Source organism: Phyllobates terribilis, unplaced genomic scaffold (assembly GCF_046119375.1).
Source record: "Phyllobates terribilis strain yellow unplaced genomic scaffold, ASM4611937v1 Scaffold_10__3_contigs__length_209671492, whole genome shotgun sequence".
In the NCBI taxonomy this organism is placed as follows: domain Eukaryota; kingdom Metazoa; phylum Chordata; class Amphibia; order Anura; family Dendrobatidae; genus Phyllobates; species Phyllobates terribilis.
Window position 1 is genome coordinate 185,004,672 of NW_027362770.1, and position 144,179 is coordinate 185,148,850.

The 144,179-nt window shown below is 52.8% G+C and overlaps 2 protein-coding genes across 17 annotated transcripts; one reads left to right on the forward strand and one right to left on the reverse strand.

Annotated features, from left to right (window-relative positions):
- Nucleotides 1-17,085: 17,085 nt before the first annotated feature.
- ERC1 (ELKS/RAB6-interacting/CAST family member 1) lies at nucleotides 17,086-105,788 on the reverse strand. Of its 13 annotated transcripts, XR_012250945.1 has the most exons (21): nucleotides 105,630-105,788; nucleotides 92,424-93,233; nucleotides 63,271-63,687; nucleotides 62,178-62,252; nucleotides 61,793-61,948; nucleotides 60,085-60,177; nucleotides 59,588-59,755; nucleotides 58,228-58,395; nucleotides 57,339-57,476; nucleotides 57,085-57,225; nucleotides 56,849-56,989; nucleotides 56,698-56,730; nucleotides 55,993-56,186; nucleotides 49,946-50,081; nucleotides 45,588-45,719; nucleotides 42,654-42,814; nucleotides 37,829-37,976; nucleotides 30,374-30,475; nucleotides 24,051-24,239; nucleotides 18,477-18,736; nucleotides 17,086-18,381 (listed from the first exon to the last, which is right to left on the reverse strand). XR_012250945.1 is itself a non-coding variant. In XM_073650334.1 (20 exons), exons 2-20 carry the CDS (start codon nucleotides 93,090-93,092, stop codon nucleotides 18,599-18,601), a joined length of 3,396 nt encoding a protein of 1,131 aa, XP_073506435.1. In that variant the 5' UTR covers nucleotides 93,093-93,233; nucleotides 105,630-105,788; the 3' UTR covers nucleotides 17,086-18,598. The 13 variants fall into 13 exon arrangements, 12 of the variants coding, with proteins under 12 accessions (XP_073506435.1, XP_073506434.1, XP_073506437.1 ...); XM_073650334.1 differs by having other exon boundaries at nucleotides 17,086-18,736; nucleotides 56,698-56,727; XM_073650333.1 differs by having other exon boundaries at nucleotides 17,086-18,736.
- A 12,062-nt stretch (nucleotides 105,789-117,850) lies between these two features.
- On the forward strand, nucleotides 117,851-139,057 carry ADIPOR2 (adiponectin receptor 2). 4 transcript variants are annotated; one of them, XM_073650348.1, is made up of 8 exons: nucleotides 117,851-117,998; nucleotides 128,744-128,976; nucleotides 136,372-136,491; nucleotides 136,608-136,779; nucleotides 136,903-137,089; nucleotides 137,170-137,357; nucleotides 137,484-137,677; nucleotides 137,875-139,057. In XM_073650348.1, exons 2-8 carry the CDS (start codon nucleotides 128,809-128,811, stop codon nucleotides 138,001-138,003), a joined length of 1,158 nt encoding a protein of 385 aa, XP_073506449.1. In that variant the 5' UTR covers nucleotides 117,851-117,998; nucleotides 128,744-128,808; the 3' UTR covers nucleotides 138,004-139,057. The 4 variants fall into 4 exon arrangements, with proteins under 4 accessions (XP_073506449.1, XP_073506450.1, XP_073506447.1 ...); XM_073650349.1 differs by lacking the exon at nucleotides 117,851-117,998 and adding an exon at nucleotides 125,341-125,484; XM_073650346.1 differs by lacking the exon at nucleotides 117,851-117,998 and adding an exon at nucleotides 126,681-126,799.
- The last annotated feature ends 5,122 nt before the right edge of the window (nucleotides 139,058-144,179 follow it).

Sequence of the window (144,179 nt, forward strand, 5' to 3'; positions counted from 1 at the left end):
TAGTAGTTATATTCTTGTACATAGGGGGCAGTATTGTAGTAGTTATATTCTTGTACATAGGGGGCAGTATTATAGAAGTTATATTATTGTACATAGGAGCAGTATTATAGTAGTTATATTCTTGTACATAGGGGGCAGTATTATAGTAGTTATATTCTTGTACATAGGGAGCAGTATTATAGTGGTTATATTCTTGTACATAGGGGGCAGTATTATAGTAGTTATATTCTTGTACAGTATTATAGTAGTTACCGTATATATTTTTAACCCTTTCTTTCCTCCATTCCTGGCTGTCCCGTTGTCTCTTTATCTGAATAATCCTCAATAACAGACACTAGATAAGGTGAAGATGAGATGGCATGGAGGGATGGAGGGTCCGGGGAGGGGTTGGGGGCACAGAGGGGGTGTCTGGTGTGGTATTGTGCAGATTCTGGTCAGTAGATGTCTCTGGAGCCACTGAGGTCGCACATTTGCAGCTTTCCATCTTCATTAAGATCTCGGCTTGCTGTCAGTGAATGGCGACATTTTTTTTTACATCCAGAATCACAGTTGAGGGTTTGTTCCAATTTTATGACAATAAAAATCATATTTAGGAAATCTTTCCTTTTGCATTCGCCGATCCCTCGGCCTCCTGTATCCGTCGCCATTCAGTATCAATCTCCATGGTAACCAGTGGCCAATAATAACCAAATCAGAAATCAGGTATTATCTTGTCATTGAGGGTTAGAAAGTAAAAGCTGAGCTCTGATTGGTTGATCAATCACAGCCAGGAAGTGGAAGCAGCTGCTATTAGCAACCAATTAGGTTACGTTGATTTGATTGGTTGCTAAGGGCGGAGGTTTCACTTTCCTTTTAGTTTGGTTGCTACGGGAGACATTTGCATTTTTCATTTCACCAGACTCTCACCAGGTGCTGGATGTTACCCGCCGAGTATGAGAAGTGACACATTGATTAGAAAATATGAAATATAACGATATGCTGGCTCCACCGCGCACGTTTCGCCCTGCTTGCTTCTTCTGGCGGCGTGTCTATGAGCGCCACAATATGCCAAAACCGGTGACATCACACTGAGCACATCGCATCATTGGTTGTGTCTCGGGTATTTAAACACACACATGCCCCCTCACATAGACACGCCGCCAGAAGAAGCAAGCAGGGCGAAACGTGCGCGGTGGAGCCAGCATATCGCTATATTTCAGATCATGTTTCAATAATAACAATTGCCTAGAATAGCGTTACTCTATCTGTGCCTTTTGCAGTTGAATGTCACCGATTGCAACAGCCTTATATCTACAGATAAAACCTTCCTCTTATATATGGATAGAACGTCCCTATAGTGAGGCTAACACTGATTGGCTTCTATATATATATATATATATATATATCTCTATCTTCTTTAGCACAACATTACTACCTTACGTTTAGTGAAAAAATAAGTTAATTTAACTATATTAACAAATTATTGTGGGGTAGTTAGTTTCTTCGTTTGCAATATATATATATATCTCTCTATCTACACTTTTTGGAGGTGTATTTGCACTATGGCGCTTTATTATACCAGAGGCTTATTTCATATAATTTTTCAACGAGGCATTTCATGTCCCTGGGCTGTACATGAATTGTATCTGTTGCGGATTTGTGTGTGTAATATATATATATATATATATATAGTTGAGCCCCAGTGTATTTTTTCGCATCGTTTCCTATTTTATTTGTTTTTTAAAAATTGCACAATTCCAGAAGCAAAGACATGTGGGGTCAGCTGCCGCCAACGCCAGGACTAAGGGGTCCACTGCCAGCTCCCACCAGGGGGCACAGACCTCAAGCCAGGGGCAGAAAGAAACACTGGGCACAAACCAGGAGCAAACAGACCACACAGCAGAGACCGGCCGCCTTCGGGGGCCACAGAGCAGGGGCCACCCGGTACACAGTGCAGATATAAAGAGTATCAGATCGAATGGAGGAGAAAGGTACAAACCACAAACTAAAAGAGGAGTGCAACAATCCTAACAAGTAGTAAGGGAACAAACCTCATATCAAGGGGGATTCTACAGACCCCAAACTATAAGGTGGGTACAAAAGAGATGGGGGGAGGGGGATACAGACCTCTTATCAGAGGAAAGGAGAAAGGGAGGACATCTTGGTGTGTCGGTCAGTGACGGGGTCCAGGCTCCGCTCTTACACTCGGGGGGCTGCCGGTCAGTGACGGGGTCCGAGCTCCGGACTCTCTTACACTCGGGGGGCTGCCGGTCACTGACGGGGTCCGAGCTCCGGACTCTCTTACACTCGGGGGGCTGCCGGTCACTGACGGGGTCCGAGCTCCGGACTCTCTTACACTCGGGGGGCTGCCGGTCACTGACGGGGTCCGAGCTCCGGACTCTCTTACACTCGGGGGGCTGCCGGTCAGTGACGGGGTCCGAGCTCCGGACTCTCTTACACTCGGGGGGCTGCCGGTCAGTGACGGGGTCCGAGCTCCGGACTCTCTTACACTCGGGGGGCTGCCGGTCAGTGACGGGGTCCGAGCTCCGGACTCTCTTACACTCGGGGGGCTGCCGGTCAGTGACGGGGTCCGAGCTCCGGACTCTCTTACACTCGGGGGGCTGCCGGTCAGTGACGGGGTCCGAGCTCCGGACTCTCTTACACTCGGGGGGCTGCCGGTCAGTGACGGGGTCCGAGCTCCGGACTCTCTTACACTCGGGGGGCTGCCGGTCAGTGACGGGGTCCGAGCTCCGGACTCTCTTACACTCGGGGGGCTGCCGGTCAGTGACGGGGTCCGAGCTCCGGACTCTCTTACACTCGGGGGGCTGCCGGTCAGTGACGGGGTCCGAGCTCCGGACTCTCTTACACTCGGGGGGCTGCCGGTCAGTGACGGGGTCCGAGCTCCGGACTCTCTTACACTCGGGGGGCTGCCGGTCAGTGACGGGGTCCGAGCTCCGGACTCTCTTACACTCGGGGGGCTGCCGGTCAGTGACGGGGTCCGAGCTCCGGACTCTCTTACACTCGGGGGGCTGCCGGTCAGTGCTGGGGTCCGAGCTCCGGACTCTCTTACACTCGGGGGGGCTGCCGGTCAGTGCTGGGGATCTGGGCTCTGGACTCCACTCTTACACCGGGGGGCTGCCGGTCAGTGCTGGGGGTCTGGGCTCTGGACTCCACTCTTACACTCGGGGGGCTACTGGTCAGTGACAGGCTCTGGGCTCCGCTGTTACACTCGGGGGGCTGCCGGTCAGTGACGGGGGTCTGGGCTCCGCTCTTACACTCGGGGGGCTGCCGGTCAGTGACGGGCTCTGGGCTCCGCTGTTACACTCGGGGGGCTGCCAGTCAGTGCCGGAGGTCTGGGCTCCGCTCTTACACTCGGGGGGCTGCCGGTCAGTGACAGGCTCTGGGCTCCGCTGTTACACTCGGGGGGCTACCGGTCAGTGACGGGGGTCTGGGCTCCGCTCTTACACTCGGGGGGCTACCGGTCAGTGACGGGGTGGTCTGGGCTCCGCTTTTACACTCGGGGGGCAGCCGGTCAGTGACGGGCTCTGCTCTTACACTTGGGGGGCTGCCGGTCAGTGACGGGGTCTGGGCTCTGGTATTGGGGTCCTCACCTGCATGTCCGGGGGTCTCCTGCTCGGGGGATGATTCAGGCTCCCAAATCCGACACAACAGGACGCTGCGCACAGGTACAGCCACTGCTGGCGACACCCGCGGGTCACCGGGCGGCGGGAGGCATAGCCCGGTCCTAGATCAGTACAGTCCGCGGTCCCTGTGTAGTCCCGGCTCCCGGTGACGGCCCCTCTCTGTGCTCCTGGGGTCTGTAGTCTCCGCTCCCGATCTCCGGTAAGGTCCTCACTCTCCGCTGCCGGTGTGTCCGGTCCTCTCCGGGTGTCTCTCCCACCCTGGTGTCGGTCCTGTCCCCGGTGTCCCCACTCCCGGTGTCCGTCTTCCTCCCGCACTCCACAGATGAGAACTTGTTTCACTAGGAGCCGTAAACTCTAAAACCACGCCCCTCGTCGTATCCCCGCCCCTTATATGGTGACCACGCCCACAAAGCTACGGACCCCCGCCCACGTGACATATTCCCTCCCCCAGCAGAGGCGCCGGTACAGAGCGCAGGTGACAGTGACAGGAAGGTGCTGAGGGACAAGGACAGTAATGACGTCACTGAGCTGTAATGTATGACGTCACTTGTACCCTCCTGCATGGGCTCATCCGCGGGGGCGCAGTACGATATCCTCCGTGTGCTGCACGTGTTCTTCACCAACCAATAGACTTGTATTGGTCTTTGTCATCCGTGCTGCCGGAAAAACGCGGACGTGTGAATAAGAGCTGAGGCCGCACCTGATTCTCATCTCTGCTGTTCACACCTCCGTGATTCTCCGGTATCATAGACAGTACAGGTCTGTGCAGCACATGGAGGACATCAGTGTACGTCACTGCGGCTGCGGAGAAGTCAGCTAGGCCACGGCCCCGCTATCGGTGTAAGGCCACGGCCCCGCTATCAATATAAGGCCACGGCCCCGCTATCGGTGTATGGCCACGGCCCCGCTATCAATATAAGGCCACGGCCCCGCTATCAATATAAGGCCACGGCCCCGCTATCAATATAAGGCCACGGCCCCGCTCTCGGTGTGAGGCCACGGCCCCGCTATCAATATAAGGCCACGGCCCCGCTATCAATATAAGGCCACGGCCCCGCTATCAATATAAGGCCACGGCCCCGCTCTCGGTGTGAGGCCACGGCCCCGCTATCAATATAAGGCCACTGCCCTGCTATCAGTGTGAGGCCACGGCCCCGCTATCAATATAAGGCCACTGCCCTGCTATCGGTGTATGGCCACAGCCCCGCTCTCGGTCTGAGGCCTCGGCCCCGCTATCAATATAAGGCCACTGCCCCGCTATCAATATAAGGCCACGGCCCCGCTATCGGTGTAAGGCCACGGCCCCGCTATCAATATAAGGCCACGGCCCCGCTCTCGGTGTATGGCCACGGCCCCGCTATCAATATAAGGCCACGGCCCCGCTATCAATATAAGGCCACGGCCCCGCTATCAATATAAGGCCACGGCCCCGCTATCAATATAAGGCCACGGCCCCGCTCTCGGTGTGAGGCCACGGCCCCGCTATCAATATAAGGCCACTGCCCTGCTATCAGTGTGAGGCCACGGCCCCGCTATCAATATAAGGCCACTGCCCTGCTATCGGTGTATGGCCACAGCCCCGCTCTCGGTCTGAGGCCTCGGCCCCGCTATCAATATAAGGCCACTGCCCCGCTATCAATATAAGGCCACGGCCCCGCTATCGGTGTAAGGCCACGGCCCCGCTATCAATATAAGGCCACGGCCCCGCTCTCGGTGTGAGGCCACGGCCCCGCTATCAATATAAGGCCTCGGCCCCGCTCTCGGTGTGAGGCCACGGCCCCGCTATCAATATAAGGCCACTGCCCTGCTATCGGTGTATGGCCACGGCCCCGCTCTCGGTGTGAGGCCACGGCCCCGCTATCGGTGTATGGCCACGGCCCCGCTCTCGGTGTGAGGCCACGACCCCGCTATCGGTGTGAGGCCACGGCCCCGCTATCGGTGTAAGGCCACGGCCCCGCTATCAATATAAGGCCACGGCCCCGCTATCGGTATAAGGCCACGGCCCCGCTATCAATATAAGGCCACGGCCCCGCTATCAATACAAGGCCACGGCCCCGCTATCGGTGCGAGGCCACGGCCCCACTATCGGTGTAAGGCCACGGCCCCGCTATCAATATAAGGCCACGGCCCCGCTCTCGGTGTGAGGCCACGGCCCCGCTATCAATATAAGGCCATGGCCCCGCTCTCGGTGTGAGGCCACGGCCCCGCTCTCGGTGTGAGGCCACGGCCCCGCTATCAATATAAGGCCACTGCCCCGCTATCGGTGTATGGCCACGGCCCCGCTCTCGGTGTGAGGCCACGGCCCCGCTCTCGGTGTGAGGCCACAGCCCCGCTCTCGGTGTATGGCCACGGCCCCGCTCTCGGTGTGAGGCCACGGCCCCGCTCTCGGTGTAAGGCCACGGCCCCGCTCTCGGTGTAAGGCCACGGCCCCGCTATCAATATAAGGCCACGGCCCCGCTATCAATACAAGGCCACGGTCCCGCTATCGGTGTGAGGCCACGGCCCCGCTATCGGTGTAAGACCACGGCCCCGCTATCGGTGAGGCCACGGCCCCACTATCGGTGAGGCCACGGCCCCGCTATCGGTGTGAGGCCACGGCCCCGCTATCAGTGGAAGGCCACGGCCCCCTATCAGTGTAAGGCCACGGAACACTATCAGTATAAGACCACGGCCCCGCTATCAGTGTAAGGCCACGGCCCCGCTATCAGTGTAAGGCCACGGAACACTATCAGTATAAGACCACGGCCCCACTATCAGTGTAAGGCCACGGAACACTATCAGTATAAGACCACGGCCCCCTATCAGTGTAAGGCCACGGAACACTATCAGTGTAAGGCCACGGCCCCACTATCAGTGTAAGGCCACGGCCCCACTATCAGTGTAAGGCCACGGCCCCACTATCAGTGTAAGGCCACGGCCCCTCTATCAGTGTATGGCCATGGCCCCACTATCAGTGTAAGTCCACGGCCCCTCTATCAGTGTATGGCCACGGCCCCACTATCAGTGTAAGGCCACGGCCCCACTATCAGTGTAAGGCCACGGCCCCACTATCAGTGAAAGGCCACGGCCCCCTATCAGTGTAAGGCCACGGAACACTATCAGTATAAGACCACGGCCCACTATCAGTGTAAGGCCACGGGCCCACTATCAGTGAAAGGCCACGGCCCCCTATCAGTGAAAGGCCACGGCTCCCTATCAGTGAAAGGCCACAGCCCCCTATCAGTGAAAGGCCACAGCCCCCTATCAGTGTAAGGCCACGGAACACTATCAGTATAAGACCACGGCCCCCTATCAGTGTAAGGCCACGGCCCCGCTATCAGTGTAAGGCCACGGAACACTATCAGTATAAGACCACGGACGCACTATCAGTGTAAGTCCACGGCCCCACTATCAGTATAAGACCACGGCCCCACTATCAGTGTAAGGCCACGGAACACTATCAGTGTAAGTCCATGGCCCCTCTATCAGTGTAAGGCCACGGCCCCTCTATCAGTGTATGGCCACGGCCCCACTATCAGTGTATGGCCACGGCCCCACTATCAGTGTAAGGCCACGGCCCCACTATCATTATAAGTCCACGGCCCCACTATCAGTGTATGGCCACGGCCCCACTATCAGTGTAAGTCCACGGCCCCTCTATCAGTGTAAGGCCACTGCCCCTCTATCAGTGTAAGGCCACGGCCCCTCTGTCAGTATAAGGCCACGGCCCCACTATCAGTATTTGGTCAGTATTCGGTCAGTATTTTTTTCTCAGGAGTGGGAGCCAAAACCAGATGAGGAACAATCAGAGAAAAGGTCTAATAGAAACAAGTCACCAATTCTGCATTTATCACCCACTCCTGGTTTTGGCTCCCACTCCTGAGACAAATAAGTGGGCTTAATTTATCCATCTGTGAAAAACACTGATGACAGATGAAAAAACGGACACTGGCTGTCAATGAGGTCCTGTTATGGGGGCACCTGACTGGCACTGGGGTCCTGTTATGGAGGCCCCTGGCTGTCACCGAGGTCCTGTTATGGGGGAACCTGGCTGGCACCGGGGTCCTGTTATGGGGGCACCTGGCTGGCACCGGGGTCCTGTTATGGAGGTTCCTGGCTGGCACTGAGGTCCTGTTATGGGGGCACCTGGCTGGCACTGGGGTCCTGTTATGGGGGCACCTGGCTGGCTGGCACTGAGGTCCTGTTATGGGGGCACCTGGCAGGCACTGAGATCTCGTTATGGGGGCACCTGGCTGGCACTGGGGTCCTGTTGTGGGGGCACCTGGCTGGCACTGAGGTCCTGTGATGGGGCTCCTGGCTGGCACTGAGGCCCTGTTATGGGGGCACCTGACTGGTACTGAAGCCCTGTGGTAGAGGCACCTGACTGGCACTGAAGCCCTGTAATGGAGGCACTTGGCTGGCACTGAGGTCTTGTTATGGGGCACGTGGCTGTCACTTACAGGGGTCCTGTTATGGGGGCACCTGGCTGGCACTGAGGTCCTGTTGTGGGGGCACCTGGCTGGCACTGGGGTCCTGTTATGAGGGCACCTGGCTGGCACTGAGGTCTTGTTATGGGGAACTTGGCTGGCACTGAGGTCCTGTTGTGGGGCACCTGGCTGGCACTGAGGTTCTGTTGTGACACTGAGGTCCTGTTATGAGGGCACCTGGCTGGCACTGAGGTCCTGTTATCATAGAATCATAGAATCATAGAATGGTAGAGTTGGAAGGGACCTCCTGGGTCATCTGGTCCAACCCCCTGCTCAAAGCAGGATTCACTAGATCATCTCAGACAGATGTCTGTCCAGCCTCTGTTTGAAGACGTCCATTGAAGGGGAACTCACCACCTCTCGTGGCCGCCTGTTCCACTCATTGATCACCTCACTGTCAAAAAGTTTTTTCTAATATCTAATCTGTGTCTCCTCCCATTCAGTTTCATCCCATTGCTTCTAGTCTTTCCTTGTGCAAATGAGAATAAGGCTGATCCCTCTACAATGTGACAGCCCTTGACATATTTGTAGACAGCTATTAAGTCTCCTCTCAGTCTTCTTTTTTGCAAGCTAAACATTCCCAAATCCTGTAACCGTTCCTCATAGGACATGGTTTGCAGACCGGTCACCATTCTGGTCGCTCTTCTCTGAACTTGCTCCAGTTTGTCTATGTCTTTTTTAAAATGTGGTGCCCAAAACTGTACACAGTATTCCAGATGAGGTCTGACCAAAGAGGAGTAAAGACCGATAATGACTTCACGTGATCTAGACTGTATGCTTCTGTTAATACATCCCAGAATTGTATTTGCCTTTTTTGCTGCTGCATCACACTGTTGACTCATGTTCAGTCTATGATCTATTAGTATACCTAAGTCTTTTTCACATGTACTGTTGCTTAGCTCTATTCCTCCCATTCTGTATATGCTTTTTTCATTTTTATTGCCCAGATGTAGTACTTTGCATTTTTCCCTGTTATAAACCATTCTGTTGGTTGCTGCCCACTGCTCCAGTTTATTTAGGTCTTTTTGAATCCTCTCTCTCTCTTCTCTAGTATTAGCTATCCCTCCTAGCTTTGTGTCATCAGCAATGGGGGCACCTGGCTGGCACTGAGGTCCTGTTGTGGGGCACCTGGCTGGCACTGAGGTCCTGTTGTGGGGCACCTGGCTGGCACAGAGGTCCTGTTGTGGGGCACCTGGCTGGCACAGAGGTCTTGTTACGGGGCACCAGGCTGGCACTGAGGTCCTGTTACGGGGCACCTGGCTGGTACTGAGGTCCTGTTATGGGGGCACCTGGCTGGCACTGAGGTCCTGTTATGGGGGCACCTGGCTGGCACTGAAGCCTCGTTATAGGGGCACCTGGCTGGCACTGAGGTCCTGTTGTGGGGCACCTGACTGGCACTGAGGTCTTGTTGTGGGGCACCTGGCTGGCACTGAGGTCCTGTTGCGGGGCACCTGGCTGGCACTGAGGTCCTGTTGTGGGGCACCTGGCTGGCACTGAGGTCTTATTGTGGGGCATCTGGCTGGCACTGAGGTCCTGTTGTTGGGCACCTGGCTGGCACTGAGGTCTTGTTGTGGGGCACCTGGCTGGTACTGAGGTCCTGTTATGGGGGCATCTGGCTGGCACTGAGGTCCTGTTGTGGGGCACTTGGCTGGCACTGAGGTCTTATTATGGGGCACCTGGCTGGCACTGAGGTCCTGTTATGGGGGCACCTGGCTGGCACTGAGGTCCTGTTGTGGGGGCACCTGACTGGCACTTACAGGGGTCCTGTTGTGGGGGCACCTGGCTGGCACTGTGGTCCTGTTGTGGGGGCACCTGGCTGGAACTGAGGTCTTGTTGTGGGGCACCTGGCTGGCACTGAGGTCTTGTTATGGGGCACATGGCTGGCTCTGAGGTCCTGTTATGGGGGCACCTGGCTGGCACCGAGGTCCTGTTGTGGGGCACCTGGCTGGCACTGAGGTCCTGTTATGGGGGCACCTGGCTGGCACTGAGGTCCTGTTGTGGGCCACCTGGCTGGCACCGAGGTCCTGTTGTGGGGCACCTGGCTGGCACTGAGGTCTTGTTATGGGGCACCTGGCTGGCACTGAGGTCTTATTGTGGGGCATCTGGCTGGCACTGAGGTCCTGTTGTTGGGCACCTGGCTGGCACTGAGGTCTTGTTGTGGGGCACCTGGCTGGTACTGAGGTCCTGTTATGGGGGCATCTGGCTGGCACTGAGGTCCTGTTGTGGGGCACTTGGCTGGCACTGAGGTCTTATTATGGGGCACCTGGCTGGCACTGAGGTCCTGTTATGGGGGCACCTGGCTGGCACTGAGGTCCTGTTGTGGGGGCACCTGACTGGCACTTACAGGGGTCCTGTTATGGGGGCACCTGGCTGGCACTGTGGTCCTGTTGTGGGGGCACCTGGCTGGAACTGAGGTCTTGTTGTGGGGCACCTGGCTGGCACTGAGGTCTTGTTATGGGGCACATGGCTGGCTCTGAGGTCCTGTTATGGGGGCACCTGGCTGGCACCGAGGTCCTGTTGTGGGGCACCTGGCTGGCACTGTGGTCCTGTTGTGGGCCACCTGGCTGGCACCGAGGTCCTGTTGTGGGGCACCTGGCTGGCACTGAGGTCTTGTTATGGGGCACCTGGCTGGCACCGAGGTCCTGTTGTGGGGCACCTGGCTGGCACTGTGGTCCTGTTGTGGGCCACCTGGCTGGCACCGAGGTCCTGTTGTGGGGCACCTGGCTGGCACTGAGGTCTTGTTATGGGGCACCTGGCTGGCACTGAGGTCCTGTTGTGGGGGCACCTGGCTGGCAGTGAGGTCTTGTTGTGGGGCACCTGGCTGGCACCGAGGTCCTGTTGTGGGGCACCTGGGTGGCACTTAGGTCTTGTTATGGGGCACCTGGCTGGCACCGAGGTCCTGTTGTGGGGCACCTGGCTGGCACTGAGGTCTTGTTATGGGGCACCTGGCTGGCACTGAGGTCTTGTTATGGGGCACCTGGCTGGCACTGAGGTCTTGTTATGGGGCACCTGGCTGGCACTGAGGTCTTGTTATGGGGCACCTGGCTGGCACCGAGGTCCTGTTGTGGGGGCACCTGGCTGGCAGTGAGGTCTTGTTGTGGGGCACCTGGCTGGCACCGAGGTCCTGTTGTGGGGCACCTGGCTGGCACCGGGGTCCTGTTATGGGGCACCTGGCTGGCACCGAGGTCCTGTTGTGGGGCACCTGGCTGGCACCGGGGTCCTGTTGTGGGGCACCTGGCTGGCACCGGGGTCCTGTTGTGGGGCACCTGGCTGGCACTGAGGTCCTGTTGTGGGGCACCTGGCTGGCACTGAGGTCTTGTTATGGGGCACCTGGCTGGCACTGAGGTCCTGTTGTGGGGGCACCTGGCTGGCACTGAGGTCCTGTTGTGGGGGCACCTGACTGGCACTTACAGGGGTCCTGTTATGGGGGCACCTGGCTGGCACTGTGGTCCTGTTGTGGGGGCACCTGGCTGGCACTGAGGTCTTGTTGTGGGGCACCTGGCTGGCACTGAGGTCTTGTTATGGGGCACCTGGCTGGCACTGAGGTCCTGTTATGGGGGCACCTGGCTGGCACTGAGGTCCTGTTGTGGGGGCACCTGACTGGCACTTACAGGGGTCCTGTTATGGGGGCACCTGGCTGGCACTGTGGTCCTGTTGTGGGGGCACCTGGCTGGCACTGAGGTCTTGTTATGGGGCACCTGGCTGGCACTGAGGTCTTGTTATGGGGCACCTGGCTGGCACTGAGGTCCTGTTGTGGGGGCACCTGTTGTGGGGGCACCTGGCTGGCACTTCCAGGGCTTCTGTCCTGTGAGCAGTACCCGCCGTGTGCTGCTGTGAGGCCTCCGCCAGTTTCGCCCCCTCTTGCTCCCTCTCCTGCGGTGGGCGATGCTCTCACCTCTTTTTTTGGGTTTCTAGTGTTTCTCTTCTCACTCTGGAAATAGAAGGTCGGTTTCCTCCGCTAATCCCCCCACAGTGAACCTGGCGGGGTCACGTCAGATCACCCCACCTCCCCCTATAGTCAGTGCCGCTCCCCTGTGCCAGCCGGCGGCTCCACGTGCGTCAGGACTCCACCACACACTGTACTTTTTTGGATCAAAGCTACAAAACTAAAAGCGGCCATTAAATCCAAGCGTCCTCCGGCCACGGCGCGTCCTGTCTGTGCTCCCACAAGAGGAGACGAGCGGCTGCCAAACTCTGCGGCGCCGCTGATCCCAGAACTGGAAAAGTCCTAATAAACTACCAAAGATGGCTGACAATGTGTCTGCTGCACAAGAGACTGCCTCTCCACCCTGCACAGGAAAGGCTGAAACCTGACGGGTCATACTGGACACTTCTGCCATAAATAAAGATGCTGTAATGGGCGCCATCTGATGCCTCATGCCGCTCTCTCCGGGAACTGCCAAGATAACGGGCAGCCGGTCATCCTGCGCGGCTTTCTCCCAAAAAATTATTTGGCTGTTATTTTGCCATTAACTGAAAGTTAGTGAGAAATCCTGATATTTGTGTGAGAGATCGGTATATAGCGGGTCTGGTGGGGTGCTCCCGGTATATGGCGGGTCTGGTGGGGTGCTCCCGGTATGCGGCGGGTCTGGTGGGGTGCTCCCGGTATGCGGCGGCTCTCGCGGGGTGCTCCCGGTATGCGGCGGCTCTCGCGGGGTGCTCCCGGTATGCGGCGGGTCTGGTGGGGTGCTCCCGGTATGCGGCGGCTCTCGCGGGGTGCTCCCGGTATGCGGCGGCTCTCGCGGGGTGCTCCCGGTATGCGGCGGCTCTCGCGGGGTGCTCCCGGTATGCGGCGGCTCTCGCGGGGTGCTCCCGGTATGCGGCGGCTCTCGCGGGGTGCTCCCGGTATGCGGGCTATGATGGGGGGGCGGATGCGGGGAGGATGCCAGTGACTGTAGGTCGTCCTCTCGCTCCTTTCACGTCTCCATCTCTCATCTCATTTGACTCATTCTTGAAAACAATCCTCTTGACCCCCCACTCACCCGCCCGATCGCCCGCCTGTCTCCTGCCCGTCACTCCGCAGCTTGTGAAACCACTTCAGCCTCGTTTTCTGGTGTAGATCTCTAAGCTTCATGCCCGGCTCACTGAAACGAGACTGCAGTGGCAAATTAGTTCACAACCTTCACATCGTTTGGGCTAGAAGACATTGTTATGTCCTGGTCTTACTTGACCTGAGCCTTTGATAAGAGCGGACCACCCAAGAACTCTCCCGAGTCTCAACCAAGACTGAGCCCCTCAAAGAGTCCAGGCAGCCGGTGGCGAGCGGAGGAACCACAGCTGAGCCAGGAGCTGCACCTGAGCAACAGGGTGTGCCAAGAGTCATGGCACCAGGGCACGTGGGGGGACTTGGCGACACTTTAGGGGTCCCAGATAAGGATGTGCCAACTGTCATGGCACCAGGGCCCATTGGGGGGCTTGGCGACACTTTAGGGGTCCCAGATAAGGATGTGCCAACAGTCATGGCACCAGGGCCCATTGGGGGGCTTGGCGACACTTTAGGGGTCCCAGATAAGGATGTGCCAACAGTCATGGCACCAGGGCCCATTAGGGGATTTGGCGACAATTTACAGGCCTGGGGGCAGGGTGAGGACTTGGTGACACTTTAGGGGTCCGGCCAGTTTGGGGCCACAGCGACACTTCAAGGGGCCGGGATGCGGACATGCCGACAGTCATAGCATCAGCTCCGGGTTACCGCCGTGGCAGCGCCTCAGAGAGCCGTAAGAAGGGTGCCGCAGCTATTTGGGGGGCTTGTAATAAGACTCGCACACTTATTAACTTGTTTTTGATTTTTTAATATTTTTGGCATCCTGTGTCAGGGAAAAAACAAAACAAAAAAACAAATTAATAAAAATTAAAAACTTTAGTTAGAGAAAAAGCCAGGAATGGAGGGGGAGACGTTGGCCTCCTCACTCCCGGGAGTCTGGGCTCCCCCTGCCCCCATCTTCCAGGGACACCTCTGTGTTGTACAGGCAGCGCCCCCTGGAGATTGGAGGGGGGAGATGGTGGGAGAGAGATATTTTTCCTTTAGAAAAAAAAAAAAAAAAAGAAAAAGTATTTTTTACAAGATTTTAAAAAAAGGCACAAAAACAGCCCAATAAAATACAGACGGAGGGAGGACTTGGCTTCACCCCTGTGTGGGGGCAATAAGGAGGCTGCGAGGCCGGCTCCTCCCACAGTTAGGGGGGGGGGGTGTACATATTTAACATTTATTTATATATAAACACATCAGACGATAATGGTAGTGAGTCGGCCAGCAGCAAACACAGAAATCGCCCTGGCGGTGGGGGTCTCCCTTCCTATTCCATAAGTCCCCTCCCCCCCCCCCAATAACAAGCCCACATTATACATTCATTAGCCCTCGTTACCCACAAAGGGTTAAAGCAGCTGATCTGGGTTTGCAGAGTACAACCGTCCATTTCCCAGCATGCTCAGCCGGCTGTTGCGGACCCCCCATGCGTTCCCGGCTGCCTAGCACCATAGATATGTAGCAATATGGCGGCTCCTAGCACATTTTGGCCGCTATATTTGCTGACGTGACAATGCGCGAGCCCCCCTATGTCTCCGGGCACAAGCTCCAAGAAAACCGCATGACCTTTATGTGCAACGGATCGGCCCCTTTAAATTTAAAGGGGTTGTCTACCAGCTGTACGAGCAATAGAAACCATCGGATACACGTCGGCGTCACTGCTCCGGTCTAGAAGATATTCCATGGCAACATGTGAAAAGGGAGAGGACCACTTTAATAACGAGAAGGTGAAGATGCCTTTAAGAGCCCCGCGGATTAAAGGGAGTTCCAGTTTTATATAAACGATTCCAGAAACATAAGGGAAAGACGCTTCTCAGTGCTGGAGGTTTGTTACAATGCATCAGTCTGGATGGTGCCGCTCACAGAGGATGGCCCGGACCGGATACATTGTCACTTTCCCCTTCTTCCTGCCATTTTTTAGCATAAAACTAATACAATTCATTGACATAAAACTGGACGCCGGCCCTTTAATAAGTTTCCACCCCGCTCCGCTTCCATAAAGGCACTAATAACGGGATATGGACCATCGGCACCGGGCGCGCGCAGCCACAAGCCCACCCCCCACATAGCTCAGGAGTGGTGGGCTCGTGTATCCACCTGGAGGGTCCCCGATAGAGGGTCCGGGCGTAACGGACGTTATCAGACACATACACAGGGGTCGGGGGATGGTGAGGGCCCGGCGGGCGCAGGCAAAGAAAACACACACAAAAAGTAAAAAAGGCCCGAAATATCCAGGTAATTACACGACTCCACGTCAGAACGGAGGGGACGACTAACTTTTTTTTTTCTCTCCTCTTTGACACAAAAATCCCCCCCCCCCCAAAAACAACCCTTTTCTTCCCCCACGTAACGCTAAGAAGGTGTCGCAGCGGCAGCCATTTTGCTCAGTAAGATTTGTCTGTAGTGTTAGAGAAGCTTCCACCCATTTCTCAGTCTCAGAATATCGGAGGATGGGGGGCTTTACATAAAAATAAAAAAATGCTATTTTTTTTTTTCCTGTTTTTTGCAGCTTGTGTATAAGGTGATTGGGATCGATGGGATCTGGTGGGTTTCGCCCCTTTACCCATGATGCTCTTGTAAAAAGAGTTAGATGCTGCGACGTTCTAGGCGAGGTGACCACCTCGCACCTGATCAGCCCAAGACGGTCAGACTGGAGGTCTAATGCTGCAGTCACATCCAGAGCTGCAGTCAAACCTGCATACACACCTGAACCATTACCAGAGTCTGGGAGCAACTACGGATACACAGCTCCAAATCCTCTGCACGGACATAGATCAAATCATAAATCCAATTTTTGCAAGCCACCACTAGAGGGAGCTCACTACATACAGATTTATACAGCCACCACTAGAGGGAGCTCACTACATACAGATTTATACAGCCACCACTAGAGGGAGCTCACTACATACAGATTTATACAGCCCCCACTAGAGGGAGCTCACTACATACAGATTTATACTGCCACCACTAGAGGGAGCTCACTACATACAGATTTATACAGCCACCACTAGAGGGAGCTCACTACATACAGATTTATACAGCCCCCACTAGAGGAAGCTCACTACATACAGATTTATACAGCCCCCACTAGAGGAAGCTCACTATAAACAGATTTATATAGTCACCACTAGAGGGAGCCCAGTACGTACAGATTTCTACAGCCACCACTAGAGGGAGCCCAGTTCGTACAGATTTCTACAGCCACCACTAGAGGGAGCCCAGTACATACAGATTTCTACAGCCAGCACTAGAGGGAGCTCAGTACATACAGATTTATACAGTGGTGGCTGTATAAATCTGTATGTAGTGAGCTCCCTCTAGTGGTGGCTGTATAAATCTGTATGTAGTAAGCTCCCTCTAGTGGTGACTGTATAAATCTGTATGTAGTAAGCTCCCTCTAGTAGTGACTGTATAAATATGTATGTAGTGAGCTCCCTCTAGTGGTGGCTGTATAAATCTGTAAGTAGTGAGCTCCCCCTAGTGGTGGCTGTATAAATCTGTATGTAGTGAGGTCCCTCTAGTGGTGGCTGTATAAATCTGTATGTAGTGAGCTCCCCCTAGTGGTGGCTATATGCAGGAAGAATGTCATCATGCATCTCTTTCCTGCAGGGGATGTGGAGCTCTGTATCAGGAAAATGGAAAGAAAATAGATCTTAAGATCTGATTTTAGGTGTTTTCTAGCCTGAAGCATTTATTGCCCATCTTGGGGTCAGATTGCTGGGATCACCAGGAGACCCGGCCCCTCCATGTGATGGACGGTGGTCTACCACATATGTTGCAGCTCCAAAGTCTCCCATTATAGGTCGGACCCCCACGGCTCTTTCATCTACTCTCCAGTGAAGACCCTTTAAGGCTTGTCTGACTCCCATAATGTATAGTAAAGGCCATGGTGAGACGTGCACTTCAGTTTGCAGCTCTGGCTGTGACTAGAGTATCAGATATAAGCACAGAGGTGTCTTCGTTCCTGTGGATCAGCAGATTTTCTATCATTTGTTGCCTTCTTGGATTTTCTCACCTGACGGCTCCTGATTTATAGGTTTGTCCTCTGCCATCCAGCCACCATCTCGGCGGCGTCCATGTTTCTCGCCCTTTCCCCCCTTACACCTCTTGGTTATAATCGGGATTGTGTGGATTCTGAATGATAAATTGAATTCCTGAGTTTGTCAGAGGTTTTGGGGGGGTGAAACTGCAGACGATGCGCTCAGGAACGGGGGCCGCACATTTAGACTGTGCCATGGCCGCTGAAGGCCACAGGGCGCTCATCCCTAAGTGATCGCAGCGTCTCCTCCAGCCCAGCAGGACATGATTTCGGGATTTGTGATGATGCAGACAGAGCCGGCACCAACAGTCAAGAGGCTCGCCCACCGGGATGCGGCTGTCAGCGCGGAGAGAGTCCGGCCTGGTGACGAGGGATATCCAGCCCGAACAACCTGTCAGTAGTGAGAAAAGGGGCCGGAGGGTCCGTCCTCCAAGTCAGGACAACATCTTAGGGATGAGAGTGGTAGTAACAGGAGCTGGCGTCCCCTGGTGAAGACGCTGGGGGTGGTAGTAACAGACGATGATGCCGGGGGTGGTAGTAACAGGAGCTGGCGCCCCCCTGGTGATGATGTTGGGGGTGGTAGTAACAGGATCTGGCGTCCCCCTGGTGATGATGTTGGGGGTGGTAGTAACAGGAGCTGGCGTCCCCTGGTGAAGACGCTGGGGGTGGTAGTAACAGACGATGACGCCGGGGGTGGTAGTAACAGGAGCTGGCGCCCCCCTGGTGATTATGTCGGGGGTGGTAGTAACAGGAGCTGGCGTCCCCCTGGTGATTATGTCGGGGGTGGTAGTAACAGGAGCTGGCGCCCCCCTGGTGATTATGTCGGGGGTGGTAGTAACAGGAGCTGGCGTCCCCCTGGTGATGATGTCGGGGGTGGTAGTAACAGGAGCTGGCGTCCCCCTGGTGATGATGTCGGGGGTGGTAGTAACAGGAGCTGGCGTCCCCTGGTGGTGGTAGAAGTGCTGGCTGGTGGATCGGGGTTGCTGGGTTTGATGAACGGATGCTGGCGAATAAGACCCTTCGCAGGAAAAGAAATAAATCTGTGCAAAATGATAGACGACCCCCAACAGAAGCTGCAGAGGATGGGCGTTGTAGTCTGCGAGCCTTCACTCATCCTGGACTCCCGCTGTCTATAGATTTCAGCTCTGACATTGCGCCCCCCTGACGCTGCCGCCGCCGCCCTCGTCATCACTGCCACAAGGCTCCAGCCAAACTCTTATTGCATTTCTGTAGTGGAAAAAGGAGACAGTTTTTTGGTCCTAGTGTCGGGGGTCTTCCTACAACCCCAGCAACCACAAGAAGCCCCCAGTAACAGTGCGTACAGTGCAGTGCGTGGCGGGCAGTGCAAGGCTGGATGTGCGGTGTCTACCCCAGAGCCGGCGGCGGAGAACGATTCATAGACTAACACTGGTGTCCGCGGGCGGCGACCTCCGTCTCCGAGGGGTCAGGACGACTCCTCCAAGGCATTGACAACTTGTTCCAAGATATCAGGGCAGTGATCTGCAATCTGCTGGAGGATGGCGTTAGCGAACTCCTGCAAGTCTGCGCTCTCCTGCTCACACTTCTCCAGCTCCTCGCTCAACTGAAAGAAATGGGAAAGTATAAGAAAAGCATCATCTCATAGAGCTCCCTGTATACAGAGATACATGATAAGATCCAGCCTGCAGCCACCACTAGAGGGAGCTCCCTGTATACAGAGATACATGATAAGATCCTGTCTGCAGCCACCACTAGGGGGAGCTCCCTGTATACAGAGATACATGATAAGATCCTGCCTGCAGCCACCACTAGGGGGAGCTCCCTGTATACAGAGATACATGATAAGATTCTGTCTGCAGCCACCATTAGGGGGAGCTCCCTGTATACAGAGATACATGATAAGATCCTGCCTGCAGCCACCACTAGGGGGAGCTCCCTGTATACAGAGATACATGATAAGATTCTGTCTGCAGTCACCACTAGGGAGAGCTCCCTGTATACAGAGATACATGATAAGATCCTGCCTGCAGCCACCACTAGGGGGAGATCCCTGTATACAGAGATACATGATAAGATCCTGCCTGCAGCCACCACTAGGGGGAGCTCCCTGTATACAGAGATACATGATAAGATCCTGCCTGCAGCCACCACTAGGGGGAGCTCCCTGTATACAGAGATACATGATAAGATCCTGCCTGCAGCCACCACTAGGGGGAGCTCCCTGTATACAGAGATACATGATAAGATCCTGCCTGCAGCCACCACTAGGGGGAGCTCCCTGTATACAGAGATACATGATAAGATCCTGTCTGCAGCCTCCACTAGAGGGAGCTCCCTGTATACAGAAATACATGATAATCTCCTGTCTGCAGCCACCACTAGGGGGAGCTCCCTGTATACAGAGATACATGATAAGATTCTGTCTGCAGCCACCACTAGGGGGAGCTCCCTGTATACAGTGATACAGGATAAGATCCTGCCTGCAGCCACCACTAGGGGGAGCTCCCTGTATACAGAAATACATGATAATCTCCTGTCTGCAGCCACCACTAGGGGTAGCTCCCTGTATACAGAGATACATGATAAGATCCTGTCTGCAGCCTCCACTAGAGGGAGCTCCCTGTATACAGAAATACATGATAATCTCCTGTCTGCAGCCACCACTAGGGGGAGCTCCCTGTATACAGAGATACATGATAAGATCCTGTCTGCAGCCACCACTAGGGGGAGCTCCCTGTATACAGAGATACATGATAAGATCCTGTCTGCAGCCACCACTAGGGTGAGCTCCCTGTATACAGAGATACATGATAAGATCCTGCCTGCAGCCACCACTAGGGGGAGCTCCCTGTATACAGAGATACATGATAAGATTCTGTCTGCAGTCACCACTAGGGGGAGCTCCCTGTATACAGAGATACATGATAAGATCCTGCCTGCAGCCACCACTAGAGGGAGCTCCCTGTATACAGAGATACATGATAAGATTCTGTCTGCAGCCACCATTAGGGGGAGCTCCCTGTATACAGAGATACATGATAAGATCCTGCCTGCAGCCACCACTAGGGGGAGCTCCCTGTATACAGAGATACATGATAAGATTCTGTCTGCAGTCACCACTAGGGAGAGCTCCCTGTATACAGAGATACATGATAAGATCCTGCCTGCAGCCACCACTAGGGGGAGCTCCCTGTATACAGAGATACATGATAAGATCCTGCCTGCAGCCACCACTAGAGGGAGCTCCCTGTATACAGAAATACATGATAATCTCCTGTCTGCAGCCACCACTAGGGGGAGCTCCCTGTATACAGAGATACATGATAAGATTCTGTCTGCAGCCACCACTAGGGGGAGCTCCCTGTATACAGAGATACAGGATAAGATCCTGCCTGCAGCCACCACTAGGGGGAGCTCCCTGTATACAGAAATACATGAAAATCTCCTGTCTGCAGCCACCACTAGGGGGAGCTCCCTGTATACAGAGATACATGATAAGATCCTGTCTGCAGCCTCCACTAGAGGGAGCTCCCTGTATACAGAAATACATGATAATCTCCTGTCTGCAGCCACCACTAGGGGGAGCTCCCTGTATACAGAGATACATGATAAGATCCTGTCTGCAGCCACCACTAGGGGGAGATCCCTGTATACAGAGATACATGATAAGATCCTGTCTGCAGCCACCACTAGGGTGAGCTCCCTGTATACAGAGATACATGATAAGATCCTGCCTGCAGCCACCACTAGGGGGAGCTCCCTGTATACAGAGATACATGATAAGATTCTGTCTGCAGTCACCACTAGGGGGAGCTCCCTGTATACAGAGATACATGATCAGATCCTGCCTGTAGCCACCACTAGGGGGAGCTCCCTGTATACAGAGATACATGATAAGATTCTGCCTGCAGCCACCACTAGGGGGAGCTCCCTGTATACAGAGATACATGATAAGATTCTGTCTGCAGTCACCACTAGGGGGAGCTCCCTGTATACAGAGATACATGATCAGATCCTGCCTGTAGCCACCACTAGGGGGAGCTCCCTGTATACAGAGATACATGATAAGATTCTGTCTGCAGCCACCACTAGGGGGAGCTCCCTGTATACAGAGATACATGATAAGATTCTGTCTGCAGTCACCACTAGGGGGAGCTCCCTGTATACAGAGATACATGATCAGATCCTGCCTGTAGCCACCACTAGGGGGAGCTCCCTGTATACAGAGATACATGATAAGATCCTGCCTGCAGCCACCACTAGGGGGAGCTCCCTGTATACAGAGATACATGATAAGATTCTGTCTGCAGTCACCACTAGGGGGAGCTCCCTGTATACAGAGATACATGATCAGATCCTGCCTGTAGCCACCACTAGGGGGAGCTCCCTGTATACAGAGATACATGATAAGATTCTGTCTGCAGCCACCACTAGGGGGAGCTCCCTGTATACAGAGATACATGATAAGATCCTGTCTGCAGCCTCCACTAGAGGGAGCTCCCTGTATACAGAGATACATGATAAGATCCTGCCTGCAGCCACCACTAGGGGGAGCTCCCTGTATACAGAGATACATGATAAGTCCTGCCTGCAGCCACCACTAGAGGGAGCTCCCTGTATACAGAAATACATGATAAGATCCTGCCTGCAGCCACCACTAGGGGAGCTCCCTGTATACAGAGATACATGATAAGATCCTGTCTGCAGCCTCCACTAGAGGGAGCTCCCTGTATACAGAGATACATGATAATCTCCTGTCTGCAGCCACCACTAGGGGGAGCTTCCTGTATACAGAGATACATGATAAGATCCTGCCTGCAGCCACCACTAGGGGGAGCTCCCTGTATACAGAGATACATGATAAGATTCTGTCTGCAGTCACCACTAGGGGGAGCTCCCTGTATACAGAGATACATGATCAGATCCTGCCTGCAGCCACCACTAGGGGGAGCTCCCTGTATACAGAGATACATGATAAGATTCTGTCTGCAGCCACCACTAGGGGGAGCTCCCTGTATACAGAGATACATTATAAGATTCTGTCTGCAGCCACCACTAGGGGGAGTTCCCTGTATACAGAGATACATGATAAGATTCTGTCTGCAGCCACCACTAGAGGGAGCTCCCTGTATATAGAGATACATGATAATCTCCTGTCTGCAGCCACCACTAGGGGGAGCTCCCTGTATACAGAGATACATGATAAGATCCTGTCTGCAGCCACCACTAGAGGGAGCTCCCTGTATATAGAGATACATGATAATCTCCTGTCTGCAGCCACCACTAGGGGGAGCTCCCTGTATACAGAGATACATGATCAGATCCTGTCTGCAGTCACCACTAGGGGGAGCTCCCTGTATACAGAGATACATGATCAGATCCTGCCTGCAGCCACCACTAGGGGGAGCTCCCTGTATACAGAGATACACGATCAGATCCTGCCTGCAGCCACCACTAGGGGGAGCTCCCTGTATACAGAGATACATGAGAAGATCCTGCCTGCAGCCACCACTAGGGGGAGCTCCCTGTATACAGAGATACATGAGAAGATCCTGCCTGCAGGCACCACTAGGGGGAGCTCCCTGTATACAGAGATACATGATCAGATCCTGCCTGCAGCCACCACTAGGGGGAACTCCCTGTATACAGAGATACATGATCAGATCCTGTCTGCAGCCACCACTAGAGGGAGCTCCCTGTATACAGAGATACATGATCAGATCCTGTCTGCAGCCACCACTAGGGGGAGCTCCCTGTATACAGAGATACATGATAAGATCCTGTCTGCAGCCACCACTAGAGGGAGCTCCCTGTATACAGAGATACATGATAAGATCCTGTCTGCAGCCACCACTAGGGGGAGCTCCCTGTATACAGAGATACATGATAATATCCTACCTGCAGCCACCACTAGAGGGAGCTCCCTGTATACAGAGATACATGATAAGATCCTGTCTGCAGCCACCACTAGAGGGAGCTCCCTGTATACAGAGATACATGATAAGATTCTGTCTGCAGCCACCACTAGAGGGAGCTCCCTGTATACAGAGATACATAAGATTCTGTCTGCAGCCACCACTAGAGGGAGCTCCTTTTATACAGAGATACATGATAAGATCCTGTCTGCAGCCACCACTAGGGGGAGCTCCCTGTATACAGAGATACATGATAAGATTCTGTCTGCAGCCATCACTAGGGGGAGCTCTCTGTATACAGAGATACATGATAAGATTCTGTCTGCAGCCACCACTAGGGGGAGCTCCCTGTATACAGAGATACATGATAATATCCTGCCTGCAGCCACCACTAGAGGGAGCTCCCTGTATACAGAGATACATGATAAGATCCTGTCTGCAGCCACCACTAGAGGGAGCTCCCTGTATACAGAGATACATGATAAGATTCTGTCTGCAGCCACCACTAGAGGGAGCTCCTTGTATACAGAGATACATGATAAGATCCTGTCTGCAGCCACCACTAGGGGGAGCTCCCTGTATACAGAGATACATGATAAGATTCTGTCTGCAGCCACCACTAGAGGGAGCTCCCTGTATACAGAGATACATGATAAGATCCTGCCTGCAGCCACCACTAGGGGGAGCTCCCTGTATACAGAGATACATGATAAGATCCTGTCTGCAGCCACCACTAGAGGGAGCTCCCTGTATACAGAGATACATGATAAGATCCTGCCTGCAGCCACCACTAGGGGGAGCTCCCTGTATACAGAGATACATGATAATATCCTGCCTGCAGCCACCACTAGGGGGAGCTCCCTATATACAGAGATACATGATAAGATCCTGCCTGCAGCCACCACTAGGGGGAGCTCCCTGTATACAGACACTGGATCTCTTACACTGATGGTAGATCGGTCTCTGTGTTTAGTGGTCGCATTGCTGCCTCCTTCCTCTCACCTCTTCGGTCGTCATCTTCTGCAGCCTCTGCTCCCATACTGCCCGGTTGTCGTCCAGGTAGTAGGAGTCGGGCGGGCGAAGCGCTTGCAGGATCTGGGGGTCTCTGTCCTGGCACAGAGCAGTCAGATGCCCGATATACAGTTTGAGTTTGCTGCGATTCTGGTTGAGGTCTAAGAGGGGCTGAATCATCTAGGACAGAAGAAATGGAGGAGGGTGAGGAGTCTTCCAAGACAGCAGACCACCCACCACCGATCACAGGGCAGGACTTCCCCGACCGGTGGAGAAGGTGTACGGAGAAGAGGAGCAAGATGGAGAGAAGCACAAACACTGAAGGCGCCCCCCCCCCCCCCCATGATCGTCCGTGGAGGTGGAGTCCGGATGGATATATTTTCCCTGCACAGACACATTGTAGCAAATCATCAGAACAGGAGCAACATCTGTAACAAAGTAGCAGCCAGTAGTCAGGATTTTCTGACAGCAAGCAGAGATCTTGAAACACAAAGTCTATGCAGAGTTTGCAGAACTTTCCATGACATAGTGATGAGGGCAGAGGAAGTTACTGTGGATAAGGGGAAATGAACATGATGGCGGTGGGGTGCGGGGGGATATGGGTGAAAATGTACACGATGGCGTGGGGGGGGGGGATGTACAGGATGGTGAGGGGGGAATGTACATGATCACGAGGGGTGGGGGGGAGAATGTACAGGATGGCGAGGGGGGATGCACACGATGGCGGGGGAATGTACATGATCACGAGGGGTGGGGGGAGGGGGGAGAATGTACAGGATGGCGGGGGAATGTACATGATCACGAGGGGTGGGGGGAGGGGGGAGAATGTACAGGATGGCGGGGGAATGTACATGATCACGAGGGGTGGGGGGGAGAATGTACAGGATGGTGAGGGGGGGAATGTACATGAACACGAGGGGTGGGGTGGGAAATGTATAGGATGGAGAGGAGGGGGGAATGTACGCGATGGGGGGGAATGTACAGGATCGTGAGGCGTGGGGGGAATGTACAGGATGGCGGAGGGGGGGTGTACATGATCACGAGGGGTGGGGGGGAATGTACAGGATGGCGAGGAGGGGAAAAGTACATGATGGTGGGGGGGGTGTACATGATCGTAAGGGGTGGGGGGGAATGTACAGGATGGTGAGGGGGGGAATGTACATGAACACGAGGGGTGGGGTGGGAAATGTATAGGATGGCGAGGAGGGGGGAATGTACGCAATGGGGGGGAATGTACAGGATGGCGGGGGGGATGTACATGGTCACGAGGGGTGAGGGGGGAAATGTACAGGATGGCGAGGAGGAGAAAAGTACATGATGGCGGGGAGGGTGTACACGATGGCGGGGGGTGTACATGATCGTAAGGGGTGGGGGGGAATGTACAGGATGGTGAGGGGGGGGATGTACATGAACACGAGGGGTGGGGTGGGAAATGTATAGGATGGCGAGGAGGGGGGAATGTACAGGATCGTGAGGGGTGGGGGGAATGTACAGGATGGCGGGGGGGGATGTACATGATCACGAGGGGTGAGGGGGGAAATGTATAGGATGGCGAGGAGGAGAAAAGTACATGATGGCGGGGAGGGTGTACACGATGGCGGGGGGGATGTACATGATCGCAAGGGGTGGGGGGGAATGTACAGGATGGTGAGGGGGGGGAATGTACATGAACACGAGGGGTGGGGAGGGAAATGTATAGGATGGTGAGGGGGGAATGTACATGAACACGAGGGGTGGGGAGGGAAATGTATAGGATGGCGAGGAGGGGGGAATGTACACGATGGTGGGGGGAGAATGTACAGGATGGCGAGGAGGGGAAAAGTACATGATGGCGGGGAGGGTGTTCACGATGGCGGGGAGGTGGAATGTACATGATCGCGAGGGGTGGGGGGGGATGTATAGGATGGTGAGGAGGGGAAATGTACATGATGGCGGGGAGGGTGTACACGATGGCGGGGGGGATGTACATGATGGCGAGGGGGGGAATGTACACAATGGAGAGGGGGGGATCTACACGATGGCGGGGGGGGGATGTACTCGATGGTGGGGGGATGTACACGATGGCGGAGGGTGTGTACACGACGGCGGGGACCGTATCTGGCGGTCACGTTCACAGATATGCAGGCGGCTGTCGGGTGACAGGTCTCAGCGCCGGCAGAGAGGCTGTCAGCACAGGATAAGGTGGATTTAGAAGCTCTGACATAAAGCAGCCGCTGCAAAGATACGAGAAGATACAGAGCTCCCGGGGGACTCCTCTGAGCAGCCTGGACAGAGATAAAAGCCAAGGACGCCGTAAGATACATACAAGTGATACGTGTCCCCACGGCTCCACAGAGGCCAACAAGAACGTTCCCATTCACTGACAGCAAACAGAGGGGAAAATCTGGAATAAAGGATCCCGGGCTGCTCCTGAGGGGCAATAACGAGAGAGAGAGCCCGGGGGGGGGGGGGGGAGACCGCACTCGTAACATTAATGTCCGCACGGACGTGTATGGGGACCCCCCCAAAGGATTTGGCAGCTGGGTATCCACATGCCCAATCCTTAAACTATCTGAAGTGCTCTCTGTTATCAGCCATTACTGGGGAGAGGCGGCTGTATTGTTCTTCAGTAGAATAACTGACAGGAGATGCAGAATCCCTCGCGGGCCCCCCGGACCACCATCAAGACTACTTCATGTCCCACCATCTGCTTGTGATGTTACGGACAGTAGTCGTCGGCTCTTCTGAGCTTTGATCTGCAGGTGTCAAACATCAACTAAATAAACCACCAACACGGGGTCCGGAGAGGGGAGAAGGGGCCCGGAATAAGGGGAGAAGGGGCCCGGAATAAGGGGAAAAGGGGCCCGGAATAAGGGGAGAAGGGGCCCGGAATAAGGGGAGAAGGGGCCGGGAATAAGGGGAGAAGGGGCCCGGAATAAGGGGAAAAGGGGCCCGGAATAAGGGGAAAAGGGGCCCGGAATAAGGGGAGAAGGGGCCCGGAATAAGGGGAGAAGGGGCCGGGAATAAGGGGAAAAGGGGCCGGGAATAAGGGGAAAAGGGGCCGGGAATAAGGGGAAAAGGGGCCGGGAATAAGGGGAAAAGGGGCCGGGAATAAGGGGAAAAGGGGCCGGGAATAAGGGGAAAAGGGGCCGGGAATAAGGGGAAAAGGGGCCCGGAATAAGGGGAGAAGGGGCCCGGAATAAGGGGAGAAGGGGCCCGGAATAAGGGGAGAAGGGGCCCGGAATAAGGGGAGAAGGGGCCCGGAATAAGGGGAGAAGGGGCCCGGAATAAGGGGCCCGGGAGAAGGGGCCCGGGAGAAGGGGCCCGGAATAAGGGGCCCGGAATAAGGGGCCCGGAATAAGGGGAGAAGGGGCCCGGAATAAGGGGAGAAGGGGCCCGGAATAAGGGGAAAAGGGGCCCGGAATAAGGGGCCCGGAATAAGGGGAGAAGGGGCCCGGAATAAGGGGAGAAGGGGCCCGGAATAAGAGGAGAAGGGGCCCGGAATAAGGGGAAAAGGTGGCGGCACTTATAGCACGTCCTTCCCTGGGGGGTCCGGATACTGGACAGTATATAAAGGCAGATCTGACAGCCCCATGTAAAGGTGGCCAGCGTCACCCACCCGGCGAGGACCTGTACACACTGAGGGGGGCCGGGGGTGCAGATTGTGCGGGGCCCCTGGTGACAGTGCCGTGCACAGCGGGGCCGATGAAGAAGGGGCAGGTCGACGAAGAGATGAGCAGCAGTTTTGGAGACAGTCACTGTGCATACATTTTTTTTTTCAATTTTGCATTCCTAAATGCAGCCTGCAGTGTAAAGTAAGGTGGTTTCATTAGTAATGGTTGCTTTTGGCCTTTCTATTCACTAACAACAAGCAGAAAATGTTGCTAACCTTTATTTTATAAAACAATTGATATCCCCAGGACAAACGGTGCAAACCCATGGACGTGATGTCAGGTGACCTCTGCCCGCAGCCGTGCCTACTGATCCGCCATGCATGTGCAGCAATCACAGGGTTAACACTACATGAGGGGGGACGTGTTCACTCTTGCAGGTTGAGGGGGCTGCATTTTGGGACAGTGAAGAGGAAGAGACCATCCAAGACGCTGCTCGGACGCCCTGAGATCGCGCCAAGTGTCTGTGCGGATCCTCAGAAGTGCCGCCAGCTTCACCTCACACTGAGCCGCGGACGAGATCTGAGCACGATCCCCCTGGAGGGGCCGCGGCGGCCCCCGCTGCACACAGTGTCCCGTGTATGCACCATTGTCTTCTGCTGCGCAAATTAATGAGACGACATCATCAGCGCAGCCAAAACTAACAGGCGGCACACGGGCCGGGGGCCCGGAAACCTCACTGTAAGCATTGTTGTCTATGGCAGCCGCGCTCCTCCGGGGTCACTGCGCTCCTCTGGGGTCACTGCGCTCCTCTGGGGTCACCGCGCTCCTCCTTACCCAGAATCCTGCGGGTGATCAGGCCACTGATGCCAATTACTAGAAAGCCAGAAGACCTTATATCTGTATACGGGGCCCCGGATCCGCCACCATATGGGGGCCCAGGATCCGCCACCATATGGGGGCCCACGCCCCTCACAGCCGGCCGTTGCCAGGAAACCAAATATTTAGTTGCCTGCGAGATGTCGTCTGTGGGCAGGAATGTGCCGGGAGCCGGGACCGGAGGAATCACCGGCTACATGATAAGGACAATGGCCGACACTTAACATCACACCCTGCACCACTCCAGGGTCTCAGATAAGGGGGAAGAAGGGCACCGACACTGGGGGGATGGTGAGAAGGGCACCGACACTGGGGGGAGGGTGAGAAGGGCACAGACACTGGGGGGAGGGTGAGAAGGGCACAGACACTGGGGGGAGGGTGAGAAGGGCACCGACACTGGGGGGAGGGTGAGAAGGGCACCGACACTGGGGGGAGGGTGAGAGGGGGAGAAAGAAGGGCACCGACAGTGGAGGAAGGGCACCGACGCTGGGGGGACAGTGAGGAGTTCGGCGCTTTCTTCTCGTCTCTGCGTTTCCTCTCCGCTTGCCGTCTCACTTATAAACCTAATAGTTTCTCCCCACAGCAATCTGTGTCCAGCACAGATGATAGCAGTCTGGTACAATGTGTCAGCGCAGATAAATCTACCAGCATGTGGGGGAGGTGGGGGGATATGTGCTGCTGCGTTTCACAGCAGAGGGTTCGTTACACTATGCTTTACTGGAGTACTTTAGGTGCGGAGCGGAGCACTGGCTGCCGGCCGGGAGAGGGTTAGCGAGGGGCTCGATGCCTGAACAGGCGGCAGCTATGTGGTTCCCATAGACATCACAGGTGGGGGGGCTGGGCTGGGGGTCCTCGGCATTCCGATAATTACATGCTCCGTGAATCTCTCCGACAACAGTGAGAGGAGGGAGGATAAACCCCCCAGAAAAGCGGGATTAAATCCTGATTAACCCCTTCACCTTTCAGCTCACGGGTGGCAAGAACAAAGCATCACTGTCATGATGTAATTTTGGGGGGGTGGGGAATAAGATTTCGTTTTTTTTCCCCTTTTTTGGGGGGGGATTTAATCCGACATTGATGGTCGTCTGTCCTGAGCGTTCAGGTCTGGGCGATTATGCCACCGATGTTCACTGTCTATAGGAGGTCTACAGAACAGTGCCCCTAATGGCCAAAGTCAGCAGTACATTAATGATGGAGGTAGATGAATGACCAGATCACGACATTGTGGATGAGACTGCACGAGCCAGCGCTCAAGGCGGCGAGGAGGATGAGGGCGGTGGGCACGTGCCCGGGGCAGGAGGGGGAGCACAGCACTGGCCACGCATGCAGACAGACATGCAAGAGACGACAGATCCTGGGACAAAGCCAAAGCGAATTCTCACCGTTCTGAACAAAATGGCTGACCTAATCATCTCATTGGTTATGCCCAAATACCCTCCTCATCATCCTAGGGGGCGGATGAGGGTAGAAGAGGCGTCAGAGCAGCATGAGGGACGAAACAAACACCGGGTTAGTAACAGAGGTAATATTACACACACCAATCTGATCTGACAGATCTCACCGTTCAATCAGCTCACAAGTAATTTTGTGCCCCCCTAAAGGCCAATGCGGGATTACCCCCAATCTGACTGGATGCAGATTGCTCATTTTTGGGGGAAACTTAGCTGAAAATGGGAAGAGAAGGAGCTCAGCGAGCACTCAACCCATAAGCTGCCGGGCGGTGAAGTCACACGGCGCGGTGTACCCCTATATACGAGTCATGTGACTGCACGGCGCCACCGTTCTGTCCTGGTATAGGGGGAGGGGGGAACAATACCAATACCGGGTTGCCCCGGGGCATCCTACCTGATCGGGGGAGGGCTTGTGGTTGGTTTGGTTGGACTGGGCGGACGTCTTCAGGTGGTCCGCTTCGTAGTTGTCCGCCATCAGTTTCATCCTGTTCTGCGTCTGCGATCAGAGAGAAAAAGATTAAAAACTGGATGGAAAGAGAAAGGTTTAATAGCGATATCCGGTCCTGGGAAAGCTGGGTGACGGCCGGGCCAATATTGCCGCCATGCAAGCACATCTGACGTGGGGCACAAGGGGGCAGCGCACACCTGATCCCGGACATCTACAGTGAAGGGTTAACAGCGCAGCTATCAGTGAGAGCATCTCGTCCTACAATAACCCCCCCATAAATAACATGAGGGGGTCACCCAGCCACAACAAGGACAAGGGGTAACAGCTGAATACATACGTGGGACATCAGAGTAGAACTCGCACAGATGTGCCGCACTCAGGGGGGCGGCTGACAGCAATGGGACCCCCGGGGGCAGATAAATATTACTCACAGGACAAACTATTTCAACTTGGGCTGAAAGTCACCGACACGAGGAGGCGTCACCGAAAACAGGAAACAGTGTTCCCAAGAAGAGAAGGATGGGGGTGACACAGACAAGGTGGTAAGAGGCAGCGGGGCAAGAACAGGGGGCGGCACAGAGACAAGGTGGTAAGAGGCAGCGGGGCAAGAACAGGGGGCGGCACAGAGACAAGGCGGTAAGAGGCAGCGGGGCAAGAACAGGGGGCGGCACAGAGACAAGGCGGTAAGAGGCAGCGGGGCAAGAACAGGGGGCGGCACAGAGACAAGGCGGTAAGAGGCAGCGGGGCAAGAACAGGGGGCGACACAGAGACAAGGCGGTAAGAGGCAGCGGGGCAAGAACAGGGGGCGGCACAGAGACAAGGCGGTAAGAGGCAGCGGGGCAAGAACAGGGGGCGACACAGAGACAAGGCGGTAAGAGGCAGCGGGGCAAGAACAGGGGGCGACACAGACAAGGCGGTAAGAGGCAGCGGGGCAAGAACAGGGGGCGACACAGAGACAAGGCGGTAAGAGGCAGCGGGGCAAGAACAGGGGGCGACACAGAGACAAGGCGGTAAGAGGCAGCGGGGCAAGAACAGGGGGCGACACAGAGACAAGGCGGTAAGAGGCAGCGGGGCAAGAACAGGGGGCGACACAGAGACAAGGCGGTAAGAGGCAGCGGGGCAAGAACAGGGGGCGACACAGAGACAAGGCGGTAAGAGGCAGCGGGGCAAGAACAGGGAGCGACACAGAGACAAGGCGGTAAGAGGCAGCGGGGCAAGAACAGGGGGCGACACAGAGACAAGGTGGTAAGAGGCAGCGGGGCAAGAACAGGGGGCGACACAGAGACAAGGTGGTAAGAGGCAGCGGGGCAAGAACAGAGAGCGACACAGAGACAAGGCGGTAAGAGGCAGCGGGGCAAGAACAGGGGGCGACACAGAGACAAGGTGGTAAGAGGCAGCGGGGCAAGAACAGGGGGCGACACAGACAAGGCGGTAAGAGGCAGCGGGGCAAGAACAGGGGGCGACAAAGACAAGGCGGTAAGAGGCAGCGGGGCAAGAACAGGGGGCGACACAGAGACAAGGCGGTAAGAGGCAGCGGGGCAAGAACAGGGGGGCAGCACAGAGAAGGCGGTAAGAGGCAGCGGGGCAAGAACAGGGGGCGACAGACAAGGCGGTAAGAGGCAGCGGGGCAAGAACAGGGAGCGACAGACAAGGCGGTAAGAGGCAGCGGGGCAAGAACAGGGGGCGACAGACAAGGCGGTAAGAGGCAGCGGGGCAAGAACAGGGGGCGGCACAGAGACAAGGCGGTAAGAGGCAGCGGGGCAAGAACAGGGGGCGACACAGAGACAAGGCGGTAAGAGGCAGCGGGGCAAGAACAGGGGGCGGCACAGAGACAAGGCGGTAAGAGGCAGCGGGGCAAGAACAGGGGGCGACACAGAGACAAGGTGGTAAGAGGCAGCGGGGCAAGAACAGGGGGCGACACAGAGACAAGGCGGTAAGAGGCAGCGGGGCAAGAACAGGGGGCGACACAGACAAGGCGGTAAGAGGCAGCGGGGCAAGAACAGGGGGCGACACAGAGACAAGGTGGTAAGAGGCAGCGGGGCAAGAACAGGGAGCGACACAGAGACAAGGTGGTAAGAGGCAGCGGGGCAAGAACAGAGGGCGACACAAAGACAAGGCGGTAAGAGGCAGCGGGGCAAGAAAAGGGGGTGGCAGGGGCAAGAACAGGGAGCGGCACAGAGACAGGGCGGTAAGAGGCAGCGGGGCAAGAACAGGGGGCGGCACAGACAAGGCGGTAAGAGGCAGCGGGGCAAGAACAGGGAGCGGCACAGAGACAAGGCGGTAAGAGGCAGTGGGGTAAGAAAAGGGGGCGGCAGGGGCAAGAACAGGGAGCGGCACAGAGACAAGGCGGTAAGAGGCAGCGGGGTAAGAAAAGGGGGCGGCAGGGGCAAGAACAGGGAGCGGCACAGAGACAACGCGGTAAGAGGGCGGCGGGGGGAAAGAACAGGGGGCGGCACAGAGACAAGGCGGTAAGAGGCAGTGGGGTAAGAAAAGGGGGCGGCAGGGGCAAGAACAGGGGGCGGTACAGAGGCAAGGAGGTAAGAGGCAGTGGGGCAATAACAGAGAGCGGCGGGGGCAAGAACAGGGGGCGGCACAGAGACAACGCGGTAAGAGGGCGGCGGGGGGAAAGAACAGGGGGCGGCACAGAGGCAAGAGGCAGCGGGGGCAAGAACAGGGGGCATCACAAAGACAAGGTGGTAAGAGGGCAATGGAGAATTATAACCCAGAGCTGCAGTCACTATTCTGCTGGTGCAGTCACTGTGTACATACATTACTCCACCAGCAGAATAGTGAGTGCAGCTCTGGAGTACAATACAGGATATAATACAGGATGTCACTCAGGATCAGTAATGTAATGTATGTACACAGTGACTGCACCAGCAGAATAGTGAGTGCAGCTCTCGAGTATAATACAGGATGTCACTCAGGATCAGTACAGGATCAGTGATGTAATGTATGTACACAGTGACTGCACCAGCAGAATAGTGAGTGCAGCTCTGGAGTATAATACAGGATGTAACTCAGGGTCAGTACAGGATCAGTAATGTAATGTATGTACACAGTGACTGCACCAGCAGAATAGTGAGTGCAGCTCTGGAGTATAATACAGGAGGTAACTCAGGATCAGTAATGTAATGTATGTACAAAGTGACTGCACCAGCAGAATAGTGAGTGCAGCTCTGGGGTATAATACAGGATGTAATACAGGATGTAACACAGGATCAGTACAGGATCAGTAATGTAATGTATGCACACAATGACTGCACCAGCAGAATAGTGAGTGCAGCTCTGGAGTATAATACAGGAGGTAACTCAGGATCAGAACAGGATCAGTAATGTAATGTATGTACACAGTGACTGCACCAGCAGAATAGTGAGTGCAGCTCTGGAGTATAATACAGGAGGTAACTCAGGATCAGTAATGTAATGTATGTACACAGTGACTCCACCAGCAGAATAGTGAGTGCAGCTCTGGAGTATACAGGATGTACATATAGCAGTGGGAGTTGTGCCCCCATGACAGTCTCTATGATGTGGGGACATACAGGCGCCTCGCCGGTGTCATCACGAGACGTTGTTTGCTTTCCCCGCAGTGAAGAATCTTGGTTATTCTGGGGGAGACGTCGGCTGACAAGCAGAAGACGATGTGATGGATGGTGTGAGCGGGACCCTGTAGTGGGCGTTGCAGGTAGTGAACTGGCAGTGTCAGCAATCCTGTCACCGTCCCTTTAAGGGTGCCGCTGACTCCCTTCATTCCTGTGATATTATGTAACTTTCCAGATTATTTATTCTGTTTTACGTCTTGATGGAAGAATGTCGTCCTGAGTGTTACTGGACAGCGGAGTTGCCGGGTAGCGGGGTCAGCGGGCTGAGGAGCTGACAATTACGACCCATCGGGCGCCACATTCCAGAACATTCCTTAAAGTCCTACCCTGCAGCCGCCATCTTGTATTCACCAGAGGAATCAGCTGCCATGCATGGGGCACTTTACTATGACAGGAGGAGTTGCTGAGGTCTCGGTTCCCTCATCGGGATCAGTACTAGGCGACACCGCGGCTCAGAGACAGGGGCCAAGCAGCAGGTGGCAGAGATCCTGGCCGTCAGACAGGAGGGTGGGAGTCCTGCGTCCACCATCGATTCATCTGGGATTCACGACAGGAAAATGTGAATCTTTCCAGGGTCTGCGGTGGCTGTGACAGGTTGTCACCCCTCTCCAGACAGTGCCGATGGTCCGGCCCACGTGTCCTTATGGTGACACAACATTGGCTCTGGCGGAATGTACCATATAGGAAGGGAGGACCACGTCTCCGGCACAGTTGTAGGCATAGCTCGTATGCCGTATATACGCGACATGTTACAGGGCAGATGGATTTTTCCCCTTCGCTGGCAGCGTTTCCATCTGATGTCATCCTGTCTGCAGACTATCACACCCATCATCAAATCATAAAGTCGCAGGCCGGGGCCCTGATTTATACCCCCCCCCCTTGGGGGCTGCGGACACCCTGCCAGGAAAGGGGTAGTGGCGGTGACGATAATGCTGCAATGTGAATAAAGCTCTGCAGCTTCAAATGCACGTTATGGTAAAATGATTCCCTTCTCAGTACTCTGCTTCCTGTCACTGAACCACTAAAAAGAGTCCGAGTATGCGATGCAGACCTCGCGCTTCTCACGTCTGAGTGTTCATTACAATTATATACAGTCTGGGAAATTCCTGTACTGACACCTGGGCTCCCACAATGCACCGCTCTCTGTACTGACATCGCTCTCTGTACGGACACCGGAGCTCAGACGATGCACCGCTCTCTGTACTGACACCGGAGCTCAGACGATGCACCGCTCTCTGTACTGTCACCAGAGCTCAGACGATGCACCACTCTCTGTACTGACACCGGAGCTCAGACGATGCACCGCTCTCTGTACTGTCACCTGAGCTCAGAAGATGCACCGCTCTCTGTACTGACATCGCTCTCTGTACTGACACCGGAGCTCAGACGATGCACCGCTCTCTGTACTGACACCAGAGCTCAGACGATGCACCGCTCTCTGTACTGACACCGGAGCTCAGACGATGCACCGCTCTCTGTACTGTCACCTGAGCTCAGAAGATGCACCGCTCTCTGTACTGACACCGGAGCTCAGACGATGCATCGCTCTCTGTACGGACACCGGAGCTCAGACGATGCACCGCTCTCTGTACTGACACCGGAGCTCAGACGATGCACCGCTCTCTGTACTGTCACCTGAGCTCAGAAGATGCATCGCTCTCTGTACTGACACCAGAGCTCAGAAGATGCATCGCTCTCTGTACTGACACCAGAGCTCAGAAGATGCATCGCTCTCTGTACTGTAACCAGAGCTCAGACGATGCACCGCTCTCTGTACTGACACCAGAGCTCAGACGATGCACCGCTCTCTGTACTGACACCAGAGCTCAGACGATGCACCGCTCTCTGTACTGACACCAGAGCTCAGACGATGCACCGCACTCTGTACTGACACCAGAGCTCAGACGATGCACCGCACTCTGTACTGACACCAGAGCTCAGACGATGCACCGCGCTCTGTACTGACACCGGAGCTCAGACGATGCACCGCTCTCTGTACTGACACCGTAGCTCAGACGATGCACCGCTCTCTGTACTGACACCAGAGCTCAGACGATGCACCGCTCTCTGTACTGACACCAGAGCTCAGACGATGCACCGCTCTCTGTACTGACACCAGAGCTCAGACGTTGCACCGCTCTCTGTACTGACACCAGAGCTCAGACGATGCACCGCTCTCTGTACTGACACCAGAGCTCAGACGATGCACCGCTCTCTGTACTGACACCAGAGCTCAGACGATGCACCGCTCTCTGTACTGACACCAGAGCTCAGACGATGCACCGCTCTCTGTACTGACACCAGAGCTCAGACGATGCACCGCTCTCTGTACTGACACCAGAGCTCAGACGATGCACCGCTCTCTGTACTGACACCAGAGCTCAGACGATGCACCGCTCTCTGTACTGACACCAGAGCTCAGACGATGCACCGCTCTCTGTACTGACACCAGAGCTCAGACGATGCACCGCTCTGTACTGACACCAGAGCTCAGACGATGCACCGCTCTCTGTACTGACACCAGAGCTCAGAATATGCACCGCTCTCTGTACTGACACCAGAGCTCAGACGATGCACCGCTCTCTGTACTGACACCAGAGCTCAGACGATGCACCGCTCTCTGTACTGACACCAGAGCTCAGACGATGCACCGCTCTCTGTACTGACACCAGAGCTCAGACGATGCACCGCTCTCTGTACTGACACCAGAGCTCAGACGATGCACCGCTCTCTGTACTGACACCAGAGCTCAGACGATGCACCGCTCTCTGTACTGACACCAGAGCTCAGACGATGCACCGCTCTCTGTACTGACACCAGAGCTCAGACGATGCACCGCTCTCTGTACTGACACCAGAGCTCAGACGATGCACCGCTCTCTGTACTGACACCAGAGCTCAGACGATGCACCGCTCTCTGTACTGACACCAGAGCTCAGACGATGCACCGCTCTCTGTACTGACACCAGAGCTCAGACGATGCACCGCTCTCTGTACTGACACCAGAGCTCAGACGATGCACCGCTCTCTGTACTGACACCAGAGCTCAGACGATGCACCGCTCTCTGTACTGACACCAGAGCTCAGACGATGCACCGCTCTCTGTACTGACACCAGAGCTCAGACGATGCACCGCTCTCTGTACTGACACCAGAGCTCAGACGATGCACCGCTCTCTGTACTGACAACTGAGCTCCCACAATGCACCGCTCTCTGTACTGACACCGGAGCTCAGACGATGCACCGCTCTCTGTACTGACACCGGAGCTCAGACGATGCACCGCTCTCTGTACTGACACCGGAGCTCAGACGATGCACCGCTCTCTGTACTGACACCAGAGCTCAGACAATGCACCACTCTCTGTACTGACACCGGAGCTCAGACGATGCACCGCGCTCTGTACTGACACCAGAGCTCAGACGATGCACCGCTCTCTGTACTGACACCTGAGCTCAGACGATGCACCGCTCTCTGTACTGACACCAGAGCTCAGACGATGCACTGCTCCGTGTACTGACACCAGAGCTCAGACGATGCACCGCTCTCTGTACTGACACCGGAGCTCAGGCGATGCACCGCTCTCTGTACTGACACCGGAGCTCAGACAATGCACAGCTCTCTGTATTGACACGTGAGCTCCCACAATGCACTGCTCTCTGTACTGACACGAGAATGCCCATTATGCACCGCTCTATGTACTGACCCCTGAGCTCCCACAATGCACCGCTCTCTCTACGTGTAGCTCTGGATGTCACTAGAGACCCTAGAAGACCCTTTCTCGGTCCCGCTCGCTCACCTGCTGCTTGAGCTGCTGCACCAGTCGGTCCTTCTCCCTCTTCAGCGACGCCACCTCCTCCTGCGTCTTCTTCTTACGGGATGAAGACAGCTCCAGCAGCGCGATGTTGGCATCTTTCTCGCTGATGGCGGCGAGCAGAGCTTCCTGCCTGTGAGGAGAGACACAGAGAGGTGAGGACATCGGAAGCACCACACGGCGCCCCCCAGAGGCCACATCATAAAAAAGATAGAGCTCAGCATCTTCCAGAGAGAACTCTATATGCAGGATGAAAACTAAGTGGTGTAATAATGGCGGCCATACTAGTTGTCAGGTAGCTCTGCCAGATATAGACAGAGAAAATAAAAGTATCCTGTGGTGGTGGTGGTTGTGGGGGGTGGGTGTAACACATGGCGGGGGAGGGGCAGACAGGCTGCAAACGCAGGGTGTAAAATAAACTATGTTAAGTGGGGTCTGGAGGTGATGATAAGTGGCGAAAACAAGTTCACCACCAGGAAATCACAGCTGGGGCCACAGGCCGAGGACATCAGCTCACAGGATACATGGCCACACACCTCCTGAAATACTCTGTTCTGCTGAGGCAGAGAGGTTATAAATGATCTACCATCTGGTTACATAATACGCACAGTTTTGGGAGGGGAAAGTGCAACTCCGGTTCAGGGCCCAGTGGACCCCCCAGATCCAAGGCCTCTGCCTTTATAACACTTTGCTGATCCTGCAGTCTACCCCAATAAGTGACCGTGTCTGGCAGGTAATGACCACCTGACTGCCAGTCTGACAGACCGGACCACCCCTCCTCCCAGGGAGACCCCCATATCACATCACTGCCCCTCCTGCATTCCAGAACTGACACAGCCAGAAAGGGACACTTCAGTGGTCGGGACTCCATTACATTAATCCTCAGCCCCCAACGGAGCGACCCCCAAACCAGGCGGGAAGAGGGGCACTGTGCCGACTGTATCACCACATGGGTACTGCCGGGAACAAAGGTCTGCTCCAACTGTAAGACCTACTAATATACGGAGGAACGGAGAACGAGTATACAGGATATACAGGACAGGAGGAGCGGTACTGTGCAGTGTATATATACAGGACAGGAGGAGTGGTACTGTGCAGTGTATATATACAGGACAGGAGGAGTGGTGCTGTGCAGTGTATATATACAGGACAGGAGGAGTGGTACTGTGCAGTGTATATATACAGGAGGAGTGGTACTGTGCAGTGTATATATACAGGACAGGAGGAGTGGTACCGTGCAGTGTATATATACAGGACAGGAGGAGTGGTACTGTGCAGTGTATATATACAGGACAGGAGGAGTGGTACTGTGCAGTGTATATATACAGGACAGGAGGAGTGGTACCGTGCAGTGTATATATACAGGACAGGAGGAGTGGTACTGTGCAGTGTATATATACAGGACAGGAGGAGTGGTACTGTGCAGTGTATATATACAGGACAGGAGGAGTGGTGCTGTGTAGTGTATATATACAGGACAGGAGGAGTGGTACTGTGCAGTGTATATATACAGGACAGGAGGAGTGGTACTGTGCAGTGTATATATACAGGACAGGAGGAGTGGTACTGTGCAGTGTATATATACAGGACAGGAGGAGTGGTGCTGTGCAGTGTATATATACAGGACAGGAGGAGTGGTACTGTGCAGTGTATATATACAGGACAGGAGGAGTGGTACTGTGCAGTGTATATATACAGGACAGGAGGAGTGGTACTGTGCAGTGTATATATACAGGACAGGAGGAGTGGTACTGTGCAGTGTATATATACAGGACAGGAGGAGTGGTGCTGTGCAGTGTATATATACAGGACAGGAGGAGTGGTACTGTGCAGTGTATATATACAGGACAGGAGGAGTGGTACTGTGCAGTGTATATATACAGGACAGGAGGAGTGGTGCTGTGCAGTGTATATATACAGGACAGGAAGAGTGGCAATGTGCAGCGTATATATACAGGACAGGAGGAATGGTACTGTGCAGTGTATATATACAGGAGAGGAGGAGTGGTACCGTGCAGTGTATATATACAGGACAGGAGGAGTGGTACTGTGCAGTGTATATATACAGGAGGACTGGTACTGTGCAGTGTATATATACAGGACAGGAGGAGTGGTACTGTGCAGTGTATATATACAGGGGGTGGTACTGTGCAGTGTATATATACAGGAGGACTGGTACTGTGCAGTGTATATATACAGGACAGGAGGATTGGTACTGTGCAGTGTATATATACAGGACAGGAGGAGTGGTACTGTACAGTGTATATACAGGAGGAGTGGTACTGTGCAGTGTATATATACAGGAGGAGTGGTACTGTGCGGTGTATATATACAGGACAGGAGGAGTGGTACTGTGCAGTGTATATATACAGGACAGGAGGAGTGGTACTGTGCAGCGTGTATATATACAGGAGGAGTGGTACTGTGCAGTGTATATATACAGGAGGAGTGGTACTGTGCAGTGTATATATACAGGACAGGAGGAGCGGTACTGTGCATTGTATATATACAGGACAGGAGGAGTGGTACTGTGCAGTGTATATATACAGGGGGTGGTACTGTGCAGTGTATATATACAGGAGGAGTGGTACTGTGCAGTGTAGATATACAGGACAGGAGGAGTGGTACTGTGCAGTGTATATATACAGGGCAGGAGGAGTGGTACTGTGCAGTGTATATATACAGGAGGAGTGGTACTGTGCAGTGTATATATACAGGACAGGAGGAGTGGTACTGTGCAGTGTATATATACAGGACAGAAGGAGTGGTACTGTACAGTGTATATACAGGAGGAGTGGTACTGTGCGGTGTATATATACAGGACAGGAGGAGTGGTACTGTGCAGTGTAGATATACAGGACAGGAGGAGCGGTACTGTGCAGTGTATATATACAGGAGAGGAGGAGTGGTACTGTGCAGTGTAGATATACAGGAGAGGAGGAGTGGTACTGTGCAGTGTAGATATACAGGACAGGAGGAGTGGTACTGTGCAGTGTATACATACAGGAGAGGAGGAGTGGTACTGTGCAGTGTAGATATACAGGACAGGAGGAGCGGTACTGTGCAGTGTATATATACAGGAGGAGTGGTACTGTGCAGTGTATATATACAGGGGGTGGTACTGTGCAGTGTATATATACAGGAGGAGTGGTACTGTGCAGTGTATACATACAGGACAGGAGGAGTGGTACTGTGCAGTGTATATATACAGGACAGGAGGAGTGGTACTGTGCAGTGTATATATACAGGAGGAGTGGTACTGTGCAGTGTATATATACAGGACAGGAGGAGTGGTACTGTGCAGTGTAGATATACAGGACAGGAGGAGCGGTACTGTGCAGTGTATATATACAGGACAGGAGGAGCGGTACTGTGCAGTGTATATATACAGGAGGAGTGGTACTGTGCAGTGTATATATACAGGAGGAGTGGTACTGTGCAGTGTATATATACAGGAGGAGTGGTACTGTGCAGTGTATACATACAGGACAGGAGGAGTGGTACTGTGCAGTGTATATATACAGGACAGGAGGAGTGGTACTGTGCAGTGTATATATACAGGACAGGAGGAGTGGTACTGTGCAGTGTATATATACAGGACAGGAGGAGTGGTACTGTGCAGTGTATATATACAGGAGGAGTGGTACTGTGCAGTGTGATTGGGGTTTGGGCCTGTGCAGGATTCCTCACCTCAGTGACCGTCCTGCCCCGTCCATTACTACACGTTAGGGCGCAGTTCACACCTTTCTTCGGGGCTTATCCAATTTGTCCATTTCCCAGAGATCTGTGTGAGAACGTCTGGGAGCAGTAGTGGATACACTGATTGTCCCGCGGCCCGGCTCCTGAAGTGCGGCACGCCTGGGACTAGTAATACCGGAGCAGTCTCTGGGGCTCGGATGTGGGGGGCAGTGACGGCACTCGGAACCTGCGGTTTCGGCCTTTGTTGTGGTACTTGAGTGAAGTGTCGCACTTAACCCCCGGCGTTCTGACTGCGTTACCCCACAACCTGCGCTCCGCTCCTCCCCCCAGCTCTTTCAGGGCCTCACAATCGGCTCTTTGTGGGGGGGGGGGATTAGGGATTGTGTTTTCCATTATTTTGCCGCTGATTAATCCTGACCCAGTGTCACTTTCCTCTCCGGGCCGGCGGTCTCCCGAATCCTCACGCTGCCCAACTCTTTTCATGCCTCATTTGCCACGCATGCGATTACATTATACAGTGACGGCGGACTCTGCTCCTCGAGCCGCTCGTTACCCTGGAGGAATGCCCGGCGGGGATCAGCGGTGCCCGTGACGGGCGGCGGCCTCTGCTGGTAAAGCCTGATCAGACAAGTATGGTGGCAACGTCCGGGGTGGGGGTGGGGGGCTGCATCTCCAGCATCAGATCGTAAACCTAAGAGACCCCCAATGTTCAGCTGGAGACCTCGCCAGTGGTCTCAACTGTGTCATGTGATAATGCACTTATGCTACAGAGCTGCATTCATAATTCAGCTGCATTCATAGGAAGTTAGCAGAATAGTGAGTTCAGCTCTGGAGTAGAATACTAGACAATAAGTCCAATCAAACACCACAATGATGGCATCAGTAATCCCCTTGAGGTTGGGAATGGAAGATGGGGGGTCCCTGATGAAGTATTAGATCTCTGCTTGCTGTCAGTGAATGAACCCTCATTGAGGACATTCTCACAGCTGAGGGTCTGTCACAATAGTCAGGATTGGATCCAACAGGCCTAAGAAGTATTGGGGGCAGACGATGGAGGTTTGTATTCACTGACAGCAAGCGTGGTGCCCCGGAGCCCTCCCCTGGTCCTTACTTCATCTCCAGCACCTCCTCCAGGTGTTTGCGGCGCTCGGCCCGGAGGCTCGTCAGGTGGATCTCCTTCTCGGCCAGCGACTGCTGCGTGGACGACAGTTTGGCTTTCATGGACTCCAGCTCCTGCTTCACCTTCTCCATCGCCATCATCAGCTCCTCCACCTGCGGGGGACAGGGGCAGCGAGTCAGCGGCGACCAGGGGTCCTAGATAGGAGACCCCACAGCACCATCGAACTATCGGGGGGAGGGGGGTAAAGGAAAACTGCAAGGTGCTCTGTATCTATTACTCCCTGTTATCAGCCATTATGACTCCCCCACCATCACGGTGGGAATAATTCCAGGGATAAAAAAAAAAAAGTGTTTAAGATTCTTAAAGGAGCAGGCGCCACTCTCTTGTGGGATGTTACTGTTTCTTTAAGGAATTGCGAGCCCCCCAGCAGTGTGCGGCAGAACAAGAGGGGGTTTCACGGCATCCATAATGACTCTCTGATTACCAGCTAATTATAATTAGAGAGGACTGGGGGGGGAGTTTAGCAGCCAAGGTCAGCGAGTGAATGTGGGATCAGTCCTGGCGGCGAGCACATTGGGAACACTTGTCCTTTTTCCATGAGGCCGACGGAGTTTTCCGCGCTGCGCCCGTCATTTACCCGGAGTGTGTTGTGGTGTCATGAAGGGGACGGGGATGATTCTGGGAACAGAGCGCTGTCTGTCTGTCTGCCCCGGTCACCTGCCCGGTGGCGGGCGCAGGTTTCACTTTCTGACTGCTGTAATACTTTGGGCCCCCTTCAGAGGAGGAGGGGTTAATTAAAAGTGAGAAAAAGTTAGCAGAAAGTTGCAAAACTTCTCATTATAGGCAACTTAATGTAAGCCAAGCAATGTTGGTGGTGGTGGTACTACAGCTCCCAGCAGGGCGTCAGACTGTAGAGCTGCATGGTGAATCCTTTCCCAGTATGTAGAGGTCACCTAAGGTGACGGCGGCCGCTGGAAAGTCTGAAGAAAACCACCCGCTTCTTGGAAGATGTGGGGGGAGAATTGGCGTCATGGACAGGGGAAGGGGCATGTGACCAGGCAGACACCAGCACGTCACTCTTTTGGGGACCCCCACCCTCTGGCGCCCCCCTCCTACACACAAGGTAATGACTACAGCAAGTGCCCGTCCTGCATGACGAGCCTCGAGGGGAATGGGAATATAAAAGGTTCGTGGATTGGTGCAACGATGTCGCAGCGGAGTCGCGATTAACGAGGCGAAGAAATAAAATGGGAGCGGGGAGACGTTACTATTAATCAGATCGGACGCCGGCGAGAGGAAAGGGAAGATCAGGGAGTCACTATCAGCAGCTTGTAGGGGATTTTCCTGGGATGTAATATTCCACCTCGGCCACTAGAGGTCAACTGAGCAGGAGAATCTCCAGGGAAAGCATCTCGCTTTACGGCCTGCTGTCACACTTTACTGTCAGATGGAAGGCGAGTGATGACGGCAGCGGGAGCGGGCAGCGGTGGGGGTTACTAATAGGGAGAAGGCTGGAAAGATACAGGGAGGAGGATGACACGGGGGGTCTCACGATACCTTGCACCATTTTAAGGCAGGGTGACTGGCGTCATGCAGCGCTTCACAAGACCGCTTCGGACAGGCAGAGAGACACAAGATAGGAGGGAAGCATGCAATTATACAGGCACGGCGTCATGCCGGAAGCAAAAACATCCTAATGTACAGAGCACCGGAACACCTACCCACCGAGCCATGCACTAAATCCTCACCCACCTGTGCCATTAGGCCAATGTAATGGCCAGACACTGTCTCCTCTTATCATCCTGTGCATCAAACCATCCAACTGTGCTAATGTAAAGTACACAAGGACATGTACTCACTGAGCCACACACTGCCCCTTTATCTTCCCACTGTTCTGGAGTTATGAATACAAAGACATTTACCCACTAAGTCGGTCATGCACTGTCACTAGGACAAGTTCCTACTGAGCTGTGCACGGTCCCCATACTGTCATTTATATCAATTCCCAATGTAATGTATATGGGGACATTTACTCACTGAACCACACCGCCTCTTTTTAAACTGTAACAAGTCTCCTTACTGAGTCAAAGTAAGAAAGCAAAAACATTTTCCCACTAAGCCGCACAACATCTCCTTCATAACTTGTGCAGATTACCCAATGTAAATAAGTACAAGGAAATATACCCACTGAGCCACATAAGGTCTCCTCATTATCAGGTACATATCTTACTACTAATATACACAATTTCATGTTCCCACTGAGCCACACACAATCTCCTTACCAACATGTGCACTAGGGAAATGAGGTAATGAATGCAGGAACATGTTCCCACTGATCCACCCATTATTTTCTCATCAACTTGTGTAGTGTAACTAAAGTAATGGATTGAAAGACGTGTTACCCACTCATCCACATATTGATTTCTTTCTGCACACCACCTCCTTATCATACAGTGCAACAATTCGCACATGACTACTGAGCCAACATGTTTAAGCTATAATTTAAAAGGATCCTGACAATTAATAAACTATTGATTCGGGACTTTCCATCCAACATTGGGGCACGTCCTCACTGAGCCAAGCACTGTCACTACGTGCAATCTAAGTCTGCTCAGTGATGCTGTGCTCTAATCAATGCATTTGAAAGAACTATGCCAGTACATTTTCCCACTGAGCCAGCTGATCATTCTTTTTATCTCACTGAGCCAATCACCACACTCAGACACAGGGGAAACTTGTACAAAGCCTCCTAAATGATCTGAACAACCATGCTGGGAGTTGTAGTTCTGCAGCAGCAGGAGAGGCAGGCGACCCAAAAATCAGTAATAAATGGATGCAGATGGCAGAATTCAGAATGCAGCTCTGGGTGTGACTGGAGGATAAGACAGCGATGCAGCTGGCGCTGCACCCCGGCGGGGGCCTGACCTGCTTCTGATAGTCGGCCCTGGCGGACTCCTCCTGGGCCAGCACCATTTCCCGCTCGGCGGTGATCTGCACGCTTTCGCGCAGCGCCTCTTCCAGCTCTTCGATGCGATCGTCCTTCTGGTGCATGACGTCCTGCGGAGAGGAAGGCAGACTGGTGAGGAGGCGGAGAGAGACCCCCAGAAGAGAGGAAACCATCAGCAAGGAGGAGATGAGAAGAAGCAGGAGGTTAGTGGTGAAAAATCCACCGCAAAGATGGCGTCCAGCGCAAAGATGGCGTCCTGTAGGAGAACGGCGCGGCTCCGGCCATAGCGTGACAGAGACAGCAGCGGAGGATAGGCAGCCGCAGATGATGAGAGTAGTTAGTAGACAGGTCAGTGAGTTGTGAAGAGTTAATATATCACGTGCAAGAAAATTTAAAGGGGAAGTGCAGCTAGTTAGGGCATGCTGGGAGCTGTAGTTTTAGGGTGACGATCGCTGCTGGAGTTTACTGACATGACAGCAAGCAGAGGTCTTGAAAAATAAAATATTGGTCGGCAGCAGTCTCCTGCGAGACATCCCGAAGGTCTCGGCCGCGACTTCCTCAGAACGAGACACATCCAGTAAAACGGCTTCTGTGTGTCCAAAGTAAACAGGCCCAAACCGCAAAGCCCTGCGCCGGACCACCCTGGCCCCCGGCCAGCAGAGTCAACCAATATGGCCGCCCGGCGGGTCCCTCAGCGAGCTCCGTGGCTCATCTCCAAAAACCACCGTCCCTCGGGGACCCGAAAATTCATCCTGAGAGGCGGAGGCCAAGCACCTAAATCGCAGCCTCTTAGAGAGGGTGTGGAGGGAGCCCCCCGCTGACTAATTGGAGGGGCCCTAATCCGTCTCCCGCGTCGCTCTCGCTGAATGGAGCCTCTGTCGCTGCGCTCTCCGCCAGACGCTGAGAGGAAAGGCTTCGGGGATGTTCTTGACATATTTCCACCCGGAGACTGACAAGGAACGAGACCTCAAAGCGTCTGCAGGAATCCGGCCAAGAGAAAAAAAAAGGAAAAATAATAATAATAAAAAAAAAAGTGAAAAACATTTATTATCCCTTTAATCCTGTGACATCGGAGGGGTTGGCCGCCATCTTCGGGGGGCAGCACGGAGCGGGGGGTGTGCCGCCGGGGTATTTATATGGCGGGACGTGCAGAGGCCGCCGCCCGCGGGAACTCGCTCATCTTATTTTCCGTGCTATTAATTCCGGCCAAAACCGCAGAGACCAGAAGGTTTCTAAAACGGGGTCTTCTGTGAACTGACCCCAAACCTGCGGCTCCGAGGGCGCGGTTATATGTGGCCACGGGCACCGCCGTCCTCATCACGTCTGTTCTCCTCCGGGGAAAAAAAAACACAAGACGTCCAATAATCTGGAATCCGATCATCTGGATCCGATAATCTCGAATTTCTGCCAGTAAGATAAAAGTGGTTGGAAATGATGTGATCGAGCGAGAACGAGCTTCCTATAATCCGGAATCTGATGATCTGGGATCTCTGAGGAGAACGAGCAGGGGCTTCCTATAATCCGGAATCTGATGATCTGGGATCTCTGAGGAGAATGAGCAGGGGCTTCCTATAATCCGGAATCTGAGGATCTCTGAGGAGAAGGAGCAGGAGCTTCCTATAATCCGGAATCTGAGGATCTCTGAGGAGAAGGAGCAGGAGCTTCCTATAATCCGGAATCTGAGGATCTCTGAGGAGAACGAGCAGGAGCTTCCTATAATCCGGAATCTGAGGATCTCTGAGGAGAATGAGCAGGAGCTTCCTATAATCCGGAATCTGAGGATCTCTGAGGAGAAGGAGCAGGAGCTTCCTATAATCCGGAATCTGAGGATCTCTGAGAATGAGCAGGAGCTTCCTATAATCCGGAATCTGAGGATCTCTGAGGAGAAGGAGCAGGAGCTTCCTATAATCCGGAATCTGATGATCTGGGATCTCTGAGGAGAACGAGCAGGAGCTTCCTATAATCCGGAATCTGATGATCTGGGATCTCTGAGGAGAACGAGCAGGAGCTTCCTATAATCCGGAATCTGATGATCTGGGATCTCTGAGGAGAACGAGCAGGAGCTTCCTATAATCCGGAATCTGATGATCTGGGATCTCTGAGGAGAACGAGCAGGCGCTTCCTATAATCCGGAATCTGATGATCTGGGATCTCTGAGGAGAACGAGCAGGAGCTTCCTATAATCCGGAATCTGATGATCTGGGATCTCTGAGGAGAACGAGCAGGAGCTTCCTATAATACGGAATCTGATGATCTGGGATCTCTGAGGAGAATGAGCAGGAGCTTCCTATAATAAGGAATCTGATGATCTGGGATCTCTGAGGAGAACGAGCAGGAGCTTCCTATAATCTGGAATCTGATGATCTGGGATCTCTGAGGAGAATGAGCAGGAGCTTCCTATAATCCGGAATCTGATGATCTGGGATCTCTGAGGAGAATGAGCAGGAGCTTCCTATAATAAGGAATCTGATGATCTGGGATCTCTGAGGAGAACGAGCAGGAGCTTCCTATAATCCCGAATCTGATGATCTGGGATCTCTGAGGAGAATGAGCAGGAGCTTCCTATAATCCGGAATCTGAGGATCCTGATTATCCAGAAGAAAGAATTGCATTTTTTTGCATTGCAGACTCGATTTTGCAGCAAGAAGAAACTTCCTTTATTCCAGAACTTGATCATCTGGAATATCTGGTAATCTGGCAATAAACTGGATTAATTAGACACTGCTTGATGAACTGGAAAAAAGCCCAGGACACAGTAAGCCAGGGACTTCCGGTAGTCTGGAATCTGATGCAGGGATGTGGGGGGCTCTTCTCTCCGTACCCCCCAGGTCTTGTATCGGCAGTAGGAGTGTAAATGAATGCAGCCCCCTCTGGCCATCCGGACGGCACACGAGGACTGGACAGAGCGTCGTCCAGGAGGGGTTAATTATCCACTATCAGACACCAGAGCCCACCACAGACCCCAGGAGAAGGGAGGTGGGAGGACCCCAGACCCCGGGAGAAGGACCACAGCCCCCCGAGGAGAGGGTGAGAGCGGGAGGACCCCAGACCCCGGGAGAAGGGAGGGGGGAGGACCCCAGACCCCGAAGCGAGGGAAAGCGGGAGGACCCCAGACCGAGGGGAAGCGGGAGGACCCCAGAGCGAGGGGAAGCGGGAGGACCCCAGAGCGAGGGGAAGCGGGAGGACCCCGGAGAGAGGGGAAGCGGGAGGACCCCGGAGAGAGGGGAAGCGGGAGGACCCCAGACCCCGGAGAGAGGGGAAGCGGGAGGACCCCAGACCCCGGAGAGAGGGGAAGCGGGAGGACCCCAGACCCCGGAGAGAGGGGAAGCGGGAGGACCCCAGACCCCGGAGAGAGGGGAAGCGGGAGGACCCCAGACCCCGGAGAGAGGGGAAGCGGGAGGACCCCAGACCCCGGAGAGAGGGGAAGCGGGAGGACCCCAGACCCCGGAGAGAGGGGAAGCGGGAGGACCCCAGACCCCGGAGAGAGGGGAAGCGGGAGGACCCCAGACCCCGGAGAGAGGGGAAGCGGGAGGACCCCAGACCCCGGAGAGAGGGGAAGCGGGAGGACCCCAGACCCCGGAGAGAGGGGAAGCGGGAGGACCCCAGACCCCGGAGAGAGGGGAAGCGGGAGGACCCCAGACCCCGGAGAGAGGGGAAGCGGGAGGACCCCAGACCCCGGAGAGAGGGGAAGCGGGAGGACCCCAGACCCCGGAGAGAGGGGAAGCGGGAGGACCCCAGACCCCGGAGAGAGGGGAAGCGGGAGGACCCCAGACCCCGGAGAGAGGGGAAGCGGGAGGACCCCAGACCCCGGAGAGAGGGGAAGCGGGAGGACCCCAGACCCCGGAGAGAGGGGAAGCGGGAGGACCCCAGACCTTGGGAGAAAGGTAAGGAGCAGGACCATGGCCCGGGGAGAGGAGAGGGAGGCAGGAGAACCACAGAGCAGCCAGACTTGGTCACCTCTTCAGTATCGCCCTCCCCTGAAATCCTCTGCACTGCTGTGGAGCCCACTCTCAGAATGACTCCGTGTTTAAATCCCTTTGCTTTCACTATGATCATGATCCAGACTTGTCCCTGTCAATCACATTACTATCGCACAGTCCTCCGCTGAAATCCTCTGTGCTGCAGGGGAAAGCAGAGCCCTCCCCTGCAAATACCCTGCTGTTGCCTTCCCGTATGCCCCCACCGGTCTCCATCCCCTTCTGATACATACGAGGAGCTGCCCATCACAATATCAGCACACTGCCCCCCCTGAAATCCTCTGTGCTGCAGCAGACACTTCTACACTCCTACCCCTGCTCCTGAAACCCTCTGTGCTGCTATGGCTTTGCACCCCTACCTGGAGCTGCTGGGAACTGTCGGTCAGGTTGTCCTCCCGGCGTCTCGCCTCCTCCAGGAGCTGCGCGCTCTTCTTCTTCTCCACCTGCTCCTTGTGCTTCAGCGTCGCCACCTTCTTATTCTGGTCCTTGTTTTGCCTGGAAGAAACGTACAATAGGTGGTGAGAAGCCCCTCACACGCCAATCCGCTCCTGGGAAAGCTGGGTGGTTGCCAAGTCCTGTAGGGTGGTCACCCAGCATTACCGGACCCCAGAATGGCAGTCGTGTAATGCAGTACTACAACCCCAATCCTCTAGGAGCTTTAATCTTGGTGGTCATCCAGCTTTCCCAGGGACGGATAAAAACTAAGAAAGGCAGGAAGATTTTCCCAATCTCTATGATGAGGAGAGAATAACCCCCAATGAGGGGTCAGGACCCCCGCACGGGTGGATTACACCCCACTTCCCTATGGTTGGACCGGCTGGACAGAGCCCAGGCCCTCTAAGGGAATAACAGGATTTACATGGGACTGACAGTGCTGAGTTGGCATGCAGCCCCATCCTGGTCTGGGGGGGCTGCCGGAGCGGAGCGGGGTCTCTCCAGTGACCCTCGCGCCTCCACACAAAGGCTTTGCTGATGGTCTGGAAACGCAGAGAATCATCCAGAGGAGTCGGGGGGACGGACACAATGAGCAGCGGGCACAGGGCAATCCCCGGCTCAGCACAAGCTGCCAGGGCCGCTGACGGGGCAGACCCCCGCCATTAACCCCTGTGTCTCCGGGCAGACCCCCGCCATTAACCCCTGTGTCTCCAGCAGGCCTCACGCGGTGGTTGTCGGGGTCTCTGTAGAGTACAGCTGTCCAGCTATTGGGAGCAGCTGGGAGACAGAGACGTTCTACCTGTGGCCCACGATGACTGCTGGACGCATTATGGGACATCTGACAACCCGCCCAGTATGTGTCCTGATGTCACCTCTGCCCCTCGGCGCTGGCCCTGATGGCAGTCTCCAGCCTGACAACTCCTTGACCTGCCTCTGACTGACAAACCTGACACATTGCCCCACGACTGTCCTAGCGACAACCTGATCCCATCTCACAACATCCAATCTGTCGCCTGCTGACAACCCTGCCACATCCTCACTGCTCTGCCTCCTGCTGACAGCTCTGCCACATCCTAACTGCACTGCCTCCTGCTGACAACCCTGCCACATCCTCACTGCACTGCCGCCTGCTGACAGCTCTGCCACATCCTCACTGCTCTGCCTCCTGCTGACAGCCCTGTCACATCCTCACTGCTCTGCCTCCTGCTGACAGCCCTGCCACATCCTAACTGCACTGCCTCCTGCTGACAACCCTGCCACATCCTCACTGCACTGCCTCCTGCTGACAACCCTGCCACATCCTCACTGCACTGCCTCCTGCTGACAGCCCTGTCACATCCTCACTGCTCTGCCTCCTGCTGACAGCCCTGCCACATCCTAACTGCACTGCCTCCTGCTGACAACCCTGCCACATCCTCACTGCACTGCCTCCTGCTGACAACCCTGCCACATCCTCACTGCACTGCCTCCTGCTGACAGCCCTGCCACATCCTAACTGCACTGCCTCCTGCTGACAACCCTGCCACAACCGCTCTGCCTCCTGCTGACAGCCCTGCCACAACTGCTCTGCCTCCTGCTGACAGCCCTGCCACATCCTCACTGCTCTGCCTCCTGCTGACAGCCCTGCCACATCATCACTGTATTGCCTCCTGCTCACAGCCCTGCCACATCCTCACTGCACTGCCTCCTGCTGACAGCCCTGCCACATCCTTACTGCACTGCCTCCTGCTGACAACCCTGCCACATCCTCACTGCACTGCCACCTGCTGACAGCTCTGCCACATCCTCACTGCACTGCCTCCTGCTGACAGTCCTGCCACATCCTCACTGCACTGCCGCCTGCTGACAGCTCTGCCACATCCTCACTGCTCTGCCTCCTGCTGACAGCCCTGTCACATCCTCACTGCTCTGCCTCCTGCTGACAGTCCTGCCACATCCTCACTGCACTGCCTCCTGCTGATAGTCCTGCCACATCCTCACTGCACTGCCTCCTGCTGACAGCCCTGCCACATCCTCACTGCACTGCCTCCTGCTGACAACCCTGCCACATCCTTACTGCACTGCCTCCTGCTGACAGCCCTGCCACATCCTCACTGCACTGCCTCCTGCTGACAACCCTGCCACAACCGCTCAGCCTCCTGCTGACAGCCCTGCCACAACTGCTCTGCCTCCTGCTGACAGCCCTGCCACAACCGCTCTGCCTCCTGCTGACAGCCCTGCCACATCCTAACTGTACTGCCTCCTGCTGACAACCCTGCCACAACTGCTCTGCCTCCTGCTGACAGCCCTGCCACAACCGCTCTGCCTCCTGCTGACAGCCCTGCCACATCATCACTGCATTGCCTCCTGCTCACAGCCCTGCCACATCCTCACTGCACTGCCTCCTGCTGACAGCCCTGCCACATCCTTACTGCACTGCCTCCTGCTGACAGCCCTGCCACATCCTTACTGCACTGCCTCCTGCTGACAACCCTGCCACATCCTCACTGCACTGCCTCCTGCTGACAGCCCTGCCACAACCGCTCTGCCTCCTGCTGACAGCCCTGCCACAACCGCTCTGCCTCCTGCTGACAGCCCTGCCACATCCTCACTGCACTGCCTCCTGCTGACAGCCCTGCCACATCCTTACTGCACTGCCTCCTGCTGACAGCCCTGCCACATCTTCACTGCACTGCCTCCTGCTGACAACCCTTCCACATCCTCACTGCTCTGCCTCTTGCTGACAACCCTGCCACATCCTCACTGCACTGCCTCCTGCTGACAGCCCTGCCACATCCTCACTGCACTGCCTCCTGCTGACAACCCTTCCACATCCTCACTGCATTGCCTCCTGCTGACAGTCCTGCCACATCCTCACTGCACTGCCTCCTGCTGACAGCCCTGCCACATCCTTACTGCACTGCCTCCTGCTGACAACCCTGCCACATCCTCACTGCACTGCCTCCTGCTGACAGCCCTGCCACAACCGCTCTGCCTCCTGCTGACAGCCCTGCCACATCCTCACTGCACTGCCTCCTGCTGACAACCCTTCCACATCCTCACTGCACTGCCTCCTGCTGACAGCCCTGCCACATCCTCACTGCACTGCCTCCTGCTGACAACCTTTCCACATCCTCACTGCTCTGCCTCCTGCTGACAACCCTGGCACATCCTCACTGCACTGCCTCCTGCTGACAGCCCTGCCACATCCTCACTGCACTGCCTCCTGCTGACAACCTTTCCACATCCTCACTGCTCTGCCTCCTGCTGACAACCCTGCCACGTCCTCACTGCACTGCCTCCTGCTGACAGCCCTGCCACAACCGCTCTGCCTCCTGCTGACAACCCTGCCACATCCTCACTGCACTGCCTCCTGCTGACAGCCCTGCCACATTCGCTCTGCCTCCTGCGGACAACCCTGCCACATCCTCACTGCACTGCCTCCTGCTGACAACCCTGCCACATCTTCACTGCACTGCCTCCTGCTGACAGCCCTGCCACATCCTCACTGCACTGCCGGCTGCTGACAACCTATCCACATCCTCACTGCTCTGCCTCCTGCTGACAACCCTGCCACATCCTCACTGCACTGCCTCCTGCTGACAACCCTGCCACATCCTCACTGCACTGCCTCCTGCTGACAACCTATCCACATCCTCACTGCACTGCCTCCTGCTGACAGCCCTGCCACAACCGCTCTGACTCCTGCTGACAGCCCTGCCACAACCGCTCTGCCTCCTGCTGACAGCCCTGCCACATCCTAACTGTACTGCCTCCTGCTGACAACCCTGCCACAACTGCTCTGCCTCCTGCTGACAGCCCTGCCACAACCGCTCTGCCTCCTGCTGACAGCCCTGCCACATCATCACTGCATTGCCTCCTGCTCACAGCCCTGCCACATCCTCACTGCACTGCCTCCTGCTGACAGCCCTGCCACATCCTTACTGCACTGCCTCCTGCTGACAACCCTGCCACATCCTCACTGCACTGCCTCCTGCTGACAGCCCTGCCACAACCGCTCTGCCTCCTGCTGACAGCCCTGCCACAACCGCTCTGCCTCCTGCTGACAGCCCTGCCACATCCTCACTGCACTGCCTCCTGCTGACAGCCCTGCCACATCCTTACTGCACTGCCTCCTGCTGACAGCCCTGCCACATCTTCACTGCACTGCCTCCTGCTGACAACCCTTCCACATCCTCACTGCTCTGCCTCTTGCTGACAACCCTGCCACATCCTCACTGCACTGCCTCCTGCTGACAGCCCTGCCACATCCTCACTGCACTGCCTCCTGCTGACAACCCTTCCACATCCTCACTGCATTGCCTCCTGCTGACAGTCCTGCCACATCCTCACTGCACTGCCTCCTGCTGACAGCCCTGCCACATCCTTACTGCACTGCCTCCTGCTGACAACCCTGCCACATCCTCACTGCACTGCCTCCTGCTGACAGCCCTGCCACAACCGCTCTGCCTCCTGCTGACAGCCCTGCCACATCCTCACTGCACTGCCTCCTGCTGACAACCCTTCCACATCCTCACTGCTCTGCCTCTTGCTGACAACCCTGCCACATTCTCACTGCACTGCCTCCTGCTGACAGCCCTGCCACAACCGCTCTGCCTCCTGCTGACAACCCTGGCACATCCTCACTGCACTGCCTCCTGCTGACAGCCCTGCCACATCCTCACTGCACTGCCTCCTGCTGACAACCTTTCCACATCCTCACCGCTCTGCCTCCTGCTGACAACCCTGGCACATCCTCACTGCACTGCCTCCTGCTGACAGCCCTGCCACATCCTCACTGCACTGCCTCCTGCTGACAACCTTTCCACATCCTCACTGCTCTGCCTCCTGCTGACAACCCTGCCACGTCCTCACTGCACTGCCTCCTGCTGACAGCCCTGCCACAACCGCTCTGCCTCCTGCTGACAACCCTGCCACATCCTCACTGCACTGCCTCCTGCTGACAGCCCTGCCACATTCGCTCTGCCTCCTGCGGACAACCCTGCCACATCCTCACTGCACTGCCTCCTGCTGACAACCCTGCCACATCTTCACTGCACTGCCTCCTGCTGACAACCCTGCCACAACCGCTCTGCCTCCTGCTGACAACCCTGCCACATCTTCACTGCACTGCCTCCTGCTGACAGCCCTGCCACATCCTCACTGCACTGCCGGCTGCTGACAACCTATCCACATCCTCACTGCTCTACCTCCTGCTGACAACCCTGCCACATCCTCACTGCACTGCCTCCTGCTGACAACCCTGCCACATCCTCACTGCACTGCCTCCTGCTGACAACCTATCCACATCCTCACTGCACTGCCTCCTGCTGACAGCCCTGCCACAACCGCTCTGACTCCTGCTGACAACCCTGCCACATCCTCAGTGCACTGCCTCCTGCTGACAACCATAATTCAGGAGAAAGTTTTAGCTGGTATAGACTCTTATCATTTCGTGCTTTCCTCTGCTTGATGTCAGTGAGCAGCAATCTTTATCCAGAGCTCCGGACCTCACAGCTGAGGGTCTGTTACCACTTCATCCCTCCTAGACAATCCTCTCACATTACCTGGGCTGACACATGGTGACAATCTACCAGCGCTAGTACCGGCGGACATATTGGTTGCACCTGTAAATACCCTCCCCCCTCCTGCAGGAAAGCTGGGTGCCAAAGTCAGGAGCGGCCCCTGATAAAGCCGCGGCACGAGAGCCGCACTCACCTGGACGTCACGCTGAAGACGGCCACAAGTCCGGGAAAGAGACAGCAAGAGAGAGTCAGATAAAGAGACAGTTAATAAACAGGACAGAAGATTATAGACAGGAAACAGGGACCCCCAATATAACGATGTACGGGGGAGGAAACGGCTCACACGGCGCCGCGCTCTGCACGCAAGGACGATGGGGGTCCATAATAAAAAAACATGGGAGTGTACAGAGCAGGATGCAGCCTCCTCCAGAGGCTTAGGTCACCCTCACCTCCCCCAGTCCACTCACCTCTCCAGCTCAGCGATCTTCGTGTCTTTTTCGTTCTTCTCATTCTCCATCTCCTTCAGGATGTCCAGGAGCCGGTCCACCTCCGCCTGGGATTTGCCGGCCTCCTCCCGCAGCTTCGCCACCTCCTTCTCCAGCTGCTGGACCCGCTCGTTCCCCTCAGGGTTGGATTTTGCGTCCTGCGCGGCGTCGTGGGCCTAACGAGACAGAACCGATAACGGAGAAAGGGCGGAGGGGCTTGGGGTATGACGAGCCCTAGGGCAGCCATATTGGTGGTCCCGATGATCCCTGCTCATCTCTGACCTCGGCTTGCCGTTACGGACTCGTCTGCTTGGCACGAATGCCAGCTTGGGTTTGAAGTGACACAGATACGGAGGCCGTACGAGGACTGCGCCCAGCGGTCTGGCTCACACTGCTGAGGACGCAGACACCACTTTTCCATGATGGGACGGGTGGCTGGCAGGGTCCGCACCCCGCCTGTTTACAGGAGGCTCTACCCGTACACCTGGCACTGCCAGCCGAGGTGAGGTCACATCCACAGGACGAGGGCAGGAAGGCCAAAAACCACACAGGACTAATCACAGGGCAGATGAGGAGACCCGTCCGGGACGGGGAACCCAAAGGGGACGAGAACCGCCATCGGCGGGAGGGGGGCACAACATGCTGTGTCAACTGTAACACACGGGGGTCCATGCTGCGGGGACTTACTGCTTTTCCGACGTGCTGTGACCCATCTGACTGCTAAGGACAAGAAATAGACCGCAGTCAGAGAGAAGCTGGACGACGAGGATACACCGGTATGGCATACAGGCCGCCGTCACCTGCCGGCTAATATCGGGGGTCTCGGACAGCTCCTCACCTTCCTGAGCTGGTTCTCCAGTTTCAGACATTCCTCCTTCCTCTGCTCCAGCGCGATCTCCAGGGATTTCAGTCTTGAGTCCTTCTTCAGGCCGGAGGAGGCCAAGGTGGAGGCGTGTTCCTTCAGGTCCAAGAGTGAAGACTGCACGGACCGGGGCAAGAAAAAGAAGGCATGAGTCAGATGCTGAGACGTCCGGTCACATCCCAGACGAGCCCCCATGTTTTCTCCGGCCGCACCTCTCTCTCGGACAGGTCCCCCTGTAAGGTGCTGACTTTCTCCCTCAGATCTTTCAGCTCTTTCTTGTAAGATTCCAGCTCTTCTTGCTTCTCGCGTTCGTCTCGGTCCCTCTGGTCTTTCAGACGTTCGATGATTCTCTCCTGGGGGTGAGACGACACCCGTGTGTTAGCGCCGATAAGCGATTCCTGCCGGTAACGATCAGCGTACAGGCGCAGGGTCAGGAGCTCAGCCCAATGATTTTATGCCGCCTTACCTTCTCGGCCAGCGCCTCCTCCAGGGTTGTCAGGGCAGTGTCTGTGTTGGTGGTGTCGGCTTGGAGGGATTTTACCCGCTCCTTCAGGCTGCCCAGCTGCTTCTCCTTGTCCCGCAGCTGCTCCTGGAGGTTCTCGATCTAGGAATGAAACACTTATACGGTGAAAATCTTTTAGTCCGGCATCCGATACTCTGGTAAGTCATATTTCTGCATCTCTTAGATCCCCTGTGTGACCGGTAACGAGCCGCCCTGACCCCACACGAGGGATGAAGGCTTCTCTTTAATTAACGAGACCTGCCGGCCACATCAGGGCTGTGTACACAGGACGAGCCCGGCATCCAAGAATACCCGCAGCCAAAAATAAGGATAACCAGGATAAACGTCACAGGAGATCCCACGAGACAAGACGACCTTGTTGTCTGAAGATGCTGCCAGATGAAGGGTTAACAGATGAGGCCGTGGGCAGCAGCGCCCGACCGCCCATCACCCGACGAGCGCGGGTTGGAGCTGTCTATTATTCAGAGGTCACAAACCTGATATAATTAACCCACGCATACTCGGCTGGTACTACAAGTCTCAGCAGGTCTCGCAGGACGAGACCACTGCTGACAGTAATGTACAGAGCGGTGGTCAGACTGTGCCATCTAGTGGTGAGAGCTCAGAACTGCACCCCACACTGAGCTGACAATCTACCAGAGGCACAAAGTATCTGTGGACAGATCCCGCACAGCTGAGGGTTTATTACATTTCTACCCAGTTTAGACAATCCTCTGATACACTGTAACGAACCATCAGGACAGGAGAGATCTCTGCTGCTAAATAACAAACCCTCAGCTGTGAGAATCACACGTCCTGACCGGACGGAGAAGGGTCTGCATCCTTGGCTCACCTTCTTCTGCAGCACGTTCACCTTCCTCTCCTTCACGTCCAGCATGTCCTTCAGGTCGTGGATCTCCCCGGACAGCGTGCCCTTCTCCTCCGATATCTCCTGGATCTGCTTAGTCTTCTTGTTCAGCATGGTCTCCTTCTCCTCCAGCCGCAGGCGGAGCGCGTCCACCTGAGAGCGGGGGCGGGACATGAGCCGGACTCCTCCCATATTTATATACACCATGCTACCTGGACACGCCCACTAAACTCCGCAAACAAGACCACTAGTTGGCGCTAACAAATGAGATATGCGAGACACTTCACTCACCAAACGCGGACATTTTCCTAATGATTCCATCCCATGGAGTTTCCTCTTGACCCTTTAGTACCCAGTGCCCCTATTATGGGGTCTCCATCGCCTTATTACCCAAAATTATTAACCTTGGACTAACTCCTCCCACATTCATAACAAACAGTCTAATGCCATCATCTAAAAAGGCGCCTCAACATCCCAGCGACCCTATAGCTCCACCCAGCGGCCCTCTAACCCCAGCCTCCAGCCCTCTTAACTCCACCCAGTGACCTTCCAGCCACACCCACCAAAATTCACTCATCTAACTCCGCCCATCTAACTTAACCTTTTGAACCTCTGCAGACCCTATAGTGCCACCCGGCGACCCACTAATTCCAGCCTCCGGATCTTTAGCTCCACTCAGCGACCCTCTAACCCAACCCAGCGACACTCCAGCCTCAGCCTCCGGCCCTCTAGCTCCACCCAGCGACCCTTTAACCCCAGCCTCCGGCCCTCTAGCTCCACCCAGCAGCCCTTTAACCCCAGCCTCCGGCCCTCTAGCTCCACCCAGCGACCCTTTAACCCCAGCCTCCGGCCCTCTAGCTTCACCCAGCGATCCTTTAACCCCAGCCTCCTGCCCTCTAGCTCCACCCAGCGACCCTTTAACCCCAGCCTCCTGCCCTCTAGCTCCACCCAGCGACCCTTTAACCCCAGCCTCCGGCCCTCTAACCCCAGCTTGCGGCCCTCTATTCCCAGCCTCCGCCCTCTAGCTCCACCCAGCGACCCTCTAATCCAACCCAGCGACACTCCATCCTCAGCCTCCTGCCATCTAGCTCCACCCAGCGACCCTGTCTCCACTCAGCGACCCTCTAATCCCAGCCTCCGATCCTCTACCTCCACCCAGCGACCCCTCAACGGCAGTCTACGACTCTCTAGCTCACCCCACCAAACTCGCTCCAACTTAACCTCTTGACCTCTACAGACCCTGTAACGCTGTCCACCACATCTGATCCCACCCTCTTCTGTTATTTAGCCCCCCCCCCGCGCTCATATTTCGGCTGACGCCTGGGTCTGCGCCTCGTCTGCTCACCTCGGTCTGCAGGATGGCGGCGCGCTGCTCCTTGGCGGTCAGCGACTCCTTCAGGACCTCCACGTGCTGCTTGCTGTCAGAGAACTGGTTGTTGAGCGTCTCCAGCTTGGTCTGCAGGGCCAGCAGCTCCGTGTCCTTCCGGGAGAGCTCCTGCTTCACCTGCCCGATCTACAGACAGGGGGCGACAAAGACAAGCTGAGAACAAGATGGCAGCCGGCGCCGGCTGAGACGTCTCTGGAGAATCATACAAGACCCCGGCGCCACCTACAGGAACAAGTCACCCCCAGAAATGTAAGGTCCGGTCATATCCGGCATCCAGCTTACCCAGGCGCAGAGACTGGGTATTTCCAGATTTAAAGGGCCAGTGCTCCAAAGTTCGCAGTGAGTGCAGAGGTTAGTGCCAATGACCAGTGATCGATAGAGGGAGGTGTTAGAGGCAGCGCAGACCGCCAGGAAGAGACAGGGAAAGCCAGCGGACAGACAACAAGGAGCCTTACGCCAGACAGCTCCGACTGCAGAGCTGACGCTCGCCTCCGCAGCTCCTCCGCCTGGCTCTCCTTTGTGGTCAGTTCCTCTTTCAGCTGCTCTACCTGTCAGGAAACACAATGCTCAGAGCGGCTACATGCAGCCGCTATGGAGGACCCCCGAGACCACCCTAAACCTTACACCCCTCTAAAGCATAACCAGTTAACGAACGACACAACTCTACTTGCTGGAGACTAAATTCTTCCCAAGCTCGCACAGCTGAGGGTTTGGTACAATGTCTCACTATGAACAAGAGCTATCGCTGCTTAACTGAAACACTGTAAAGAATCCTCAGCTGTGAGCAAACTAATCCATTCGCTGACAGCAAGCAGAATTAAATCCATACAGTATACAAAATGATGAAGCTTTAATCAACAAAAAAACGGACACTGGCCCTTTAACTTATAATAATGTAAGATGGCATTCAGCTTTAAAAATGAAAAACTCTGCAAACGTGAGAGGTTTTTCTATAGTTTACGTTCAGCTTTTACTCTCCGTTATCAGCCGATGCAGAGAATGCAGGAAGGATGACAAGGGCCGCACTGCCACCTGGTGGTCGAGTCAGGTACTGTCACACATCACTTTGCATTTTGTTAACTATTAGGCTGAGTTCACACGATGCGTTTTTCATGCGTTTCCGCGGCGTTTTTGCAGTTGCGTAAACGCCGCGGAAACGCATGAAAAACGCATGGTAGAAGGGCAGCAATGTTCCCCAATGGAAATCCGCATGTGCTGTGCCCATGATGCGGATTTTTCCGCAGCGTAAACGCTGCGGTCAAAAATCCGCAGCATGTCAATTAATTTTGCGGAAACGCTGCTCTTTTGCCGCCATTGACTTGCATTAGACCGCATGGAATCCGCATCACTGTATATGTTGATGCGCTTTTCATGCGGTCTAATGTGCGGATGGTACCCGGGTGTGGATGAGAGGACTCTCATCCAGACCCAGGTACCATTAAAAAAAAAAGAATAAAATAAAAAATAAATATATTCTCACCTTCTGACGGCCCGCGCTGCGTCCTGCCGGCTTCCCGCGCACTTCGCGGTTGAATGAAGGACCTTCGCTGACGTCAGAGTCATGTGACGGGTCACGTGACGCTGACGTCGGAAGGTCCTACAGTCTTCACTGCCGGCAGCCGGGACCGATGAAGCAGGACACCGGGGGCCATCAGATGGTAACGTATAGATTTATTTTTTATTTTTTGACATCACACACTATATAAATCCATGCCGGTTGCATGGATTTATATAGTGTGAAGTTGACAAGCACTTTCCAAGTGATGCTAAAATCGCTTGGGAAGCGCTTGTCAACCCGCATGCGGAAATGAAAGTGAAGACCGCTTCACATCCGCATGTCCCTGGCAGGAAACCGCATGTACAATCCGCGTGCGTTTTTTCCTGCCAGAGAGATGCAGAAACGCTCAGGAAAAATTCCTGAGCATTTCTGCATCGTGTGCACATACCCTCAACCCTTCTATTGTTGGAAGCTTCTTACTCTGCGGCTGCCTACATCTTATGCACACAGTTACGTTACTTCACTGTGAGGCTGCAGAACAGCGAGTGCAGCTCTGAGGTTTACTTTGCAGATGGAGGTGAAGGACGACTTGAAACATCTACTATAGTAACAGTAGAGCTGGGGGTCTCAGCCCTGGGCTCCCGGGGGGCCGCCTCGCCTCTTACCTTGTTCTTCATGAACTTGGAGTGGCTTCGGTACACCTCCATCTGCTTCATCTCCTCCTCCCGCTCCTCGGTGCTCAGGGCCCCGTTAGATTTCAGCATCTGGATCTCATCCTCCAGATCCCGCAGGCCGCGCTCCATGGACGTGATCTTAGAGTCCTAGAAAACAGCCGGGGTCAGGGGGCTGCGATCTGGGTGTGAGCCCCAATATGCCCTATCGCTCATGGATCGCGTTGGGTTCCCTTTAAGGCGATAGGACGATCCTGTGATCCTATCCTCCCCTCCCCTACTGGGTCCCGGACTGGTGTATATATAGATCCCGCAGGTCTTGGCAGAGGCGGACTCGGGCACGGGGGGGGGGGGGGGGGGGGGGCGACGACTCTCGTACCTTCATCTCGATCACGGTCTGCAGGGCTTTCGTCTTGGCAGAATCCGGAGCGTTCTCGAAGCGGCGGTGGATTTCCTGCAAAGGCAAAAAAATGACAGGTGAGACACCGGCTCCCCTGCCCCCTACTGACAGGCACTGCCAGGAGAGGACACAGCGGGCAGGAAGCCCCCAATAATCCTCTGGCTAAGGATCTGCAGGGCGCCGCAATCCCAACTTTGGCCACTAGATGGCAGCCGATATTTCACCATCACCTTATATATAGCGGTGGTGACCCCAAAGTGGGAGGGGCTATGCCGTATCATGTGACATCTCTGTGAGGACACGTCCCCAGGAGCCACGGCGGCTTTTCTACTAACATGTCCCCTGTCTGATAAGCAGCGGTGACATTCAGGGCTCTGGGAAAGCTGGATGACATCAATGTGGGAACATTAAATGTGACCTCTCACATACCTAGTACTCCAGCCCCTGTAAGGGTTGTCACTCAGCTTTCCCAGGCTCCTGAATGATATGTTATAGAGCCCCAAAAATCCAAATCTGAGCAGGGCGAGAGCAGTTGATCTGGAAAAGCTGGGTGCAAATTTATTTTAGGGGTTAATACAGGGTGGGCAGGTATGGCGGTATAGCCGCCGTCCGCGCCGCTTCCCTGCGGAAAAAAAAAAAAAAACAGCGACAGAACGAGAGCATTTAATCAGACACCCACGGCCGCCATGGCAACCGTCTCTGTGGAAACAAGAAAGTAGCCGTCTGTTTAATGTACTCTGGGCGTGCAGCGCATTAACCATTACACTGCTGAGACGATAATGAGGAAGAGAAAAAATAAATCAATGTAAAAAAAAAAAATCATTTAGAAAAAAATAAAATTAAATAAATTAAAAAAAGAAAAATTAAAAGAAAAAAATTATTTAAAAAAAAAAAAAAAAAAAAAAGAGAAAATAATTGAAATAAAAAAATAAAAAAATCTCAAATCACAACCAGAGCAGCTTTCAAAATTACACAATCCCAGATGATCAAACAAAACCCGACATTTGCCACAATGCATGGTGCAGTATTGCACTGCAGCTTTGGCTGTGAGCGGAGGACGGGCGGTAATGACCTCTCGCAGCATGTTGCTCTCCTTCTCCTTCTGGTCCAGCAGACTCTCCAGGTGGTGGACGTGCATCTCGGCCTCAGCCAGCCGGCGCGTCCTCTCGTGGTCCTCGTCCATCACCTTGGAGGACACCCCCTTGCTCTGCAGCATCTCCAGCAGCTTCTTGATGGACTCGTCCCGGGCGTTCAGCGTTTGCTTCTGCGTCTCGATGCGCAGCTCCATCTCCTCCAGCGTCTTGCGCAGCAGGAACAGCTCCTTGGCCTGCCGGTCGTGCTCGGCGTGGAGGATGCGGAAGTTTTCCTCGGTGGGTTCGGAGGTGAAGACCTCCTTGGAGCGCCCCCCGCTGTCCTGCTGGAAGAGCTGGTTCAGGTCGCGCTGGATGCGGAGCTCGTCCTGCATGGCCTGGATCGTCATCTGTAGATGCTGAAAACGAAAAAGAAGAGAAAATGCACTCAGAAATGGGCAGGAGGCTGAAACCAGAGAGCAGTAGCAGACACAAGCACGCCATCTGTCGTCTCGGATACAAGTTGGTGACATTTGCCGCCCACCGCCGCGACTTTTCTCACGTCTAGAGGCCGCAGATGGCGATAACGTAAGGCCTCGTACATCAGAGCTGACGCTCGCTGATGTCCACGGCCATAAATCGCAGATTCCAGACGAGTCGTCCAGACGCCAGGACAATGGCCGCCCGGTCATCCCCCCGCCCGCCCGCCACCGAGAGGGAGGAGAATGAGGGCTGTGAGCCGACACAATGTCCTGATCACACGGAGCACAGGTTCATGTAGGGTGAAGACATCACTTCACTGAAGGAGGAAAAAGCCTCAAAAAACTGTAAAAGAAGCAACAGAGTGCTCCACTCACAGCCAAAGCTGCAATGCTGACTCTGCTGACCTCCACATCGCAGCACCGCCCCCTGCTGGTTTAGAGTTTATTTGGGGGCCCACAGAATTAGATATAAGAAAAATATTGCATCACGAGTGAAGCCTGAAATATAAGTAGCGTAATAGTGACCGCAGCTCTGGATGTGACTAGAGGAATACAAGGTAATGAAGCGGGAAGATTATGGAAAGCTGTACATAACCGGAGTAACAAAGTGTCCAGCAACACAAAGCCCAGAAACTACAACCCCCAACAGAGCAGAAACAGCATCAGAATGTAATATCACAGCTCAACAGTGGGGGCAGCAGAGAACAGAAATATTACTGAGCCACCAATCACAATATATACACTGCACAGTACCCCCCTCCATATATATATACATACAGTATATACACTGCACAGTGCCCCCCTCCATACATATATATATACACACACACATACATATATATATATATATATATATATATATATATATATATATATATATATATATATATATATATATATATATAGTATTCAACCCCCTGCAGATTTAGCTGGTTTGATAAGATGCAAATAAGTTAGAGCCTTCAAACTGCAAACGAGAGTAGGTTTTATGAACAGAAGCATAAATCTTACAAACCAAAAAGTTATGTTGCTCAGTTGAATTTTATTAAATTTTAAACATAAAAGTGTGGGTCAATTATTATACAACCCCTATGTTTAATATTTTGTGGAATAACCCTTGTTTGCAATTACAGCTAATAATCGTCTTTTATAAGACCTGATCAGGCCGGCACAGGTCTGTGGAGTTATCTTGGCCCACTCCTCTATGCAGATCTTCTCCAAGTTATCTAGGTTCTTTGGGTGTCTCATGTGGACTTTATTCTTGAGCTCCTTCCACAAGTTTTCAATTGGGTTAAGGTCAGGAGACTGACTAGGCCACTCCAACACCTTGACTTTTTCCCTCTTGAACCAGGCCTTGGTTTTCTTGGCTGTGTGCTTTGGGTCGTTGTCTTGTTGGAAGATGAAATTACGACCCATCTTAAGATCCTTGATGGAGGAGCGGAGGTTCTTGGCCAAAATCTCCAGGTAGGCCGTGCTATCCATCTTCCCATGGATGCGGACCAGATGGCCAGGCCCCTTGGCAGAAAAACAGCCCCACAGCATGATGCTGCCACCACCATGCTTGACTGTAGGGATGGTATTCTTGGGGTCGTATGCAGTGCCATCCAGTCTCCAAACGTCACGTGTGTGGTTGGCACCAAAGATCTCGATCTTGGTCTCATCAGACCATAGAACCTTGAACCAGTCTGTCTCAGAGTCCTCCAAGTGATCATGAGCAAACTGTAGACGAGCCTTGACATGACGCTTTGAAAGTAAAGGTACCATACAGGCTCGTCTGGAACGGAGACCATTGCGGTGGAGTACGTTACTTATGGTATTGACTGAAACCAATGTCCCCACTGCCATGAGATCTTCCCGGAGCTCCTTCCTTGTTGTCCTTGGGTTAGCCTTGACTCTTCGGACAAGCCTGGCCTCGGCACGGGAGGACACTTTCAAAGGCTGTCCTGGCCGTGGAAGGCTAACAGTAGTTCCATAAGCCTTCCACTTACGGATGATGCTCCCAACAGTGGAGACAGGTAGGCTCAACTCCTTAGAAAGGGTTTTGTACCCCTTGCCAGCCTTGTGACCCTCCACGATCTTGTCTCTGATGGCCTTGGAATGCTCCTTTGTCTTTCCCATGTTGACCATGTCTGAGTGCTGTTCACAAGTTTGGGGAGGGTCTTAAATAGTCAGAAAAGGCTGGCAAAAGAGATCTTTAATCCACACATGTGAAGCTCATTATTCTTGGTGCCTGAACTACTTCTTAATACTTTAGGGGGACCAAACAGAATTCTTGTGGTTTGAGGGGTTGAATAATAAATGACACTCTGAATTAACTTTTTCCGTTTTAAAAAAAAAAAAAAAAAAAATTTGCTGCAGTGCATTTCCCACTTCCAGGCAGATCTACAGTACAAATGTCACAATGCCAAGTTAATTCCGCATGTGTCAACCAGCTAAATCTGCAGGGGGTTGAATACTACTTGTAGGCACTGTATATACACACACACTGCACAGTACCCCCCTCCATATATATATACACTGCACAGTACCCCCCTCCATATATATATACAGTATATACACTGCACAGTACCCCCCCTCCATATATATACAGTATATACACTGCACAGTACCCCCCTCCACACATACATATATACATTATATATATATATATATATATATATATATATATATATATATAATTGTCTTATCCCGTCTGTCTGTCTGTCTGTCTAGGAAATCCCGCGTCGCTCATTGGTCCGGCAGCGGCCAATCAGCGCCGCAGGATTTCTGAAAAAAGATGGTGGCCGCTAGCGGCTCATCTGCGGGACGGAGCTCAGCGGCAATGCAGCCGGGAGATGAGCGGCGCGAGGCGCTCATCTCCCGGCCGGTAGCAGCGGAAGGACCGCCGGCGTCGCTGACCTCCATGCGGAAGGGAGGAACGGGGAGCGGCGCTGCGGGTCGGGATACTTTTGCTGCGACCGCCCGCTCATGTCCCGGGTTCTCGCTGCGGAAGTACCCGCACAGGCAGCGCCGCTCCCCGGTCCTCACCAAGACGATTCGATGATTGGTCGCGGTCTTCGGACCCGACCAATCACTGATCTTAGCGCAAAACTTAAACACCGCTGTGCTGATTGGTCGCCGACGCTGCCCGCGACCAATCACGGATTTGGGTGCCACATTTAAATATCGGCCGCGAACAATCAGTACAGCGATGTTTAAATGTGGAGCCAAGATCGGTGATTGGTCGCGGCCGATATTTAAATTTGGCGCCCAAATCGGTGATTGGTCGCGGGCAGCGCCAGCGACCAATCAGCGATTTTTAACACAAATGTCCGGATCTTTGTAACACCATGCTGATACTGTGGGGACATCAGCGGCTAGGGTGTGAAGGGAGGACCGGGGAGCGGCGCTGCAGGTCGGGATACTTCTGCTGCGAGCAGTCGCTCATGTCCCGGCTTCTCGCAGCAGAAGTAGCCGCACAGGCAGCGGCGCTCCCCGGTCCTCACTAATACGATTCCACTCCCCGCTCCTCACCAATACGATTCGCTGATTGGTCGCGTGCGGAGAGAGCGACCAATCAGTGATCTTGGCGCTAAAGTTAAACACCGCTCTGCTGATTGGTCGCGGCCGCTGCCCGCGACCAATCACCGATTTGGGCGCCAAATTTAAATATCGGCCGCGACCAATCAGTACAGCGATGTTTAAATGTGGAGCCAAGATCGGTGATTGGACGCGGCCGATATTTTAATTTGGCGCCCAAATCGGTGATTGGTCGCGGGCAGCGCCAGCGACCAATCAGCGATTTTTAACACAAATGTCCGGATCTTTGTAACTCCATGCGGATACTGTGGGGAGATCAGCGGCTAGGGTGTGAAGGGAGGACCGGGGAGCGGCGCTGCGGGTCGGGATACTTCTGCTGCGAGCGCCCGCTCATGTCCCGGCTTCTCGCAGCGGAAGTACCCGCACAGGCAGCGCCGCTGACATCCATGCGGCTAGGGTGTGAAGGGAGGACCGGGGAGCGGCGCTGACATCCAATTGGTCGCGGCCGCTATTTAAATGTGCCGCACAAATCGTTGATTGGTCGCGGACTTGGCCCGCGACCAATCACTGATCTTGCAGCCAAAGTTAAACACTACTGTGCTGATTGGTCGCGGACGCTGCCCGCGACCAATCACCGATTTGGGCGCCAAATTTAAATATCGGCCGCGACCAATCACCGATCTTGGCTCCACATTTAAACACCGCTGTGCTGATTGTTCGCGGCCGATATTTAAATGTGGCACCCAAATCCGTGATTGGTCGCGGGCAGCGTCGGCGACCAATCAGCACAGCGGTGTTTAAGTTTTGCGCTAAGATCAGTGATTGGTCGGGTCCGAAGACCGCGACCAATCATCGAATCGTCTTGGTGAGGACTGGGGAGCGGCTGCCTGTGCGGCTAATTCGGCTGCGAGAACCCGGGACATGAGCGGGCGCTCGCAGCAGAAGTATCCCGACCCGCAGCGCCGCTCCCCGGTCCTCCCTTCCGCATGGAGATCAGCGACGTCGGCGGTCCTTCCGCTGCTACCGGCCGGGAGATGAGTGCCTCGCGCCGCTCATCTCCCGGCTGCATCTCCGTCCCGCAGATGAGCCGCTAACGGCCGCCATCTTTGTTCAGAAATCCCGCGGCGCTGATTGGCCGCTGCCGGACCAATGAGCGACGCGGGATTTCCTGGACAGACAGACAGACAGACAGACAGACAGAGACAGACGGGATAAGACAATTAATATATATATATATATATATATATATATATATATATATATATATATATATATATACATACATACATACATACACACACACATATACAGTACAGACCAAAAGTTTGGACACACCTTCTCATTAAAAGATTTTTCTGTATTTTCATGACTATGAAAATTGTACATTCACACTGAAGGCATCAAAACTATGAATTACCACATGTGGAATTATATACTTACCAAAAAAGTGTGAAACAGCTGAAAATATGTCTTATATTCTAGGTTCTTCACAGTAGCCCCCTTTTGCTTTGATGACTGCTTTGCACACTCTTTGCATTCTCTTGATGAGCTTCAAGAAGTAGTCACCGGAAATGGTCTTCACTTCACAGGTGTGCCCTGTCAGGTTTAATAAGTGGGATTTCTTGCCTTATAAATGGGGTTGGCACCATCAGTTGTGTTGTGCAGAAGTCAGGTGGGTACACAGCTGATAGTCCTACTGAATAGACTGTTAGAATTTGTATTATGGCAAGAAAAAAGCAGCTAAGTAAAGAAAAACGAGTGGCCATCATTACTTTGAGAAATGAAGGTCAATCAGTGCGAAAAATTGGGAACACTTTGAAAGTGTCCCCAAGTGCAGTTGCAAAAACCATCAAGCGCTACAAAGAAACTGGGTCACATGAGGACCGCTCCAGGAAAGGAAGACCAAGAGTCACCTCTGCTTCTGAGGATAAGTTTATCCGAGTCACCAGCCTCAGAAATCGCAGGTTAACAGCAGCTCAGATTAGAGACCAGGTCAATGCCACACAGAGTTCTAGCAGCAGACACATCTCTACAACAACTGTTAAAAGGAGACTTTGTGCAGCAGGCCTTCATGGTAAAATAGCTGCTAGGAAACCACTGCTAAGGACAGGCAACAAGCAGAAGAGACTTGTTTGGGCTAAAGAACACAAGGAATGGACATTAGACCAGTGGAAATCTGTGCTATGGTCTGATGAGTCCAAATTTGAGATCTTTGGTTCCAACCACCGTGTCTTTGTGCGACGCAGAAAAGGTGAAACGGATGGACTCTACATGCCTGGTTCCCACCGTGAAGCATGGAGGAGGAGGTGTGATGGTGTGGGGGGGCTTTGCTGGTGACTCTGTTGGGGATTTATTCAAAATTGAAGGCATACTGAACCAGCATGGCTACCACAGCATCTTGCAGCGGCATGCTATTCCATCCGGTTTGCGTTTAGTTGGACCATCATTTATTTTTCAACAGGACAATGACCCCAAACACCTCCAGGCTGTGTAAGGGCTATTTGACCAAGAAGGAGAGTGATGGGGGGCTACGCCAGATGACCTGGCCCCCACAGTCACCAGACCTGAACCCAATCGAGATGGTTTGGGGTGAGCTGGACCGCAGAGTGAAGGCAAAAGAGCCAACAAGTGCTAAGCATCTCTGGGAACTCCTTCAAGATTGTTGGAAGACCATTTCCGGTGACTACCTCTTGAAGCTCATCAAGAGAATGCCAAGAGTGTGCAAAGCAGTCATCAAAGCAAAAGGTGGCTACTGTGAAGAACCTAGAATATAAGACATATTTTCAGTTGTTTCACACTTTTTTGTTAAGTATATAATTCCACATGTGGTAATTCATAGTTTTGATGCCTTCAGTGTGAATGTACAATTTTCATAGTCAAGAAAATACAGAAAAATCTTTAAATGAGAAGGTGTGTCCAAACTTTTGGTCTGTACTGTATATACACTGCACAGTACCGCTCCTCCTGTATATATACACTGCACAGTACCACTCCTCCTGTCCTGTATATATACACTGCACAGTACCACTTCTCCTGTCCTGTATATATACACTGCACAGTACCACTCCTCCTGTCCTGTATATATACACTGCACAGTACCACTCCTCCTGTCCTGTATATATACACTGCACAGTACCACTCCTCCTGCCCTGTATATATACACTGCACAGTACCACTCCTCCTGTCCTGTATATATACACTGCACAGTACCACTCCTCCTGTATATATACACTGCACAGTACCACTCCTCCTGTCCTGTATATATACACTGCACAGTACCGCTCCTCCTGTCCTGTATATATACACTGCACAGTACCGCTCCTCCTGTATATATACACTGCACAGTACCGCTCCTCCTGTATATATACACTGCACAGTACCGCTCCTCCTGTATATATACACTGCACAGTACCACTCCTCCTGTCCTGTATATATACACTGCACAGCACCACTCCTCCTGTCCTGTATATATACACTGCACAGTACCACTCCTCCTGTCCTGTATATATACACTGCACAGTACCACTCCTCCTGTCCTGTATATATACACTGCACAGCACCACTCCTCCTGTCCTGTATATATACACTGCACAGTACCACTCCTCCTGTCCTGTATATATACACTGCACAGTACCACTCCTCCTGTCCTGTCCTGTATATATACACTGCACAGTACCACTCCTCCTGTCCTGTATATATACACTGCACAGCACCACTCCTCCTGTCCTGTATATATACACTGCACAGTAACACTCCTCCTGTCCTGTATATATACACTGCACAGCACCACTCCCCCTGTCCTGTATATATACACTGCACAGCACCACTCCTCCTGTCCTGTATATATACACTGCACAGCACCACTCCTCCTGTCCTGTATATATACACTGCACAGCACCACTCCTCCTGTCCTGTATATATACACTGCACAGCACCACTCCTCCTGTCCTGTATATATACACTGCACAGCACCACTCCTCCTGTCCTGTATATATACACTGCACAGCACCACTCCTCCTGTCCTGTATATATACACTGCACAGTACCACTCCTCCTGTCCTGTATATATACACTGCACAGTACCACTCCTCCTGTCCTGTATATATACACTGCACAGTACCACTCCTCCTGTCCTGTATATATACACTGCACACTACCACTCCTCCTGTATATATACACTGCACACTACCACTCCTCCTGTATATATACACTGCACACTACCACTCCTCCTGCATATATACACTGCACAGTACCACCCCCTGTATATATATACTGCACAGCACCACTTCTCCTGTCCTGTATATATACACTGCACAGTACCACTCCTCCTGTATATATACACTGCACAGTACCACTCCTCCTGTCCTGCATATATACACTGCACAGTACCACTCCTCCTGTTCTGTATATATACACTGCACAGTACCACTCCTCCTGTATATATACACTGCACAGCACCACTTCTCCTGTCCTGTATATATACACTGCACAGTACCACTCCTCCTGTATATATACACTGCACAGTACCACTCCTCCTGTCCTGTATATATATACTGCACAGTACCACTCCTCCTGTATATATACACTGCACAGCACCACTTCTCCTGTCCTGTATATATACACACTGCACAGTACCACTCCTCCTGTATATATACACTGCACAGTACCACTCCTCCTGTCCTGTATATATACACTGCACAGTACCACTCCTCCTGTATATATACACTGCACAGCACCACTTCTCCTGTCCTGTATATATACACTGCACAGTACCACTCCTCCTGTATATATACACTGCACAGTACCACTCCTCCTGTCCTGTATATATACACTGCACAGTACCACTCCTCCTGTATATATACACTGCACACTACCACTCCTCCTGTATATATACACTGCACAGTACCACTCCTCCTGTCCTGTATATATACACTGCACAGTACCACTCCTCCTGTATATATACACTGCACAGTACCACTCCTCCTGTCCTGTATATATACACTGCACAGTACCACTCCTCCTGTTCTGTATATATACACTGCACAGTACCACTCCTCCTGTCCTGTATATATACACTGCACAGTACCACTCCTCCTGTTCTGTATATATACACTGCACAGTACCACTCCTCCTGTCCTGTATATATACAATGTACAGTACCACTCCTCCTGTATTTACACTGCACAGTAGCACTCCTACCGTCCTGTATATACACACTGCACAGTACCACTCCTCCTGTCCTGTATATATACACTGCACAGTACCACTCCTCCTGTATATACACTGCACAGTACCACTCCCCCTGTATATACACACTGCACAGTACCACTCCCCCTGTATATATACACTGCACAGTACCACTCCTCCTGTATATATACACTGCACAGTACCACTTCTCCTGTCTTTACACTGCACAGTACCACTCCTCCTGTATATACACTGCACAGTACCACTCCTCCTGTATATATACACTGCACAGTACCTATCCTCCTGCATATACACTGCACAGTACCGCTTCTCCTGTATTTACACTGCACAGTACCACTCCTCCTGTATATATACACTGCACAGTACCGCTCCTCCTGCATATATACACTGCACAGTACCGCTCCTCCTGCATATACACTGCACAGTACCGCTTCTCCCGTCTTTACACTGCACAGTACCACTCCTCCTGTATATATACACTGTACAGTACCACTCCTCCTGTATATACACTGCACAGTACCGCTTCTCCTGTATATATACACTGCACAGTACCACTCCTCCTGTATATATACACTGCACAGTACCGCTCCTCCTGTATATACACTGCACAGTACCGCTTCTCCTGTATTTACACTGCACAGTACCACTCCTCCTGTATATATACACTGCACATTACCACTCCTCCTGTATATACACTGCACAGTACCACTCCTCCTGTATATACACTGCACAGTAACGCTCCTCCTGTATATACACTGCACAGTACTGCTTCTCCTGTATATACACTGCACAGTACCACTCCTCCTGTATATATACACTGCACAGTACCACTCCTCCTGTATATATACACTGCACAGTACCACTCCTCCTGTATATATACACTGCACAGTACCGCTCCTCCTGTATATACACTGCACAGTACCGCTTCTCCTGTCTTTACACTGCACAGTACCACTCCTCCTGTATATATACACTGCACAGTACCGCTCCTCCTGTATATACACTGCACAGTACCGCTTCTCCTGTCTTTACACTGCACAGTACCACTCCTCCTGTATATATACACTGCACAGTACCTATCCTCCTGTATATACACTGCACAGTACCTATCCTCCTGTATATACACTGCACAGTACCGCTTCTCCTGTATTTACATTGCACAGTACCACTCCTCCTGTATATATACACTGCACAGTACCACTCCTCCTGTATATATACACTGCACAGTACCACTCCTCCTGTATATATACACTGCACAGTACCACTCCTCCAGTATATATACACTGTACAGTACCACTCCTCCTTTATATACACTGCACAGTACCACTCCTCCTGCACTGTATATATACACTGCACAGTACCACTCCTCCTGTATATATACACTGCACAGTACCACTCCTCCAGTATATATACACTGTACAGTACCACTCCTCCTTTATATACACTGCACAGTACCGCTTCTCCTGTCTTTACACTGCACAGTACCACTCCTCCTGTCCTGTATATATACACTGCACAGTTCCACTCCTCCTGTATATACACTGCACAGTACCGCTTCTCCTGTCTTTACACTGCACAGTACCACTCCTCCTGTATATATACACTGCACAGTACCACTCCTCCTGTATATATACACTGCACAGTACCACTCCTCCTGTATATATACACTGCACAGTACCTATCCTCCTGTATATACACTGCACAGTACAGCTTCTCCTGTATTTACACTGCACAGTACCACTCCTCCTGTATATATACACTGCACAGTACCACTCCTCCTGTATATATACACTGCACAGTACCACTCCTCCTGCATATACACTGCACAGTACCACTCCTCCTGTCTTTACACTGCACAGTACCACTCCTCCTGTATATATACACTGCACAGTACCACTCCTCCTGTATATATACACTGCACAGTACCTATCCTCCTGTATATACACTGCACAGTACCGCTTCTCCTGTATTTACACTGCACAGTACCACTCCTCCTGTATATATACACTGCACAGTACCACTCCTCCTGTATATATACACTGCACAGTACCGCTTCTCCTGTATATATACACTGCACAGTACACCTCCTCCTGTATATATACACTGCACAGTACCGCTTCTCCTGTATTTACTTTGCACAGTACCACTCCTCCTGTATATATACACTGCACAGTTCCACTCCTCCTGTATATATACACTGCACAGTTCCACTCCTCCTGTATATATACACTGCACAGTTCCACTCCTCCTGTATATATACACTGCACAGTACCACTCCTCCTGCCCTGTATATATACACTGCACAGTACCACTCCTCCTGTCCTGTATATATACACTGCACAGTACCACTCCTCCTGTCCTGTATGTATACAATGCACAGTACCACTTCTCCTGCACTGTATATATACACTGCACAGTACCACTCCTCCTGTATATATACACTGCACAGTACCACTCCTCCAGTATATGTACACTGTACAGTACCACTCCTCCTTTATATACACTGCACAGTACCACTCCTCCTGCACTGTATATATACACTGCACAGTACCACTCCTCCTGTATATATACACTGCACAGTACCACTCCTCCAGTATATATACACTGTACAGTACCACTCCTCCTTTATATACACTGCACAGTACCGCTTCTCCTGTCTTTACACTGCACAGTACCACTCCTCCTGTCCTGTATATATACACTGCACAGTTCCACTCCTCCTGTATATATACACTGCACAGTTCCACTCCTCCTGTATATATACACTGCACAGTACCACTCCTCCTGCCCTGTATATATACACTGCACAGTACCACTCCTCCTGCCCTGTATATATACACTGCACAGTACCACTCCTCCTGTCCTGTATGTATACACTGCACAGTACCACTCCTCCTGTCCTGTATGTATACACTGCACAGTACCACTCCTCCTGTATATATACACTGCACAGTTCCACTCCTCCAGTATATATACACTGTACAGTACCACTCCTCCTTTATATACACTGCACAGTACCACTCCTCCTTTATATACACTGCACAGTACCACTCCTCCTGTCCTGTATATATACACTGTACAGTACCACTCCTCCTTTATATACACTGCACAGTACCGCTTCTCCTGTCTTTACACTGCACAGTACCGCTCCTCCTGTCCTGTATATATACACTGCACAGTACCACTCCTCCTGTCCTGTATATATACACTGCACAGTACCACTCCTCCTGTATATATACACTGCACAGTACCACTCCTCCTGTATATATACACTGCACAGTACCACTCCTCCAGTATATATACACTGTACAGTACCACTCCTCCTTTATATACACTGCACAGTACCGCTTCTCCTGTCTTTACACTGCACAGTACCGCTCCTCCTGTCCTGTATATATACACTGCACAGTACCGCTCCTCCTGTCCTGTATATATACACTGCACAGTACCCCTCCTCCTGTCCTGTATATATACACTGCACAGTACCACTCCTCCTGTCCTGTATATATACACTGCACAGTACCACTTCTCCTGTCCTGTATATATACACTGCACAGTACCACTCCTCCTGTCCTGTATATATACACTGCACAGTACCACTCCTCCTGTCCTGTATATATACACTGCACAGTACCACTCCTCCTGTATATATACACTGTACAGTACCACTCCTCCAGTATATATACACTGTACAGTACCACTCCTCCTTTATATACACTGCGCAGTACCACTTCTCCTGTCTTTACACTGCACAGTACCATGTCTCTCACTGTGGGGTACTCGCTCTCGGCCTCATTTCCTCTGCACATGGCCGTTTGACGTTTGCTCCGTCTCAAGCTGATTCTTGTCCTCTCGGCTTTTCCGGACGGTGCTTGTATTTTGCCTCCTCTCCCATCTCGCGGCTCCTGGAGGGGATAATGGCGGCACACGCAGGCCACGTGCAGGGCACAGGGTGGCATGCTGCCACAGGCTGGAAGAAGAGGTGCTGATGAGGACGGCCGCAGCTGCAGAGCCATTGTGTGTCTGTGTGAGGCCATTATCACTACAATTATCACAGAGGGCGATGGAGCCCCCCAACCGAAACCGCACCTCCAATACATCCCCACACTGCAGTCAACCCTGCGACACCCCAGCGCTCCCCTCACGGCCGGAGGAATGGCAGGAATGTCGGCTCCAACCGCGGCTGGAAAATTCCTCTGTCTGTATATACAGCTGGGAGGCAGCAGCAATACCTGAGCAGGGACAGGAGGGCAGCAGAGAAGGGGTTAAATATACCCCCACACACACAAAAAGCTACACCCTAGAGAACCAGGTATGTAACAAGAACAAAGTGGACTGGCATGGTTTGCACCCAGCTTTCCCAGACTCCTGATCACATGGCAGAGCACCTGTTCTGGAAAGCTGGGTGCCACCTTATGTGCCAGCTGTGATGACATAACACCCCGTATCCCCCCCCCCCCCAGTGATGGCGCCCACCCGTGCTCCATGACTGGGCAGATCAGCCACTCAGGAGCCTTGGAAAGCAGGGTTAGTATATTACATGACGTTGGACGCTATAGTACGGTACCAGCAGGGCGGACAGGGGTACAGACGCCCCCCCCCCCATGGTCTCTTGCGGGGAGGGGGGCTGTGAACGTGGCGGGGGCTTATGATTGATAACCTGACCGGCAGCATCGCCCAGGGCAGCAGCGGACGCCCAGCTGTCACCCAGCTCCTCAGGGGCGGATACTCAGCTTTCCCAGAGTCCTGAGCGGCAAAGCCAAAATATAAAGCAACCTGTCCTCTGAAGTACGTCCACCATCAATGGACACCGCGTGACCTAAATAATGCACTCTGGGATAGAAAGTATGCAAATTAGCTCTCTTCTGTTAGGAGAGAACTTTACATGTGTTCTTAAAGGCATACACGCCTTCCCCCCCCCCCCCCCCCCCCCTTTATCACAGCGGACCTGAATTCCGCTGTCAGATATGAATTGTCGCTGCGGGAGCAGAAGCAGCGATGGCGCGGAAACATTAGTGTAAGGATCTGCGGTCGCTCGGCCCTCTGGGTAACAGCGACATGTTTTGATCGTAATGCGATGCGAGTTTCGTTTCGGCTGGACGGTCGTAGCCTCGGAGTCCGTGCGATCCCGGCCCCGCGGGGAGGCGTCCAAGACGGCGACTTATGTGAACGGACGTTTGCTGCCGCATGAGAAAGTCAACGCCGATGACTACAACCCCCCACAGGGCGTCTAAAAAGGATTGTCCATGGCGTTCTGCAGCTTTATCACAGACGGAGACTGAGAATGTTCTCACAGCTGAGGGTTTGATACAATTTCATCCAGCCCAAAACACATCTTTCTCCAGTGTCGGACACTTTTTCAAAGGTTTCAATCTGTGGTGGTCCGGGGATGCTCCGACCCCCGCTGGTTGCTTGCTCTTCCCCCCAGGGGCTAAAGATAAAATCTAGGGGGTCCGTGTTCAGTCGCGGAGGAGTTCAGAGCTGAACTGGGGGGACACAGCACCGATCAAAGATTCTGATGTGTCTGTTCACTGAGGTACCAGGAAGATCAGGATGAAACCATCTAAGTCAAAGATGCTATAGGATTTTTACAGGATGAACAGGGTGAAGTGATGGCCAAACTTTTAAATTCCTATTTTGCATCTTTGTTCTCTATGAAAGCAAATGTAACATCAGCTGATCTTCTCTGTGCTGTCGAAGGAATAAAATAATCCACACTATCTATAAACAGAGAGATGGTGAGGGAACACTTAACTAATTTACATGAATTTAAATCTCCTGGTCCAGATGAATTACATCCTGGGGTACCGAAAGAGATTGCAGAACCACTGGCCAGAATCTTTGAAAATTCCTGGAGAACAGGAGAAGTCCCAGAAGATTGGAGAAGAGCAAATGTTGTCCCCATCGTCAAAAAAGGAAAGAAGATGGAGCCAGGAAATTACAGGCCAGTGAGCCTTACTTCTATACCAGGAAGTGTCAGGCCAGTGAGCCTTACTTCTATACCAGGAAGTGTCAGGCCAGTGAGCCTTACTTCTATACCGGGAGATTACAGGCCAGTGAGCCTTACTTCTATACCGGGAGATTACAGGCCAGTGAGCCTTACTTCTATACCAGGAAGTGTCAGGCCAGTGAGCCTTACTTCTATACCAGGAAGTGTCAGGCCAGTGAGCCTTACTTCTATACCGGGAGATTACAGGCCAGTGAGCCCTACTTCTATACCAGGAAGTGTCAGGCCAGTGAGCCTTACTTCTATACCGGGAGATTACAGGCCAGTGAGCCTTACTTCTATACCGGGAGATTACAGGCCAGTGAGCCTTACTTCTATACCGGGAGATTACAGGCCAGTGAGCCTTACTTCTATAACGGGAGATTACAGGCCAGTGAGCCTTACTTCTATACCAGGAAGTGTCAGGCCAGTGAGCCTTACTTCTATACCAGGAAGTGTCAGGCCAGTGAGCCTTACTTCTATACCAGGAAGTGTCAGGCCAGTGAGCCTTACTTCTATACCGGGAGATTACAGGCCAGTGAGCCTTACTTCTATACCGGGAGATTACAGGCCAGTGAGCCTTACTTCTATACCAGGAAGTGTCAGGCCAGTGAGCCTTACTTCTATACCAGGAAGTGTCAGGCCAGTGAGCCTTACTTCTATACCGGGAGATTACAGGCCAGTGAGCCCTACTTCTATACCAGGAAGTGTCAGGCCAGTGAGCCTTACTTCTATACCGGGAGATTACAGGCCAGTGAGCCTTACTTCTATACCGGGAGATTACAGGCCAGTGAGCCTTACTTCTATAACGGGAGATTACAGGCCAGTGAGCCTTACTTCTATAATGGGAGATTACAGGCCAGTGAGCCTTACTTCTATACCAGGAAGTGTCAGGCCAGTGAGCCTTACTTCTATACCAGGAAGTGTCAGGCCAGTGAGCCTTACTTCTATACCAGGAAGTGTCAGGCCAGTGAGCCTTACTTCTATACCAGGAAGTGTCAGGCCAGTGAGCCTTACTTCTATACCAGGAAGTGTCAGGCCAGTGAGCCTTACTTCTATACCAGGAAGTGTCAGGCCAGTGAGCCTTACTTCTATACCAGGACATTACAGGCCAGTGAGCCTTACTTCTATACCGGGAGATTACAGGCCAGTGAGCCTTACTTCTATACCGGGAGATTACAGGCCAGTGAGCCTTACTTCTATACCAGGAAGTGTCAGGCCAGTGAGCCTTACTTCTATACCAGGAAGTGTCAGGCCAGTGAGTCTTACTTCTATACCAGGAAGTGTCAGGCCAGTGAGCCTTACTTCTATACCGGGACATTACAGGCCAGTGAGCCTTACTTCTATACCGGGAGATTACAGGCCAGTGAGCCTTACTTCTATACCAGGAAGTGTCAGGCCAGTGAGCCTTACTTCTATACCAGGAAAGATCTTTGAACAAATTATTAAGCAGCATGTTTGTAAGTACTTGGATAAGAATACAATAATTAACCAGAGCCAGCATGGGTTTGTAGCAAGCAAGTCATGCCAATCTAATCTAATTAACTTCTATGATGGAATCACTGACTGGGTGGATCATGGAAATGCAGTAGATATAGTATATCTAGATTTCAGCAAAGCATTTGATAAAGTATCTTATGCAATCCTTACTGAAAAAATGACCAAGTATGGAATTGACAAGGCAACTGTTATGAATCCACCTAACTGGCTCAGTGATCGTACTCAAAGAGTGGTAATAAATCGTGGCACATCCAATTGGAAGAATGTCTCAAGTCGGGTACCACAAGCTCTGTCCTGGCCCCAGTGTTTAACATTTTTAGAAATCATCTCGATAAGAGAACTAAAGGGAAACTTATCAAATTTGCAGACGATGCAAAGCTAGGAGGAATAGCTAACACTAGAGAAGACAGAGAAAGGATTCAGAAGGATCTAGATAAGCTTGAACACTGGGCAGCGACTAATTATAGAATGGTATTTAACAGGGAAAAATGCAAGATTTTACACCAGGGCAAGAAAAACGAAAATTACATTACAGAATGGGAGGCATAGAACTAAGCAACATCACGTGTGAAAAAGACTTGGGCATACTAATAGATCACAGACCGCACATGAGTCAACAGTGTGATGCAGCAGCAAAAATGGCAAACAGTTCTGGGCAGGGCTGTGGAGTCGGTAAGCCAAACCTCCGACTCCTCAATTTCCATGACTCCGACTCCACAGCCCTGGTTCTGGGATGTATTAAGAGAAGCATAGAGTCTAGATCACGTGAAGTATTTAACCCCCTCTACTCCTCCTTGGTCAGATCTCATCTGGATACTGGGTCCAGTTCTGGGCACATTTAAAAAAAAAAGACATTGAAAAACTGGAGCAAGTTCAGAGAAGAGCGACCAGGATGGTGAGCGGACTGCAAACTATGTCCTACGAGGAAAGGTTAGAGGATCTGGGAATGTTTAGCTGCAAAAGAGAAGACTGAGAGGAGACTCAATAGTTGAAGGGCTGTCACAGTGTAGAGGGATCATTCTATGTGCACACAATTTGTTTTTGGTGCATTTTTTGTCTGTTTTTTCCGCGCAGAATTGCACCAAAAAAGCATTGCTTACCTTATCCCATGACATTTTGCAAGTTCTGTGCACATGTCCATTCTTTGTGCGTTTTTGCCTATACAATGCACTGGAAAAAAAGCATGGCAAATCCGCAGGCAAAAACGCACAAAAAACGCATGAAACCGCTGCAGATTTTCCGCAGCGTTTTTGCTGCCAAGAAGTGCAGAAACACTGCAGAAGTTTCCGCAAGCAATTCGTGAATGTGCGCACATAGCCTTACTCTCAATTAGCACATGGAAACACGAGAAGGAATGAAAATGAATGGGAGAAGATACAGATTAGATATTAGAAAAATCTTTTTGACAGTGAGGTGATCAATGAGTGGAACAGGCGGCCACGAGAGGTGGTGAGTTCTCCTTCAATGGACGTCTTCAGAGGCTGGTCAGACATCTGAGATGGCTTAGTGACTCCTGCATTGAGCAGGTGGTTGGACACTAGGACCCTGGAGGTCCCCTCCAACTCTACCATTCTAGGATTCTATGAACTCACCCCCACCAGACGGAAGCCAATAAACCAGCAGTCGCTTAATCTCTGACCCCCCCCAGTCCCATAGATTGTCAGCTCCTAAGATCACAAATTCCTGCAGTAGATCCTACCACAAGGTCTCAGCCGTGGGGTCAAAGTGTAAGAGGTCAAGGGGCCCTAGACACACTTGGGTAAACAGTAGGGACCAGCATAGCCCCTCAGTGTCCGGTGCAGACCCCCCAGCAGGGGGCGCGAATGATATACATATACCAATATGGCAGGGGGTTGGTTGGGTTCCTGGGGCCCTCCTATCACCCGCGGGGGTCGGCCCGCAGGGATATTAACTCCATGTACATCACAAAGCTCTGATCACATGAAAAAAAGAGAGAGAAAATAATGCAGGACACAAAATATCAGCGACAGATGGTCCCGACACGACGGGGGGGGGGGGGAGAAAGTCGCTGCGTTGGTGGAGAGGACGGCGCACAATCTCCGCACATGTTCAATCAGTGAAAAATGCATTTTCTTAAAGGGCCACTTTCTGTCACTCATCTCATGGCTGATAACAGAGAACAACAGATTACACTCAACAAATATCATCTCTCTGTTCTGAAGTGGCTGATAACAGGGAGCAATACATTCTGAGGCGGGTGACCCGCTGTTGGGACGCAGACTGCAGGTCAATATACTCAGCCCCATCCCAGCTACAAATGGCTGATAACAGCAAGCAATAACCATTGCTTTCCCCAGACTACAAAGGCTGATAACAGAGGACAATAACTTACATTTCCCTACCTTACAGTCAACCCTGAAAAGGCTGATAACAGATAGATTGTGGGAATTGGTGAATACAATCACAACAGCTGATAACAGAGAGCAACAGAGACCGTAAGATAGGGATGTGGCTGATAACAGGGAACAATAGGGACAACCAAAAGGATTAGGTACCAATGAGAAACACGGGTGCAGATGGAGAGGCGGACGATCCGCAGCGCCATGAACTACAAGTTTAACTAAGACTTTGCTGCAAGTTTCCTGCAAACTTCCAATTAGCCCCCCGACATCTAAATATCAGCCGCAGGATCTGCCCCCCGAGAGGGGAGCACCAGTCATGTGACGTCATGGCGCTGATCAGCGGGCCGCGGCGGAAGTGCCCATCTGTCGTCTGGTTCAAGTGCAGTTTTTTATTTCATCCCCATTTATAGAAACCTCAGACCCAATAACACTGCAGCACAGCGGGCGGACCGGGACCGGCGGTGGCAAGGTGGCGGGACCGGCGGCGGCAAGGTGGCGCAGTGGGTATAACCGACAGTGGCAAGGTGGCGCAGCGGGCAGACGTTTCAGCGGCTCCTTTAAGATCCCGCGGCATCTCCATCTTCCTGGAGCCGGCGGTCGGGTCCTCAGACGACCCGGCTCATACATAAATGATGCGTCCCTCTAAATTATGCACTTACTACAGAGTGGAGTGAGGTCACCGCTCCCCCCAGCCGGCGTCTCCCCCTAAGGAAACCCCCAGCCTCCTCCCCCTAATATGATGAGGAGGGGGGGGGGGGGACGGACTTGAAATGTGCAGGACTGCGCTGCAGGATTGATGTCCCCTGCGCACTTTACTGCATGATAGGTAACGGAGGGTCTCCGCTATGGTGGCCCATAGACCTCAGCAGTGGGCGATAGTCTGCGGACCCCCAAATCTAATAATGTCTGTGGCGTTCTTAAAGGAGCCGCTTAATAGTAATAACAATATAGACAGGTACGGGCCAAGAGAAAGAGAGGCACAGAGAGCGGCCAGGTAGGGGCCAAGAGAAAGAGACAGGCACAGAGAGCGGCCAGGTAGGGGCCAAGAAAGAGAGAGAGGCACAGAGAGCGGCCAGGTAGGGGACGAGAGAGAGAGAGAGAGGCACAGAGAGCGGCCAGGTAGGGGACGAGAGAGAGAGAGAGGCACAGAGAGCGGCCAGGTAGGGGACAAGAGAGAGAGAGAGAGAGAGAGGCACAGAGAGCGGCCAGGTAGGGGCCAAGAAAGAGAGAGAGGCACATAGAGCGGCCAGGTAGGGGATGAGAGAGAGAGAGAGGCACAGAGAGCGGCCAGGTAAGGGACGAGAGAGAGAGAGGCACAGAGAGCGGCCAGGTAGGGGACGAGAGAGAGAGAGAGGCACAGAGAGCGGCCAGGTAAGGGACGAGAGAGAGAGAGAGGCACAGAGAGCGGCCAGGTAAGGGACGAGAGAGAGAGAGAGGCACAGAGAGCGGCCAGGTAGGGGACGAGAGAGAGAGAGAGGCACAGAGAGCGGCCAGGTAGGGGCCAAGAAAGAGAGAGAGGCACAGAGAGCGGCCAGGTAGGGGACGAGAGAGAGGCACAGACAGCGGCCAGGTAAGGGACGAGAGAGAGAGAGAGGCACAGAGAGCGGCCAGGTAGGGGACGAGAGAGAGAGAGAGGCACAGAGAGCGGCCAGGTAGGGGACGAGAGAGAGAGAGAGGCACAGAGAGCGGCCAGGTAGGGGCCAAGAAAGAGAGAGAGGCACAGAGAGCAGCCAGGTAGGGGACGAGAGAGAGAGAGAGGCACAGAGAGCGGCCAGGTAAGGGACGAGAGAGAGAGAGGCACAGAGAGCGGCCAGGTAGGGGACGAGAGAGAGAGAGAGGCACAGAGAGCGGCCAGGTAAGGGACGAGAGAGAGAGAGAGAGAGAGAGGCACAGAGAGCGGCCAGGTAAGGGACGAGAGAGAGAGAGGCACAGAGAGCGGCCAGGTAGGGGACGAGAGAGAGAGAGAGGCACAGAGAGCGGCCAGGTAAGGGACGAGAGAGTGAGAGGCACAGAGTGGCCAGGTAAGGGATGAGAAAGAGAGAGAGGCACAGAGAGCGGCCAGGTAGGGGACGAGAGAGAGAGAGAGAGAGAGAGGCACAGAGAGCGGCCAGGTAAGGGACGAGAGAGAGAGAGAGAGGCACAGAGAGCGGCCAGGTAGGGGACGAGAGAGAGAGAGGCACAGAGAGCGGCCAGGTAGGGGACGAGAGAGAGAGAGGCACAGAGAGCGGCCAGGTAGGGGACGAGAGAGAGAGAGGCACAGAGAGCGGCCAGGTAGGGGACGAGAGAGAGAGAGGCACAGAGAGCGGCCAGGTAGGGGACGAGAGAGAGAGAGAGGCACAGAGAGCGGCCAGGTAGGGGACGAGAGAGAGAGAGGCACAGAGAGCGGCCAGGTAGGGGACGAGAGAGAGAGAGAGGCACAGAGAGCGGCCAGGTAGGGGACGAGAGAGAGAGAGAGGCACAGAGAGCGGCCAGGTAGGGGACGAGAGAGAGAGAGGCACAGAGAGCGGCCAGGTAGGGGACGAGAGAGAGAGAGGCACAGAGAGCGGCCAGGTAGGGGACGAGAGAGAGAGAGAGGCACAGAGCGGCCAGGTAGGGGACGAGAGAGAGAGAGGCACAGAGCGGCCAGGTAGGGGACGAGAGAGAGAGAGAGGCACAGAGAGCGGCCAGGTAGGGGACGAGAGAGAGAGAGAGGCACAGAGAGTGGCCAGGTAGGGGACGAGAGAGAGAGGCACAGAGAGCGGCCAGGTAGGGGACGAGAGAGAGAGGCACAGAGAGCGGCCAGGTAGGGGACGAGAGAGTGAGAGGCACAGAGAGTGGCCAGGTAAGGGACGAGAGAGAGAGAGAGGCACAGAGAGCGGCCAGGTAGGGGACGAGAGAGAGAGAGGCACAGAGAGCGGCCAGGTAAGGGACGAGAGAGAGAGAGAGGCACAGAGAGCGGCCAGGTAGGGGACGAGAGAGAGAGAGAGAGAGAGGCACAGAGAGCGGCCAGGTAAGGGACGAGAGAGAGAGAGAGAGGCACAGAGAGCGGCCAGGTAGGGGACGAGAGAGAGAGAGAGAGAGAGAGGCACAGAGAGCGGCCAGGTAAGGGACGAGAGAGAGAGAGAGAGAGAGAGAGGCACAGAGAGCGGCCAGGTAAGGGACGAGAGAGAGAGGCACAGAGAGCGGCCAGGTAGGGGACGAGAGAGAGAGAGAGGCACAGAGAGCGGCCAGGTAGGGGACGAGAGAGAGAGAGAGGCACAGAGAGCGGCCAGGTAAGAGACGAGAGAGAGAGAGGCACAGAGAGCGGCCAGGTAGGGGACGAGAGAGAGAGAGAGAGAGGCACAGAGAGCGGCCAGGTAGGGGACGAGAGAGAGAGGCACAGAGAGCGGCCAGGTAGGGGACGAGAGAGAGAGAGGCACAGAGAGCGGCCAGGTAGGGGACGAGAGAGAGAGAGAGAGAGGCACAGAGAGCGGCCAGGTAGGGGACGAGAGAGAGAGAGAGAGGCACAGAGCGGCCAGGTAGGGGACGAGAGAGAGAGAGAGAGGCACAGAGCGGCCAGGTAGGGGACGAGAGAGAGAGAGAGAGGCACAGAGCGGCCAGGTAGGGGACGAGAGAGAGAGAGAGGCACAGAGAGCGGCCAGGTAGGGGACGAGAGAGAGAGAGAGGCACAGAGAGTGGCCAGGTAGGGGACGAGAGAGAGAGGCACAGAGAGCGGCCAGGTAGGGGACGAGAGAGAGAGGCACAGAGAGCGGCCAGGTAGGGGACGAGAGAGTGAGAGGCACAGAGAGTGGCCAGGTAAGGGACGAGAGAGAGAGAGAGGCACAGAGAGCGGCCAGGTAGGGGACGAGAGAGAGAGAGGCACAGAGAGCGGCCAGGTAAGGGACGAGAGAGAGAGAGAGGCACAGAGAGCGGCCAGGTAGGGGACGAGAGAGAGAGAGGCACAGAGAGCGGCCAGGTAAGGGACGAGAGAGAGAGAGAGAGAGAGAGAGAGGCACAGAGAGCGGCCAGGTAAGGGACGAGAGAGAGAGAGAGAGAGAGGCACAGAGAGCGGCCAGGTAAGGGACGAGAGAGAGAGAGAGAGGCACAGAGAGCGGCCAGGTAAGGGACGAGAGAGAGAGAGAGGCACAGAGAGCGGCCAGGTAGGGGACGAGAGAGAGAGAGAGGCACAGAGAGCGGCCAGGTAGGGGACGAGAGAGAGAGAGAGGCACAGAGAGCGGCCAGGTAAGAGACGAGAGAGAGGCACAGAGAGCGGCCAGGTAGGGGACGAGAGAGAGAGGCACAGAGAGCGGCCAGGTAGGGGACGAGAGAGAGAGAGGCACAGAGAGCGGCCAGGTAGGGGACGAGAGAGAGAGAGAGAGAGGCACAGAGAGCGGCCAGGTAGGGGACGAGAGAGAGAGAGGCACAGAGAGCGGCCAGGTAGGGGACGAGAGAGAGAGAGGCACAGAGAGCGGCCAGGTAGGGGACGAGAGAGAGAGAGAGGCACAGAGAGCGGCCAGGTAAGAGACGAGAGAGAGAGAGGCACAGAGAGCGGCCAGGTAGGGGACGAGAGAGAGAGAGAGAGAGGCACAGAGAGCGGCCAGGTAGGGGACGAGAGAGAGAGAGAGGCACAGAGAGCGGCCAGGTAGGGGACGAGAGAGAGAGAGGCACAGAGAGCGGCCAGGTAAGGGACGAGAGAGAGAGAGAGGCACAGAGAGCGGCCAGGTAGGGGACGAGAGAGAGAGAGAGAGGCACAGAGAGCGGCCAGGTAAGGGACGAGAGAGAGAGAGAGAGAGAGAGAGGCACAGAGAGCGGCCAGGTAAGGGACGAGAGAGAGAGAGAGAGAGGCACAGAGAGCGGCCAGGTAAGGGACGAGAGAGAGAGAGAGGCACAGAGAGCGGCCAGGTAAGGGACGAGAGAGAGAGAGAGGCACAGAGAGCGGCCAGGTAGGGGACGAGAGAGAGAGAGAGGCACAGAGAGCGGCCAGGTAGGGGACGAGAGAGAGAGAGAGGCACAGAGAGCGGCCAGGTAAGAGACGAGAGAGAGGCACAGAGAGCGGCCAGGTAAGGGACGAGAGAGAGAGAGAGAGAGGCACAGAGAGCGGCCAGGTAAGGGACGAGAGAGAGAGAGAGAGGCACAGAGAGCGGCCAGGTAAGGGACGAGAGAGAGAGAGAGAGAGAGGCACAGAGAGCGGCCAGGTAAGAGACGAGAGAGAGGCACAGAGAGCGGCCAGGTAAGAGACGAGAGAGAGAGGCACAGAGAGCGGCCAGGTAGGGGACGAGAGAGAGAGAGGCACAGAGAGCGGCCAGGTAGGGGACGAGAGAGAGAGAGAGAGGCACAGAGAGCGGCCAGGTAGGGGACGAGAGAGAGAGAGAGAGGCACAGAGAGCGGCCAGGTAGGGGACGAGAGAGAGAGAGGCACAGAGAGTGGCCAGGTAGGGGACGAGAGAGAGAAAGAGGCATAGAGAGCGGCCAGGTAGGAGATGAGAGAGAGAGAGAGGCACAGAGAGCGGCCAGGTAGGGGACGAGAGAGAGAGAGAGAGGCACAGAGAGCGGCCAGGTAGGGGACGAGAGAGAGAGAGAGGCACAGAGAGCGGCCAGGTAGGGGACGAGAGAGAGAGAGAGGCACAGAGAGCGGCCAGGTAGGGGACGAGAGAGAGAGAGGCACAGAGAGCGGCCAGGTAGGGGACGAGAGAGAGAGAGAGAGAGGCACAGAGAGCGGCCAGGTAGGGGACGAGAGAGAGAGGCACAGAGCGGCCAGGTAGGGGACGAGAGAGAGAGAGAGGCACAGAGAGCGGCCAGGTAGGGGACGAGAGAGAGAGGCACAGAGAGCGGCCAGGTAGGGGACGAGAGAGAGAGAGAGAGAGAGGCACAGAGAGCGGCCAGGTATGGGACGAGAGAGAGAGGCACAGAGAGCGGCCAGGTAGGGGACGAGAGAGAGAGAGAAGCACAGAGAGCGGCCAGGTAGGGGACGAGAGAGAGAGGCACAGAGAGCGGCCAGGTAGGGGACGAGAGAGAGAGGCACAGAGAGCGGCCAGGTAGGGGACGAGAGAGAGAGAGAGAGAGAGAGGCACAGAGAGCGGCCAGGTAGGGGACGAGAGAGAGAGAGAGAGGCACAGAGAGCGGCCAGGTAGGGGACGAGAGAGAGAGGCACAGAGAGCGGCCAGGTAGGGGACGAGAGAGAGAGGCACAGAGAGCGGCCAGGTAGGGGACGAGAGAGAGAGAGAGGCACAGAGAGCGGCCAGGTAGGGGACGAGAGAGAGAGAGAGGCACAGAGAGCGGCCAGGTGTGTGTGTGTGTGTGTGTGTGTGTGTGTGTGTGTGTGTGTGTGTGTGTGTGTGTGTGTGTGTGTGTGTGTGTGTGTGTGTGTTACAATGTGCATCTATACGGTACGGCGTGCACACAGTATGCGCAGCGTGTACACAGTATGTGCAGTGTGTTTACAGTGGTGGCCAAAAGTATTGGCACCCCTGCAATTCTGTCAGATAATACTCAGTTTGTTCCTGAAAATGATTGCAATCACAAATTCTTTGGTCTTATTCTCTTCATTTAATTTGCCTTCATTGAAAAAAACACAAAAAGAATTGTCCTAAAGCCAAATTGGATATAATTCCACACCAAAGCTAAAAAAAAAAAAAGGGGGTGGACAAAAGTATTGGCACCCTATGAAAAATCATGTGATGCTTCTCTAATTGGTGTAATTAACAGCACCTGTAACTTACCTGTGGCACCTAACAGTTGTTGGCAATAACTAAATCAGACTTGCAGCCAGTTAACATGGATTAAAGTTGACTCAACCTCTGTCCTGTGTCCTTGTATGTACCACATTGAGCATGGAGAAAAGAAAGAAGACCAAAGAACTGTCTGAGGACTTGAGAAACCAAATAGTGAGGAAGCATGAGCAATCTCAAGGCTACAAGTCCATCTCCAAAGACCTGAATGTTCCTGTGTCTTCCGTGCGCAGTGTCATCAAGAAGTGTAAAGCCCATGGCACTGTGGCTAACCTCCCTAGATGTGGACGGAAAAGAAAAATTGACGAGAGATTTCAACGCAAGATTGTGCGGATGGTGGATAAAGAACCTCGACTAACATCCAAACAAGTTCAAGCTGCCCTGCAGTCCGAGGGTACAACAGTGTCAACCCGTACTATCCGTCGACGTCTGAATGAAAAGGGACTGTATGGTAGGATACCCAGGAAGACCCCACTTCTTACCCAGAGACATAAAAAAGCCAGGCTGGAGTTTGCCAAAACTTACCTGAGAAAGCCTAAAACGTTTTGGAAGAATGTTCTCTGGTCAGATGAGACAAAAGTAGAGGTTTTTGGGAAAAAGCATCAACATAGAGTGTACAGGAAAAAAAAAGAGGCATTCAAAGAAAAGAACACGGTCCCTACAGTCAAACATGGCGGAGGTTCCCTGATGTTTTGGGGTTGCTTTGCTGCCTCTGGCACTGGACTGCTTGACCGTGTGCATGGCATTATGAAGTCTGAAGACTACCAACAAATTTTGCAGCATAATGTAGGGCCCAGTGTGAGAAAGCTGGGTCTCCCTCAGAGGTCATGGGTCTTCCAGCAGGACAATGACCCAAAACACACTTCCAAAAGCACTATAAAATGGTTTGAGAGAAAGCGCTGGAGACTTCTAAGGTGGCCAGCAATGAGTCCAGACCTGAATCCCATAGAGCACCTGTGGAGAGATCTCAAAATGGCAGTTTGGAGAAGGCACCCTTCAAATATCAGGAACCTGGAGCAGTTTGCCAAAGAAGAATGGTCTACAATTCCAGCAGAGCATTGTAAGAAACTCATTGATGGTTACCGGAAGCGGTTGTTCACAGTTATTTTGGCTAAAGGTTGTGCAACCAAGTATTAGGCTGAGGGTGCCAATACTTTTGTCTGGCCCATTTTTGGAGTTTTATGTGAAATGATCAATGATTTGATTTTTGCTTCATTCTCTTTTGTGTTTTTTCCTTGCAAGAAAATTAAATGAAGAGAATAATACCAAAGAATTTGTGATTGCAAGAAACTGAGTATTATCTGACAGAATTGCAGGGGTGCCAATACTTTTGGCCACCACTGTACATATAGTACAGTGTGTATACAGTATGTGCAGTGTGTATACAGTGTGTATACATATAGTACAGTGTGTATACAGTATGTGCAGTGTGTATACAGTACAGTATGTGCAGTGTGTATACAGTACAGTATGTGCAGTGTGTGTGCAGTGTGTATACATATAGTACAGTGTGTATACAGTATGTGCAGTGTGTATACAGTACAGTATGTGCAGTGTGTATACAGTACAGTATGTGCAGTGTGTGTGCAGTGTGTATACATATAGTACAGTGTGTATACAGTATGTGCAGTGTGTATACAGTACAGTATGTGCAGTGTGTATACAGTATGTGCAGTGTGTATACAGTGTGTATACATATAGTACAGTGTGTATACAGTATGTGCAGTGTGTATACAGTGTGTATACATATAGTACAGTGTGTATACAGTATGTGCAGTGTGTATACAGTATGTGCAGTGTGTATACAGTATGTGCAGTGTGTATACATATAGTACAGTGTGTATACAGTATGTGCAGTGTGTATACATATAGTACAGTGTGTATACATATAGTACAGTGTGTATACATATAGTACAGTGTGTATACAGTATGTGCAGTGTGTATACATATAGTACAGTGTGTATACATATAGTACAGTGTGTATACAGTATGTGCAGTGTGTATACAGTACAGTATGTGCAGTGTGTATACAGTGTGTGCAGTGTGTATACAGTATGTGCAGTGTGTATACAGTATGTGCAGTGTGTATACAGTGTGTGCAGTGTGTATACAGTATGTGCAGTGTGTATACAGTGTGTGCAGTGTGTATACAGTGTGTGCAGTGTGTATACAGTATGTGCAGTGTGTATACAGTATGTGCAGTGTGTATACAGTGTGTATACAGTATGTGCAGTGTGTATACAGTGTGTATACAGTATGTGCAGTGTGTATACAGTGTGTATACAGTATGTGCAGTGTGTATACAGTGTGTATACAGTATGTGCAGTGTGTATACAGTATGTGCAGTGTGTATACAGTACAGTATGTGCAGTGTGTATACAGTACAGTATGTGCAGTGTGTATACAGTATGTGCAGTGTGTATACAGTGTGTATACATATAGTACAGTGTGTATACAGTATGTGCAGTGTGTATACAGTATGTGCAGTGTGTATACAGTACAGTATGTGCAGTGTGTATACAGTACAGTATGTGCAGTGTGTATACAGTATGTGCAGTGTGTATACAGTGTGTATACATATAGTACAGTGTGTATACAGTATGTGCAGTGTGTATACAGTATGTGCAGTGTGTATACAGTATGTGCAGTGTGTATACATATAGTACAGTGTGTATACAGTATGTGCAGTGTGTATACATATAGTACAGTGTGTATACATATAGTACAGTGTGTATACATATAGTACAGTGTGTATACATATAGTACAGTGTGTATACAGTATGTGCAGTGTGTATACAGTACAGTATGTGCAGTGTGTATACAGTGTGTGCAGTGTGTATACAGTATGTGCAGTGTGTATACAGTATGTGCAGTGTGTATACAGTACAGTATGTGCAGTGTGTATACAGTGTGTGCAGTGTGTATACAGTGTGTGCAGTGTGTATACAGTGTGTATACAGTGTGTGCAGTGTGTATACAGTATGTGCAGTGTGTATACAGTATGTGCAGTGTGTGTGCAGTGTGTATACATATAGTACTGTGTGTATACAGTATGTGCAGTGTGTATACAGTGTGTATACAGTATGTGCAGTGTGTATACATATAGTACAGTGTGTATACAGTATGTGCAGTGTGTATACATATAGTACAGTGTGTATACACTACAGTATGTGCAGTGTGTATACAGTACAGTATGTGCAGTGTGTGTGCAGTGTGTATACATATAGTACAGTGTGTATACACTACAGTATGTGCAGTGTGTATACAGTACAGTATGTGCAGTGTGTATACAGTATGTGCAGTGTGTATACAGTATGTGCAGTGTGTATACAGTACAGTATACATATAGTACTGTGTGTATACAGTATGTGCAGTGATGGCTCCGTGGCCCCGTAGAGCCGCCGGCCCTCACCTGGTTCTCCTCCTGCACCACCCGGTACTGCTCCTTCCACACGGAGATCTTGGACACTTCGTCCTTCCTCAGGGCTCGCTCCTTCTTCAGCTCGGGGCTCCAGAACGTCTTGATGCTGTTCATGGAGGAGCTGAGTTTGCTTTCCTTCACCTCCACATCTTTCCTCAGGAGGTCGTTTTCCCGCAGGACCTCCTTCAGTTGGGCCTGGAGGTCCATGATGGTGTTGTCCCTGGCTTGGCGGAGAGAATGTGGCACGGTGGAGGCCATACTGACCGCCGGGAGGTGGTGATCCCCAAAGGCAATACTGTCGCTGGCCACCCCACTGGTGGCGATGTTAGGACTGCTCCCCATGGCGGTCATCCTCACCCCGTATGGCAGCCGGCCCCCTGACCGGCCCAGGGTCATGGTGCTTTTTGGGGTCTCTGCACCCACATTTTCATGGTCGCTCAGGTACATGGGGCTGGCGGTGGCGTAGGCGGCATTGAGGGACTGGATATTTTCCATGGACAGAGTTTTTCCGCTGCCACCGCCAGGGACTCCTCCGGAGCTGCCGCCGGTGCTGTTAGTGCGCCGATGACCCAGACGTGGGGAGCGGGGGAGCCGTGGCGAGCGTCCGGGACTCTGACTGCTGGACTCCACCTTCCCGACGGATCGTGAGCTTCCGTACATGGCTGTGAGAGGGTGTGGGATCAGAGGGGGTCTGGCTAATGGGGTACCGTCACTTTCGCTCACTTTTCGTCAGGGTGATGCAAACTTTCAGAATTTTGATGACAGGGACGGTTTTCCCATGATTGAAAGACCAGTGTCGACCTGGGGACAAAAAAAAAAAAAAATTATATATATGACAAGTGTCAATCTTCATTGCATCGCTCGCATTCTATTCATGAACCAGGAGGCTCAGGATGAGCAGAAATCAGCACCGCTGCTATGGATGCTCTTACAGTTCTGCCTCGGTTAATCTGCTGTCAGATGCTGCCATCACTACACGAGTCCTCCCAGAGATCATGGTGCACACAGAAATCACCCCCAAAAGCCAAAATCTACCTAATGAGAACTGACGAAGCAGAGAATCCCACCCCGGGCGGCGAAGGCGGACAGAACCAGAGTCAGAGATAAATCCACTCACACAGGGGTTCACAGCAGCACAGAGCATTTCAGGAGGGGAGTGCGCTGATCCTGAGGGAGACTTAGAATTACATGGCAAAAAGAGCAGGGTCCTCAGCAGCACAGAGTATTTTAGGAGAGGAGCTGGCAAATAAGTCAGCTGTTTCCCTCCAATTCTCCAGATATTCCACCCTGCAGATGTCATCTCCACTCGCGGCCCCGACCACTGCTGGGCGGACGGTGGCCGCAGGGTGTAGTCGCCCCATATGAATACCGGACACTCAGCGCTCTCACAGGGAAACACAAAAACCGAACCAGGGTCACGAGCCGGGGCTGCGGTGCCCGCTCTCCAAGCACGGCTCAGCTAATTCCACAGGAACGTTTCCAGGATGCTGCAGTTGCTATAGCAACGCCTGATGAGCAGCGACGGTGCAGCAATAACTCACACACGGTGATAACGGCGTCAGCAACACTTTACTGTAAGAAGACAATCACCCCAAAAAAAATCACCATCAAAACGCTGATGTGTCCAATAGAGCGCCCCCGCAGACCGCCCGCTCCAGAATATTCCGGCCGCGCCTCCGCAGACCGCCCGCTCCAGAATATTCCGGCCGCGCCTCCGCAGACCGCCCGCTCCAAAATATTCCGGCCGCGCCTCCGCAGACCGCCCGCTCCAAAATATTCCGGCCGCGCCTCCGCAGACCGCCCGCTCCAAAATATTCCGGCCGCGCCTCCGCAGACCGCCCGCTCCAAAATATTCCGGCCGCGCCTCCGCAGACCGCCCGCTCCAAAATATTCCGGCCGCGCCTCCGCAGACCGCCCGCTCCAAAATATTCCGGCCGCGCCTCCGCAGACCGCCCGCTCCAAAATATTCCGGCCCCGCCTCCGCAGACCGCCCGCTCCAAAATATTCCGGCCGCGCCTCCGCAGACCGTCCGCTCCAAAATATTCCGGCCCCGCCTCCGCAGACCGTCCGCTCCAAAATATTCCGGCCGCGCCTCCGCAGACCGTCCGCTCCAAAATATTCCGGCCGCGCCTCCGCAGACCGTCCGCTCCAAAATATTCCGGCCGCGCCTCCGCAGACCGTCCGCTCCAAAATATTCCGGCCGCGCCTCCGCAGACCGTCCGCTCCAAAATATTCCGGCCGCGCCTCCGCAGACCGTCCGCTCCAAAATATTCCGGCCGCGCCTCCGCAGACCGTCCGCTCCAAAATATTCCGGCCGCGCCTCCGCAGACCGTCCGCTCCAAAATATTCCGGCCGCGCCTCCGCAGACCGTCCGCTCCAAAATATTCCGGCCGCGCCTCCGCAGACCGTCCGCTCCAGAATATTCCGGCCGCGCCTCCGCAGACCGTCCGCTCCAGAATATTCCGGCCGCGCCTCCGCAGACCGTCCGCTCCAGAATATTCCGGCCGCGCCTCCGCAGACCGTCCGCTCCAGAATATTCCGGCCGCGCCTCCGCAGACCGTCCGCTCCAGAATATTCCGGCCGCGCCTCCGCAGACCGTCCGCTCCAGAATATTCCGGCCGCGCCTCCGCAGACCGTCCGCTCCAGAATATTCCGGCCGCGCCTCCGCAGACCGTCCGCTCCAGAATATTCCGGCCGCGCCTCCGCAGACCGTCCGCTCCAGAATATTCCGGCCGCGCCTCCGCAGACCGTCCGCTCCAGAATATTCCGGCCGCGCCTCCGCAGACCGTCCGCTCCAGAATATTCCGGCCGCGCCTCCGCAGACCGTCCGCTCCAGAATATTCCGGCCGCGCCTCCGCAGACCGTCCGCTCCAGAATATTCCGGCCGCGCCTCCGCAGACCGTCCGCTCCAGAATATTCCGGCCGCGCCTCCGCAGACCGTCCGCTCCAGAATATTCCGGCCGCGCCTCCGCAGACCGTCCGCTCCAGAATATTCCGGCCGCGCCTCCGCAGACCGTCCGCTCCAGAATATTCCGGCCGCGCCTCCGCAGACCGTCCGCTCCAGAATATTCCGGCCGCGCCTCCGCAGACCGTCCGCTCCAGAATATTCCGGCCGCGCCTCCGCAGACCGTCCGCTCCAGAATATTCCGGCCGCGCCTCCGCAGACCGTCCGCTCCAGAATATTCCGGCCGCGCCTCCGCAGACCGTCCGCTCCAGAATATTCCGGCCGCGCCTCCGCAGACCGTCCGCTCCAGAATATTCCGGCCGCGCCTCCGCAGACCGTCCGCTCCAGAATATTCCGGCCGCGCCTCCGCAGACCGTCCGCTCCAGAATATTCCGGCCGCGCCTCCGCAGACCGTCCGCTCCAGAATATTCCGGCCGCGCCTCCGCAGACCGTCCGCTCCAGAATATTCCGGCCGCGCCTCCGCAGACCGTCCGCTCCAGAATATTCCGGCCGCGCCTCCGCAGACCGTCCGCTCCAGAATATTCCGGCCGCGCCTCCGCAGACCGTCCGCTCCAGAATATTCCGGCCGCGCCTCCGCAGACCGTCCGCTCCAGAATATTCCGGCCGCGCCTCCGCAGACCGTCCGCTCCAGAATATTCCGGCCGCGCCTCCGCAGACCGTCCGCTCCAGAATATTCCGGCCGCGCCTCCGCAGACCGTCCGCTCCAGAATATTCCGGCCGCGCCTCCGCAGACCGTCCGCTCCAGAATATTCCGGCCGCGCCTCCGCAGACCGTCCGCTCCAGAATATTCCGGCCGCGCCTCCGCAGACCGTCCGCTCCAGAATATTCCGGCCGCGCCTCCGCAGACCGTCCGCTCCAGAATATTCCGGCCGCGCCTCCGCAGACCGTCCGCTCCAGAATATTCCGGCCGCGCCTCCGCAGACCGTCCGCTCCAGAATATTCCGGCCGCGCCTCCGCAGACCGTCCGCTCCAGAATATTCCGGCCGCGCCTCCGCAGACCGTCCGCTCCAGAATATTCCGGCCGCGCCTCCGCAGACCGTCCGCTCCAGAATATTCCGGCCGCGCCTCCGCAGACCGTCCGCTCCAGAATATTCCGGCCGCGCCTCCGCAGACCGTCCGCTCCAGAATATTCCGGCCGCGCCTCCGCAGACCGTCCGCTCCAGAATATTCCGGCCGCGCCTCCGCAGACCGTCCGCTCCAGAATATTCCGGCCGCGCCTCCGCAGACCGTCCGCTCCAGAATATTCCGGCCGCGCCTCCGCAGACCGTCCGCTCCAGAATATTCCGGCCGCGCCTCCGCAGACCGTCCGCTCCAGAATATTCCGGCCGCGCCTCCGCAGACCGTCCGCTCCAGAATATTCCGGCCGCGCCTCCGCAGACCGTCCGCTCCAGAATATTCCGGCCGCGCCTCCGCAGACCGTCCGCTCCAGAATATTCCGGCCGCGCCTCCGCAGACCGTCCGCTCCAGAATATTCCGGCCGCGCCTCCGCAGACCGTCCGCTCCAGAATATTCCGGCCGCGCCTCCGCAGACCGTCCGCTCCAGAATATTCCGGCCGCGCCTCCGCAGACCGTCCGCTCCAGAATATTCCGGCCGCGCCTCCGCAGACCGTCCGCTCCAGAATATTCCGGCCGCGCCTCCGCAGACCGTCCGCTCCAGAATATTCCGGCCGCGCCTCCGCAGACCGTCCGCTCCAGAATATTCCGGCCGCGCCTCCGCAGACCGTCCGCTCCAGAATATTCCGGCCGCGCCTCCGCAGACCGTCCGCTCCAGAATATTCCGGCCGCGCCTCCGCAGACCGTCCGCTCCAGAATATTCCGGCCGCGCCTCCGCAGACCGTCCGCTCCAGAATATTCCGGCCGCGCCTCCGCAGACCGTCCGCTCCAGAATATTCCGGCCGCGCCTCCGCAGACCGTCCGCTCCAGAATATTCCGGCCGCGCCTCCGCAGACCGTCCGCTCCAGAATATTCCGGCCGCGCCTCCGCAGACCGTCCGCTCCAGAATATTCCGGCCGCGCCTCCGCAGACCGTCCGCTCCAGAATATTCCGGCCGCGCCTCCGCAGACCGTCCGCTCCAGAATATTCCGGCCGCGCCTCCGCAGACCGTCCGCTCCAGAATATTCCGGCCGCGCCTCCGCAGACCGTCCGCTCCAGAATATTCCGGCCGCGCCTCCGCAGACCGTCCGCTCCAGAATATTCCGGCCGCGCCTCCGCAGACCGTCCGCTCCAGAATATTCCGGCCGCGCCTCCGCAGACCGTCCGCTCCAGAATATTCCGGCCGCGCCTCCGCAGACCGTCCGCTCCAGAATATTCCGGCCGCGCCTCCGCAGACCGTCCGCTCCAGAATATTCCGGCCGCGCCTCCGCAGACCGTCCGCTCCAGAATATTCCGGCCGCGCCTCCGCAGACCGTCCGCTCCAGAATATTCCGGCCGCGCCTCCGCAGACCGTCCGCTCCAGAATATTCCGGCCGCGCCTCCGCAGACCGTCCGCTCCAGAATATTCCGGCCGCGCCTCCGCAGACCGTCCGCTCCAGAATATTCCGGCCGCGCCTCCGCAGACCGTCCGCTCCAGAATATTCCGGCCGCACCTCCGCAGACCGTCCGCTCCAGAATATTCCGGCCGTGGCGTCGGACCTCCATCATTATTTACAGACAAATTCTTCTGTAAGACGAGAAGTTTAAAAATAACCAAAGAGGAGGAGAGCGACGTCACCGACACAGAAGCCGCGAAACGGCAGCATCACCGGCCGGCCGGGCAGCGCCAGTCACCACGGAGATAACCAGTTGTCACGCGGCCCCTCCCATCAGGGCCAATTCTCCAGCCCCCGCTGTCGCCCCCCGCTGCAGTCGCCATGCACCGCGGTATCACCGGAGGCTGGACAGAGCCGAGCGACCGCCGCCGCAAAGAACAAGATGGCGACTACCGGGGCGGTGTTCCTTTAAGACCCGGCGATCCCTCCGCCACCGCGAGCGGCTTCACAGGATCCATTCATCCTCGGCGACAAGGCCGGCTTGTTATGTAACCTCGGCGCTGAGGGGGTTAAATTCTATTTTAACATTCCCCGTGTCATGGGAATTCAGCGCCAGCGGGAAAATAAGCCGACGGCTTCACGACATATTTCAGGGCAGAGGAGACAGATTCCATAAAGAAAAGAAGGCCCGGCCTCCACTCGTTACCGGGGGGGGAGGCCGCCGCGTCCTGCTAAGTCGTGAGTCTGCGTCCGCCGCGTGCGTCCTGAGCAATTCACCTCACGGACAGATAATTACCTCTGAAATATCCCGGGGCGGAAAACGGACACAGACTAGAAGAGAAATGGAGTTACCCATAGCAACCAATCACAGCGCAGCTTTCATTTTTCCACAGAATTCAAAATGAAAGCTGCGCTCTGATTGGATGCTATATGAGGACAGGTATAGAAGAAAAAAAGTTACCCACATCAACCAATCACAGCGCAGCTTTCAATCTGTACTCTGCTGAGGTAAAATGAAAGCTGCACTGTGATTGGTTGCTATGGACAACAGGTTTCATTAATCTACCCGTGTGCAGGGCAACAACCAATATGACCGCTGTTACGTCTTCATCTCAGCTCTCCTGGACGCCTGAATGGCAGCAAAATCACCGCTACCTCCCTAATAATAGGCACATTAGTCAATCAGGAGCTGTGGTTTTGCCAACACCAGAGTAAATGCTTGTTAAAGGAGACAGGTTACATTTGCTCCACCTGCAGTGTAAAGCGTAAGTGTTCATTGAGGTTACCATGGAGATATAAAGAAGCTTCTCTAACGCCTACCTATAGGGGCCAAACTTCTTCAGATGAAACCTCCATGCTTTACACTGCATGCTGTCACTACCGGAAGCTGTAATGAGCTATTTAAAGTGACAGACGCACATAAAAAAAGTCCGCTTTTGATGTTACATCGTTACCCTCCCCCTGAACAAGAAAGGACGACGCTAATAAAACCCGACACGACGCTCCCAGCAATCGCCGCCATCATTCCTCGATCTATAGATATGTTCAGTCAGAGCCTTCTGGTCCATGACTACAATGCCAGAACTAGGGTAAAGATGGCTGCGCGCTCTGGTGGGAGCAGAGTGAGTTAACAGGCTTGGGCATCGGCGGAGGGTTTGGCTGCTGATCACACTGTGTGGGCCGGCAGATCGCTCTCCTACCATGCGTCATCTGACAGTCTGTCCTGGATGAATGGTGCCAGGGGGGCGGCACGGGCAGGGGGGGGGGCAGGATAGGCATGGGGGGGGGCACAGTGCACACCCAGCTCAGAATAAGAGGGGCTCCTGCTGCTCCGCCTGGCAGAATATGAGCCCCCAACATCAGTGTTAGTGATTAGTCAGATCCATTATACTCCTATCACTGCCGGGCAGGACGCCAATCCCCAGCACCGGGGAGAGACCATCCATGTATGGGGAAGATCGCTCCCAGGTGAACCTCCGAATGGCGATCAAGAAAAAAAAAATGAAATCCGTGTAATAAATCTGCATCAGAATATGTGCGAAAATGTCAAGGAAAACGCAACCAAGCTGCTGATGACGGATCCTACATTCTTACTGGTCTCTAGTTCTTTGAGTACATACAGCAGTGCCCCAGCGTCGACACCCTCACACACCCTCTACAATCGCACAGGTGCCAGCACCTGCTACCCCAGAGCCCACTACACCAGCGCTGGCACTAGCAGCGTCTACACTAGCACAAGTGCCAACCAAAGCGTCAGCTGCCTCTACCCCAGTGCCCCTAACCTGCTCCATAACCCCCCTAAACCAGTGACGGCACAAGCACAAGTGCCAGTCGCAGCGCCAGCTACCCCTACCCTACTCCAGTGTCCCCATGCCAGCACTCGCTACACCAGCGTCAGCACTCCCTATGTCAGTGCCCTCTACCCTACACCAGCGACCCATTACGCCAGCCGCAGAGACCGTACACTAGTGCCAGCCGCACGGTCCATTATTTTAATGTCAGCCACATGGCAGTAATGGTCCTGCTTGCTGAACTCAGGAACTCTGTACCCCAACACATCAGACTCTCGCCTACCATGGAAACCTTCAAAAGAAACCTGAAGACCCACCTCTTCCGACAAGCCTACAACCTGCAGTAACCACCGCTCCACCATACTGCTGCACGACCAGGTCTACCCTCGCCTACTGTATCCTCACCCATCCCTTGTAGACTGTGAGCCCTCGCGGGCAGGGTCCCCGCTCCACCATACCGCTGCACGACCAGCTCTACCCTCACCTACTGTATCCTCACCCATCCCCTGTAGACTGTGAGCCCTCGCGGGCAGGGTCCTCGCTCCACCAGCTCTACCCTCACCTACTGTATCCTCACCCATCCCCTGTAGATTGTGAGCCCTCGCGGGCAGGGTCCCCGCTCCACCATACCGCTGCACGACCAGCTCTACCCTCACCTACTGTATCCTCACCCATCCCTTGTAGACTGTGAGCCCTCGTGGGCAGGGTCCTCGCTCCACCATACCGCTGCACGACCAGCTCTACCCTCACCTACTGTATCCTCACCCATCCCTTGTAGACTGTGAGCCCTCGCGGGCAGGGTCCTCGCTCCACCATACCGCTGCACGACCAGCTCTAGCCTCACCTACTGTATCCTCACCCATCCCTTGTAGACTGTGAGCCCTCGCGGGCAGGGTCCCCGCTCCACCATACCGCTGCACGACCAGCTCTACCCTCACCTACTGTATCCTCACCCATCCCTTGTAGACTGTGAGCCCTCGGGGGCAGGGTCCTCGCTCCACCACACCGCTGCATGACCAGCTCTGCCCTCACCTACTGTATCCTCACCCATCCCTTGTAGACTGTGAGCCCTCGCGGGCAGGGTCCTCGCTCCACCATACCGCTGCACGACCAGCTCTAGCCTCACCTACTGTATCCTCACCCATCCCTTGTAGACTGTGAGCCCTCGCGGGCAGGGTCCTCGCTCCTCCTGTACCAGTCGCTGACTCATTTTGTTAAGATTATGTAAATGTTTTTGCTATGTATATCCCCATCACATGTAAAGCGCCATGGAATAAATGGCGCAATAATAATAAATAATAATAATGGCTCCCAACTAGTACAGATTAGTTCACCGTTCAATAACGATACTGTTTACCAATAATTAAGAAAGGATGGAAACCAAACCTATGCGACTGAAAATGGTGCCATTGTCCCGAGCCACATGGTAGTGCCACACAACGCAGGCCGCAGCATATTCTCATTAAAGGGTAGAAAGGTCGGGGGGGGGAGAAGACAACGAGAGATCCCGGGATCCTGTGTTATACTGAGACAATCAGGGAGATCTTACAGCCAAGAGCAAGTTCAGATTGGAGCAGCCAAAGACGAGAAACGCTGCAAAAATCGCTCCACGCAGGGAACAGGGCAGCGTGAAAAGAGGTGCAAGTCCCCAATGGGCCGCACTGCTGAATGGCGACTATGCAGAGGGGGCAGAATTCAGGGGCAATTCCTCGGAGCCCTCCACATTGATGGGCACCTAGTGGTCCCAAAACAGCAGGATCAGGACTACGAATATTACAGCTGGGTTCTGGGGCTCCACGTGGCACGAAAGGGGTAAGAGTGAGCAACCGGTGGAGAAACGTGCAGCACTTGAAGGGTTAAACACCACAGAACCAGGTGACATTAAGGAAAGGTCAAGCAAACATAAGCGGCACCATTGAAAATTCACCCCCCCCCCCGAGTGGCAGGACAGCGGGAGCGAAGGCCTTTGTTGTATCAGTCGCAGATGGCACTCAGTGCCCAGGATCACCGCCCTATAGCGGGCATATAAACCAGAGCCCCAATTATAAAGTGCTGCCACCTCAGCCGCTGCAGAACCTGATTTAGAGAGAAAGCTCTACTGGATAATACTGCATGTTATAAAGTATTGCTGTGCCAACAGAGCACCATGAATTAACGATGCGCAAGCAAAACAACAGTGCCCACACGCTAAAAAGGGTGAAGCAATGAATGCCTCCACCAGCAATGCCCGTGATCTGCCACCCCTGAGCGTGGCAGTGCCCACAATTGTCAACCCTTTAACTTCGCAGAGGCCACAATTATCCAGCCTGGAGCTTGGCAATGCCCTCAAACATCCTCTCTTTAGCTTGGCAGTGCCCACAATCAACAACTATTGAGCCTGGCAATAGCAGCGATAATCCACCCTTGAGCTTGACACTGACCAAAATTATCCACCCTTGAGCTTGGCAGCGCCCACAATCGCTTAATCAAGATCAGATTTGCCAAATCTAGAGGCTGGCACGGCTCAGCAGACACACGGTATGAGATGGCACATGACAGGCGCCAACCTTAACAGGTTAGTGGTTAATAAAATGATCGTTATTAGCTGCCCGTGCAGGATATGTTGGCATCTAAGGATTACAGCCGGGTTAACGCCACATTATCAGTAAAATCATCTCAAAAGGAGGGCACTGCCAACAGAGAGCCAAGGGTTAACAATGCCAGGGAACGCAGGTGTCATTTCACAGCACTGTGTAATATAGAAAACATGGTGAGGTGCCATCCGGTATAAGACAGTGCTGGAAAAGCTATTTACCCACATGGTGCCAACACTGCCAGGAAGAACATAACCAGGGGGCACGTATTCAGGATTAATATCAATGCCCGGCAGCATAGAGTCACATGCCATCCAGAATTAACTGTGCCACTGCCAGTGCACAAAGATGGCCCACACGGGGTTATACAGAAGCGGGCAGAGAACATTGCATAACATACCCACAGTATAGATTCATGGTGCCCAGATACCACCCACCACAGGACATCAGCACACACCTAACCCCGTGTGCCCACCGGTGCCAGCAATAACTAACAGTGCACACGATCAGACAAACCATGCCCACTCTCGCTGGAGCCTGGCACTGCACCTGATCACACACTCTGGAACTTGGCAGCACCAACAAAACTCCCTCAAGAGGCTGGCACAATCGCCCACCACATTCAGCACATCAGTCAACAAGCCCAGAAGCTCCAGCGGTCACCCAGACCAGAGCATGGCAGTGCCCGGGGTCAGACCCCACCATCTGAGCAAAGCAGCGACCATAACCACCCTCCCTCAGCCTGGCACTGTACAGAGGCTACAACAGTGCCCATCTACTACTCACCCCCAGAGCCCGCCAGTGCCCGTCTACTACTCACCCCCAGAGCCCGCCAGTGCCCGTCTACTACTCACCCCCAGAGCCCGTCTACTACTCACCCCCAGAGCCCGCCAGTGCCCGTCTACTACTCACCCCAGAACCCGCCAGTGCCCGTCTACTACTCACCCCAGAGCCCGCCAGTGCCCGTCTACTACTCACCCCAGAGCCCGCCAGTGCCCGTCTACTACTCACCTCCAGAGCCCGCCAGTGCCCGTCTACTACTCACCCCCAGAGCCCGCCAGTGCCCGTCTACTACTCACCCCCAGAGCCCGCCAGTGCCCGTCTACTACTCACCCCCAGAGCCCGTCTACTACTCACCCCCAGAGCCCGCCAGTGCCCGTCTACTACTCACCCCAGAACCCGCCAGTGCCCGTCTACTACTCACCCCAGAGCCCGCCAGTGCCCGTCTACTACTCACCTCCAGAGCCCGCCAGTGCCCGTCTACTACTCACCCCCAGAGCCCGCCAGTGCCCGTCTACTACTCACCCCCAGAGCCCGCCAGTGCCCGTCTACTACTCACCCCCAGAGCCCGTCTACTACTCACCCCCAGAGCCCGCCAGTGCCCGTCTACTACTCACCCCAGAACCCGCCAGTGCCCGTCTACTACTCACCCCAGAGCCCGCCAGTGCCCGTCTACTACTCACCCCAGAGCCCGCCAGTGCCCGTCTACTACTCACCCCCAGAGCCCGCCAGTGCCCGTCTACTACTCACCCCCAGAGCCCGCCAGTGCCCTTCTACTACTCACCCCCAGAGCCCACCAGTGCCCGTCTACTACTCACCCCCAGAGCCCGCCAGTGCCCATCTACTACTCACCCCAGAGCCCGTCTACTACTCACCCCAGAGCCCCGCAGTGCCCGTCTACTACTCACCCCAGAGCCCCGCAGTGCCCGTCTACTACTCACCCCAGAGCCCCGCAGTGCCCGTCTACTAGTCACCCCAGAGCCCCGCAGTGCCCGTCTACTAGTCACCCCAGAGCCCCGCAGTGCCTGTCTACTAGTCACCCCAGAGCCCCGCAGTGCCCGTCTACTACTCAACCCAGAGCCCCGCAGTGCCCGTCTACTACTCAACCCAGAGCCCCGCAGTGCCCGTCTACTACTCACCCCAGAGCCCCGCAGTGCCCGGGATCGAAACCACTGAAAGTCACAACAAAGAATAAGCCACAGAGCACAAAACGAGGCACCCAGGATCCCGGGTGCAGGTGAACCGGCAGCCCGCAGGCTGAGTGCCCAGGACCAACAGCAGAGCCCTAGTGCCAAGCATAAGCCAGCTGAGAGCTCCAGCATCTGAGATCCGCCGTCCCAGACCCCCAGTGACCGGATTGTCGGTCCCAGACCCCCGTCACTCAAGATCAGCCGCCCCAGACCCCAGGTGACCAGATTGCCAACCCCAGACGGTCAGGATCAGCCGCCCCAGACCCTCAGTGACCGGAATGCCCACTCCAGACGCTCGGGATCAGCTGCCGCAGACCCTCGGTGACTAGATCGCCCACCCCAAACCCCTGTCACTCAAGATCAGCCGCCCCAGACCCCTGGATCGCCCGTCTCAGACCCTCGGTGACTGGATCACCCACCTCAGACGCTCGGGACCGCCCAAATTAACCCCTACCAGAACCCCTTAATCACCCACCCCCCGATCGGACCCTTCCCAGACCCCTAGATAACCCCCCCTGCCAAGATCCCGAATGCCCTGATTCCCTCCCCCCTTTTCAGACCCCCAATGCCCAAATTCTTAACCCCCCCCCTCCCGGTGCCCGGACACCCCCTTGGAGCCCGAATGCCCGGTTTCCATCCCCCCCCCCCCCCCAACCCTCCGGTCGCCACCTCCAGGGGTCTCAGTCTGGGATCTCCTCCCCGGCCCTGGCACTGCCCAGTATACACCATGGACGCTCAGGTCTGGGAGGGTCCCTGTAGCCCCTGTGAAGGGTCCGCACAAATCCCACCACAATCTCCCGCAGACACTGGAGGACCCGTCCCCTCCCCGGCCCCGATCAATCATCACCCCGTGTAACGGGAAAAGCCGTCATCAGCCGGGTGCCTCCCTTCCCACCACCCATCCCCGAGCTCCGCCGCTCATCCTCTCACCTCTCTCCGCGGTCCCCGCTCTCCTCACTCCGGTCCAGGGCGGAGAGCGGATTGGGCTGTGACGTGCGCTTTCAGTAGCGAAGCGAAATGTCCCAACCGGCGCACCGTACACTACAGCCTCCGCCCACTCCACTACGCCCCGCCCCCTGATGCCGTGACTGGCATCCCAACAGCAGCACAGAAAGTGACGTCATGTTCTAGGCGGTTGATAGACCAGCATGCTTAGCGGCTACTTCCCGCAGAATTTTACCCTGTTCGTGAAAGTCAGCCATGTTGAGAAGGTCAAAACAGCAAAACTGTATCATGTATCTGAAGTCGCTGTATCTAATCCTCTCCTGTGTGATACTGTCTGCTGAGCTGTGTATCTAATCCTCTCCTGTGTGATACTGTCTGCTGAGCCGTGTATCTAATCCTATCCTGTGTGATACTGTCTGCTGAGCCATGTATCTAATCCTGTTCTGTGTGATACTGTCTGCTGACCACATGTATCTAATCCTCTCCTGTGTGATACTGACTGCTGAGCCGTGTATCTAATCCTCTCCTGTGTGATACTGTCTGCTGAGTTGTGTATCTAATCCTCTCCTGTGTGATACCGTCTGCTGAGCCGTGTATCTAATCCTCTCCTGTGTGATACAGTCTGCTGAGCTGTGTATCTAATCCTATCCTGTGTGATACTGTCTGCTGAGCTGTGTATCTAATCCTCCTGTGTGATACTGTCTGCTGAGCCGTGTATCTAATCCTCTCCTGTGTGATACAGTCTGCTGAGCTGTGTATCTAATCCTCCTGTGTGATACTGTCTGCTGAGCTGTGTATCTAATCCTCTCCTGTGTGATACTGTCTGCTGAGCCGTGTATCTAATCCTATCCTGTGTGATACTTACTGCTTAGCCTTGTATCTAATCCTATCCTGTGTGATACTTACTGCTTAGCCTTGTATCTAATCCTATCCTGTGTGATACTGTCTGCTGAGCCGTGTATCTAATCCTATGCTGTGTGATACTGTCTGCAGAGCCGTGTATCTAATCATCTCCTGTCTGATATTGTCTGCTGAGCCGTGTATCTAATCCTCTCCTGTGTGACACTGTCTGCTGAGCCGTGTATCTAATCCTCTCCTGTGTGATACTGTCTGCTGAGCTGTGTATCTAATCCTATCCTGTGTGATACTGACTGCTGAGCCGTGTATCTAATCCTCTCCTGTGTGATACTGTCTGCTGAGCCGTGTATCTAATCCTCTCCTGTGTGATACTGTCTGCTGAGCCGTGTATCTAATCCTCTCCTGTGTGATACTGTCTGCTGAGCTGTGTATCTAATCCTCTCCTGTGTGATACTGACTGCTGAGCTGTGTATCTAATCCTGTCCTGTGTGATACTGTCTGCTGAGCCGCGTATCTAATCCTATGTTGTGTGATACTGTCTGCTGAGCCGTGTATCTAATCCTCTCCTGTGTGATTCTGTCTGCTGAGCCGTGTATCTAATCCTCTCCTGTGTGGTACTGTCTGCTGAGCCGTGTATCTAATCCTATGTTGTGTGATACTGTCTGCTGAGCTGTGTATCTAATCCTCTACTGTGTGATACTGTCTGCTTCGCCGTGTATCTAATCCTCTCCTGTGTGATTCTGTCTGCTGAGCCGTGTATCTAATCCTCTCCTGTGTGGTACTGTCTGCTGAGCCGTGTATCTAATCCTGTCCTGTGTGATACTGTCTGCTGAGCCGTGTATCTAATCCTATGTTGTGTGATACTGTCTGCTGAGCCGTGTATCTAATCCTCTCCTGTGTGATACTGTCTGCTGAGCCGTGTATCTAATCCTATGTTGTGTGATACTGTCTGCTGAGCCGTGTATCTAATCCTCTCCTGTGTGATACTGTCTGCTGAGCCGTGTATCTAATCCTATCCTGTGTGATACTGTCTGCTGAGCCGTGTATCTAATCCTCTCCTGTGTGATACTGTCTGCTGAGCCGTGTATCTAATCCTCTCCTGTGTGATACTGTCTGCTGAGCTGTATATCTAATCCTCTCCTGTGTGATACTGTCTGCTGAGCCGTGTATCTAATCCTCTCCTGTGTGATACTGTCTGCTGAGCCGTGTATCTAATCCTATGTTGTGTGATACTGTCTGCTGAGCCGTATCTAATCCTCTCCTGTGTGATACTGTCTGCTGAGCCGTGTATCTAATCCTCTCCTGTGTGATACTGTCTGCTGAGCCGTGTATCTAATCCCCTCCTGTGTGATACTGTCTGCTGAGCCGTGTATCTAATCCTCTCCTGTGTGGTACTGTCTGCTGAGCCGTGTATCTAATCCTATCCTGTGTGATACTGTCTGCTGAGCTGTATCTAATCCTCTCCTGTGTGATACTGTCTGCTGAGCCGTGTATCTAATCCCCTCCTGTGTGACACTGTCTGCTGAGCCGTGTATCTAATCCCCTCCTGTGTGATACTGTCTGCTGAGCCGCGTATCTAATCCTCTCCTGTGTGATACTGTCTGCTGAGCCGTGTATCTAATCCCCTCTCCTGTGTGATGCTGTCTGCTGAGCCGTGTATCTAATCCTATCCTGTGTGATACCGTCTGCTGAGCCGTGTATCTAATCCTCTCCTGTGTGATACTGTCTGCTGAGCCGTGTATCTAATCCTCTCCTGTGTGATAGTCTGCTGAGCCGTGTATCTAATCCTCTCCTGTGTGATGCTGTCTGCTGAGCTGTGTATCTAATCCTATCCTGTGTGATACAGTCTGCTGAGCCGTGTATCTAATCCTGTCCTGTGTGATACTGTCTGCTGAGCCGTGTATCTAATCCTCTCCTGTGTGATAGTGTCTGCTGAGCCGTGTATCTAATCCTATCCTGTGTGATACTGTCTGCTGAGCCGTGTATCTAATCCCCTCCTGTGTGATACTGTCTGCTGAGCCGTGTATCTAATCCTCTCCTGTGTGATATTGTCTGCTGAGCCGTGTATCTAATCCCCTCTCCTGTGTGATACTGTCTGCTGAGCCGTGTATCTAATCCTCTCCTGTGTGATACTGTCTGCTGAGCTGTATCTAATCCTCTCCTGTGTGATACTGTCTGCTGAGCCATGTATCTAATCCTATCCTGTGTGATACTGTCTGCTGAGCCGTGTATCTAATCCTCTCCTGTGTGATACTGTCTGCTGAGCCGTGTATCTAATCCTCTCCTGTGTGATAGTCTGCTGAGCCGTGTATCTAATCCTCTCCTGTGTGATACTGTCTGCTGAGCCGTGTATCTAATCCTATCCTGTGTGATACCGTCTGCTGAGCCGTGTATCTAATCCTCTCCTGTGTGATAGTCTGCTGAGCCGTGTATCTAATCCTCTCCTGTGTGATACCGTCTGCTGAGCCGTGTATCTAATCCTCTCCTGTGTGATACAGTCTGCTGAGCCGTGTATCTAATCCTCTCCTGTGTGATATTGTCTGCTGAGCCGTGTATCTAATCCTCTCCTGTGTGATACTGTCTGCTGAGCCGCGTATCTAATCCTATGTTGTGTGATACTGTCTGCTTCGCCGTGTATCTAATCCTCTCCTGTGTGATACTGTCTGCTGAGCCGTGTATCTAATCCTATGTTGTGTGATACTGTCTGCTTCGCCGTGTATCTAATCCTCTCCTGTGTGGTACTGTCTGCTGAGCCGTGTATCTAATCCTATCCTGTGTGATACTGTCTGCTGAGCTGTATCTAATCCTCTCCTGTGTGATACTGTCTGCTGAGCCGTGTATCTAATCCCCTCCTGTGTGATACTGTCTGCTGAGCCGTGTATCTAATCCTCTCCTGTGTGATACTGTCTGCTGAGCCGTGTATCTAATCCCCTCCTGTGTGATACTGTCTGCTGAGCCGTGTATCTAATCCTCTCCTGTGTGGTACTGTCTGCTGAGCCGTGTATCTAATCCTATCCTGTGTGATACTGTCTGCTGAGCTGTATCTAATCCTCTCCTGTGTGATACTGTCTGCTGAGCCGTGTATCTAATCCCCTCCTGTGTGATACTGTCTGCTGAGCCGTGTATCTAATCCTCTCCTGTGTGATACTGTCTGCTGAGCCGTGTATCTAATCCCCTCCTGTGTGATACTGTCTGCTGAGCCGTGTATCTAATCCTCTCCTGTGTGATACTGTCTGCTGAGCCGTGTATCTAATCCCCTCTCCTGTGTGATACTGTCTGCTGAGCCGTGTATCTAATCCCCTCCTGTGTGATACTGTCTGCTGAGCCGTGTATCTAATCCTCTCCTGTGTGATATTGTCTGCTGAGCCGTGTATCTAATCCCCTCTCCTGTGTGATACTGTCTGCTGAGCCGTGTATCTAATCCTCTCCTGTGTGATACTGTCTGCTGAGCTGTATCTAATCCTCTCCTGTGTGATACTGTCTGCTGAGCCGCGTATCTAATCCTCTCCTGTGTGATACTGTCTGCTGAGCCGTGTATCTAATCCCCTCTCCTGTGTGATACTGTCTGCTGAGCCGTGTATCTAATCCTCTCCTGTGTGATACTGTTTGCTGAGCTGTGTATCTAATCCTGTCCTGTGTGATACTGTCTGCTGAGCCGTGTATCTAATCCTATCCTGTGTGATACCGTCTGCTGAGCCGTGTATCTAATCCTCTCCTGTGTGATACTGTCTGCTGAGCCGTGTATCTAATCCTCTCCTGTGTGATACCGTCTGCTGAGCCGTGTATCTAATCCTCTCCTGTGTGATACTGTCTGCTGAGCTGTGTATCTAATCCTATCCTGTGTGATAGTCTGCTGAGCCGTGTATCTAATCCTCTCCTGTGTGATACTGTCTGCTGAGCCGTGTATCTAATCCTATCCTGTGTGATACTGTCTGCTGAGCCGTGTATCTAATCCCCTCCTGTGTGATACTGTCTGCTGAGCCGTGTATCTAATCCTCTCCTGTGTGATACTGTCTGCTGAGCCGTGTATCTAATCCTCTCCTGTGTGATACTGTCTGCTGAGCCGTGTATCTAATCCTCTCCTGTGTGATACTGTCTGCTGAGCTGTATCTAATCCTCTCCTGTGTGATACTGTCTGCTGAGCCGTGTATCTAATCCTCTCCTGTGTGATACTGTCTGCTGAGCCGTGTATCTAATCCTATCCTGTGTGATACTGTCTGCTGAGCTGTGTATCTAATCCTCTCCTGTGTGATATTGTCTGCTGAGCCGTGTATCTAATCCCCTCTCCTGTGTGATACTGTCTGCTGAGCCGTGTATCTAATCCCCTCTCCTGTGTGATACTGTCTGCTGAGCTGTGTATCTAATCCTCTCCTGTGTGATACTGTCTGCTGAGCCGTGTATCTAATCCTGTCCTGTGTGATACTGTCTGCTGAGCCGTGTATCTAATCCTATCCTGTGTGATACTGTCTGCTGAGCCGTGTATCTAATCCTCTCCTGTGTGATACTGTCTGCTGAGCCGTGTATCTAATCCTCTCCTGTGTGATAGTCTGCTGAGCCGTGTATCTAATCCTCTCCTGTGTGATGCTGTCTGCTGAGCCGTGTATCTAATCCTCTCCTGTGTGATACAGTCTGCTGAGCCGTGTATCTAATCCTCTCCTGTGTGATAGTCTGCTGAGCCGTGTATCTAATCCTCTCCTGTGTGATACTGTCTGCTGAGCCGTGTATCTAATCCTATCCTGTGTGATACCGTCTGCTGAGCCGTGTATCTAATCCTCTCCTGTGTGATACAGTCTATTGAGCCGTGTATCTAATCCTCTCCTGTGTGATATTGTCTGCTGAGCCGTGTATCTAATCCTCTCCTGTGTGATATTGTCTGCTGAGCCGTGTATCTAATCCTCTCCTGTGTGATACTGTCTGCTGAGCCGTGTATCTAATCCTATCCTGTGTGATACTGTCTGCTGAGCCGTATATATAATGCTCTCCTGTGTGATACTGTCTGCTGAGCCGTGTATCTAATCCTCTCCTGTGTGATACTGTCTGCTGAGCCGTGTATCTAATCCTCTCCTGTGTGACACTGTCTGCTGAGCCGTGTATCTAATGCTCTCCTGTGTGATACTGTCTGCTGAGCCGTGTATCTAATGCTCTCCTGTGTGATACTGTCTGCTGAGCCGTGTATCTAATCCTCTCCTTTGTGATACTGTCTGCTGAGCCGTGTATCTAATCCTCTCCTGTGTGATACTGTCTGCTGAGCCGTGTATCTAATCCTCTCCTGAGTGATACTGTCTGCTGAACTGTGTATCTAATCCTCTCCTGTGTGATACTGTCTGCTGAGCCGTGTATCTAATCCTCTCCTGTGTGATACCGTCTGCTTAGCTGTGTATCTAATCCTCTCCTGTGTGATACTGTCTGCTGAGCCGTGTATCTAATCCTCTCCTGTGTGATACTGTCTTCTGAGCCGTGTATCTAACTCCATCATGTGTGATACTGTCTGCTGAGCCGTGTATCTAGTCCTCTCCTGTGTGATACTGTCTGCTGAGCTGTGTATCTAATCCTCTCCTGTGTGATACTGTCTGCTGAGCCGTGTATCTAATCCTCTCCTGTGTGATACTGACTGCTGAGCCGTGTATCTAATCCTCTCCTGTGTGATACTGTCTGCTGAGCTGTGTATCTAATCCTCTCCTGTGTGATACTGACTGCTGAGCTGTATCTAGTCCTCTCCTGTGTGATACTGTCTGCTGAGCCGTGTATCTAATCCTCTCCTGTGTGATACTGTCTGCTGAGCTGTGTATCTAATCCTCTCCTGTGTGATACTGTCTGCTGAGCCGTGTATCTAATCCTGTCCTGTGTGACACTGTCTGCTGAGCCGTGTATCTAATCCTCTCCTGTGTGACACTGTCTGCTGAGCCGTGTATCTAATTCTCTCCTGTGTGATACTGTCTGCTGAGCCGTGTATCTAATGCTCTCCTGTGTGATGCTGTCTGTTGAGCCGTGTATCTAATGCTCTCCTGTGTGATACTGTCTGCTGAGCCGTGTATCTAATCCTGTCCTGTGTGATACTGTCTGCTGAGCCGTGTATCTAATCCTCTCCTGTGTGATACTGTCTGCTGAGCCGTGTATCTAATCCTCTCCTGTGTGATACTGTCTGCTGAGCCGTGTATCTAATCCTCTCCTGTGTGATAATGTCTGCTGAGCCGTGTATCTAATGCTCTCCTGTGTGATACTGTCTGCTGAGCCGTGTATCTAATCCTCTCCTGTGTGATATGGTCTGGTGAGCCGTGTATCTAATCCTCTCCTGTGTGATACTGACTGCTGAGCCGTGTATCTAATCCTCTCCTGTGTGATACTGACTGCTGAGCCGTGTATCTAATCCTCTCCTGTGTGATACTGACTGCTGAGCCGTGTATCTAATCCTCTCCTGTGTGATACTGACTGCTGAGCCGTGTATCTAATCCTCTCCTGTGTGATACTGACTGCTGAGCTGTATCTAATCCTCTCCTGTGTGATACTGACTGCTGAGCTGTATCTAATCCTCTCCTGTGTGATACTATCTGCTGAGCCGTGTATCTAATCCTCTCCTGTGTGATACTGTCTTCTGAGCTGTGTATCTAATCCTCTCCTGTGTGATACTGTCTGCTGAGCCGTGTATCTAATCCTCTCCTGTGTGATACTGACTGCTGAGCTGTATCTAATCCTCTCCTGTGTGATACTGTCTGCTGAGCCCTGTATCTAATCCTCTCCTGTGTGATACTGTCTGCTGAGCCGTGTATCTAATCCTATCCTGTGTGATACTATCTGCTGAGCTGTGTATCTAATCCTCTCCTGTGTGATACTGTCTTCTGAGCTGTGTATCTAATCCTCTCCTGTGTGATACTGTCTGCTGAGCCGTGTATCTAATCCTCTCCTGTGTGATACTGTCTGCTGAGCCGTGTATCTAATCCTCTCCTGTGTGATACTGTCTGCTGAGCTGTGTATCTAATCCTCTCCTGTGTGATACTGTCTGCTGAGCCGTGTATCTAATCCTCTCCTATGTGATACTGTCTGCTGAGCTGTGTATCTAATCCTCTCCTGTGTGATACTGTCTGCTGAGCCGTGTATCTAATCCTCTCCTGTGTGATACTGTCTGCGGAGCTGTGTATCTACTCGTCTGCTGAGTCGCAGTATCTAAGACGGTGATTTGATACGCTGCCAATTTGAATAGCAGAGCTGCAGTGTAAAGTAAAGGGGACGTGATTAGCTGCAGCCTGAGCCTCTGATGAGACACAAAATGCGAAGAGGAAAGCTCGATGTCTGAGCCGCTCACAAGCTCCAGATGCAGCAGAGCTGAGTTTGTCACTGGATTTGCATGGGACTGCAGGCACGTGATAATCAGGATGGGGCTCAGATCACATCCGCAGTCATGCACTGTTATTAGCAGGCAGCAGAGGGCGCCATCTCCTAAATTTCCCGCTTTCATAACTTTTTATTGCATTTTTCGGAGGAGGTGCAGAGACCAAAAAATAGTAATTTTGGCATTTTTTTTTTTTCTTTACAACATTTACTGTACGGCTGAATAATTTAATAATTTCGGAGATCGGACTGTTACAGACGCGGCGACATAAGATGGGCTTTTTTTTTATTTTTTAATTTCTAACTCCGGCAAAGTGCGGTGATGGGAAATTTTTTTTTTTTTTTTTCGTTTTTAAAATCGTAATCGCTTCTTTCATTACTGCGAAACTCCAGGACGGCTGCGGAGGGCGTAAATTAAATGCTGCAATCTTAATCCTAGCTGCGTGTACCATAAGTGGAATGTAGGTGGCGATGTTTCCATGCTGATGAAGGCCCCTTTGATGTATGTAATGGAGGCCACAGCTCAGCCCAGGATAATATGACCAATCCCAATGGGCCTCGCTGACATATAATGGGGTGTTTTTTTTTTTGTTTTGTTGAGCTTCTTTACTTCTGTCCCCCTGATAACACTTCTTGTCTTCCCTGACAGCTCAGCGTTATCAGACAACTTGATTAAAGGGGTTGGCCACTACTTTTTTTTTTATTGATGACCAATTCTCAGGAAAGATGATGAATATCTGATCGGTGAAGGTGTGACGCTCGGCATTCCCGCTGGACGGAAGGAACATAGGAACTCTGTCATCTCCACAGTGGCTGCGGCCGTGTACTGCACATCCACCCCCTGTTCACATGAAGGATAAAGTAGTGGCAAACTCCTTTAAAATAATTAAAATTACTCGTTCTTCTGTTTTCTTGAAGTCTGGTCTCCCCAGGAGTCAAACCCCCCAAACTGCTTCATTGGAGGCAGCAGCAAAAGCTTCAAACCACAGGTAGCACTGACAAGTATAGGAGAATTTTCTGTATTGGAATGTACAGTGTCTTCTTCATTACAGGCACTTTGTACTGACCCATAGAGACACATCTGTATCTACCGGTGTATTTCTATGTCCTTCTATCCTGGAGCAGAAATAAAAGTCTGATTAATTTCTTCCTATAAAATTACTAAAAAAATAATTCCAAAAATGTAAATTTTTAATGCACTTAACAAAAATTTCACAGACATATCTATGTCCCTGTAATCACAACGACCGGCATAACACAGCCATCATTATCTACGGTGATCGATAAATGGTGTGATTGATTTTTTTTTTTTCTCCATTAAACCAGTAAAAATGTACCGCTGAAGACGGGATCACACATAGCGTAAATGCTGTGGATTTTTTTTTTTGCTGTTGTCTACTGCTTTTCTTTTATGCCCCCTTATTTGATGCGTTTTTAATGTGTTTTTTTTTATTGTAGAGAAAAGCTTTGATTCTGCACTTAAAAATGCAACTTTTTTTTTTACGTGCATTTTTTTCACCCTCCACATAGAAGCTTATAGAGAAAATAGCGCCAAAACCGCAGAGTCCAGCAGCGTCTCTAGAGGGCTGCGTTCTCATGAAATCACATCCACTTTGCTTGGACACTTAGGCCGCGTTCACACAAAGCGTAAATGCAGCGTTTTTCTTTTTGCAGACATTCTACCGTTAATGTTCAAGTGAATCAAATGTGATTTCATGAAAACTCCGGCCACTAAAGACGCTGCTGAACTGTGCGGTTTTGGTGCTTTTTTTTTCCTCCAGAGACTTCTATGTGAAGCTTAAAAAAACGGATGTAAAAATCAGTGACGTAACTAGAGTCTGATGGGGCCGGTGCAAACTTTGGACCTGGGCCCCCATCTGCATGTTGGACAGATTTATGGGCCCTGTAGCCTTCTAAATACTGTAAAGACATAAGTGTTCTCCACCCCATTGATTATGTACTAATTTCCCCCATCCTGGTATATACAGTGGGGAAAATAAGTATTTGATTCTCTGCCGATTTTGCAATTTTCCCAAAGTATGGAGAGGTCTGTAATTTTTATCGCAGGTCACTTCACCTGTGAGACAGAATCTTAAAAGAAAAAACAGAAAATCACATTGTAAGATTTTTACATAATTAATTTGCATTTTATTACATCAAATAAGTATTTGATCTCCGACCAACAAACAAGAATTCTGCCTCTCACAGACCTGTTAGTTGAAGCCTCCTACTCTGCACTCATTACCTGTATTCATTGCACCTGTTTGAACTTGTTACCTGTATAAAAGACACCTGTCCATATACTCAGTCACACTCCAACCTCTCCACCATGGCCAAGACCAAACAGCTGTGTAAGGACACCAGGGACAAAATTGTAGTCATGCACAAGGCTGGGATTGGCTGCTGGACAATAGGCAGCAGCTTGGTGAGAAGCAACAACTGTTGGCACAATTATTAGAAAATGGAAGAAACACAAGATGACTGTCAATCTTCCTCGGTCCAGGCTCCATGCAAGATCTCGCCTCGTGGGGTAAGGATGATTCTGAGAAAGGTCAGGAATCAGCCCAGAACTACATGGGAGGACCTGGTCAATGACCTGAAGAGAGCTGGCACCACAGTCTCACACATTACCATTAGTAACACACTACGCAGTCATGGATTAAAATCCAGCAGGGCACGCAAGGTCCCCCTGCTCATGCCAGCACATGTCCAGGCCTGTTTGAAGTTCACCAATGACCTTCTGGATGATCCAGAGGAGGCATGGGAGAAGGTCATGTGGTCAGAGGAGACCAAAACAGAACTTTTTGGTGTCAACTCCATTCGCTGTGTTTGGAGGCCGAAGGAGGAGAACAACCTCAAGAACACAGTCCCAACTGTGAAGAATGGTGGGGAAACATCATACTTTGGGGGTGCTTTTCTGCAAAGGGGACAGGACGAATGCACCGTATTGAAGGGAGGATGGATGGGGTCATGTATAGCGAGATTTTGGCCAACAACTTCCTTCCCTCAGTAAGTGCATTGAAGATGGGTTGTGGTTGGGTCTTCCAGCATGACAATGACCCGAAACACACAGCCAGGGCAACTAAGCAGTGGCTCCGTAAGAAGCATTTCTAGGTCCTGGAGTGGCCTAGCCAGTCTCCAGACCTGAACCCAATAGAAAATCTTTGGAGGGAGCTGAAACTCAATGTTACCCAGCGACAGCCCCAAAACCTGAAGGATCTGGAGAAGATCTGTATGGAGGAGGGGGCCAAAATCCCTGCTGCAGTGTGTGCAAACCTGGTGAAGATCTACAGGAAACGTCTGACCTCTGTGATTGTGTAAGGAGCCGGGGGGTCTCTGGGCTCCGGTACCCTTCAGCACAATCTGCTTCCTCGGACACAGACCCTGCAGTGGGCGCTGGGGTCGGCAGCCCCTTCGGCACAGGCCTGGTCACACCCTCTGCGACCGCGATTGTTACGCCCCCTGGTAAACACAATAAAAACGTGGCTTCACATCTGCATCAAATACCTGGGAAAAGGCATAAAAAATGCTGCAAAAATCAGAGCAGATTGTTACTGCGTCGTGTGGGGCGACATCTGCAGAAAATGAAAAGCATAGGATTTATGCAATGTGTGAACACGGCCTTACAGACACCAAAAAGCCAGCTGTCACATTGTGTGGTCTACGTCCCTCTGACAACTCCTCCTGTCAGGGAAGAAAGAAATGATAAATGGGTGTGGCTTGTGAATAAACAATTTGAATAACTTTATTGATATCACAGCCTTGTTGTGAGTGAACATTCTGAGTCTCTGGTCATCACTATAGGCGTCCACTGAGCCATCACTGTAGAAGAGTCATGGTTGTTATAGAAACAGTTCACGTGACCAGGAAGTGCTGGATTCAGGCGCTGATTGGTCGTCCGGGACCACATGTCAGCTGCGACCTTGGTTTGTTCAAAACAAATAAAGAGGCGGGGCTAAGGGAGAACTACATTTCCCGGCGTGCAGCGGATCGAGGGCGGGGCGACACCGCGTAACGTATTGGTGCATGCCTACAGAACGCGCTGTGATTGGTCGCTGCTCCCTCGTGCGATGGCCGTCATGGTGACGCTGCCAGGCAACCCGGGGAGGCGACAATAAGAGACGGCGGCCGGACAGGCAGAAGAGCGGAGAGGCTGGAGACACGGAGAAGGTGAGGAGGCCGCCGAGGCCGGAGGGAACGGCCGCGTGTGTCACTGACGGCCTGCTGTAATGATGAGGTGACCCGGCTGTCCGCTGCCGGTACACTGCCCCCAACCTCCCTCACAGACCCCACTGTACTGTCCGCTGAGAGAATCCCCCATATCCTGCCCTAACCTCCCCCATGTTCCCTTACATACTGCCGTGTCTGTACATAGTGACCCCACTGTCCGCTCACCTGTATACTGCACAGAACCCTCAGCTCCGATACCCCGCCATGTGTGACCGTATAGTGACCCCCTGTCTGCTGCCAGAATCCCCCCGCACCCTTATATAGTGCCCCAACCCCCGCATACAACTGTGTATGGCACAGAAAGCTGCGTACCCCCGTATACTGCCCCAATAACCCCGTACAGCTGTATACTCAATGAGAGCCCCCCATACCATTATATACTACTCCAAAACCCCCCTGTACAACTGTGTATGGCACAGAAAGCTGCGTACCCCCGTATACTGCCCCAATAACCCCGTACAGCTGTATACTCAATGAGAGCCCCCCCATACCATTATATACTACTCCAAAACCCCCCTGTACAACTGTGTATGGCACAGAAACCTGCGTACCCCCGTATACTGCCCCAATAACCCTGTACAGCTGTATACTCAATGAGAGCCCCCCATACCATTATATACTACTCCAAAACCCCCCTGTACAACTGTGTATGGCACAGAAAGCTGCGTACCCCCGTATACTGCCCCAATAACCCCGTACAGCTGTATACTCAATGAGAGCCCCCCATACCATTATATACTACTCCAAAACCCCCCTGTACAACTGTGTATGGCACAGAAACCTGCGTACCCCCGTATACTGCCCCAATAACCCTGTACAGCTGTATACTCAATGAGAGCCCCCCATACCATTATATACTACTCCAAAACCCCCCTGTACAACTGTGTATGGCACAGAAACCTGCGTACCCCCGTATACTGCCCCAATAACCCCGTACAGCTGTATACTCAATGAGAGCCCCCCATACCATTATATACTACTCCAAAACCCCCCTGTACAACTGTGTATGGCACAGAAACCTGCGTACCCCCGTATACTGCCCCAATAACCCCGTACAGCTGTATACTCAATGAGAGCCCCCCATACCATTATATACTACTCCAAAACCCCCCTGTACAACTGTGTATGGCACAGAAACCTGCGTACCCCCGTATACTGCCCCAATAACCCCGTACAGCTGTATACTCAATGAGAGCCCCCCATACCATTATATACTACTCCAAAACCCCCCTGTACAACTGTGTATGGCACAGAAACCTGCGTACCCCCGTATACTGCCCCAATAACCCCGTACAGCTGTATACTCAATGAGAGCCCCCCCCCCATGCCATTATATACTACTCCAAAACCCCCCTGTACAACTGTGTATGGCACAGAAACCTGCGTACCCCCGTATACTGCCCCAATAACCCCGTACAGCTGTATACTCAATGAGAGCCCCCCATACCATTATATACTACTCCAAAACCCCCCTGTACAACTGTGTATGGCACAGAAACCTGCGTACCCCCGTATACTGCCCCAATAACCCCGTACAGCTGTATACTCAATGAGAGCCCCCCCCCCATGCCATTATATACTACTCCAAAACCCCCCTGTACAACTGTGTATGGCACAGAAACCTGCGTACCCCCGTATACTGCCCCAATAACCCTGTACAGCTGTATACTCAATGAGAGCCCCCCATACCATTATATACTACTCCAAAACCCCCCTGTACAACTGTGTATGGCACAGAAACCTGCGTACCCCCGTATACTGCCCCCCATGTGCCCTCACTTACTGCTCGGTATGTCCGTATAATGACTCAACAGTGCACTGCCATAATGCCCCGTATGTTTATAATCTGCCCCCCTGTACACTTATATAGGGTCCACATACCCTCCCCGTATACTGCCCAGAATCCCACCCCCATACTCTCGCATACTGCCCAGAATCCCACCCCCATACTCTCGCATACTGCCCAGAATCCCCCCCCATACTCTCGCATACTGCCCAGAATCCCCCCCCATACTCTCGCATACTGCCCAGAATCCCCCCCCCCCATACTCTCGTATACTGCCCAGAATCCCTCCCCCCCCGTACTCTTGTATACTGCCCAGAATCCCCCCCTGTACTCTTGTATACTGCCCAGAATCCCCCCCTGTACTCTTGTATACTGCCCAGAATCCCCCCTGTACTCTTGTATACTGCCCAGAATCCCCCCCTGTACTCTTGTATACTGCCCAGAATCCCCCCCTGTACTCTTGTATACTGCCCAGAATCCCCCCCTGTACTCTTGTATACTGCCCAGAATCCCCCCCTGTACTCTTGTATACTGCCCAGAATCCCCCCCCTGTACTCTTGTATACTGCCCAGAATCCCCCCCCCTGTACTCTTGTATACTGCCCAGAATCCCCCCCTGTACTCTTGTATACTGCCCAGAATCCCCCCTTGTACTCTTGTATACTGCCCAGAATCCCCCCCCTGTACTCTTGTATACTGCCCAGAATCCCCCCCTGTACTCTTGTATACTGCCCAGAATCCCCCCCTGTACTCTTGTATACTGCCCAGAATCCCCCCCTGTACTCTTGTATACTGCCCAGAATCCCCCCCTGTACTCTTGTATACTGCCCAGAATCCCCCCCTGTACTCTTGTATACTGCCCAGAATCCCCCCCTGTACTCTTGTATACTGCCCAGAATCCCCCCCTGTACTCTTGTATACTGCCCAGAATCCCCCCCTGTACTCTTGTATACTGCCCAGAATCCCCCCCTGTACTCTTGTATACTGCCCAGAATCCCCCCCTGTACTCTTGTATACTGCCCAGAATCCCCCCCTGTACTCTTGTATACTGCCCAGAATCCCCCCCTGTACTCTTGTATACTGCCCAGAATCCCCCCCTGTACTCTTGTATACTGCCCAGAATCCCCCCCCCTGTACTCTTGTATACTGCCCAGAATCCCCCCCCCTGTACTCTTGTATACTGCCCAGAATCCCCCCCCCTGTACTCTCGTATACTGCCCAGAATCCCCCCCCCCCTGTACTCTCGTATACTGCCCAGAATCCCCCCCCCCCTGTACTCTCGTATACTGCCCAGAATCCCCCCCCCCTGTACTCTCGTATACTGCCCAGAATCCCCCCCCCGTACTCTCGTATACTGCCCAGAATCCCCCCCCCCGTACTCTCGTATACTGCCCAGAATCCCCCCCCCCGTACTCTCGTATACTGCCCAGAATCCCCCCCCCGTACTCTCGTATACTGCCCAGAATCCCCCCCCCGTACTCTCGTATACTGCCCAGAATCCCCCCCCCCCGTACTCTCGTATACTGCCCAGAATCCCCCCCCCCGTACTCTCGTATACTGCCCAGAATCCCCCCCCCCGTACTCTCGTATACTGCCCAGAATCCCCCCCCCCCGTACTCTCGTATACTGCCCAGAATCCCCCCCCCCGTACTCTCGTATACTGCCCAGAATCCCCCCCCCCGTACTCTCGTATACTGCCCAGAATCCCCCCCCCCGTACTCTCGTATACTGCCCAGAATCCCCCCCCCGTACTCTCGTATACTGCCCAGAATCCCCCCCCGTACTCTCGTATACTGCCCAGAATCCCCCCCCCCCGTACTCTCGTATACTGCCCAGAATCCCCCCCCCGTACTCTCGTATACTGCCCAGAATCCAACCGCCCCCGTACTCTCGTATACTGCCCAGAATCCCCCCCCCCCCCTGTACTCTCATATACTGCCCGTGCCTTTTTTTTTTTTGTATTGTGCTAAAACCCATCTCACACCTGTATACTGCCCTGAGACTGGCCATACAACCGTATACTGCACCTCCCCCATACGACCGCTTACTGCCTCAAAATATACCTCCCCAAAATACCCGCACACCCGTGTACTGCCCCCCGCACTGCCTGTACACCGGCCCCGGAGCCCACTGCATACACGGATACTCTCACCCTGATACCCACCGTATACTCTTGTACTTCTCCATCTGCATATCTATATACTGCCTCCTACCTCTTATACAGACCGCATACTGCCCCCTACCTCCTGCATATCTGTACACTGCCCCTCTGTACAGCCGTATACTGCCCCCCCGTACAGCCATATACTGCCGCCTACCCCCTGTACATCTGTGTACTGCCCCCCTGTACATCTGTGTACTGCCCCCCTGTACATCTGTGTACTGCCCCCCTGTACATCTGTGTACTGCCCCCCTGTACATCTGTGTACTGCCCCCCTGTACATCTGTGTACTGCCCCCCTGTACATCTGTGTACTGCCCCCCTGTACATCTGTGTACTGCCCCCCTGTACATCTGTGTACTGCCTCCCGCACATCTGTGTACTGCCTCCCTACCTCCCGCACATCTGTGTACTGCCTCCCTACCTCCCGCACATCTGTGTACTGCCTCCCTACCTCCCGCACATCTGTGTACTGCCTCCCTACCTCCCGCACATCTGTGTACTGCCTCCCTACCTCCTGCACATCTGTATACTGCCCCCTGTACCCTTCCGTACACCGCAACGCTACCAGGGCTGTGGAGTCAGTAAGCAGCACAGATTCATCTCAGGAATAGGACAGACATTTATAGGACATTTCATAACTTTCCCAAATATTCCCCACAAACTGCACTGAACTACGGTACCCAATTTATTATAGATTTTAGGAGTCGGTCCATTTTATGCTCCACAGCCCTGATACACTACAGCAATATATACTTACACTTCCCAATATGAATATTGTGCCTCCGAGCCTCCTCACACCCGTACGCTACCGGTTCTGTGCCTGCTATTCCCGGCTGCCCGGCCTGTGTGTGCCCTGTGCCCGCGGCTCCTTTGCCCTGTGGTAGTGGCGGCTTCCTTTCTTCCCTCATCACCAACCCTCTTGTACCTCCTGGGGGCATTTTCTGATAGCTGTCTTGTGGCTTCAGCCTAGGGTACAAATATGGCGTGTGCCCCTATCCCCCGCTGTGTGGCGCCTATATGGCGGGTGCCCCCCGCGTCGTCTTCTGAGTGGGGGTCTTTGGGTTGAGGGGTCACATTACTGAGCGGTGCCCCTCACTTCTGACATGTTGGGGTGCTGCTAGCGAGGCTGTTCACCCTTTATGCTGTGCCCTGCGGCTGTCCGTGAATGTTGGGAGTAGTAGTCACTAACAGGTTGCAGCCCTCCGCTGTTCAGTCATGGCAACCCCCCGTCTGGGGATGTATCGGGGGCACAGGTGGCATTTTGCAGCCATATTTATCATGCAATTAGATCTGATTTCTTCAGTAAACTCCTCCTGTCGCCGCCATGTAATCGATTATCGATGGGAGTCCTCCCAGATTGTTCCACATTAGACCCTTCTCTGACCTCTGACCCCCGCATCACCTGTGTTTAAAGGGCCAGTAACCCCCCTCACAAGAGTATTATAAGAGGAGCGACTGGAGATGAGATATAAAGTAGTAATTCTGCACTTCCGGTCGTTCAGCCCGGCCTGGAATGGCTGATAACGGGGAGCAATAGAGTGCAGTTCCCTATAATTTGGGCAGCTTGATTTGGCTGATAACAGGGGGTAGTAGATTGCAATCTTAGTCCTGTCCACCTCTTCTTTGCTTGTTGTTCATGTGGATGGAAACCATCAGCATTGCCAGTCCTTCTCCTCTCCCCTGACACTTCTGGTCCCTGGTCCATAAGGGTTTGTGGTCTCTTTCTTGGCCCCCCAGACCCCTTGCTGTAGCCGGTGACGTCTCCGCCGGTGTCGGGGGTCCTGCTCTGCTGTCGTCGGGGGCTTTTGTGTTGTCAGTGGTTTCAGGACCTGATCTAGAAGCCCCGTGTTATACCGGGCGCAGCGCTGCACGTCATGCCTATTGTACATGAAGGCTGCAATTTAAAGGCACAGGCCCCCTTTTTTAAAGAGCATGTATAGCCTGCATTATTGATGGTAAGCTATTACGTACATTGACTTTTACTGAATGAGCCCCAAATTGCTTTTTTGGGGGCTTATCTTTTTTTTTTCTTTCCTTTTCTGCACTGTCCGATCAGACGATCTTGAAGCTCCATTCCTCCCCGCTGGGGGTTATGTTCCTGGAGCTGCATAGTTTGGCGCACGCTCCGGTATGTGCTTTTATTTCGGGAGCTGCGGCTCGGATGACCTCGCTCTGTACTTTTCACCGTATACAGGGACCTCAAAGACCCGTGGACCTGGGGAAGGGGGGGGGGGTGGATATTGGACCAGGGGGAGAACTACAAGAACCATAGTAATGGTCAATGTCTCCTTCTATACGGCACCTACCGAGCTCTGGCTTCATGACTAGTTCTGTGTGCAGCTTTGGATGTGGCTGGAGTAGTCCTGCCTTGCCTTATAAGTTGTAGGATGTGTTAGGGGATTAGTCCGGGGGTCTGACAGTAACTTGTGCTACATCTGGGGGCTGTCCGAGCATGCTGGGTGTTGTAGTTTCAAGGCAGCTGAAGTGCTGCTGGTTGCTAATCTTGACGCCCTGACCACTGCAACCAATCACAGGCTTCAACAGTCAGTTGCTGTATATCATCACTGAGGCTAGTAGTGATTGGCTGCAGCGGTCAGGAGTTAGACACCGATGAACTGCACTGCAGAGTGATCACTTATACCGACGCTGATACATTGCAACAAACACATACGAGTACAGACCTGTATCTGTGCCCGCACCCGGGCGGTGGCCCTCCTGATCCACGAGCGGTCACCCGGGCGGTGGCCCTCCTGATCCACGAGCGGTCACCCGGGCGGTGGCCCTCCTGATCCACGAGCGGTCACCCGGGCGGTGGCCCTCCTGATCCACGAGCGGTCACCCGGGCGGTGGCCCTCCTGATCCACGAGCGGTCACCCGGGCGGTGGCCCTCCTGATCCACGAGCGGTCACCCGGGCGGTGGCCCTCCTGATCCACGAGCGGTCACCCGGGCGGTGGCCCTCCTGATCCACGAGCGGTCACCCGGGCGGTGGCCCTCCTGATCCACGAGCGGTCACCCGGGCGGTGGCCCTCCTGATCCACGAGCGGTCACCCGGGCGGTGGCCCTCCTGATCCACGAGCGGTCACCCGGGCGGTGGCCCTCCTGATCCACGAGCGGTCACCCGGGCGGTGGCCCTCCTGATCCACGAGCGGTCACCCGGGCGGTGGCCCTCCTGATCCACGAGCGGTCACCCGGGCGGTGGCCCTCCTGATCCACGAGCGGTCACCCGGGCGGTGGCCCTCCTGATCCACGAGCAGTCACCCGGGCGGTGACCCTCCCGATCCACGAGAAGTCACCCGGGCGGCTTTTCCAGTTCTGAAGAGTTTCCGGCCCGGCCAGTTACAGGGTGTCTGTGTTTCGGGATGGAGCGGGGGCTGCACACTGTAACGCTCCTCCTCCCATAGTACAGAGGGCACCGAGGATATTTGCTTTATAAGACAATCCTCAGATGCTTCAGGCAAGAGGTTCTGCAGCAGCCAGGTGTGTCTTTCTAAAGTTTTATGCCCACATATAATGTATGTATATTTTTTTTATATGGACAGAGGATAAGGGGGCTTCTGCTTCTATATGCAGCAGCCAATCTGAACAAGCAAAGCAGTAGTGTAAAGCATGGGGGAGATAAAGCTTCTGATGAGACCGGAGGCAGACTTTAGGCTATGTAAACTCTAATAGCTCTGCTTGTGTCACCAGTCACAGCTGTGTCCTAATGGAGCAGAGATGCAGTGTAAAGCATGGAGTCTTTCCTGAGACATGCTGTGTGAATCTGACCTGGTGCAGCCGGTACCTGACTGGGCGATGGGCACAGAGCGGCCGTCTGTCAGCAGCTCCCCACGTGATCAGTGTCACAGGGGACCGGCGGTGAACGCGGGGGCTCAGCTGATATTTAAGAGGGGATTTGTGTTTTGTTGCCAGCACAAAAGTTTACCAGCATAAATTGTGAGTCAGGGGGAAAGTTCTGCTAGAGTACATTAACTATTGAGTAACTTCGCATCGTTCTTCATATTTGAGTTATATTTATACTCCAGTCACAGCCAAAGCTGCATTCTGAGATAGGAGGAAAAGAACTACAGTTCCCATAATGCCCTGCACCCAGATGTCTAGCATCATGGTACGGATAACTCGTGTCTTTGGGGAGGGCACAGCTCTGGTGGCCATACTTGTTGTATCACCTCTGCATTTTTAAAGGGGGGTGGTCTGCAGAAGGCTGCCCCTTTAATGCCGCCTATTGACTGTGTAGTAATGACGTCCGTGGCCTCCGCCGCCCCTCTACGTGTCCTCTGATGTTCTGCCTGGGAATTCCTGGGCCATGTGTGGAAGTTTCCAGGGGTCTTACGTCTCACATACGCGGGGTCTTGTGCGCTGCATTCCTGCGGAGTTACGTCATCCTGATGACTAGTTTCGCCCCCTCGGCTGCTGGTCAGTGATGGTGCAATTTCTGAAAAAAGGCTCCGGTGATGCCGGGATCCGTGGCCCCAAAACGTCTCGCACCAGGGCTGTCGCTGCGTCGCCCTCCTGCAGCTGCTGCACAGACTCCATCAGATCCACTTCCTTTCCTTGTTTTATTACCTCGATAAACAAACATTCAGGCTCCGTACACATCCGCCCCGCAGAACACCATGTACCCACATAAGAGCGCCCCGCCTGTGCCCAGCCTTAGATCCTGTAAGCGCCTGTGGCACGTGGGAACCTGCCTGGGACCGCTCATTAATAATGTCCTGTGGAGAACCTGTGAGGAGGCGAGGTGCCCAACCATCCTCACCTGCCAGACAGGAGACCGACACATGGTTCTGCCAAGGTATATAACTGCTATAATACTACCCCTATGTACAGGAATATAACTACTATAATACTGCCCCCTATGTACAAGAATATAACTACTATAATACTGCCCCCCTATGTACAAGAATATAACTACTATAATACTGCCCCCCTATGTACAAGAATATAACTACTATAATACTGCCCCCCTATGTACAAGAATATAACTACTATAATACTGCCCCCCTATGTAAAAGAATATAACTACTATAATACTGCTCCCTATGTACAAGAATATAACTACTATAATACTACCCCTATGTACAAGAATATAACTACTATAATACTGCCCCCCTATGTACAAGAATATAACTACTATAATACTACCCCTATGTACAAGAATATAACTACTATAATACTGCCCCCCTATGTACAAGAATATAACTACTATAATACTGCCCCCTATGTACAAGAATATAACTACTATAAAACTGCCCCTATGTACAAGAATATAACTACTATAATACTGTCCCCTATGTACAAGAATATAACTACTATAATACTGCCCCCTATGTACAAGAATATAACTACTATAATACTGCCCCCTATGTACAAGAATATAACTACTATAATACTGCCCCCTATGTACAAGAATATAACTACTATAATACTGCCCCCTATGTACAAGAATATAACTACTATAATACTGCCCCCTATGTACAAGAATATAACTACTATAATACTGTCCCCTATGTACAAGAATATAACTACTATAATACTGCTCCCTATGTACAAGAATATAACTACTATAATACTGTCCCCTATGTACAAGAATATAACTACTATAATACTGCTCCCTATGTACAAGAATATAACTACTATAATACTGCCCCCTATGTACGGGGATACGTCTGCTATCATACAGTCGGGGTTCGGGCTGTGATTTGCCCCCGGCTCTGGTGACAGTCCGGGCAGTGTCGGCTGGCACCGTCTCCCTCGCCGGCAGGTTGGTGTTTCCTCGGATGTCGGCGCCTCCTATAATTATGGGGCTCGGTGACTACAACATTGTGTCTCAGGGGTTTCGCCTTCTTCTCAGATTGTAATTGGGAGATTTAAAGGCCAGTGCACCTATGTTATAACCGCACATTGTGCTGCAGGCTGCTCAGTGCTGGGGGCTGCCGCTCGCTCTGGGGCGGGGGTGGTCTCTGTAAAGCTTTACTGTTTATTGTGGGAGACCAGAAGATGCTGATGATAATTAGTCTGTAAGTGGCCGTCTCCCCCTCCCGGGTCCGTCCTGCGCTGCCAGTTGGCTAATCGGGCCCTGAGCTCCTTTCCTCGTTAATGCTGAGCCCCTGTTTTGCATATTAAGCTGTTGATGATGAGCATGTGCCCCCTCCCCCGCCCTGCGGTGCCCGCTGCCATTGCACCCTTCTGCCAGCTCCACAGATTCTTCTTACGGCCTGGTACAAGCCCTGGCACCGCTGCCCACTGCCATGACCCGGCAGTCATGTGCCCCCTTGGTGGTGGTGGTCCGGCGGAGGACGAGAAGCTCACGCCCCCCGTCTTTAGTCGCGGGGCGCTCTTATCGGATTTCACAGCTCTTCTTAGATATTGCCTGGGACCTGACCATCTCGCCTCTGAGGGGCAATGGCGCCCACCGGGGTAAGGGCCGCAAGCCACTTCCCAAGTAACTCCTTCTAGGTGCATTCCCCTTTAAGAGACCTTGTCCGCGTGGCGTGATGTGCGGGTTTATTAGTGGGGGAGGGGGGGAAATCTTATCAGATTCTGATGAATTAATAACTTTTATGACCCGTGTGGTGAATATCTCCTCCGCCGCTCCGGAGTGCGGTTCTCTCTGCTGCGCAGGTTGGCGGTCGGCGGCCATGCTCCCCCACTCCCGACACAGAAGTAATCGCTCAGCCGTCATCCTGGGGTTCGGGGAGGTGACGGGTGAATATTAACGGCTTTTATCTCCCCGCAGGTCTCTGTAGTGACGCTGGCCATCCGTCCAGCAGAAAGGACCCTGACGTGGGACCCCCACATCCCATGAACACACAAGAAGAGGAGGGGAGCAGCGTCCGTCCTGAGTCTGTCCTGAGGCTGCGCAGAGGACACATGCCAGTCACCTCCGAGGGCACCAACTCCCAGCATGACCAGTACGACGAAGTGTGCCCCCTTCTGGCCGAGCCCCCTCCATGCCCTGCCCAGGAGAATGTAAGTCACTGCCATGCTAATGCCACCTGTGTGCTGGGCCGCGCACGCAAAGAGGGCCCACAGCAGTACAGAGGATTTCAGGGGAGGAGTGCGCTGAACCTGGGGGAGGCCAAGCAATGGGAGGGTCCCGCAGCAGTACAGAGGATTTCAGGAGAGCAATGAGGGTCCCACAGCAGTACAGAGGATTTCAGGAGAGCAATGAGGGTCCCACAGCAGTACAGAGGATTTCAGGAGGTCAATGAGGGTCCCACAGCAGCACAGAGGATTTCAGTAGAGCCATGTACTGAATGCTGTGGGGGCCAGTGACTGGACCCTTGTGGTGATTTTAGTGGGGGCTGTGTGGAGAGCTCCGTCATTCGCGGTGCAGTAAGGGTTAAGCCTCGGGATCTAGGTGAGGGGGATCTCGGGGGTCGGGGCGGACGCCCCCAGGTCTCCACACATCATGTGCCAGGAGCCGCTGCATCTGTGAACCTGAGTTGTTAGTCGCGTCCTCTCACATAGGTATTAATGTCAGGACACAGCAGCACAGAGTTTTTCAGGACAGGTGTGCTGCCCTAGTGAGGGTGGAGCAGGGCACACCAGCAGCACAGAGTATTTCAGCAGCCCCTAATCCTATGGCTCCCAGGTGCTGGGATTATATAATGCCAGCTCTGCAGAGATGGAGGGATAATTACCCCTAAATAGATGGTGCCCGGACCCCCACACCTCTTCCCGGGCGAGAGCTAAGCTTGTGCCTTGTATTAGATCATACACAGGAGGCGGTGTATGGAGGGCGGTCCGCAGCCCCCCGAACAGCGGCCGGAGCCAGTGTGCGATCTGCAGCACAAAGAGCCGCTGTGTGCTCCCGGCCGGGCGAGCGCTGCGTGCATGAAAGGGTTACTCCGCCCAGAGCCCCCATCCCCCGCTCTGCGCCACTGAAAGATCCCGCTCTCCTCTATTTCTAATGGGGCTGACAACTACTTGTCACTGGATATGAGGGGTTGTCAGAACCTCCTGCCTAACTGCAGTGCGGATGCCTGGCGTCCATCGGGCTCCGGACCCCGGCACCGGCTGTGAAAAAGCAGCATATGGTAGCCCCCTATTATAGATGGAGTTCCCCTTTAATTTACACGCAGTATGATATAAATGTCTTGTGTATGGGGGTCCGCTCCGCACGTCACTGTAGACCCTGCACTGACTGCAGGGATATGTCTTGTATATGGGGGTCCGCTCCCCACGTCGCTGTAGACCCTGCGCTGGCTGTGGGCATATGTCTTGTATATCGGGGTCCGCTCCCCTCTGTAGACCCTGCACTGACTGTGGGGATATGTCTTGTATATATAGGGGTCTGCTATCCACGTCGCTGTAGACCCTGCACTGACTGTGGGGATATGTCTTATATATATGGGGGTCCGCTCCCCTCTGTAGAACCTGCACTGACTGTGGGGATATGTCTTATATATATGGGGGTCCGCTCCCCTCTGTAGAACCTGCACTGACTGTGGGGATATGTCTTGTGTGTGTATATATAGGGGTCTGCTATCCATGTCGCTGTAGACCCTGCACTGACTGTGGGGATATGTCTTATATATATCTATATATCTATATATGGGTCTGCTCCCCTCTGTAGACCTGCACTGACTGCGGGGGGTGCGCTGCCTCCGTCCCCGGGGCTTTCAGGGCAGGTGAAGGTGACCTTGTCCCGCTGGCTCAGGACGGTGACTGATTTGTGCCGTCGCCCCGGGCCGCACTCAGCCCCATACTCAGCACTTGTGTTCGCACCGGCCGCATCCATATTTAATAAGCGCCTGTCTGTATTCGAGGAGTCGTCCATCACCCGGCGGCCTGATGCCTCAGATCTCCGCCGCCCATCGGCATCCAGAGCGTCCTGTGCTCGAATCCCTCAGTCGGGGAAGCTGGGTGACCGCAGGTTGGTGCCCGGGGACGGCAGTAACCCAGGCGGGGGGAGGGCAGCGCCCGTCTCGGCCCATCCTTCCCTTCGTGGCTTGTTTATCTCTCCGGATATTAGTGACGGGATAGGACCCGTGCCCTCGTGATGCCGCCACACACTGGCGTCTATTGTCTTACGCTGATCTCACCGGGCACCGTGCCCACCGGACTGTGGGTCGAGAAAAATTCTCCCTAGCCCTTGTTTCTATTTCTGGGCAAAATACAATGACCCGGCCGGCTGCCCCCCTTATCTGCTGATCGTTGTGTAACACACGGACCCTCCTCCTCCTCCTCCTCGCGGGCGGCGCAGATGCCAGCGTATCACCTGCTCCGCCCGCCAAAAACTTTTCTTGCCAAGTTCTCCAGACTCTGGGTGTGAGGAGGAGATGATCCACAGCTTGTGATTAGGGCTGAAGTCCAGGACGGGCGTAACACGGGCGTAGACACCTTTTCCCCTTTCACCCCCTCTTTTTTTTTTTTTATCCCATAATCCTTCTCTTCTCTCGGACTTGGACTGTCACTCTCACATAACCGTGTGACATGCAGAACGGGCTGGAATCTGCTGGGAGTTATAGTTCGTTATGGGGCACAAGCTGGACCTTTCACTGCACTTTACCAACTCCTTGGGGGCTGGTCAGTATGGAAGTCATGTGACCTCTGGCTCATGCTCATTGGCTGGGAGCTCACACGGGGCGGAGCCATTATCCTAGGACAGGAAAGTGACCTCCGCTGCTGCTGATCCAATTGTAGCAAAAATCAGCTGTGTGGGTTATACATTCACTGTATTATAGCGGGGTCTTCCTGCCCCCCGGACATCTTATCCCTTCATTACTGAATACCTGAAGCGACGCCACATTATACGACGGCGGAGGCTTCGGTTACCAAGGATAAGATCCCGGCGGCTCAGCGGTGTCCGGTGTCGTCCTGCGGCTGCCGCCACTTGTGTGGATTCTTCCGAGGGCGACGGATCCCGTTACCTTTATGTAACATTTAGCGAAACGCAGACGATTCCCAGGTCGGGTTTCATGTGCCGAAGTGTAAAGAGTAAAGAGTCACCCAGTGACCTAAATGTGGGAGGCAGCAAGAGAGTGTTCATCAACCGCCTGCTGCGACCTTGACAGATATCTGTAATGTAGATAAGGGAAAACCCAACCCCCTTCCCAGACCGGAGCGTGATGGACGCATCCAAAAAATATAATCCTCTGCTTACATCCAAAAGTATAACTACTATAATACTGCCCCCTATGTGCAAGAATATAACTACTATAATACTGCCCCCTATGTACAAGAATATAACTACTATAATACTGCCCCTATGTACAAGAATATAACTACTATAATACTGCCCCCTATGTACAAGAATATAACTACTATAATACTGCCCCCTATGTACAAGAATATAACTACTATAATACTGCCCCTATGTACAAGAATATAACTACTATAATACTGCCCCCTATGTACAAGAATATAACTACTATAATACTGCCCCTATGTACAAGAATATAACTACTATAATACTGCTCCTATGTACAAGAATATAACTACTATAATACTGCCCCTATGTACAAGAATATAACTACTATAATACTGCCTCCTATATACAAGAATATAACTACTATAATACTGCCCCTATGTACAAGAATATAACTACTATAATACTGCCCCCTATGTACAAGAATATAACTACTATAATACTGCCCCTATGTACAAGAATATAACTACTATAATACTGCCCCTATGTACAAGAATATAACTACTATAATACTGCCTCCTATATACAAGAATATAACTACTATAATACTGCCCCCTATGTACAAGAATATACCTACTATAATACTGCCCCCTAATATAATGATGGCAGTGGTTTCTTGCCCCGCGCTGGTACTGCAGGCCGGTATTGATGACTTCTGCTCTGGATGTGGCGGTGATGTCGCCTGGTGGCGGTGGTATTACCCGGGATGTAATGACTGCTCGGGGGATTTGTTTTCCAGGAAGATGGCGTTTCGCTCTGATAATTGGGCGCTGGGGAAGTCGCTGATGATCTCGGAGCCTCGTGCTGAGTCGGATCATGAGACTTCTTTTAATAACCTCCATTCATCACATATTGCGGTGCAGGATGCTGGTGCATGATGGGAGTTGTAGTTCTAGGAGTCCTGTATATGGGGGAGGGGTGTACTTATTTCCTGCTTTGGCTTATTGTCGGTCACATTCCTGTACAGTCGGGGCGACCTCTGCACACAGTAACCTCTGTACTTGTGGTGTGATCATCACACCCATCCTCCGCAGCGTTGCTCAATCCTCCGCCGCTGGTTTCCCTTTCATGACCTCATTGTCTCTAAATGTGGGATAAGGGGCACCACGTCGCCGCTGCTCTCTGGTATCAGCCGGTTATTGATCTGGGAGGTTTGTGGGGATTTGTGTTCACAGCTCGGCCCTTTTGTGCGTCCTCTGGCAGCAGTGCTGGGACTTGTTGGTCTGAGACCTTGCAGGGGCGCCTCTAGTGGACAGGTGGTGGATCTGCACTGATTTGATCTTGCCCTTTTGCCCTTGATCCGGGGGCTCTTGCTTTTAGCCTGTCAGTTGGTGTAAAACTACAACTCCCAGCATGCCCTACTGAGGAGGACAGCAGAGGAAAGAGGGGTGCAGCGCTGCAGACGTGTCAGTATATACCGCCACGCTGTGTATATTACATCTACTGTGTGTAGAACCGCAGAAAGCAATCCTGTAATATCCCCGGCTTATTATAGAGGGGGAGGGGAGCGCACCTGACACCCACCGAAACATTACACACCTCGCGAAGCGTGACAGACACAATGCTCTGCACCTGGCACCGCCAGAGAGGAAGCGGAGCCGGGATCATACCGACACCAGATCTCATGGAGCCGATCAGATGCCACAGGTCACACGCCAAAGTGTTACCGACAGCGCCTCCTGCAGTACCGCATATTACATAGTATAGGACGTAGGGGGCAGTATTATAGTAGTTATATTCTTGTACATAGGAGCAGTATTATAGTAGTTATATTCTTGTACATAGGAGCAGTATTATAGTAGTTATTTTCTTGTATATAGGGGGCAGTATTATAGTAGTTATATTCTTGTACATAGGAGCAGTATTATAGTAGTTATATTCTTGTACATAGGAGCAGTATTATAGTAGTTATATTCTTGTACATAGGGGGCAGTATTATAGTAGTTATATTCTTGTACATAGGGGGCAGTATTATAGTAGTTATATTCTTGTACATAGGGGGCAGTATTATAGTAGTTATATTCTTGTACATAGGGGGCAGTATTATAGTAGTTATATTCTTGTACATAGGGGCAGTATTATAGTAGTTATATTCCTGTACATAGGGGGCAGTATTATAGTAGTTATATTCCTGTACATAGGGGGCAGTATTATAGTAGTTCTATTCTTGTACATAGGGGCAGTATTATAGTAGTTATATTCTTGTACATAGGGGGCAGTATTATAGTAGTTATATTCTTGTACATAGGAGCAGTATTATAGTAGTTATATTCTTGTACATAGGGGGCAGTATTATAGTAGTTATATTCTTGTACATAGGAGCAGTATTATAGTAGTTATATTCTTGTACATAGGGGACAGTATTATAGTAGTTATATTCTTGTTATAGGAGCAGTATTATAGTAGTTATATTCTTGTACATAGGGGACAGTATTATAGTAGTTATATTCTTGTTATAGGAGCAGTATTATAGTAGTTATATTCTTATACACAGCGGGCAGTATTATAGTAGTTATATCCTTGTACATAGGGAGCAGTATTATAGTAGTTATATTCTTGTACATAGGGGCAGTATTATAGTAGTTATATTCTTGTACATAGGGGCAGTATTATAGTAGCTATATTCTTGTACATAGGGGCAGTATTATAGTAGTTATATTCTTGTACATAGGGAGCAGTATTATAGTAGTTATATTCTTGTACATAGGAGGCAGTATTATAGTAGTTATATTCTGTACATAGGAGCAGTATTATAGTAGTTATATTCTTGTACATAGGGGCAGTATTATAGTAGTTATATTCTTGTACATAGGGGGCAGTATTATAGTAGTTATATTCTTGTACATAGGGGGCAGTATTATAGTAGTTATATTCTTGTACATAGGGGGCAGTATTATAGTAGTTATATTCTTGTACATAGGGGGCAGTATTATAGTAGTTATATTCTTGTACATAGGGGGCAGTATTATAGTAGTTATATTCTTGTACATAGGGGGCAGTATTATAGTAGTTATATTCTTGTACATAGGGGGCAGTATTATAGTAGTTATATTCTTGTACATAGGGGGCAGTATTATAGTAGTTATATTCTTGTACATAGGGGGCAGTATTATAGTAGTTATATTCTTGTACATAGGGGGCAGTATTATAGTAGTTATATTCTTGTACATAGGGGGCAGTATTATAGTAGTTATATTCTTGTACATAGGGGGCAGTATTATAGTAGTTATATTCTTGTACATAGGGGGCAGTATTATAGTAGTTATATTCTTGTACATAGGGGGCAGTATTATAGTAGTTATATTCTTGTACATAGGGGGCAGTATTATAGCAGTTCTCTTCCCCCGCGGCCCCTGTTCTGTGTATATGACTGCTTTCCCCGTTCTCTCGCGGGTCACTTTCCTCGCCCGCCCGTTATATCCTTATAATCTACGGTCGGCTTCGCTCCCTTTCTTGTCTGTAGATGTTGAGTCCTCGGTGATTTTCTTTCCGGTTGGAGCAGTTGATTGCGGCACTCTATTCTGGGGTTGGTATCTGGCGGTTTGTTCTCTTTCGGCCTCAGATCTCGCCGGGTGCGGTGACGTTCGACTCTCGTTATGTCGGAGCTCGGCCTCGTCCCTCCGGATTCGGTGCCGTTCCTGGAAGTGATGAGATCCTGGATTGGATACCGGGTATATGGTATCGCAGTAACTGATCTGCTCCTCTGCTTCGGCCCTATAGCCCCCCCGTATACTGCCAGTGTTTAGGGGGGTCGGGACAGATGAGTGACCGGCACCTGTGCATGTGTTGGAATAAGTACCGTCGCCCCATCGCTGCTGCCATCTTTCTGTCGTGGTCACTCTATATGTAAGCTTTTGCTCCGTGTTATCAGCCACTACTTTGCTGCTCTTTTTCTACAGTCTTATAAATGGTCGTCCTGCCTCTCGGGTGGAGGATGACCTGGTATAATCGGTGCCGATCATTGAGCTCTGCTCCTTCCTGGAAGCCCCCCGCGTTATTTTTAGGTGCATTACTTGTAAGTCTCCTGGGAATATCCAGATTTCCAGTAATGGAGCAGGCGGCGGGGACTGAAGGGTTAAACAGTCAGCGGTGGTTGTATCTATAGTTACATTTTCATACGTACTTCCCCTTTAACTTGGTCCCAGTTGTCGATTTTCTGATGACGCCGCCACTTTAAATAAAAGTAAATTGTGATCATTTTGTTTTTGCAGACCCCGGAGGACGGCGACGTAGTAGAGAAGCCCCCCCAGGAGGATGAAGGCTTCATGGGCATGGCTCCGCTCCTCCAGGCCCACCACGCCATGGAGAGGGTGGAGGAGTTCGTCTGCAAGGTAAGATACCTGGAAGAACTGTCATAGGCCCATCTCAGTGTGGGGTCACTCCTTCATGTGGGGGGTGGGTCACTCCTCTATGCTGGGGGTCCTGACCTCTTCCCTCCTTGTTCCAGGTGTGGGAGGGTCGGTGGCGCGTCATTCCTCACGACGTGCTTCCTGATTGGCTGAAGGACAACGACTACCTGCTGCACGGGCACCGCCCACCGATGCCCTCCTTCCGCGCCTGCTTCAAAAGCATCTTCAGAATACACACGGAGACGGGCAACATCTGGACCCACCTACTAGGTAATGCTGACCCTTGCCCGGCTGGCGAGCGCGGACCGGGCATGGCGGCGCAGCTGTGACTTCTCTTAAAGGAGCAGTACACGATGTGGTCCTCAGCTGACGTTGCCCGCTCTCTCCTTGCAGGCTGCGTCTTCTTCCTCTGCCTGGGCATCTTCTACATGTTCCGGCCCAACATGGCGTTCATCGCCCCCGTGCAGGAGAAGGTGGTGTTCGGCCTCTTCTTCCTCGGCGCCATCCTCTGCCTGTCCTTCTCCTGGCTCTTTCACACTGTGTACTGCCATTCGGAGGGAGTGTCCCGCGTCTTCTCCAAGTAAGTTATTGCGCTCTGGTGTCAGGCGACGAGGCCCCAGCCGATCCGTGCCCCCTCACCCTCTCCTCCTGTGTCTTCAGGTTGGACTATTCGGGCATCGCCCTCCTCATCATGGGCAGCTTCGTTCCCTGGCTCTACTACTCCTTCTACTGCAACCCGCAGCCGTGCTTCGTCTACCTGATCATCATCTGCGTCCTGGGCATCGCTGCCATCATCGTCTCCCAGTGCGACCTGTTTGCCACCCCGCAGTACCGTGGCGTCAGGGCGGGTGAGTGCCACCGCGTCGTTATCTTCTCCTTGTCACAGCTGAGGGTTCGTTACAGTTGTATCCAGCTGATAAATCCTTTGTTTTTGCAGATCGTCTGACCTCTTTTCCTTTTTGTGCCCCCCGTAGGTGTATTTGTAGGATTGGGCCTCAGCGGGATCATCCCCACCCTGCACTTCGTCATCTCTGAAGGGTTCCTGAAAGCGGCCACCATGGGGCAGATCGGCTGGCTTCTCCTCATGGCCTCCCTGTACATCACCGGGGCCGCTCTGTACGCCGCCCGCATCCCCGAGCGATTCTTCCCCGGAAAGTGCGACATCTGGGTAAGTGGTAGGGGGGCTGGAGACCCCCCCAAATCTGCGACTATGTCCAAAGTGGCTGCTCTGTGATTGGAGGATGCTGGCACAGACCATGACATCATCCTCCAATCACAGCGCAGCCAGCTGCACGGACTATGACATCATCACTGGCACTGACTGGTTGCAGCCGCTCGCTGACTGTTCTCCTGTTTTCTCCGCAGTTCCACTCTCACCAGCTTTTCCATATCTTCGTTGTGGCCGGCGCTTTCGTCCACTTCCACGGCGTCTCCAACCTGCAGGAATTCCGCTTCACGGTGGGCGGCGGCTGCGCGGCGCAGGAGGTGCTGTGAGGATGTCGCCGCCACGGAGGGAGCGCGGCACAAGATCAACCACCGCACAAGATGGTCGGGAGGACAAGGACCTTCCAAAACCATCATGTGAAGGGCGGAGAAGAGACGGCGGCGGACCACAAGTCCCAGACAGACTGGAACCTAACAATCTTACCTCAAATACCAAGTGTATGACTCTTGTCTAATTTATTCCTTTTTGGGGTGGGGGGCTCACATATCTTTAACCCTTTCCATTCTGGGGGAGGGGGGGGTATTGACGCGCTCTCCTGCACTGACGCTGCTTGAGCTTCCCGGGAGACTCCACCCCCCTGTGGGCGGGGCTAAACCCCGCGGTATGACGCCTATCGCTTCTGGGATGAGGGAGGGGGTGTTTTTTATATTTATGGGGTCTTACACAACAAAAATATCTTCAGTAACTTTAAGAATCCCCCCCCTCCCCCCTCCCCTCAATGGCGACTGTATTTGTCCTCTCATTTCCGAGAAGCGGTCGGCGAGGATTTGATGTAAATACAAGGGGGGGGGGATTTAATTTTCTGTTTTTTTTTTAAAAAAAAAAAACTCTAGAAATATTTTAAAAATTGGGGGGGGGGGGGGAAAGTTATAAAATGGATTCTATTGAAGCGTTTGTACCATTCACTGTTCTGGACGGGTTTGCACACGGGTGGAGCAGGGTCTTAAATGCAGACGCCATGACGGAGAGACGCACAGCCTGGCATTCAAGAGAAGTGGCGCCCCCTACTGCTGGGAAAGGGAGGGGTCTTTTATTAAGGTCTATGGATAACATTGTGACGGATTTGTAATCCCTGCATCATTTGACCGGTCGGTCACGAGGGGCCGCTGCATGAACACTGCTTCACGCTGGGTGTGTTTACAGGCCACGCTCATCTCTGCCGCCGTGACCTCGGCCCCCCGTCATCATACGAAGAGTCAAAAAAAAAAATAAAAGGCAGAGAATTTTATTTTTATTTTGTAAGGGATGAGGGGGGAAAACCGTAAACTTCACATTTTACTCCAGCAATTGGGGGAAGGGTCGGATTTAAAAATATCTATAAAATGATCTCAGGACTCGGGTGGGAGTTGTCCTTCTATGGTAACTCTGTATCGGGGGCCGGAGGACATGGAGCGAGGTGCACACGTGGCGGCTGGACCACACAGATCCGAGCCCCTGACGGGGGTCCAGTTTTTATTCCCTGCCCAAATGATTCTTGTCCAAGAACTTTTCTTGGGGTTTGCAGGAACGTCCATTGTGCTCTTCAGGGGTCCATGAGAAGCAGAGGGTGTTAATATGGAAACAGTGCCGTCCTGTGGAGCGTGCATCACATTACAGGAGCGCTCCTGGTCAGATGGGCCCCAAGGGGCTTCGCCTTATACTTTCCTTGGGAGATACATGTGGACCTGTAATGCGTTGCTGCCTCCGCAGGCTGGGAGAGGTACGTGCTTTAGATACACTAGGCCCATCCTGGTGACTCGTCGTAGGCTGGGCATCCTGGTGACTCGTCGTAGGCTGGGCTTCCTGGAAGCCTCATTTTTTATCCTCTTTCTCATGTAAGGTGAGGACGCAGCAGACGTCACCCGCCTGTCATCAGCCCCCGCGGTCGGGTCACTCTCCGCTTCTATTCTCAGTAATTAGTGGCCTTGTTAATATTTGTTTACTGTGAGAAGCAGCAAAGCACATTCAGGGGGGCAGAGACTTCGGGGGTCATTCTGAATTCTCACTGTATTATTCACTTTCTGTTCAATAAAAAGAGAAATTTAAAGTCACGGCCGACTCCTCGTCCTTCATCGCTTTGGCAGGAAATTGTCTGTCCATTTAAGTCCAGGTCTGGGGGGGGGGGGGGGTTATATGGCGGCTGGTGGGTCACATGACCTCGTCCCCTCCTGTAATAATCATGCGGTCGCCATGTTGGTATACTGCAGTGTTAAGTCTCCAATATTCCTAAGGGGACTTTTTTGGCCAATGACTACAGCGCCACCTAGAGGCACAAATACTCAATGGACTCCCTATTGGCCGCACTATTTCATCACCTATAATTTATAGGATGGAAACCCCCCACCCCATCACTACACAGCGCTCATGTAGTCAAGGATCGAGCATACGGCAGCTTGTGCTCTGTATGATAGGAGTTGTAGTTACCACTTTGTTTCCTCACTTCCTGTATCCCATAACGTATGATTGCATCAGATTCATTACGCTGCTGCCACCTGCTGGATAGATCAGGAAGTGCCTTAGTGATCAAAGAGCCATCTAAAGGAGAAAACTGGTACTGCATCCAATAATATCCTGTTTTAAGATTGATTTACAGAGAAACCATTGAAATCGCTTTTAAGATTTCTAAAAATGTTGCTAAAAGATTTGTATTTTAAAATAAAGTATATTGGAATGCTAAACCAATCGTGCTGTACCTGCCCCAGTGCACCCTAATGTGACAGTGGGGGGGCTTATGCATTCACATTTGCAGTTTATAGAATTGGGAGTATAGGAGCTTAGTTATCCCCTTTTAATCTATATAAAAGTTGAATCACTTTATAAGTACGTGACATCCTGTATTATCCTCCAGAGCTGCACTCACTATTCTGCTGGTGCAGTCACTGTGTACATACATTACATTACTGATCCTGAGTTACCTCCTGTATTATACTCCAGAGCTGCACTCACTATTCTGCTGGTGCAGTCACTGTGTACATACATTACATTACTGATCCTGAGTTACATCTTGTATTATACTCCAGAGCTGCACTCACTATTCTGCTGGTGCAGTCACTATGTACATACATTACATTACTGATCCTGAGTTACATCTTGTATTATACTCCAGAGCTGCAGTCACTATGTACATACATTACGTTACATCCTGTATTATACTCAAGAGCTGCACTCACTATTCTGCTGGTGCAGTCACTATGTACATACATTACATTACTGATCCTGAGTTACATCCTCTATTATACTCCAGAGCTGCACTCACTATTCTGCTGGTGTAGTCACTGTGTACATACATTACATTACTGATCCTGAGTTACATCCTGTATTATACTCCAGAGCTGCACTCACTATTCTGCTGGTGCAGTCACTGTGTACATACATTACATTACTGATCCTGAGTTACATCCTGTATTATACTCCAGAGCTGCACTCACTATTCTGCTGGTGCAGTCACTATGTACATACATTACATTACTGATCCTGAGTTACATCCTGTATTATACTCCAGAGCTGCACTCACTATTCTGCTGGTGCAGTCACTGTGTACATACATTACTGATCCTGAGTTACATCCTGTATTATACTCCAGAGCTGCACTCACTATTCTGCTGGTGCAGTCACTGTGTACATACATTACTGATCCTGAGTTACATCCTGTATTATCCTCCAGAGCTGCACTCACTATGGGAGGAGTCCTGAGGAGATAATTTGCATATTCCCACTGCATTTTGGGGTAAGTGAAGAGTCTCCGCGTGCTCAAAGAACACTGGATTTTGGCTGTTGGAGCTGAAAAGAGGACATCGGTAAACCGTGCACCTACCAGCGGTCGCATTTTGAAGCTTTTTTTTTAAGCTTTTTTCACTGTTTTCAGAACATTAACAATAAGAACATGGAAGAGTCCAGGAGCCATTTGGTGAGCTGCATATCCTGCTACATGTTCACAGACTTGCCAGTGGAAAAGCCAAACTTCACATGCCAGAAATGCAGCTTGTGTCCCTGTTGGAGGAAAAGTTGCGAAATCTAGAAGAGAGGTTAACTACCTTGAAAATCGTTAAGGAAGGTGAAGAGTTCTTAGACAGAGCAGAATTATCTCTTCATGATTCAGAAAGAGAAGAAATTCTCACTGCACCTGAGGAAACAGAGGAATGGAAGCATGTGACCCACCGAAGCCGGAGGATCGAGAGGCAGTCAGCACCCATACTGCTCAGGAACCAGTACCAGGCTCTCACGCAGGAGAACCATGAAGAAATACAGCAAAATAAGACTTTGCCAGCAATGAATAACCTTGTAAGCCCTCAGAATCCTCCTGGATGGAGAAAGAAGAATGTTGTGAAGAAAAAACGGAGAGTGGTGGTCATGGGGGATTCCCTGTTAAGAGGAACAGAGGCCGCTATCTGCAGACCAGACATAACCTCAAGAGAAATGTGCTGTCTTCCAGGAGCAAAAATTAAAGATGTGTCTGACAGGATATCAAGACTCTTCAGACCTACAGATCACTACCCATTCCTGCTAATACATGTGGGGACAAATGACACCGCAAGAAAGGACCTGGAAACCATCTGCAGTGACTTTGAAGACTTAGGCCAGAAAGTGAAAGAATTGGGAGCGCAGGTGGTCTTCTCATCCATCCTCCCAGTGGATGGCCATGGAACAATGAGGTGGAATAAGATTCTACAGGTGAACAACTGGCTACGTCGATGGTGCCGTCAACAAGGATTTGGATTTCTGGATCACGGAATGAATTACCTATACGATGGACTACTTGCTAGAGATGGGGTGCACCTTACGAAGACTGGAAAATATGTATTTGGAAGTCGCCTTGCTACACTCATCAGAAGAGCTTTATACTAGAACAATGTGGGAAGGGAAGCAAAAGGCCGGAAAAAGCCATACAGCTGACAAATACTATTGAGATCTCTGCTACTGGAAGTGGAAAGGAAGAACAAAGACAAAAAAATCTAAATAATAAAAATATGGGAGGAAGAGAAACCAATCACAAACTAAAATGTTTTTATACAAATGCACAAAGCATGGGCAACAAACAAGGAGAATTGGAACTACTAATGCAGGAAAAGGAATATGATGTCATTGGAATCACTGAAACTTGGTGGGACGATACACATGATTGGAATAAAAGGCTAAAAGGATACAACTTATTTGCAAGAAACAGACTTGATAAACGAGGAGGAGGTGTCGCATTGTATGTTAGAAAAGCGTATATCTGCACAGAGATTGAAGCTTCAGAGACTGGGAGTTCTGTGGAAACTGTTTGGGTAAGAATACAAGGAGAGAACAACGGAAAGGACACCATTGTAGGCATTTACTACAGGCCACCTGGGCAAGCTGAAGATATGGATGAACTCTTTATGTATCAAATGACCAAGTTCTCCAAAAAATATGAGGTAATGGTCATGGGAGATTTCAACTATCCAGACATTTGTTGGGAATCTCTCTCAAGTAAAACTAACAGGTCAAGCAAATTCTTATCCTCTCTTGCTGACAACTTTATCTTCCAAAAGGTAGGGGAGAAAACAAGGGGATCTGCTACTTTGGATCTAATCCTTATAAACAGGGAGGAAATGGTTGAGGAGGTAAAGGTGGCTGGGACCCTAGGAGGCAGTGATCATGCTATTATAGAATTTTGGATAACTAGAGGAGGAAGACATGTGAAGACTCAAACTTCAAGGTTAGATTTTAGAAAGGCAGATTTTAAGAGACTCAGAAAGAGAATAGGAGGGATCCAATGGCTGGATGTCCTTAAGGACAAAAATGTCCAGGAAGAATGGGAAATTTTTAAAAATGAGATTCTCAAAGCACAATCGTTAACAATCCCGAAAAGTAGGAAGAATGGGAAGCATTTAAGGAAACCAGGATGGATGAACACAGAACTTAAACACATGCTAAAAAGAAAGAAAGAAATGTTTATTAAATGGAAAGAGGGAGGCATATCTAAAGAAGATTATAATGCAGTCTGCAGATCCTGCAGGGCACGTATCAGGTTAGCTAAAGCTGACAATGAATTAAGGCTTGCAAGAGGTGTCAAAAGCAATAAAAAAGGATTTTGGGGGTATGTCAAAAGTAAAAGAAAAGTCAAAGATGCTATAGGATTTTTACAGGATGAAAATGGAGAAATGGTAAGAGAGGATGTTGAGAAGGCCGAACTTTTTAATTCCTATTTTGCATCTGTTTTCTCTCAGAAAGAAAATGTAACATCAACTGATCTTCACTGTCCTTTTAAAGGAATAGAGGAATCCAAGTTATCTGTAAACAGAAAGATTGTGAGGGAATATTTAGCTAACATAAATGAGTTCAAGTCTCCAGGTCCAGATGAATTACACCCCAGAGTACTGAAGGAGATCGTAGAAGAAATTTTAGAACCACTCTCCATAATCTTTGAAAATTCTTGGAGAACAGGAGAAGTCCCAGAAGACTGGAGAAGAGCAAATGTTGTTCCTATCTTCAAAAAGGGGAA

What these genes read in the sequence shown, in the direction of transcription:
- ADIPOR2 (XM_073650346.1), top strand. Translation starts at nt 126,715, where the DNA reads ATGTCCTGTGGAGAACCTGTGAGGAGGCGAGGTGCCCAACCATCCTCA. An exon ending in GTACCGTGGCGTCAGGGCGG is followed by an intron (nt 137,358 to 137,483) that starts GTGAGTGCCACC and finishes TGCCCCCCGTAG; the next exon opens with GTGTATTTGTAGGATTGGGC. An exon ending in CCGGAAAGTGCGACATCTGG is followed by an intron (nt 137,678 to 137,874) that starts GTAAGTGGTAGG and finishes TTTTCTCCGCAG; the next exon opens with TTCCACTCTCACCAGCTTTT.
- ERC1 (XM_073650333.1), bottom strand. Translation starts at nt 93,092, where the DNA reads ATGTACGGAAGCTCACGATCCGTCGGGAAGGTGGAGTCCAGCAGTCAG. An exon ending in TGGTGCAGGAGGAGAACCAG is followed by an intron (nt 63,688 to 92,423) that starts GTGAGGGCCGGC and finishes TTTCGTTTTCAG; the next exon opens with CATCTACAGATGACGATCCA. An exon ending in GGGCCGACTATCAGAAGCAG is followed by an intron (nt 42,815 to 45,587) that starts GTCAGGCCCCCG and finishes TGTCCCCCGCAG; the next exon opens with GTGGAGGAGCTGATGATGGC.